General features: G+C 38.1%; 3 protein-coding genes, 1 long non-coding RNA gene and 3 pseudogenes across 6 annotated transcripts; 5 read left to right on the forward strand and 2 right to left on the reverse strand.

Moving 5' to 3' along the window:
* The first annotated feature begins 16,194 nt into the window (after nucleotides 1-16,194).
* Nucleotides 16,195-16,587, forward strand: LOC148690593 (uncharacterized). Its single transcript, XM_088684961.1, has one exon. The coding sequence runs from the start codon at nucleotides 16,195-16,197 to the stop codon at nucleotides 16,585-16,587; it is 393 nt and encodes a 130-aa protein (XP_088541087.1).
* A 31,478-nt stretch (nucleotides 16,588-48,065) lies between these two features.
* LOC148690594 (uncharacterized) lies at nucleotides 48,066-48,711 on the forward strand. The gene is made up of 2 exons (XR_015957315.1): nucleotides 48,066-48,247; nucleotides 48,333-48,711. It is a non-coding gene; the product is annotated as an uncharacterized LOC148690594 (long non-coding RNA).
* Nucleotides 48,712-49,069: 358 nt separating this feature from the next.
* LOC148690595 (uncharacterized) lies at nucleotides 49,070-53,688 on the reverse strand (annotated as a pseudogene). Its single transcript, XR_015956314.1, has 4 exons — nucleotides 53,325-53,688; nucleotides 53,159-53,225; nucleotides 52,953-53,118; nucleotides 49,070-49,687 (listed from the first exon to the last, which is right to left on the reverse strand). The product of XR_015956314.1 is annotated as an uncharacterized LOC148690595 (transcript).
* Nucleotides 53,689-73,677: 19,989 nt separating this feature from the next.
* On the forward strand, nucleotides 73,678-75,785 carry LOC137733235 (protein DOWNSTREAM OF FLC-like). Its single transcript, XM_068472387.2, has 2 exons — nucleotides 73,678-75,012; nucleotides 75,239-75,785. The coding sequence occupies exons 1-2, from the start codon at nucleotides 74,856-74,858 to the stop codon at nucleotides 75,568-75,570; spliced, it is 489 nt and encodes a 162-aa protein (XP_068328488.2). The 5' UTR covers nucleotides 73,678-74,855; the 3' UTR covers nucleotides 75,571-75,785.
* Nucleotides 75,786-78,947: 3,162 nt separating this feature from the next.
* On the forward strand, nucleotides 78,948-84,325 carry LOC137710294 (2,3-bisphosphoglycerate-dependent phosphoglycerate mutase 1-like; annotated as a pseudogene). The gene is made up of 7 exons (XR_015957348.1): nucleotides 78,948-79,136; nucleotides 79,478-79,719; nucleotides 79,819-80,042; nucleotides 81,003-81,121; nucleotides 81,210-81,586; nucleotides 81,836-83,426; nucleotides 83,710-84,325. The product of XR_015957348.1 is annotated as a 2,3-bisphosphoglycerate-dependent phosphoglycerate mutase 1-like (transcript).
* A 5,105-nt stretch (nucleotides 84,326-89,430) lies between these two features.
* Nucleotides 89,431-95,538, forward strand: BST1 (DNAse I-like superfamily protein). Its single transcript, XM_088686379.1, has 10 exons — nucleotides 89,431-89,721; nucleotides 89,837-89,933; nucleotides 90,024-90,098; nucleotides 92,014-92,101; nucleotides 92,257-92,361; nucleotides 92,482-93,073; nucleotides 93,505-93,698; nucleotides 93,907-94,015; nucleotides 94,640-94,788; nucleotides 95,034-95,538. Exons 1-10 carry the CDS (start codon nucleotides 89,626-89,628, stop codon nucleotides 95,254-95,256), a joined length of 1,728 nt encoding a protein of 575 aa, XP_088542505.1. The 5' UTR covers nucleotides 89,431-89,625; the 3' UTR covers nucleotides 95,257-95,538.
* A 12,854-nt stretch (nucleotides 95,539-108,392) lies between these two features.
* LOC148690596 (uncharacterized) lies at nucleotides 108,393-135,405 on the reverse strand (annotated as a pseudogene).
* Between the last annotated feature and the right edge of the window lie 8,774 nt (nucleotides 135,406-144,179).

Consider the following 144,179-nt stretch of genomic DNA (forward strand, 5'->3'; position numbering starts at 1 on the left):
AATTGAACCTAAGACCTCTCACTTATAAGTGAAGAGGAATATCACTAAACCGTAGTACTAAGTAGTGGGATTTTAAATCATTGGCGTATTGTGGAGCCTAAAATAATCCCAAAAATTCTAGAGGCGACACGTGGACTTTTACTCAAGAAAGACAAGATTGCCCTTAATAAATGGGTAGGCTTTTTCAGATACTCCCATTCACAGCTTACCCTTGAAGGTCTTAGCAGTTGAATACGACTACCCACAACACACCTGCCCTTGATAAGGAAAAGTCAAAGCATTAAAAATAAGGATTAATTACCCAAATCCTATCTTTAATACATTCCCAATTGAAGATTGACTCTAATCCCAATTTAAATCAATTAGGGATGATTACTCCATTATCTCAAGATATTATTTCCTATTTAATATCTTGAGAATATTTCTCCATAAACATTGGCCAATAGGATGCGACCACGTGTAGGGTAAAACCCTAACATTATGGCTGGCCCTCTCACTTATATATACCCCATATTCTACCAAATTTCAAAGGCTTTAGCTACCCTAAAAAAGCCCTAAACACGTTACTATCTCAGAAAAACTGACTTAGGCATCGGAGATTCATTGGCCGAAACCCCCCACCTCGTGGGCGGGTTAGGCTTAGGTCCTTGATCAAAGGTATTAATTGTTTTGCAGGTGCATTTTCGTCCAGACTGAAGATGGCATAAATTTGCATCGACAAATTAGTGCTTTCATTAAGAGCTGATTCAAATACTCGAAGAAGCCTCTTGCATTTGGATTCTTGAATTTTCTGTTACGTTGAATTTCTCACACGTCGTATCAATTAATTTTTCCTAGAAAAGTTTATTGATCAATCCCTGGAGAAAGGATACAATGGTAGGAAATTCAGAAACCACGACGAATGGAACCCCATACGTACAACGCAACGACAGAGGTCCTAAAGGCTCAACGCAATGGCAGAATGGGCACCACCACTGTGAAGCCGCATCACCACCACTATCATGACCTAGTAGCCATGGTAAGGCTACCTGGCCACGACCCATGCCCCCACATCGCTCTATCCACCAACCCACGGCTAGGAGGCCTAGGTCTACGAAGTTGCGAGCTGAGCCTAGGAGGCCCAAGCTGCAGTGGTCCAAACCTCAGTAACTAGAGCCTAGCCAGCAGCCCAAGCAGCCACGGCCTAAGCCTAGCGTTGAGCCTTGCTTGCTGCAGACATAGCCTAGGCCTAATGCTAAGAGCATGCACTGGCCCAAAGCTAATTGCCACACACGCGAGCCTAGTGCACCTATACGCATGGCTCAACCACTCAGTCGGGTTGGCCTGTTCTGCAACCCGCGACCAGCTCTGACGACCCGTCCTGCGGTCCAATCTAATCTAAGGCCATCTCCGACAATCCAGATTTCGACCACCAGTCCTACGGTCGACTTAGGGTTATTTTCACCCCACTTGTTTACAGGTATGCCCACTTTGGACTCAAGCTTTGTACTTGCAGTCCATTACGCTTCTACCATACACGGAGACGCTCATTATCCAAACTCTTTCAATCCAAATGGCGTACACCACCTGCCCTAGTAGATCACCAATTTGAGGAGCACCCTCGCGCAACAGACCACTTTAGTGAACCAACTCCTCGAGCATATTGAGATGCAACGCATCCTAGACGAGGTGTCCCGAAGCAGGACAAGGATGTAAGAACGTGACTCATTCCAGTGATATCCTAACAAAGAGCTGCTTAGCTCGCCACGAACCGTGAGTTCAGGTAGTATGCACTCTCGTTTAGGCCCCCAGGAAAACGTCTTCTTCATCCTAGATGCGCAGAGCAACATTCATTCCTGGCTTAGCTCACAAGTTAATATGCGTTTGAGGTTGGGTCCACACTCTGACAAGCATTGAGGACTTTCTAGGTGAAGCGTCCACACGAGGCTAGGCCCAAAAGGAGATCCTCTTATGAGGCATTGGAATAGGCAGCCATATGATGGGCAAATGAGAACCCGATGACAATCCAGCTTAAGTTCTACTGGCAACCATCGCCAAACATGATGGAGAGCAGCACATAATGAACCCCGTGCATCATGATTATGGCACAAACAAGCAGGAAATGCTAAAGAGCAATATGAACCAGCAGGTCAGCACTATAGGCAGTTGGAGGCCCCACTGCCTCACCAGGCGTATCCATTGCATTGATACCACTAACGATGCTCTTCGTAAAGACGTAGCCAACCTGAGCAGGTTACCATTTACAGATGAGATCAAGCAGATGGAACCACCGTGAAAGTTCAACCCGCCGCATTTCACCTTGTTCAATGGAGATGAAGATCCGAACTGACACCTGATGCACTAGTGAAACGCCATGACCCTTTACCCCAACAACGACGCTCTCATGTGCAAGATTTTTGCCACGACATTGCAAGGTAAGGTGCAAGACTGGTTCCACACCCTGCTGCCACGATCAGTGCAGAACTTCAGTGAACTTTCCTTGGTTTTCACTAAGGAATATTTGTCCTATCGCTCGATTAAAAATAAATCTGACCACTTGTTCAACATGACGAAGGACCCGAATGAGCCACTTCGCACATATGTCAAGAGGTTCAAGGCAAAGATGGCAAAGATCGTCAGATGTGATGGCAACATTGTAGACACAAAAATTTTGTAACGAATGAAACAAGAACACGTGTACAAAGTAGATTTTTATTGATGAATTTGTAGGGTTACAATCTTTGTTTACAATTTTCCTCTGATTCAGTCTTCAAATTTGATGTAGATGCATAGGTTGTTGATCTAAGAGTCGCGATGACTTGATCTCGGACGAACGATTGCTTCAAGTTTTGAGCTTGAAACAATGCGTGGATAGTCTTCACCTCTAAGTTTGTGTATGACCTGCGACAAAGGTGATGTTGATGTGGGATTTTGTTGATTCAAGGGTTTTGGCGACTTGAGCTTGAATCAAATGTTGTTACAAGTTTTAAGCTTGCAACAAAGTCGTGAAGGAATTGGCACAAGTGCTCGTTGATTCTTCAAGGGAATGCTTCAGCTGTGGTCGAAAGAAAGCTTCGACTTTGGTTATTTGTTCTCCGAATAGAGCTTTGGCAGCATATTAGTCTTCAAAGATTAGCAGAGGTTTTCCTTTTGTGAGAATTTCGGCCCTTCAATGTAGAAATTGTTAACCTTTATGCTTGTCTAAGGACCTTGTATTTATGGACTTCTCAAAGCTTGCCTTTGGATGGATTTGGCTTTAATTTGTGTCTTGATTCATCCGTGGGAGAATTTAGGCATGTTTTATGTCTTAATTTCAACAACTTTCCCTTTCTTGGTTGAAATATATAGAGCTTTCTTGCCTATTTTGTAAGCAATCTTCAATTCATGCTTGTTTTGTGAAGATGCTTTAGCTTTCTTTCCGATTTTGGGAGCAATTTGGGCCCCTTGCTAATTTTAAGGAGATTTCTTCCTTTTGGCCAAATTTTGGGGATGTTTTGAGCTTCCATTGCTTGATTTGTGCCACATGTCATTGATGACTTGTCCATTTATGATGAGTCATATGCCACGTGGAGCTTTGCAATTCATCATTTGCATGCAACAAAATTTACATGTCTACAAAATGCCCTCACTTAAAGGCGCGTTGTAGGCATGTGTGAATGTTCTAACTCAAGGGTTGTCGAGACTTGATCGTGAATTAGTTTGCTTCTTCAAGGGTCATTGAGTCGTATATCTTGAACGAAAACATTTCTTCAAGGGCCATTGAGGCGTATTTCTTGAATTGAAATGATGAATTTCGTCAAGGGCCGTTGAGGCCTATTTCTTGGATAAAATATTTCTTTAAGGGTTGTAGAGGCTTGATCTTGAATGAAATGAAAATTGTCTTCAAGGGCCGTAGAGGCTTGATCTTGAGTGAAAATGAAATTTTTTTAATGAAAACTTTCTTCAAGGGCCGTAGAGGCTTGATCTTTGAAGAAATGAAAATTTTGAAAATGGATAAATTGGCACATACTAAATGTGCTTATTGATTTTCCATAATTTTTTTTTTGGCAAAATGCATTTGGGGTATTTTGAGACTTGAATTTTTTCGTTGTGGTTGTGGTAAAAATGATTGTCCTTCCTTAGGTAGGAATCTCCTTCAATTTTGGTAATGAGGGTGATTTCCTTCAAAATGTTGGAAAGCTTTGGTGATTTCCTTCAAGGTTTTGGAAAGATTTAATGCTTGTCCTTGGGTAAGTAGGATTTGCATTTTTCCTTTCCTTTTCTTCTTTTTATTTTTTAATTTTTTTTTCTGGCCAAAGGGGTGTTTTCCCCTTTGGTTTGGAAAACTTGAAGGCTTGTCCTTGCTTTGGAAGGATTCCCTTTTGTATTTCGGCAAGGAAAAGTACTTTCCTTTGATATTTTGGAAATTTTAAAGCCCTTTATTTAATTTTTTTTTTCCTTTTCTTTTCTTTGCTGATTTTGTTGTAAAACACAACATGCTTTTTTCCTTTGTGGCCGAAATCACCTTGCCATTTTTTGCTTGGAATTTGCTCCTTTCTTTTGGTTGGAATGTACTTCCTTCTTTTGATTTTCCTTTCGCTATTTGTTATGTATTCTCGCTATAACATTAGGAAGCAATTGATCCTCATTTGTAGGAAAATTAGGTGTGTGTTTTTGTCACAAACTACCCTTGCTGTGCATTGCCACTGTGCTTGCTGCTGTGCCGTGTGCAATTGCTGCTTGCTGCTGTGCCGTGTGCACTTGCTGCTTGCTGCCATGAGTTTTGTTGTTTAGTGCTTATTGCAGTGCATCACTTTTTACCTCGTGGTGTTGTGCAAAAGACTGCAGTGGGGTTACACTGTGTAGTACCTTTTGGTCACAGTTTTCCCTCGGTGGTGACGTTGCCGTACAGTGCAAGAAACTGCTTGCATAATCACTATGGGGTTACGTAGTGCAATTGCCTTGCATTTGGTTTTCTTTACTATTGTAGCTTGCTTTTGAAGGACCGTATTGTAGCTACCCTCTTTACTGTACTGCTTATGCTATGTGGCTGATTTCTTTTGGTCGTTGTGACTTTGTCATCGTCATCCTTCAAAGCTCACGAGGTTTGTCTCGCATGTCTTTTTCGTTAGTGAAGTAATTTTTTTTCTTGCCACCTCGTTCTTATGCTTATGTTCGTTGTTTGTTTTGTTGCAGCCATGGTATTTTTCAAGTGCTTGAAGAGCAATACCATCACCATTCTTGCGAAGGAAGGCGATTCGCAAGATAGGGAAACGTTGTTGAAGCTTTGTGTGCTGTTGATTAGCCCTAAGGCGCTTGTTCTTCTTGTGAAAAATAAGTCGATGCATATCAAATCGTGGTCTTTTAAAGTATCTTGGGAAGTGACAGATTTTGGTCGACCAATTACGAAGAAGAGTACATCGAGGATTCTTATCTTAAATCATTCGCACCATGTTCATGAAAATCCATCAGCTTCATTTGAGCTTCTTAGTAATCACATCCTTAGTGAAGCTATGACATGGAATAACACCTTGTCGACTATTGGAGAAGTCATCTTTCGTCTTTGTTGAGTTTTGCTAGGAGTGGCTTGAAGATGTCTTGAGCCGATCTAAATTGTGCTTACCAACGTGGGTCTTTATCACGCTGTGTATGCATCTTTGTTTAGTTATGATCACCATCCTTCTATCTTTCGTGCGTTCTTTGAGCATTAGTGTTCAGCGACCAACACACTTCACACGTCATAAGGGGAGTTGTCAATTTCATTTTAGGATCTCCACTAATATAAGGTTTTGCCGATCCAGGGTAAGTCTTACAACGAGGTTGTTCCTAGCGTGGAAGAGTTTTCTCATCGCAATAGTCGATGATTGTTTGCGAGTTACTGCTATTTGTTTTGGGCATATCACAAGCTTTCCTAGGAGGCTCAGGGTAAGTTAAGCTTGAAGATTTCTTCATGGATTTGATTTTGGTATTGGGATGCTAGGAAGTACATGAAGCCATCAAAGAAAAGTGGTTCCAACATGACCACTAAGCCAAAGGGAGACTTAGACCTGTCAAGTGCCATTAGTTTAGTTAGGCATCGTGCCCCTGACGAGTTGAAAGCGTTTGAGGATCTTGGCCTAGTGTCAGAGCACATGGAAGAATCTTACCTAATCATTTTCTTAGTTGTTGGCTTTGTAAGTTTGTTTTCCCCAAAGAAGACGTTAACTTTATCCACCCCAGAGTCTTCAAAGTGGCTAGCAAGATGGCTACAGGTGAATCTTTCAGCTTTGCTATTCCGGTTTTAGCCAATATTTATGATGGCTTAAGTGTTGCTTCAAACTTGGCGAGCACCAAAGATTGTGTTGCAGTAATTCCCTACCACAATGTGTACCGTTGGTTGGGTAAGTACTTTGGTACTCATTTTTCTTCGTTGACTTTAGACAAGTTGGGGCCTTCTTCATCAACTTTAGCCATGCTGGGGCCTTTGATGACAAAGTACTCTGGTGTGCTTTCCGCAAAGAGCCTTCATGATTTGCAAGCACATGCATTGTTTAGAAGCTGTTAAGGTTTGAGAATGGACCATCTAGCAAGGGTTAGCTTGGCGCGACAAGGCCTCATAGATGATTCCCACCTTTGTTTTTCAAAGTTGTCTTATCTTACATGTCTTCGCTTAAGGTATGTTTTTTTGCAGCAATGAGACTAATGTATTGTTTAGTCGTATAGCCCTTACAATTTTAGCAGATAATGTGGTTTTGTCCAACATGTGCTAGGCAAGCTGAAGGAAAATACATAGCTGAAATCCTTGCAAGCCGTGTATATGCATTGGGAATCTTGTACCCGTTAATGCACAAATGCTTCTATCACCTTGTTGGCCATGGACGAGTTCAAGAGCAATTTGGTAACCCATGCCTACGTAGGTTGGAGGTCAAAGGTACATCATGAAGATCTAGGGATGGCAAATGGCACCAATTCTTCTCATTCACGCCACGATGCGCCGAGAAAAGGTTGTTGTGCGATTTCTACGTAGCTGGCACCTTTTGATTGTGCAAGTGCAGCTCATTTGTAAGATGGACCTAGGACTTTTGCTTCTCAATGTACGTGTTGATCTTCTTATTGTTTAGATTCTTTTGAAGAGACGGGTGACTAAGTTGACTCGCATGAAGATAAACCTGTTTTGTGACAGCGTCAACAAGTTTTAAACAAGCGACCACTTGAAAGTGCTCAGGATGATAGGGATGTCAATTTTCATCATAAGAAGAAGGAAGTGTGTATGCCTCCTCAATTTGATGGCCGTGTGTCACTTGAGAAAGATGTATGTCTTTCCTTCTTTCTTGTGATTTCTTCTCCTTTCATTGGTTTAGCTTTTGTTTCTAACATCTTTCTTTGTTTTCGTTAGGCTAGGCCCTCTTGTTTTTTTGGTTTGGTGAACATGAGCGTTCAATCCTTTACGGAGATGCTATTTAGAGGCAATCTACCTACAGATGAGGAGATTGAAGATCTACCTGTCGCAGAGCTAGTTTCGAATTTGCCAAGTGACCCAAGGTTGCCAAATGTAGATGTAGGCATGCCAGAGCTTGTCATGTGTCCAATACCTTTGCCATCTAATTTTGAGATCTCTTTTAGAGGGTCAAACCTTAGTGGCACTAAGCAGCTCATCCATCGCATCAACCTTCGTTCAGCTGCAGATATCAAGAGCTATATTAAGAAAAAGATTTCAAAGTGCCCATTGGAGGACCTTACATTGCTCAAGGAAGACTTGTTGAAGCTTATTTCTGCGATTGACAACCTTAACGTTGATTCCTCACTCTTGAGTCAAGATTACCAAGATTATAGCTATCTCAACTAAGTATTCTTTTTTGCATGCTGTTTCCTCGAAGAAGTTGAATCCAGAGGTTAGAGCTCAGCAACTTGCAGCAATAGACTTATCAATTGCCCAAGTTCCTTCTTTGCAGAAAGTCACTTTGGAAGGTTATCAAGCCACAAGGACTTCTTTGGCTTCTATCTAGGTTTGTCTAGAAGCGTTGGCGTGAGAATGAGAACAGTTGGAAGTCAAAGCATCACGACTCAGGGTGTTTTCTCGGAGCAAGAAGCTATACTTTCTCAACATTAAGAGGAGATTTCACGTCTAGAGCAAGAGAAAGGCATGGCTATGGATTTTCCCATCTTGTCTCCCACCGATGTGGACACTTTGAAGACTTTGGAAGGCTTACTTAAAGATCGTCGTCGTAGCTTTAGGGAAATAGCTTTCAAGTAGTGTCTTCCATTCTTTGTACTTTAAGCCTTCTTTTATTTTATTTTTTTTATTTTTTATTTTTTTAATAAGGCTTTGGAGCCGACTTCTTCCTTTAAATTAAGGGAACTTTAACAGAAAGCTACCCAATACTGTTCACTTTAACAAAAAACCATATTTTGGTACTATTCACCCTACCCTTTATTTTGTCCTTATCGTTAAAACTCAAAATGTTCAAGCATTTTTCATTAATTTTCCTTTAAAATAAAGTATTTAGATTTTGAATTTGCTCCTTATTCTTCAAAGTGTTTGCAATTTTTTTTTTGTTGGTGATGTGATTGTACTTGAAGTTTTGAAGTTTCAAGTTGCCTACGTACCCTCGGTTGAGGAGGGATCAAGTCATGAAATAGTTAAAAGGAAATGATGGATTATTTTTTGATGGTGTTGGTGGTGATTTTTTTGTACACAGTTTATGCTCTTGTGGGCTAGGAGCGTTGGGTGTCACCTTTTAAGCTCGTGCGAACAAGGAACATTGTTGCCGTGTACAGTTTAGGCTCGTGCAGGCAAGGAGCTTTGCTTGTTTGGTTTAGGGGTATTAACACTTCAAGAATGTGCCTTTGATGGGGCCGATCTTTAAGCCGTCTTCCGCCATGATTAAATAGGCACAGTTGGTGTAGACCTCTTGTATTATGTAACGTCCATCCCACTTTGATGTGAACTTATTTTTTGTTTTGTGAGTTAAGATGATGGGCCTTCATAATGCAAAGAAAAGATTTCCAGTTTGGAAAGACCTTGGGCGGATTTTCTTGTTGAATGTCTTGGATAGCCATGCTTAGTAGCATTCCAAGTGTTGTTGAGCTTGAAACCTCCTTTCGTCGAGTGCTTCCAACTCTCGAAGTCATAGCTTTGCATTTTCCTCTTTAGTCAAGCCTTCTTGTATAGCCATCCTTAGTGAAGGGATTTGACTTTCAAGTGACATAACAACTTCCACACCATTTACGAGAGAATAAAGCGTAGCTTAGGCAGGAGTCCTATGTGTCGTCCTATATGCCTAAAGTGCTTCGCATATTCTTTTGTGCTAGTCTCTCTTTGTTCTGCCGATCACCTTCTTTAAGAGGTTGCACAATGTTTTGTTAAATGTTTTCGCAAGATCATTGGCCCGAGCATGATACATGGAAGACTTGTGCTGCTTGAATTTGTATTTCTCACAGAGCTCGTCCATGAGTCAGTTGGAGAACTATTTTCTATTGTCGGTGATGATGTAGCGAGGCACACTATATCGATGGATGATGTGCTCTTTGATGAAATAGACGATAGTTTCCTTTTTGACTTCCCTTAGGGGTACGGCTTCAGCCCACATGGAAAAGTAATTCGTTGCAGCTAAGATGTAGGCTTATCCTGCAGATTACTTTCGTGTGATTGGTCCTATGATGTCCAATCCTCATGCATCAAATAGCCATGAAGCAACCGTAAGGTGTAATGGCTCAAGCGGCTGATGTATGAAGTTGGCGTGGAATTGGCAGGCTTGGCACCTTTTGGTGTATTCCAGGCAATCCTTCACCATGCTTGGCCAGTAGTAGCCCATTGTTTTGAGTTAGAAGTTTAGCTTTAGACCAAACTGATGCGCTCTGCATACGCCTGAGTGTGCTTCTTCCATGGCTTTATTAGCTTTTTCCTCACCTAGGCATCTTAGACGTACTCCTTCAAAATAGCGTCGGTAGAGTATTCCTTTGTAGTAAGGGAAACAAGGTGCTCGTCGATGTATTTCAGAGCGGTGTCTAGGATCATTCGGAAGCTTTCCATGCTCCAAGTAGTCCATCAGCGACTGTCTTCACTTTTTAGTGTTGACTAGAAGTATTGAAATGACGATTGTGTCATCTAATAACATTTTAGTGACGAGTAGGATCACCTATCTTTGGCAAATTGGTACGTTTACATCTTCGTCTTCTCCTAGCATTATACGGCTAAGTTAACAAGAGCATTCGCCATTTGATTTTCTTTTCTTGGAACATGTTCCAGTGTCACGGCCTTGAACTTTTGTAGCAGTTGAGTTGCTAGTCGGAAGTATGAGACGATATCATCTTTCCTCACTTCATATTTAGTCAAGAGTTGATTGATTATGAGCTTTGAGTTACCATACATTTCTAACGTTGTGATTTCCATGTCGATCGCCATGTGGAGTCCAATAATCAATGCTTGGTACTCAACAACATTGTTGGAGCACAGCTCGCGGAAGGAATAAAGTAGTACTTGTCTTTATGGTGACATGAATACTACTCCTGCCTCCGCTCTGTCTGCTCATGTGGATCCGTCGAAGAACATTGTCCACGTTGGGAAAATGTCAATGTAGAACACCTCATTGTCAGGAAAGTTGTCCGAGATTTTCCAATCGGTTGAGATTAGATGATCGGCAAGGAAGTCCACTAAGGCTGGTCCCTTGACTACTTTAGCTGAGATGTAGATGATCTCGTGTTGGTTGAGAAACAACGCCTATTTAGCAGTTACCTTGTCAGAACGAGTTTGGACATAATGTACTTGACCGGGTCGGCTTTAGCAACCAAGTGGATAGTGTAAGCATGCATGTAGTGTCTAAGTTTTTGGACGGAAAAGATTAAGGCAAGGCACATCTTCTCAATTGGTGAGTAGTTGAGCTCGGCACCAGTGAGGGTTCTGCTTAGGTAGTATAGTGCTCTTTCCTTTTGGTATTCATTTTCCTATGCCTAGAATGCTCCAATGGAACCTTCTTGTGTAATAATGTATAGGATGAACGACTTTCTAGGCACGGGTGCTTCTAAGACATGTGGGCTTGCCAGGTACCGTTTTATGCTCTTGAAGGCATTACGGCAAACATCATCCCATATGAATAGAATGTCCTTCTTTATAAGTTGATTGAAGGGTTGACAATGTCAGGTTAGAGATGAAGCGTTTGATAAAGGCAAGCCGTCCTTGTAGACTTTTCAACTCATGTAGGTTCCTAGGCTCAAGCATGCTCTGAATGGCATTGATCTTTGATTGGTCCACGTCAATGCCACGTGCTTGACAATGAAGCCAAGGAATTTCCTAGAAGTGACGCCAAATGCACACTTCAATAGGTTCATTCCGAGGTTGTAGTGTGGTAGTTTGTCGAACATCATTCGTAAATCCTTAAGTGATTAGATCTATTCTTGGTCTTGAGAACTACATTGTCTACATAACATTCTACATTTTTATGTAGCATGTCATTGAAGATTTACTGCATTGCACATTGAAATGTAGCTCCAACATTCTTCAAACCAAACAACATTACCTTGTAGCAATAGATACCTTTTGGAGTGCGGAAGGCTATTAGTTCCTCGTCTTCGAGAGCTATGCAGATTTGATTGAATCCAAAAGAGCCATCCATGAATGATAGTGCTTCATGGCTAGTGGTTGTGTGCACCATGATTTCAATGATTGGCAAGGGAAATTCATCGTTCAGGGAAGCATCGTTAAGGTCGCTGAAATTTACGCAAACATGTATTTGTCTAGATTTCTTAAAGACAATGACGATGTTGGAGATCCATTTAGGGTATTACACCTCTCGAATGAAGTCTGCTTCGGTTAGCTTGTCAATCTCGACCTCAATTTGTGGGATGAGCTTGGATCGATAACGTCTTTGAGTTTTCTTTATCGGTCACGTTCCAGGCTTGACTGTAAGATGATGAACAATGATGGTAGGGTCAAGGCCAGACATTTCTTTGTAGGTCCAAGTAAAGTCATCTTTGTACTCCATGAGCAGTTGGTAGTACTTCTGGATCTCGTCTGCACTTAGTAGTGCACTTACGAAGATAAGCTTTGATTCCTCACTTGTGCCTAAGTTGAGCTCCTTGAGATCATCAACCGTGTCTTGACCCTCATCCTCGAGCTGTGGTACGCAGCAGTGACATCTTCCTCGAGGATTTCATCTTCTTTGTCTTCTTGGATTATGATGTTGAAGACGTCTTGGACCTCATTTTCAGTGCTGTCTTCTTGGGCTTGTTGGCGTGAAGATTGGCCAGTGCAGATGATGGTGCGTCTCTTCACCTTTAGTTGTACTTTTGTGTCAACTTCCAAGGTTGTTTGGCGCTTCATCCTTGAAAGAATCAAGCTTCGAATGTCATCTTTTGCTGCTAGACCGTTGAGCTTTTCTTCTTTTGGCGTTGTTATCCTCTTTCTAGGAGGCTGCTTGGTTTCTTCAAGTCTTTCCAAGGCCGACTGTCATGGAGGAGAGCTAGCCATGTTGCTTTGTTTCTTAGTTTTGACAACCTTTCGAAAATAGAGCTTTGGGGTGTTGGCGTGTTAAGCTACTTGAAGACGGAAGTTCGGTCTTGACCACTAATGTGATCAAGTGCCAAAATTCTGGGTTTTGATTGATTCAACCTATCAAAGACTGACGTTCGAGGGGCGGGTTTAGGCTCATATTGATTTTCTTCAACGTTCACGTTGATGTGTTGAGCGTTAACTTTTTTCACTTTGCTTGAAATCTTCACGGGTGTATTTCGTGTGAAGCCAAGTTTAGCTTTGTTGTTGTCAACTCCGTAACGATGCTCCTTCAACTTCTTTTGAGTCTCGGTGAGGTCACGTTCTTTGTCGTTGATGGTGTTTGCATTCTTCTTTCCAAGATTTGAAGAGGAGGTGAAATCGTACCCAACCTTTGACATGAGTTTGTAGGTTTTTGGGTCAAAATCTTCTTCAGTTTTCTTGGTTGGAAGAGAGCTTGGTTCTATCTAGGGGTGGGCACTTGGAACCGAAAACCAAAACTGAATCCCGAATTGAATCAGACCGCACCGAATGGTTTGGTTTTGTGGTTTTAAAACGGTTGCGGTTTGGTTTCGAGTCCATATTTTGAATGTTATGTTTTAATTAGTTCAACTACACTAGTCATCCAATTTTGCACCACTTTTCGAGTCCATACATGATACATTAGTGTGTCTCTTTCTTTCTCAAAACTCATCTTCATCTCTCTTTTTCAAAACTCATCTTCATCTTTTCCACAGTTGACATCAGTGCCCTTGATGCTTGCACCTCTGCAACCTAGATGCTTGCATCCCCAGATCAATACTAAATTTATTTAAATTACGGGAAGAAAAGTTCAAACACAGAATTTTAGGTGCATGGACAAATATTCTTAACTGACTGAACTATAAGTTCCTTGCAAATAAACATTGTTTTAATAATTTAGTTTATCTAGGGTTCAACATGAATTAAATGAAAATTAAGATACCATAAGTAATATTAAGGTGATTATAACATTTTTTTTTTTAAATGTACGATATTCATTGAAGTAATAGAAATACGTACAATATTAAGGATAGGATGCATTACATATATTAAAAGTTGAGTTTAGATAGCATAAAGCAACGGTTCTATGTGCATACAGGTGGCGGACATGCAATAATTTTTTGGATAGCTATTGTTAGATGGCGAGTCACGTTATTCGCACATCATCTCCACCGCTATCTCCATTTAACTTGCAAATGACTTAGGTCTTTCGCGGGCTTGCAATCTCCAACTCTCATATCTCCTTTGTCTCCTTTCTAGTTTTTTACATGTGTCTTTTAACTTAATTCGAAATCTGACCATGTTAAGTTTTTATAAAATTAATTAAAAAGATAAAATTGAAAATTAAACAAAAGCCCCGATTGCAACCACCAAACCCAAACTTCCCCACCACGCATGTCGGTTGCGATTCCTCACCACATGCGAAGCTTCATTTCTTTCTTTCTATATCTCTCTTCATTTCTAGTCGGCGAAGCTGTATTGCATTTTTCTCACTTTTTTCAGATCTTGGCGTTTGCACCGTTTTAGACATCGACCGTTTCAAATTTACCTATATCGATTTATTAGATATCTTCATTGCATCCCCAATTCCAATTACTTGACAGTAATTGTTCTTTGACGTGTTGAATCAATCATGAAGAGTGAGAGAGAGAAGGGGCTCATAGAGAAATATAAAATGGAAAGAAAGCTTCGATGACGTTTATACTTAGACCATTCAAGTAATCTAACGCCTCAAGACGTGACAGATAAGTTGATATAGAATTTAATTACTTATATTCCATTTTTTCTTCCTTAGTTTTATTCTACTTTATTTTTTAACTTTCAGTTCTTTTTCTACAAAAATGTCATTCAAATCGGATATTATTTAGTCATTCAAATGTATGAAACAAATCAATGGTGTGAGTTGTGAGGATTTCGTTTGTATCAATTTATAACTAGCATCATGCATAGATTGCCAGGGCTAGTGGAACAAAGGTTAAGATTGATGGAAAACAAACCAACATCAACTAGAGCTTAGTTGTATGAGATTTTGCAAGGAGTCTTCTACTCTCTCCGAGCAGTATGGTTCTACCAAGGAGTAGGGGTTGCTCAGTAATAAAACCCGATCTTATGGGAGTAGGGACATTCTTATTATAGTTGTTAGGGTTCCTCCAATACTGCTTATCATAATAATTGGATTGACACACCTAATCACCATGTATTCCTTAGTTTGTGCCACCAAGGCATGTACATGAAATCTTGCATAATTTAGATTTTACAAAAGTCAACCAATGTTAATTAGCTCCATGATTCTTGCCAATCGTTTATTCAATCATAAGTTAGGACAAATTACTTGTCTAGCAAGTAACTTTCCTTTTGTATGATTAATGACACAATCCTTGACAACTCAACACAATTCTTACATTCTCTCACTTTGAGTGTCAAGTGATTTCAATTCGATTGCAACAAGAATCATGGTGATAATGCTAAGGTCTATGAGCAAGATACCAGTTTCACCCATGTCAGTATTTAAGTTTCAAGCATAGGCTTTATCTCACTTTAATCTGTCAACAAAAGTTATACATGAAACACAACAAAGCATCATGGGAGGTAATTGAATTGAAATGGGTTCAATAGCCAAACAAGAAATGAACAAACTTTTACTCCCACTCATTTGCGAAGTCAAAAGTCTCATGAACTCCCATATCATGAACATACTTCTTGAATACTCCCACTAGTAAAGCTTTTGTCATGGAATCAGCAACCATGTTGCATGTGCCAATATGTTCAATATCAATTGTCATTCTTCTTACTTCATATCTGACTTTCAAATATTTCATGTCCATGAGCTTGCAAGCCAATGATCTTTTGTTGTTATTTGAGAAAAACACAGCTGCTTTGTTTTCGCAAAAAAGTTCCAAGGGTTTGGTGATTGTATCAGCTACCTTCAAGCACTTAATGAGGTTTCTTATCCATATTGCTTGCTTAGTTGCACTGTAGCATGCAATAAATTTAGCCTTCGTTGTTGAAGTGGGCAATGACAGTTTTCTTCATGCTTTTCCATGAGACGGCTCCATTAGCTTAATATAAAAATGTAACTACTTGTAGGTTTCCTGTCATCCACACATCCAGCTAGGTCTGCGTTACAATAAGCCACCATTTCGAGATTCTCCACTTTACTGTATACCAACATGAAGTCCCTTGTCCCTTTCAAATACCTTGTCCCTTTCTTTGCTGCCAACCAATGAGCTGTGCCAGGATTTGCTTGAAACCTCCCTAACATACTCACTAGAAATGACAAATTTGGTCTTGTGCATGCATTAAGCTTCCCAGCAAGGATGCAAAGACTTTTTCCTTCATGCTATTGGAAGAAGTTCTAGGGTTAGTCTAAGTTAAATCTCAAACCATAGTCGGCAGACATAGGTGTATGTATGGTGCACTGCAGTCTAACAACTAAGTGTGGCTGCCATGGTTGTGTATGGCTGTCATAGTTTTCATTCTCACTAATTCAAGGGATTTCTACCTTGCTTTAGTTGTTAGCTGATTGTCCTTATCTTTAGTTGTTGGTAAAGCATAAATCAAGGAAAGTGTTGTCCCTTGATTTCTGCTTCTGTTTTTCTCCTTTTCTTCCGCTCATATATGTGAGCTTTCCTTGTACCTTGTTTGAAATAATGAGAAATAGACATTCAAACTTCAATATGGTATCAGAGCAGTGATCTCTATCGATCTGCTTCTGAATACCGTCTTCCTGTTCCTATTTCTTCTCTATCATGGCTGAAGGGAGCTCCGTGCAAGGCGAAGAAGTAAACTCGCATGCTGCGTCTTCCCCATCTCATTTAGACGTGGATATTAATCCAAATCAACGTCTCAGTTCCGTCTTATTAAATGAGTTCAACTATCTCCCGTGGGAGAGGGCTGTCACACTTGCGTTAGGAGGACGATCGAAGCTGGGTTATGTCAATGGCGTGATCCCAGCGCCTAATGTGTCCTCATCAGGTTACAATGATTGGCTGTGCAAGGACCAGCTGGTCATGTCATGGCTACTCAATTCTATGGATAAAAAAATTGCAGAAATCTTCAGTTATGCTGAATCTTCGTACACTCTCTGGAAAAACCTCAAAGAGATGTATGGGAATCAGAATAACGCAGCTCGAGTGTTCTAGCTAAAGAAGGATATTGCTAGTCTACAACAGGAAGGGAACTCATTTGTGCATCATCTTGGCAAGTTGACCACCATGTGGAACGAGTTGAATGTTTATCGGCCACACACAATTAACGCTGCCGTGCTGATCAAGAGAGCTGAAGAAGATAAAATCTTTCAGCTTCTAGCAAGTTTGAGCTCTGAATACGAAGATCTCAGGAGTCATGTTCTCATGAATCCTGAACTTCCTTTCTTCTCAAGTGCGTGTGCCACTATCCAAAGGGAAGAAACTCGCAGAAAAATCATGACTGTGGAATTAAAGTCAAATATACCAGAATCTAGGGTATATTTCTCAAACCACAGGGCTAGTGAAGAGAGAAGATATAAAGGAAAGAAACCTACTGTGAAATGTAGCTATTGTGATACTGGTGGACATACACGAGACCATTGCTGGATTCTCCATCCTGAACTAAGGCCTAAGCACTCGAGGGACAGCAACAAGAGCTTCACTAGAGGAGCACACAACCCATCACCCAAGGCAAACCATACCATGACTTCTCATTCCGAGGAAGCACAGATGTTCACATCCAATCCGGCCATGCTGATAAATGAATTTGCTGCCTTTCTTCACAAGAAACAAGGTGGTGGAGAGAATGAAGGATCAACCAGTCAGGGTGACAACAAACCAGCTGCTCTGCTTGGACAGCTTACTGGTTTTTTGGCTGGGAAAGAAGGCATGACACAACAAGATATTCCAGGTATCTTGCGATCCTTCTTAACTGCTCTTGAAATAGGTAATATGCATGATTATTGAATTAAGGAGCCACTGATCATATGACCAACAAGTCCACAAATCTATATGATTTTAAAAAACTTTCACGTCCATCTCAAGTGTCAGTTGCTAATGGCAAGGGTGTCATGGTTGTAGGGAAAGGAAAAATACATCTGATCTCTAATAATGTCGAGTCTGAGGCACTCTATGTTCCTTCATTCCCTTTTCAGCTTTTATCTGTTGGAAAAATCACAAACTCACTAAACTGCACTGCCATTTTTTCTCCCAAAACTGTGATTTTTCAGGACATCACCACCAAGAAGACGATTAGTGAAGGTTTTTTTCTAAACGGTCTTTACTACCTCTCCAAGCATGTTCAAACTCCCAAGGCTTTTCAAGTCACCTCAAGCCTGATTCAAGAACAACAACTTTGGCATCGACGCCTTGCACATCCTTCTGATAAAGTCCTATCTTTTTTGTTTCCAAACCTGTGCAAGGTTACAAGTTCTTGTGATGTGTGTCATTTTTCTAAATTCACTAGGTTACCTTTCACTTCCTCCCTATCTAGGGCTAGTAATCCTTTTGAAATCGTGCATTCCGATGTTTGGGGACCAGTTTTAGAGTCATTTGATGGATACAAATACTTTGTAACCTTCGTGGATGATTTCACAAGGATAACTTGGTTATATCTTTTGAAATTTAAAAGTGAAGTGCTGGAAGTTTTTCAAGATTTTCATAGACTTGTAAACACTCAATTTGCTTCAAATATTCATGTCTTACGATCAGATAAGGGCTCCGAATATATGTCCCATAATATGTCTCATTACCTAAGCACACATGGCATACTACATCAAACTAGTTGTGTTGGAACACCCCAACAAAACGGGGTAGCAGAAAGGAAAAATAGAGACCTGCTTGAAAAAACTAGGGCACTGATGTTTCACTCGAACGTTCCAAAAAGATTTTGGTCTTAAGGTGTCCTTACTGCTGCATATCTTATCAATAGATTGCCCAGTAAGGTTTTGAATTTTAAATCACCTTATGAGATTCTGAAAGGCAGACAGATAGATTTGTCACACTTACGGGTGTTCGGATGTACATGTTTTGTTCACATTCAAGCACAGAAACGTGACAAGCTAGAACCACGAGCTGCAAAATGTGTGTTCTTAGGCTACTCTTCTACTCAAAAGGGTTACAAATGTTATAATCCCACAACTAGGAAGATGGTTGTTTCAAGAGATGTAAGATTTGAGGAACCAATGCCTTACTTCACTCAACCCCTGGACTACTCTCAAGAGGGGGAGAAACTGCTTGACTTGTTTCCAATGCCATATCCATGTGAAGAAGACGCAACGGATGTCTTAAGGGACCAAACACTGGATGAGGTCCATTCTCAGCCAGTGGTACCTGATGAACTTATCTCATCTGAACCCTCGAGGAGTACTTTCAACCAAGAGACTGCTCAACTACCAGTGGCTCAACCTTCCACAGTTCGTCGAAATCCTTCCCGTGAGAGGAGACTCCTATCCAAATTAAATGATTATGTAACTTATAATGTCAGGCACCCCTTGACTTCTGTTATTAATTACAGCAAAGTGTCACCTTCATTTGATGCATTTCTTAATACAGTTACTGAGACACATGAACCTCAAAGCTTTCAAGAAGCAGAATTACACAGCGAATGGAGAGCTGCTATGGCAGAAGAGCTTCAAGCTCTTCACGAGAACAACACCTGGACCATCATGAAGCTTCCCAAGGGAAAGAAGCTTGTAAGAAGTCGTTGGGTGTACAAAATCAAGTTCCATTCAAATGGCACGATTGAAAGACACAAGGCTCGATTGGTTGCTCGTGGATTTACTCAGACTTATGGAGTAGATTACAAAGAGACCTTTGCACCTGTGGCAAAGATGAATACAGTGAGGGTGTTGTTATCTGTTGCCATTAACAATGCATGGCCTCTCTTCCAAATGGACGTTAAAAATGCCTTTTTACATGGGGAACTAGAAGAAGAAGTTTTCATGAAAATCCCTCCTGGTCATCCTCAATCAAACAATCCAGACTTGGTGTGCAGACTTCATAAATCCATTTATGGACTCAAGCAAAGTTCCCGAGCATGGTATGCCAAGCTCAGTCATGTCCTAGAGGGAGTTGGTTTCTCTCGGAGCAATGCAGATTCCTCTCTATTTGTGCGATCGGGCACATCTGGTAAACTTGTTGTACTTATTTATGTCGATGACTTAATTGTTACCGGTGATGATGTTTCTAAGATTAGTGCCCTTAAGCAATATCTCAGTCACAAATTTGTTATCAAAGATCTCGGCATTCTTAAATACTTTTTAGGAATCGAGGTGGCACATTCCCACAAGGGCTGTTTTCTAAATCAGCGAAAGTACATCATTGATCTTCTTCATGAGGCAAACATGACAGATTGCAAACCTGCTCGAACACCCTTGAATAGCAACTTGAAGCTGCAGTTCCATGGTGATCTCATTCCTAACATAGAATACTATCAGCGACTGGTTGGCAAGCTCATTTACCTAACTATCACTCGTCCTGATATAGCATATGCTGTGAACCTTGTTAGCCAGTTCATGCATGCTCCAAACACAGACCACATGAAGATCGTTCACCGTATGCTTCGCTATCTGAAGGGTTCCATTGGTAGAGGGATCCTCATGCGCAATAATGGTCATACTCATATCTCAGGATATACAGATGCAGATTGGGCAGGGAACTCTCTCGATCGCAAGTCTATCACTGGTTTTTGCACATTCGTAGGGGGTAACCTTGTCACCTGGAAGAGCAAAAAACAAAGTGTGGTTGCACGCTCAAGTGCAGAAGCGGAATATCGTGCTATGGCATCAACGACATGTGAGCTTACTTGGCTCAAAACTCTACTCTTGGACCTAGGGTTTCCTCATTCGCAACCTATGTCCCTTCATTGTGACAATCAAGCAGCAATGCACATCGCATCCAATCCTGTCTTCCATGAGCGAACTAAACACATTGAAGTTGACTGTCACTATGTTCGGAATCAAGTGCAGTCCAAGGTAATTGCTACACACTTCGTTCGCAGTCATGATCAGATTGCAGATATCTTCACCAAAGGACTGCCATTTACCGTTTTTCATCATCTCCTATCCAAGCTCGGATCAATTGATCCCTTTGATCCAGCTTGAGGGGGAGTATTGGAAGAAGTTCTAGGGTTAGTCTAAGTTAAATCTCAAACCCTAGTTGGCAGACATAGGTGTATGTATGGTGCACTGCAGTCTAACAACTAAGTATGGCTGCCATGGTTGTGTATGGCTGTCATAATTGTCATTCTCACTAATTCAAGGGATTTCTACCTTGCTTTAGTTGTTAGCTGATTGTCCTTATCTTTAGTTGTTGGTAAAGCATAAATCAAGGAAAGTGTTGTCCCTTGATTTCTGCTTCTGTTTTTCTCCTTTTCTTCCGCTCATATATATGAGCTTTCCTTGTACCTTGTTTGAAATAATGAGAAATAGACATTCAAACTTCAATACATGCTTAACATTTCAAGTTCATTTTTAGAGGACTGATCATTATTGAGCGTATCATCTTTGCCTAGAAGTAGTTTTCCATTGGAGCATTTTTCCATTTTGAACCTTTTGATGACCTTGTCAATGTAAGCCTTCTGAGACGTCCAAGTGTCCTCTTGCTTCTTTCTTTTAATCTCAATACCTAGAACAAAGTGAGCTTGTCCTAGGTCCTTCATTTTGAAACTTTCAGTGAGCGTTGACTTAGTTGTCTGCAGAAGCTGCATATCAGAACTTGTAAGCAAGATATCATCTACATATAGCACCAAGAAAATGAAATTTGATCCACTTAGTTGAGATAAATGCAATCATCAATTTTGTTTTCTTCAAAGCCAAATATCGTTATGATTTTATCAAACTTGAGGTACCACTGTTTGGAGGCTTGCTTCAAGCCATAAATTGATTTGTTTAATTTGCAAACCATGAACTCTTTCGCCCTTCAACAAATCTTGGAGGCTACTACATGAAAATTTCTTCACCCAATTCTCCATTTTGGAATGTTGCTTTGACATCCATTTGATGAAGTTCAAGATTGAAGTGTGCTGTCAAAGTCATTATGATTCTCAGTGAATCCTTGGAAAAAAAAAACTGGTGAGAAAGTTTATTGTAGTCTATCATTTCTCTTTGTGTGAACCTTTTTTCCACCAATCATGCCTTGCACCTCTCCACTTCTTCCTGTCATTTCCTTTTTGTTTTGAAAACCCATTTATAACCACTTGTTTTATGAGATAACAGGTTGCACAAGAGACCAGACACCATTTTGTTGCATGGAATTAAGTTCTTCCACCATTGCCTTGTGCCACAAGTCTTCTTGGTTACAATCCACTGCTTGTTTATATGTTGTTGGATCATCATCATCACCAAAGCCATACTCATATTCTTGTAAGAAGCATAAGTAATCTGAGGATCATGCAGGTTTCCTTTCTCTGCCAAATTTTCTCAATGGCAGTGACTCGGTGTCTAGATTGTATTGGAGAATTAAAATATCAATAGTGATTTATGATTCCATTTCAATGGTTACTAGAGCTTCTTTATGGTTTCCAGTGTTGATTGTAGTGTGTAGTTGGTCTTCAATTGGTCAGTTGCCCTCTACAAGTCATTTTCAGTGGTGCCATCAGTCATAGTAGGTGAAAAAATGATTGTTGTTGCTTGATGGGATGATTCACTTGGTTGCTCATTGAGTTCTTCAAATACCAAGGCATTAGTGCAAAAGTGTACTACTTTAACACTCTCAATGAATTTTGCATTGTGAGTTTCCTGTATTCTTGTGAGAGAGTTGAGGCAATAAAATTTGTAGCCTTTGGACTTGTCTGAGTATCCAATGAATTTACAACTTATTGTTCTTGGTTCCAATTTCTTTTCTTATGGATTGTAAAACCTTGCTTCTAAATCACAGCACCACACATAGAAATTGTTGAAGCTAAGCTTTCTTCCAGTCCATAACTTAAATGGTGTTTGATGTATGGACTTGCTAGGCACATGATTGATAATGTAGTTGGCTGTTTTTAGAGCTTCCCCCACAAAAGCGTTGGCAATTTTGATCTTGAAAATATGGACCTCAGCATGTCCTTGAATGTTCGATCCCTTCTTTCTACAACACCATTTTGTTGTGGATTGCCAGGAGTTGTGTATTATGCCATTATACCTTTTGAGAAAGGTAAGATGCAAATGGTCTCATTTGCTGTCATCTTTCAGTGTTCCTGCCAAATTACTCTCCACCTCTATCGGATCACACCACTTTTTTTAATTTGTTTTTCAAGTTGTTTTTCTGCTTCAGACTTATGTGAAATGAGAAACAAGTAACAAATCTTGAAAAGTTATCAATAAATGTTATAAAATATGCATTGTCACAGACGAATTTGTTTGGAAAGGGTCTACCACATATATCTGTATGGATGATTTCAAGTAAGTTTTGACTTCTTGTATCACTCAACTTTCTAGTGTTGGTGAGTTTTCCTTTGAAACAATCTATACAGTTGTGAAAAATCATTGAAATTTAGTCGTGGTGGCATGTTTTGCTTCATTAGAATGATGATTTTTCCTTTAAGTTGTTCCCCAACCTCTTATGCCAAAGTATAGAGGATTTTTCATCATTGAGTATCATTTTGGAACCAACAACATTTACATGGAAGCCTTCATTCACATAAGTACATACCATTTGCCACATATCTGTTTTAAGTAAAGCATGACCAAGCAAAACATCTTTATAATTTGAATGGAAACTCTCACTAGACTTCAAAACAAAGAAAAATCAGAAGATAATAGTAATTTAACACTTCCAAGTGGCTTATACTACAACTTTGCTTCAATTTCCCACAAAGACATTGTAAATGGCTTTATTTGTCTCCTTTAGTTTTGTAAATCTCTGCAAGCAATTAGTGATGTGAATCAAGCAACCAGTGTCGAACCACCAGCTTTGTGGTGGGATACCAAATCAGATTCCACACAGACAAAAACATTTATAAAGTTACCTTTCTTAATTAATCAGTATTTGAAACCAGCAATCCTTTCTCAAATGACCAACTTCTCTGCAAAAATAATAAGGTTTTTAGTAGTAGGAATATTGACACAACCCTTAGTTTTAAAATGATGAGATTGAGAGGTTAGTACTTTTAGTGGAAAAGTTTGAGTTTTCCTTTCTTACCAGTAGACAAATTTTGCAAGATCGCAGTGGCAACCCTTTTAACTTTGTGGAATGAACCAAATTCATTGTATCTTCCTTGTCAACCTTGAGCCTTTCTTCCTCCTGAGCACATATGGAGATGAGATCATTTATGCTTCACTTCTCTTTTTGAGTGTTGTAAGAGACCTTTAGCTGTCGTCATTGTGTTGGCATGGAGTTGAGTGCCATGTGAATGAGGAACTCATTTGTCATTAGCACTTCTAGGTATTTCGGCGTCAATGCAATGTCTGAAATCTTCAATATTTGTTCCCTCACACTCCCACTGCCATCGAACTTCATGGAGGTTAGTTTGGTGAGCTATCTCTCAGTCTGAGCTTTTTCAGACTCTTTGAACTTAGCTCCAATGGTGGGCAATAGTTCTTTGGCCTTGTCACACTTTGGTACTCCTCTTGTAACAGTTCTATTCATTGTCTTCTGAATAATTGCCAATGCCATCTTGTTAGCTTTATGCCACCTGCTCTATCGGGTGAGAGCTTCAGGCTCATCCTCATTTATGGCAATCTCAAATTCCATAAGTCCCAAAACAATCTCAATGTCCCCCTTCCATTTCTTGTAATTGGGACCATTTAAGGTTAATTTCAATATTAGTGAAGTTGATGATGCCATTTCTACACCAAGGAAACTTATAAGATATTAGCTTTGTGCAACATTGTTTTTGACAGATTTGGGAAGATTTGTTACAATTCATTTGATCCCAGACTCATAAGTTCATATAATCCAGAATCTTCTTTAGACTAAGACTGATCACACTAGTTTTGCATAGCTAGGACATAAAATACAAGGGTAACACAATATAATTTCAACACTTTTGAGTAGATGAAACTCTACAATCTTGTCAATCCTATATCCCACTATACATTGGTTTAAAGTTTGGCAAAAAATTAAATACTTTTGAGAGATTCATAATTCATAAATGACCATTAACCACAGTTCTATTCCTTAAACAGCAAGTAAAAGGGAAAATGAGCCAACACTTTTGAGCAGATGAACTCATTATCCTTTTAAAACTTTGAATCTCATATCTTTATCTTTTCTGAATGACAATTTTGAATTCATGTAGCAACTTCAATATTCATTTCGAATGAATCCCACATCTGTGTGATTTAGACATGCCTGCAGTTCTTCATATTTTCTTTTGTGCACATTAAAATCATATGTTTGCATGCATAGCATATATTTACACACACACACACACACACATAACTGCATTTTAAACAGCGGAAGCTTGGATACATGATCGTTTTCTAGTTTGTGAAGGGTGTGGATGCAAATTTCTGCCATCTTCTCCCTTGACGAAAATACATCTGTAAAATAATAACACCTAAGATGAAGGCCAAAAGCCTCATGCGCCCACGATGAGTTAGGGGTTTGCTTCAGCCGAAGAATTTCTATAATTCCAAAGTTAAAATTCTAAAAGAATGTGTTTAGGAGTTTGTAGGTAGCAAATGGTTTAAAATTTTAGTGGGAGAATAGAGCTATTTATAGGGGTGTGGACGACCCTATTTGGAGAATAGTGGTTGGCCATATATGGTGAAATTGTATGAATAATTGCAAGATATTATGTGAAATAATATCTTGCAATTAACATGGTAATTAATCCTAAATTAAATAGGAAAATTGGGAGTTACATTTTGAATGAGGATTTGATGAGGAGTGATGAGAGAGATTTGAATAAATACCATTTTGATCACTTTTGACTCTTCCTTGATTGAGCCGTTATTGTCCATTGCATGCGCGTGGGAATCCCGGTGTACTTGGAGATTAATTTTGTCCTTTTCACTCAAAAAGCCACATGTCACCTCCATAATTTTCTTGATAATTTTTGGCTCCACAAATATTGGGCTACTCGCACGAAATGGCAGCAAGCGCAGAGATCTTCCCTTGCTTTAGGAAACACATAATTGTTTCCTACTTTGATGTAGATTCCCACATTAATTGGAAATTAGATCCTTCTTGGAAAGGGAAATAAATCACTTCCAAAGTTTATTTTAGTCTACCTTAAGTAGATATTAAATCAACTTCAGATAGCAATTTATTCTACCCTACAAGTGAGAGAAAACTAAAGGATATTTGTTCCCCCTTCCCTAGCAATCTTCTACACTTGCCCATGCAGAGGACTGTCTTTTCTTGCTTTCTTTGTCTTCATGTTGCACCAACATAAGGAAAAAAATCTATTTTTCCTTGTCTTCGTAATTTTTTGGAGCCTTGGGGCTTAAAATTTGGCTTAACAGAGGTCGAGGATGTGTGAAAGGTGGCCTGGAAAGGCCATGGCAATGTGATGTGGGTAGCATGGTGCGACGACGGCTCAACTTGGGCTAAGGGCTGGCATGAGCCTAGGGCTCAGCGCGTGGCTGGCTTGGGCTAGGGCGCTGAGACGCTTGGGTTTGGGTCGTTGTACCTGGGCTTGTGTTGACTAGCTTACGAATGGCTAGGCTTTTGCCTATGCAAGAAGTGAGAGAGTAAGAAAGAGAGGTGAGAGAGGAAGGTGAGAGGGCACCAGCCTCCCTTCAACTAGATTGGGCCATGAGGCCTGCACACTGAGAGAGAGTTGGACCGGGCTGTGGGGCCTAGCACGGCTGCTGGGCTTCTGCGGTCTTGGGCCGTGGGGCCTGATGCGCTAACTTTTTCTCTTTTTTTTTAACAATTCTTATTCGCATCTTTGTATAATTTTTTTGAGCATGTCTTCTTCAAGCCACATGAGTGATGATGGTGTGTCGCCGTTGTATCGTCAAGGCAGGTCTTTGAGTAAAGTGGGCTACTTCAAGGCTGCTCACTTCAAAATTAATTCAGACGACTCGTTCAAAGATTTCCTTGAAGAATATAGGCATGCCATTTCATCTGGGATGCATGTGAAATGTGTCAAAGAGGGTAGCATCCGTGAGCTATGTAGTGCAGCTCGGAGAGCCATCAAATTTCACCTATACTACTTCGTGTAGGGATTTACTTGTCTCATGCCGTATTTCTTCCAAGAAGTTCTTTGCTCCATAAAGTGTACCCCCGCTCAATGTTCTCCAAATGTGGTCTGTGTGATGGTGGGATTCCTCAATCTAAGCCAATTCTTTGTCTTGGATTTGACAGTCAATGAATTCTGGTACTTTTTTGACATAGGCCATATTGATGGAGTTGGGTAGCTTCGATCCTACCATAGGCACTTCGATCATTCGATCAAGGGATATCATAACTGAGCCAAAGAGACTTTGGAGATAAGTAAAGAGTGGGAATCTAATTTTTCCCCTAAGCCATGTGTTCCAACAATTTTCATCATTGGTAAGTAGACTGCTTAGTGTCTAGACTACTCTGTGCTTTTGATGAGCTGGTCTCTAATTTGTTGATTGCCCACCTCTGCTTATGTAGATTCGGAATTCGGTTCAACTCCCAAGGCTTCTCTAGATATGAAGAAAGTGCATGTTGCTTTAGGTATCCCCGCTGAGTACCGTGAATGGCATTAGCTGCTTAGTCTTCTTCGCCAAGAGAAAGGTAGGCTGCCTCCGAAAGAGGACATAAAGCATATCAAGGCAGAAAAAAGAGATCTCATCTGCTATGAATGAAGGTGGAAAGAAAAGATCTCATCTACCTATTCAAGAGATGCCAGTTGAGAAAAAACAGAAGACTTCCTTCGCTGCTCGTGAAGGTTCGCCTGCTGCCGATAGGCTTGTGTTTGACTTGACTTCTTCTAAGCAGAAGAAAGATGAGGCCGCTAGATTTGAGCTGACGACGCCTGCCATACCGAAGGTAGCTAGTATGATTGCTGACAAGATTGCTTAGAAATTTATGCCAAGACGTCCACTAGGAGCTAAGCCTGGTTCACCTTCGGATAAACTTGCTACTATAAAGAGCAATAAGGTGGACTGCGCTGCTAAAGTGGCGCTAAGGCCTATTCTTCTTGCTACTGAGATTGGTTCGCCTGCTGAGAAAGAAGAGACTGCTTGCACAGGCATTTGTGAGAAATCGACCAAGCCTGTTTCTGAAGGGGTTGCTGAGATTTATGCACTTTTGAAGCCATATCTGCTTGAAGATATGGACGCGTGTGCCAAGCTTGTTGATGGTGTTAGAGGGGTTATTTGCCTAAGTTCCTTCATGAAGCATATGACACAACATAGAATGACTGTTATGTTTATTATGATGCAGAAAATGGCGATTCTAGCAGCCGAGTCTATGCTCCTTGACCAAGAGGATACTAAGGCTGCCAAGGAGATAGTAAAGACTATGGCAGCTGAACCTTATTCTTCAGCCAAGAAGATTAAGAGGTTGGAGTCTAAACTCGTCGCTCTAAAGGGGTCCAATATCTCTGCCCCCACTTCTCTACAGCTTGAGACCGCTCTCCAAAAGATCGTTGACTTGAAGACTAGGCTTGACGCTATCCAAGTTAAGTATGAAATTGCAGAGAAGGAGATTGGATGTTACATACCTCAAATTCAAGATCTTAAGCGTGCCATTTCTCAGCTTCGTTTTGCTGCTTACACAAAGGATGAATAATTGATTGATGCTTATAATCAAATGATCCACTTTAAGAAGGTCATTGATAGGCTTGAACCCTAAGTGTTGAAACTCCAAGATGCACGAAGATCAACGAAAATCTGAAGAAAGAAATGGATGAGCTACAGCGTATTAGTGTTGGTCTGCTCGAGGAAAACGAGTACTTGAAGGGCTCAAGGCTTCTTTTGTTCAAAGTCAGGCCACAAGCTAGGCTATGTAGATCATTTCTTTGGTAGGCTGTCTAATTTTGAGTTTGTTGGAAAAGACTTTGAAACCTTCTCTATTTCTTTAAAAGACTTGATCGCATTTACTTTTGAGGCTCCCATTGGTGAAGTAGTCGAAGAAGTTGGTGCCTAGGCTAGGGCAGCCAGAGGTAAAATGCTAAATGATATCGCTGCTGAGAGCATCGCAGCTGCGAAAAGTGTGGCAACCGAGTAGTAGTGAGATGTCCAAGCTGCTAAAGAGTAGTCTTCTAGGTAGTCTTTAGGATTTTCTTTGTTTTCCTTATTGCTTTTTACTTTGCTTGAACTTCTTCGAGCTTTGTTATTTGTTTATCAATTTTGCTAGAAAATTTAATAAACCGGCTTCCTTTGCTTTTCTTCATCTTCGTTTTTTTTATTTACACCTAACCTTTGACCTTTAGACCAATGGTAGGCATGCTGCTTTTCTATAAGCAGCCAGGCTTGCTTAGCCTATGCTATTGTAGGTGTTGGTGTAGAACTTTTGTAAGGTTGTTAGAGATATGGTCGACAACCAGACGCCTTACTTACAAAAGCAGACAAATCTACGTGACCACTTGGTTGTTAACTTTGGTTTCTTCAATCCTTCGAGTTGTGTGGCCTACATCACAACATACTAAAGATTTTTGGGTCATGAAATTCGCTAACCTTTCGTATCAAAAGTATGCGGTTGTATGGAATTTCGTAAGCAAAGGCCCGAGAGAACTCCTTACTCCTTATGTAACGAATTTTGTGGGTTGCGTAGCAAGTATCACAACACTTTAGGAATTAGTGTAGACCTAAATGATCATTCTGTGCTTGGCAAAGGTGAAGCTTATAGATTGCGTAGCATGTCGGTAGTAGATAAAGCTTCGTATATACATGTTAACTGTTTAACCTTTCATAAAAATGTGTGGTTGTATAAGTTTAGCGTGGCTTACTACTCGAAAGGCAAGTCGTAGGCAGTCTTCTGGAAACCATAGGCTACCTTAGTGCACTTAGTAGCAGTTTTAGGGTTCCAGGGTAGCCGTCTATAAGGCGTACTACGTAATGTGCCTCCTCTGTCTCTGAGGCCTTGTTCCCCACGGATTAGGCCAAGAGACCAAAAATCCTTTAGTTAGTTAAGCCTTAAAAAAGACCATCTTGGCTACTTCTAGGAATTCCGGCGCAAGCCATCGTGCACCTAGTTACACCAGGGCAGCCCGACTCATCCACATTTTGGTATTCAGAGTGTATAGTTTATCCTCCCGCATTGGAGAGCAAACCCATATGAGTGTCGGGAAATTGGTTTACCTTCTAGCACTAAAAAGCATGGTTGGTCCCCATGAGGGTGCAATTTCTACGATAAGTCCCTAAAAATGGCGCAATCATTTTTTGAAGTGCAAGAGGGATCAGTTGTTGTAAGCATGTAGCCGAGCCAAGCTGTAATTTACTTCTGAATTCCTCATTGAAAAACCAGTGAAACGAACGAAAACTTAGTTGTAAGGTAGGAACTACATAATAACTGGATAGTCCTTGACTTTGTGAGGTGGTGCATGTCGAGCTGCTTAAATCTTCAGGCTTTGATATAACGGGAAGTCACGCATGGTACTTCTTTAGATTGTAGGCATTCCACTGCTTTTCAATCTTTTTGTCGTTCATGTTGGTGAGGGTGTAATTACCTTTGCCACCTACTCTGCTGATCTTTTACGGACCTTCCCATATGGGATTTATCTTTTTGGAGCCTTCTCTGTAAGCAGTGATGAAGGATTTTCTTAGGACTAAATCTTCAAGCTAGAATCGTCGGATCTTGGCCTTTTTGTTGTAGCTGGAGATGAGCTGTTGCTGGTAGGCTGTGATGTCGACAATGACCTTCTCGCGTTTCTTCTCTACCAGATCTAAGTTTATAGCCATCTCTTTTATGTTCTGCTTGATGCTTGGAAATAAAGTGTTAATACTTGGCATGATGACATTAAGAGGAATGATTGCTTCTGAACTAAATGCCAAGGAAAAATGAGTCTTACCGGTTGCTCATCGTTTGGTTATGGGATACGCCCATAGACATTAGGGAAGTTCGTCTAGCCATTTTCCCTTCTTGTCGAAGAAGGATTTCTTGAGGCAGTTGAGAATGATCTTGTTGGATGCTTCGGTCTACCCATTGCCTTGGGGATACCTCAGCGCGGACACATGTTGCTTGATGCCATATTTCTAGAAAAACCTCATCAAACCTTTGCCTACGAATTGCGAGCTGTATGGACTAAGGGATGCCGAATCAGCAGATGATGTTCCTTCATATAAAGCACTATATGTCTGTCTGAGTTATGGTTGTCATAAGCTCTACTTCCACCCATTTGGTGAAGTAGTCAATAGCCACGATCATCATGCATCTGCCCCAGTAGCGGGTGACATTGGACTTACCAAGGCAATTACCCACTGCATGAACGGCCAATGATTCATCTGCGAATATAGTTCGTTAATAGGTAGTGTTGGTATAGGCTTATAGCGTTGCAACGATCACACTTTTGTACTAACTCCTTAGCGTCTTGATGCATAGTAGGCCAATAGTAGCCTGTGTTAAGAGCCTTATGCGCTAAGGATTGGCCTTCGAAGTGATTTCCACAAACATTTTTGTGGATTGAACTTAGAACCCTTAGGTTATCGGTAGGTGCTTGGCAGCGGAGATGTGGTCCAGTGTATGATCTTCGGGCAAGAATGTTGTTCCACATATAGTAATGTGCTTCCTTGTTTGGAGCTTTCTAGACTCTAATCTTTCTATAGGGAGTAAGCCATTGACCAGGTAATCTATAATGAAATCTTGCCAGGTTGGAGTTATACTAACCTGTGACACCTCGACTGCTGGCTCCACATCTATGCTCCCTAGCCCTTGTAGTTAGATGCGTCGTCGACATGCAAATGCCAGAAGTCTCCATTAGGTGAAGCAAGCGTGGCTAGGGCATCCTCGGTTGCCTCTGGGGTGTCATTAGGTTGCTCTGTTGCGTCGCCTAGGCTAGGCATGAATTATGTTATGAAGTCTGCCAATGCTTGGGCCTTTATTGCTGTGTGGAGTCGGAAAACTAAGCCATATCGACCATGTTCCAACACCCATTTCATTACTCGTTGAGAAATATCTAGACCATGTAGGATTTATCGTAGAGGATACTGAGTCATGACCATGACTGTATGAGCTTGAAAATATGATATGAGCTTCCGAGACGCAACAACTAGCACCAAAATTAATTTCTTGATCTTTGGATATCTAGTTTCCGCATCGAGAAGAGCTTTAGAAATGTAAAATAGAGGTAATTGGGCCCCCAGTTCTTCTCGTATGAGGGCAGACCTCAACGCTACTTCCGAGATTGCCAAGTAGATGTATAAGTCCTCCACTATTTCCGACTTTGATAGTAAGGGAGATGATGTGAGATACTTCTTTAGGTCTTGGAAAGCTCTTTCGTACTCATCATCCCATTTGTCTCATTATGCCCGATTACTTTGAAAAAAGGCTTGCATCGATCGATGGACCGCGAGAGGAAACGGTTGAGCATGGCTACTCGTCTGGTCAAGCTTTGGATCTCTTTCAAGGAAGTTGGAGACTTCATCTCTAGGATTGCTCAGATCTTCTTGGGGTGTGCTTCAATTCCTGGTTTGGTTACTAGGCACCCTAAGAATCTACTTAGAGATACTCTGAATATGTATGGCAGGATTGAGCTTCATCTTGTACTTTCTAAGGATGTCGAAAGTTTCCGCCAAGTTACCGATATGGTCTGATCATTGCTTGCCCTTCACCATAATGTCATCAACATAGACCTTCATGGTTACTCCAATTTGCTTTTTGAACGTCATGTTTACTAGTTGTTGGTAAGTGGTTCCCGCGTTCTTAAGGCCAAAAGGCATGACCTTGTAGAAGTAGGTGCCTCTTTCGATCACGAATGAGGTTTTTTCCTTGTTGGGCTCGTGCATGGCTGTTTAGTTGTAGCTGGATTATGCATCCAAGAAACTGAGCAGGTGGTTCCTAGAAGTTGAATCTACTAGTAGATCGATTCGGGGAATTGGATAAGGATCATTCGGGCATGCTTTGTTGAGGTCGGTGTAGTATACGCAAACCCTTCATCTGCCCTTTTCTTTCTTCATTACTAGCATGATGTTGGCAAGCCATGCTGAGTATGCTACGTCTGCTATGAATCCAGCCTCCAATAACTTGTCGATTTCTGCTTCGATGATCGTCACTCGTTTGGGTGCAAAATGTCTTCTCTCTTAGATCACTAGGTTACAACGGATTTGTCATGTAGCTTGTGGCAAGCTATCGTGGGGTCGATGCTGGGCATGTCGGAAGGTGACCATGTGAAGACGTCATAATTTTCCCTAAGGAAAGCTAGAAGTTCCTCCTTTTCTTTCAAGGTCAAACATGAATCGATTCTCATGTCAAGTGTAATGTTGTCGATGGTAGTCGAAGTGTAACTGTTAAATCCGATGAGTACCTTTGCTCGACGTATAATTGTGTTTTCTAGGCTCATCTTCTGAATTACTAAGAGTTGAAGTAGGTTGACTGCACTTCCTTTATCAACCATCATTCTATCGACTATAGCGTAAACTAGTTAGGTAGATACCACTAGTGCATCGTAGTGTGGGAAGTCGACGCTTTCGGCATCTTGCTCGGTGAAGCCAACGATAGGTCTAGGTTGGGTGCTTACTGCCTGGACCTCTGAGACTAGTAGAGCATACTGTATCTTCCTCTTCTTGGAGTTGTTGATGGCCACCAAGTGCTCGAATTTGGCGAAGATGCCATTGATCCGAATTGTCTTAGTCGACGGCGCTTCTTCAGCATCTACGTTTCTTCTAGGATGTGCAGCGAGCCTGTCCAAGTCTCTGTCGACCTTGCGTTCTTTCACCAGCTTCTCTAGGTAGTTCCTCCAAGTGTTGCAATCGTCAATTGTGTAACCAAGACCTCAATGGAACACGCAATACTTGGTGTGATCTAATTTGGAGGTATCTCCCTTTGAACCATTGTTCGCTCTTGATGTCACGAATAATTTGGTGGATCGGGATTGAGAATTTAGAATAGTTCTTCGACGTCAAGCCTCCTTTAGTTGGGGATCGGTCCTTGCGCTTGGCCTTCTACTTGCTTTTGTTGTTGTACTGCTTCTCGTCCTCTTTCTTTTGAGCTACTGTCGATTCTTTTTTAGGCTGCTCAGGTGCCTTGTTTGCTCGTCGAGCCTCGTCCCAAAGTGCATGCTTCTCTGCCAAAGTGAAAGAGTCTACCAAAGTTAGATCTTCTTTCATTATTAATTCTTCTAACAGCGGGTGATCTGCTGAGACTCCTTTCTGAAAGGCTACACTAGTTATCGAGTCGTTGATCCGACCATTAGATCATGATGAGAGTTTAGTATGTTGTTCTATGAGTATAATGAGGACCTTGGGAAGTTACGGAACCAAAATACACTGTGCGGATTTTTCGGAATGAATTACATAGGGTTGTGACCCACCGTTGATCGAGAGTTGACTTTTGGTCAACAAGGTCTCGAATCATTTAAAATATAGAGGCTCAGTGAGCCTTTGCACGCATATCTCGGTAAGGGACTTTAATATATGTGATATAATTATAGTTATTATCCTGATTTTGTATTTAATGTCCTTGGTGGATATCCCTTGATTTTTAAAATGTGATTTTTATTGAAATGTGATTCTTATATATTTAGCCATCGACCTATGCTATTGGACCTTATTTGACTTGTGTATTGATGATAATTATGAAATGTGATTTGAATTGCATGATTGGTATGATGTGATGAAATGTAGGGGCTCGTAGTGGACCGTTAACCCATTTCCATGGGATTTGTTCCTTTGAAGCCTGTTTCATAACCCATTTCATTATTTCATTTCTCGCTTCATTGAGCCATTCTAAATTTAGTACTTGGGCTTTATTTCATTTTGTTGAGCCTTTGTAAATTGAGCACATGATTCATGTCTTGTTTCTTCGAACCGTTGATATGTTCTTTGGCCTTCTGCTTGATTTCATTGAGTGATCCGGAACTGGGTTTCCACTGGGGTTCCGTTGAGTGGTCCGATTTCCTACTCCGTCTGGATTCCGTTAAGAGGTCCAGATTCCCTCGTGATCTGCGATTCCATTAAAAGGTCCGGAATCGTATCCTGCCTTGGATTTCTTTGAGTGGTCTGATTACTCCGCGATTCCATTGAGTGGTCCAAAATCGTATCCACTCGGATTCCATTGAGAGGTCTGGAATCCCTTCTACTTCACGATTCTGTTGAGTGGTCCGAAATTGTATCCTGGTTTGGATTCTGTTGAGTGGTCTGAAATCTCAATTGATATTTTGGTTCCGTTGAGTAGTCTGGAACCTGATGTTGTTGGATTTCGTTGAGTGGTCTAAAATCTCATTTCTCAGAGATGTAGGCTTAGGCCGAACCGCATCGCTTTAGCCCTGCATTTTGGTGCTTGGTATATGATATTGATTGATGTGATTATGGAATGGTCTGGAAAGTATATGTGTACATGACTGGCATACCTTGGCGAATAACATGATGACAATTGTTGTTTGACACATGGTGGATATGAAGTGTGGTACTTTATATTTGACGAAAAGTTCAGAGTTCAATGAATAGAACTACGAATGGTTTCATTCCTGGTTAGGGTACATAGGTAGTCTAACGAGAAATTAGATACAGTCATAAATTATACGAAAATCACTATAAAATCCGAATCTTGAGGTATGCTTTATACATATCCCGGAGGCAGGATATGTTAGATATTCAGATATTTGGTAACGTCACATGTCGATCCAGAACGTATGTCAGGATCGGGGCTTGACACACATAGTCATGCAATGACTCATTTGGGTTCTTCTTCACGTTGAACAAGTGGTCGGACTTCTTCTTGATCGAGCAATAGAATGAATACTCCTTGGTGAAAACCAAAGAAAGCTCATCGAAACTCCAAATGGATTGTGGCAGTAAAGTGTGGAACCAATCTTGCACCTCGCCTTGTAGAATAGTGGTGAATATCTTGCACATGAGAGCGTTGTTGTTTCGATAAAGGATCATTACGTTTAGGTATTGCTTTAGGTATCTCTCCGGGTTTTCATCCCCTTTGAAGGATATAAAATGCGACATGCTGATCTTGCATGAAGGCTCTGCCTGCTCGATCTCATTTGTGAAGAATGATATGCTTATGTTGGTCATGTCCCATCGTAGAACCTCGTCAGTGACCTCGTTGCGTTGGAAATCACACAATCGCTCGGTTAGGAGCCTCTCTACTTCATCCTGAATTTGCTTTTGTTGGGGGTAGCGAAGCTTTCGGTTGCCCCCGATCTGACCTACTGGTCTAAATTGCTCTTCCATATGTTTGGCTCATCTATGCTGCAGCTGCAATGCATGTGGTATGTTCTTAGAAGGCGAGCGAGTTTCTCGTTGGCTACCTATTTAAATTGAGCCAGATTATGTGATTGTTTCTCTCTGTCCGTCGTACTTCTTACTCTAATGTGAGGTAGAGTATGCTCCTTGTAGGCCTAGCCTCGAATGAACACTTCACCTAGAAGGTTGCTCATGTTGACTATCGGAGTGTGGCCCCAACCGTGAATGTATGCTCATCTGTGGGCCTAACCGAGAGTGCATGCTCCTCTACATGCTAAGACGAGAATATACGCTATCTTGAGGGCCCAATCAGGAGTGTACACTACCAAAATGCTCGGTTCGTGACTAGTTGAATAGCTGCTTGTCCAGACACTGCTAAAGAGGTTCATCATCTGCCCTTGTCCTACTTCGGAACACCTCATCTAGGATACTCTGCATCTTGGTACACTAAAAGAGCTAATTCACCAAGGTCATTTGATGCTCAAGGACGTTTGTCAACTCTATGACTTGTCGAAGTGTTGTTCGCCATTTGGGTTGGAAGAGCTTGGATGATATGCGTCTCCTTAAGTAGTGGAAGTGTAATGAACTTTGGCGCGAGATTTGAGTTAAGAAATGTCAAATCTGCAGAGAAATGGGGTGAAAATACTCCCGATTCAATTGTCGGTCCAGAAATATGAAGTCAGGATGGTTGAACTGATCTTCGTCCTGTTGGGATTGCTTGGAGGGCCACAGGAGTGGGCTGGACATTGAATTGGATCGCAGAAGCAAGTCGGGTTGTTAACACAGACCGGATAGTGAATGCAGGCATGACCGCTAGAGCACGTGGGCGCTGGGCTCCCCTTACCGCGACTTGGGCCTGCACGGCGTCCTGGGCCTATGGGTCTTGGGCCGCTGCCTTGGCAGCTGCGACTGCAACTTAGGTCTGCTTGCGTTGTGCCGTGCTGGGCTTCCTTGTGGCACGGGCTTGGGCTCACTACTGCAAGGTAGCATGGCCCTGGGTTTACAGCTGCAAGGTGATGCCTTCACCGTGTGCTTGGGTCTCGCCATAAGCTGCCACGGTAGCTACTATCGTATTGATTGCCATTGGCATAGCCACAGTAGTGCCCCGTTAGGGTGGTGCCGCTCCACTCGTCGTCGTGTTGAGCCTCGTGGATCGTTGTGGTGGCGCTATGCCTCGATCTCTCAAATCCTTGAATGTAGGAAGTTTTGTCGTTGTGGTTTCCGAATTTCTAGTCATTGTACTTTTCTTTTACGTTTATTCAAAGAACTTTATAAAAAAAAAATCTAGGCATATAAACGTCCAAAAAATCTACAAATAAACGAGAAATGAGAAACTTTGAATGCGAGAGTCTTCTTCAAGCATGTGAATCAAGACTCTCAATGAAAGCACCAATTTGTGGATGCAAATTTCTGCCGTCTTCTCCTTTGATGAAAATGCACCTCAAAAGAATGTGTTTAGGAGTTTGTAGGTAGCAAATGGCTTAGCTTTTTAGTGGAAGAATAGGCTATTTATAGGGATGTGGCTGGCCTATTTGGAGAATAGTGTCCGGCTAAATATGGTGAAATTGTATGAATAATTGCACGATATTATGTGAAATAATATCTTACAATTAATCCTAAATTAAATAGGAAAATTGGGAATGAGGATTTGATGAGGAGTGATAAGAGGGATTTGAATAAATATCATTTTGATCACCTTTGACTCTTCCTTGATTGAGCCGTCATTGTCTGTTACATGCACGTGGGAATCCCGGTGTGCCTCAAGGGTAACTTTGTTTTTTTTACCCAAAAGTTCACATGTCACCTCCCTAATTTTCTTAATTATTTTTTGCTCGACAAAGGGTTCAATGATCACTGCAGACACTAACACTGCAGTATATTATTATTCAGATGCATCAATACACAAGGGAAAAACATGCAGCCCTTTCAATTTTATTGTCTCTCAAATGGATCCTAGCCATGTTGTTTGGCTATGATACCATATGTAAGGATTTCATTTATATCAATATGTAACTAACATCACGTATAAACAGTTAGGGCTAGTGTAACAAAGGCTAAGATTGATTGGAAAACAAACCTGCACCAACTGGAGCCATGTTGTCCGAGGTTTTGCAAGATGCCTTCTACTCTCTCCAAGCAATATGGTTCCAGCAAGGAATAGGAATTGCTCAGTAATAGAACCCGATGTTGTGAGAGCAAGGACATCCTTATTATAGCCATTAGGGTTTCCTCCAATATCGCCAATCATAGTAATTGAATTGATACACCTAATCACCATTTATTCCATAATTTGTCTCACTAAGGCATGTACATGATATTTTGCATAATTTAGGTTTTACAAAAGTCAACAATGTTAATTAGCTCCAGGATTCTTGCCAATCGTTTATTCAATCATACGTTAGGACACATTGCTTGCCTAGCAAGTAACTTTCCTTTTGTATGATTAGTGACACAATCCTTGACAACTCAATACAATTCTTAAGTAACATTTCATAATGAACCATCTATTTTATTTGATACATTTGAAAGGCTATATGGCCTCCTATTCGAACAATTTTTGTAGAAATAATTTTTAAAAGAAATTAACAAGTTGATCGATTTTGATTATAGATTTTATAGGATGAAGATACATTATTTATAAAAAGTGAGATATGTACATTCCCTGAAAGAACACAAGTATTATTCTTTCCGAAATGGTGTTAATTTTAATTCAATTCATCATATCTCTCTTGAATCCCAATGTTGCATATCATCGAAAGCATAGCTGCTATATCCAGCCGATCCAATAAAAGTTTAAAGAATCTTCAGTGGTGTTCTTAAATAGGGACAATCATCATGTAAAATAAGAATAAAACAAACATATGAATAAAATGAATCTCCAATGTGTCGGAAAGTGAATCCCTATTATAAGAACTCACTGAATACTTAATATATGTACCTACATATAGGGACTTTATAGGGACTTTATAGGGACTCAACACAAGACCCATAACCTTACTTCTTGTGCAGCTGGAGTTCAATCACCTCGCCTGCAGCTGGCCCCACAACTTGATTCCCGTTGTCCAAGACTCCCCCGCGCACATGGCCTTTTACCAATGTGAAAAACACAAACTGACCACCGTCTCCCCTTAAAATTTCAAACATTGTGGATTTTCTCAGGAGCTTGTTTGGTATTTCGCAATCATTTTCCAAGTTGTGGTAAAAATTTAGGTTTTGAATGATGGATTTTGATCCTCGCTGGATCCCCTCTCTAAGGATCTTAGGGATCAGCTCACGTGGATTGTTGATCAAAAATCGTGCGGTCATAATTTTTTTCTTTTTTATATTTTCATGCAAAACGAGGCTACTTCACTTTTAAAAAATATAAAAAAACATTTAATTGTGACCGCATGATTTTTGATCAACGGTCCACCCACGTTGATCCCTAGGATCCCTAGGGAGGGGATCCGGCGAGGATCTAAATCCTTGAATGATGAACAAAAAAAACTCTAGGTTTTGAATGCTTAGTGTTTTTGGTAACCTCGTCGAGAAGCAAAAAAAAAATTTTGTGTCAGAATGTAAAATTTTTTTAATTAACATGTTCATAAAGATATTTTACAAAAACAAATTTGGTGTCAAAATTTGAAATTTTTTTAATTAAAATGTTCATAAAGATATTTTACAAAAACGTAACGTTAAATTAATTCAAACAAAATTAATATAAACAAAAAATAAGCATATAATCAAATTATCACATAAAATTGTAAAAACCTTAAATTTAGAGTTCTACTATAAGGACCCTCCCATTGGAGGCAATATTCCTTTAGGAACGCAAAGATTCCCTTTAAGTCCTTAAATGAGTACTTAAAGGTAGTGGTGAGAGAGTTCCTAAATAAGGACTTCTATTGAAGAGGCTCTTAGGATGAGAATAAAAGAGATCCAACACCCTAGCAAATACAAATTAATCCAATAATAAAACTGATTTTATGGACTCGAGGCTATACTAGGATGGAATACCACGAAAGCTTGGGTTTAAAACTAAAAAACCTAGCATCCCATTCTCACCAAAAACCCAATATTCATAAGATTGTCTACAATTTAATCCTTTTATGAAAGAGAGAAATCTCGTTTATTTTTCTTTCGGTTTTTGCTTGATATTCATCATATCAGTTTATGAGTTTGGCGACCATAGTTTTTTTCCCTTCCTTGACAGAGGTTGTCATTATTAACCTCTGTTTAGAGAAATAGAGAAATAAAACTAATTCAATTTAATGATAGATGATATGTCATATTTGAACTCATTAGATTGCTAGATGGTTTAATGCGGATAAATTTAATTTAATTACTTCATATATGTGCTTGTAGTCTCTATTTCCTGCATCTGCTTTCGCTTAGTGAATTTTTTAAGAGGATGCGCTCTCGCATTATTAGAAGATGATGAAGGGCGTAGGAAGACTGAACTAGACATAGTCAAGTGCAAGCTGAACCTAGACAAACTTCTGAAACGTTTTCATATAAACAGTGTAGATCAATGTACACTGGTGGGTGGACAATGTACATCAGTGGGTCAACAATATATGAATTTTATTTCCTTTTCATTAACTTATGGAACTTTTACAGTATATATTTGTTTGGGCCCAAAATAACATTATTGGGCCGAGCTTAGGTTTGTGTTTGGCCCAATGCTCTTTCAAAAATACTATGGGCCATCCAGCTATCATAAGCTGCCCAATTAGGTCGGCCAAGTCTTATTGCAAGAAGGATTGATTTGGATAAGAGCGAAGAAGTCGAGTCCTGGTACAACAAAGGGGTTTCAGAATTGAAGACACTGAGAAGTCGGGAGTGAATCTAATTCATTATAGAAGCTTGGTTCAGAAACCTATTGGAACTAGGATTGGCCAAATCCTAATCAGAATAGATTTTGGGAGTTTTAATCCGGATACATCTCTGGTTTGCCCAGGAGTAGATTCACTGCTATATATAAAGGGGAGTGCATCATTCAAGGGTCTCCAATTCAACACACAAATTGTCCTGGGCAAACTCTCGCTCTACGAGAAACCTCTCAACAACCTTGAGATTTTTATTTTCTTTTTCCGCCAACACACCTTCAGTTTGGATAAACAGCACTGTTAAGGCAACCAACGAACATCTTTAGTTTGGATAAACAGCACTGCGTCGAGGCCAACTGATTACCTATCCAAGTCTCGACCGACAAGGATTTTCGAGTCTTTATTGGTAGAGGTCATCTCATTAACCTTCTCGACGAAGTGAGGTGTTACAAGTTATTGGGCTCGGCATATTGAACACCGAGTTGTTTATGATTGAATATTCATAAGTAAGTTTTAGAGTTCAGCATTCTAACGGTTGAACCACATTTACCATCAAGACATACATCTCTTTTGAGTACTTGTGTCCATATAGTTTGGTGCCAGTTTGGCGTGCTTATACTCTTACGAATATAATCACCGTGACAGAACCCGATGCCGACGATCCGTGAACTTCACAAGACTAGTAGCCTTGTCTTCAGGCTCTAGAACTCGAAGGCCAAGACGTGGTTCTTCCTCGGTCGCAGTCGCAAGATCAAGAAGTCAGCAACGTGCTCAACACAACATCAACACATTTTACTCTCCGGCCGAGCTCAGCCGACGAGTTAGCACGCCCTGCACACAACCGAAGGACGCAATTAGCTTATTGATTACACGGCCTGCGTGCCACATAGGCTTGGTAGTTTTTAGGGTCAACAATATTATATACTATAGTATAATATACTGATACGTATATATTGCCTTCATAAATTGAGCCACGGCTATCCACATAATATTGTAGTTGAATTCAATCCGTGTAGTTTTTATAGTTATTATCAAATGATATTATTCTTGTTACTTAATGCTACAGTCTAGTGGTGTTTCTCTTCACTTGTAAGTGAGAGATCTTAGGTTCAAATCGCGCCAAAGGCGAATTTGAACCGCAATAGAGCTAGCCCATTGTGAGGCTAAGCCTACCCCGATAATATCGTTTGCTCAAGAAAAGGGAAAAAAAAAAAGGATATTATTCTTATCAAAGATATTTTTTCTTTTTTCTTTTTCCTCTTCTCTTTTTTTTTTTTTTTTTTTTTTTTTTTTTGTTTTTTGTTTTGTTGAAGTGAAGGATATTGTTCTTATGTGAAATTAGTCAAGTCAAATTTCCAATGTTGATTAAATAAAAATGGATGAATAATGTGTTTTTAAATTTTTAAGCATCGTGATGATAATTCAATGATTAAAAGGTTTTTATTTACGTTTAAATATGTATAAAATTGTTCAAACTGCTGGATTGTCCAAATCGGGGGTGAATGTGATAAATTTTTTTTCTTTTTTTTTTTGGGCGCGCTCGCCCCGGGGTGGGTTGGGGGGGGGGGTGTTTGGGCCGAACCACTGAGGTTTTTTTTTCTTTTCTTTTTTTTCTTTTTTTTTTTTTTAGTTTTTTTTTGCAAGAATCGCATGTATGTGAGGATATGCTAAATGATGATGGAGAATGCTTTCTAAAATATCACTAAGGGAAGGCAAATAAGATTTGTAGAGAGGTGGGTTCTGATTTGGGCACCCAAAATCCTAGGGATAAAAACATTTTAGTAATTATTCCAGAAAAATAAAATAAAACATAAACATACACACACTAAACCGTAGACATGGATTTAAAAGAAGAGCATGAATTCTAAAGCAAAACAAGATAGAAAAAATTCCAATTCATATTCCCTTGAGGAACAAACCAAGAGCAATTTAATCAAAAAATACAGAAAAGCATCGAAAGCGGGAGTTTACTGGAAAAAAAAAATACTATGAACATAGTCTGGAATTGTCCGACACATAAACATGGTGGCCCTGCTTACCAGCTTCAATTTCCATCAAGCTCCATGGTCTCTCTAGTTATAACAGTAGACCCTACAATGAATTTGAACTATTGTATACGAGCAATGTACAAGTAGCCTATTCTAAACACCATCGTTCATAGTATCTTTCTCAATTTGTTGCTATAGGAGGAATTGGATGACCTGATTTCAAGAACACTACAACTCAATTAAACTAGACTACAAGAAATTTATATCTTAAACATAAAGTAAATGCATTCAATCCTTATAAGATTACTTGCAAAAATTTCCAACAGTAAATCTTTATATCCATACCTGCACAAAATGATGATTGGTGATTCCGATGGCAAATGAATGACCCTCCAAATGGCTTGTTGTTGTGTGATTATGCACTCCAATAACTACCGTCAATATCCAATCATCATCGGTTGCTAGTTTTGTACCTTTTAATTGAAACGGGCATCCACATTTTTTCGTTCCAAAATTCCTTCTATCCTCATCCTTTATGTCTTTTTTTGTGAATTCGACTTACATAGTGTAAGTCTAGGGCTCATGTTATCTTTTCCACCTTGATCGGATTGTAACGTCACAATAACAAAACCATTGACCTTCCCAACTTCTCGAGCCCATTGTATTAATTCTTCTCCACTCTTGAATAACTATGTACCAAAACTGTATATTATGAATAAAACATAAAAAAGTATAAGTAAATCAATTGCGTAGTCAAGCCAATATTACCTTATTTGTGGTAAATTCACTAGTCCAGTCCACCATATGTGTAGATGTTGAATTATTACCAGATTCATCTACCTGTTGTAAACAAATTTCACCATACATAAATAAATGGGCATTACATCAAGTTGAAAATAGTGCTAATTAAGAAAGGGATTTGTGTGTAGGTTTCGGAGACAACACATCAAGTTGGACGATTATCAATGTCAGTTGCGACAAACATGCCTTACTTGAATTATTACCCTGACCTAATGAAAATGAATTCCAGGAATTCTCATAGGAAAACGTGAAACAAATTGCACCCTAACCTAAAGCAAATTCAAATAAAAAGTCCAAGAGCTATGCTTCAATTGTACAATGTCGACAAATCAAGATGACCCACATAAAATTATCTTTTACCTCTTCAACGGAAACATAATCATCTACTTCTTCCATAGAAATGTCATCTTCTAAGTTCATTATTTTTGCTTTCTTTGAATGAAAGGAGATGGGAAGGATGAGTTAGCGTTTAAGGGAGACAAATCGTCTAAACATAGCGTGAGAGTTATCACGCCCAAACTTTTCTTTTTTAATTTTTATAAAAATAAAAAAATAAAAAAGGTAATGCAAAATGGGGTAACTAAGGCCTTATTAGTCATTTTACAAAGGGACAAATTTGTAAATAAAAATTCATAAAAAGGTGGGTGAAAAGATAAGACATTGAGGTGGAAATAACAACTCTCTCTTTTTTTTTCTAGTTTTTTTTTTTTTTAACTTCAGAAAAATAATATACTTATCTGATAAAACTATCCCAAAAATATTTGTTATTCAATCATTTTCCATGAAACAAATGAGTTCAACAAAAGTTAAATAACATTGACCCTCCCTTCTCCTAATTGTCTTATAAATTTGAGCTCTCGGTCCTATACATATATGTTTTAACTCTTTATTTTATTCAATGTAATAACCTTGACCTAAAGACATATTTAAGAGAACTTGCGGATGTACGCTAGTATGGGTCGATCAAGTGCTCGATGAATTGTCTCACAGTAAAAGTTGAAAAGAGATTTTTGGTGCTATGCATACTATTGTTGGAATACAATGAAAATACAGTCCTGCATCGGCCACTATATAATTATACCCTAGGTGTACTATCATTCTGACTTCACCCCTGTCAAAATGGTTAGAGAATTCTTCTTCATGTTTTGATACTATGAATTTGGTCAAGGTATGTGCAATAAATAATAGCAAACCATAAAGAGCTTGTGACAATTCTTCACAGCTTCAAGCAGTGACTCCAATATATTAGTTTTTCTGTATTAGCCAACACATGTGTATTTGAATTATTTTGACTTCTGACTTGTGACTTGTGACTTCTCTTGCATTTACTAATAATACATACATAATGAACTAACATGTGGTACCTCTCTCTAATAGCGAAACTAAAAATTATTTCATGGGTGGACTAAGGTAAAATTATTACTATGAAATCAAATGCTTCATTTTTATTTTATTTTTTATTTTTTACCTACGTAAAATTATATAATAATAATAATCCTGAAAGTAATAACTTGAAGTAAGAAATTTATAAATCTACATAAATCAAGTTTCAACTAGATTTTACAAATAAGAGTAGGTGAACAATGTCATGAACAGTGAACAGTGGTTTGTGATTTCTAGTTTCAGCATGCCCATTAGTCTTTTAATTTTCCTTATTCTACAAGAATATGTTAAACTTCCTCCTGCTTTGATAATTAGCTTGTTTCATGTTTAATTTGGTTTAGGCCTTTATATTTTACATCCTTGTAACTCTTTTTAGAGATCTAATGATTGAATAAAATTGATGTAGTTTGATTCTCTCTAGGTCTGTGTGATGCAACCTAACCCTAGGTGTGATGCTAAATCCTCTAGGAGTGATTCAACACTCCCTTAACCATCTTTAATTCGAATGATTTTTTATAAGAATGATCTTCAAATGAAGAGTAAGAAATTAAATGATTCAGATTATAGAATTCATAGTGTGAATATACGTTATTCTCAAAAAGTGAAATATGTGAATTACACCCACAGAGAGATGCAAATGTTATCGATGGTTTTATTATAGTACGAAAGTTTGGGATCAATATTCTAAGGTAAAAGTGTAGACTTTGATAGAGAAAAACTGCCTTTGTTGTGTAGTTAGGTAATAGTGTTTGATGGTGCTTATTATTCTGATTGTGTTGTTTCTCAGATGCTGAAGAGAGTCTTCAAAAGAGTGGAAAAAGGAGAGAATGATGCTTTTCAAAAGCATTTACACTAAGTGTTACCAAACATAATACATAAGTAGTGATCGAGGTACATATCATGTCTTCCAATTGTTTCTGCAATGCACCAGAGCATTGCGTACCCTGTAAAATAAATAATACGGTTACAAATTCATAGCATTTAATGTCACGGAACATTGTAACCAGACCCATCTTTTCACAAAGTGAGAGAATAGTTCCCAACACCTGAGCAGCAGTGACACCCAAAACCCACGCTGAGGTGTGCCCACAGATCCACAAAAACCTCATAAATCTGGTTGTGAAACAAGATATTCCATTTTATTGACAAGTAATAATTGATGTTTCCTAACAACTTAAAGGAAATGGGACATGGGGGATTAGGTTATGATGGCTGCATAAAGGGCGCACACACACACCCTCTCTCGTACCATTGCGTCCACTTTGATATCATGTGGAAGAGAAAAGTGCGTGCACTCATCGGGCACATCTTTGAAGTTTCCAAAACGGAGGAGGATTATCTCCCCTCATAATCTCTCTCTCCTTCCTTTTCTTCCTATTTGAACGGTTACGATTTAGCCATATCAACATTTTATATTGATTTTTTTATAGAGACAATAAGACAAAAAACAATATGTGAGAGAAGGGGAGGGAAAGAGATGGGAATAGAAGGGAAGAGAATCCTCCTCCTTATAAAACGAACCCTTGCATCAGTTATAGCTTTCAGATAAACAAGCTAGGGTTCCGCTAATATCAATCGCCCACAAGTGCGTGACCTATTTTCATTTATTGTGCAAGTCCTATATGATAAATGGTCTGAAATTTCTCAAGCGCGTTGGTAATTGAACATTGTGTATTTTAAAAAGCAATAACTGCATACGGTCTAAACCAGAAAGCTTCGAATCTAAATGTAAGGAAAATTCTGATGAATGAGGGTTTACCGCTGTTATTTGAAAGGGATTCGAACTAGAAATTTTTCATTAGTATTACTATTATTATTTTTTGAAAGGGATCTTAAACGGCAAGAGGGTCATACAAATGGGACTGAAGCTTTGAGGCATTTTATGGTTAGATGTGCACAGTATTGACTTTCCTATCTCAACTTGCAGAGTTAATTAGGTGACACTTAACAATTGTATTTTCTTCCTACATTTGTTTATGGTCCTGGACCTGGTGGATACACCTTATGTTCAACCCTCTGTCCCCCATTTCATCAGTGGAGCTTAGAGTAATACATTGCTTGTAATAATCGTTGTTTAACTTTTTCATCAAAAAGCTTAAACATTTGTCATTTTATTTCTCCTCCACCGTCGAATTAAGATCAAACTGTTAGTGACCACGATTTAAAATCATGGTCTTCACTCTGCTTATTACTTTTTAGCTACAATCTTAGTCATACTATTTTTTTTTTCAAGGCACAATCTTACAGTCCAAATTTTTAGGATTAAAATAAACATTCATTTTGTTCATCATTCTATCTTTACATTTTACTGTCTACCAATATTTCTCAAAATTGTAAATGTTTTCATTAGCAAGTGCATGTCTTCAGATATAGTATTTTTTTGGTCATTCCCTTCGATTCTGCCTTTTCATCAACAGCTTAAGCCCTAATTTGGGATTGAGGCGATTTGAAAAAAAAAAGTGGGTATGAAAAAAAGTTGGGAGGGTTTTTGGTGTCTAGTAAACTCTCAAAATTAGCTTTATTTCAAAGTTTTGGATGAAAAAAAAAAAAAAAAAAAAAAAAAAAAAAAAAAGAACTAAAAATGGGAAGCTGCAAAAAGCAGCTTATTTGTGAAAACACGAAGCAGAGTACTATCTGTGAGATTGTGGTGTAGTCTCTGGTTGGTGGAGGTTCTTGGGTTACATTTCGTTTTCATGTTACGACATGATAAACTTTAAATATACATATTTTGCATTTAATTGGAATGCAAGTGTTTAGATCTGTCATGGTAGAAGGTCTAGATTCCTTAAGGATATAAGTGATATCATAACATTTTAGACTTAAGTTTCAGCATGGGCCAATTCGAAACTTGAAAAATGTTACCTCTACAATGGTTCTCATAGGCAGTCGATCATTTTGTGCAGCGTGCATGCACGCATCAAGTGATAGTTTATCGCAGTTCATTATTCTGCATAGCCTTCTCCGGTCATACTCAGACAGCGTAGGATGAGTCTGAAAGAAAAAGGGTTAAGATTTTAGGTTGTAAATAAGGTAAAACTAGAGAAACAGGTGAGAAGGTAACCTTTAGATATTCAGGCAAATAAAAATGGCAGATTGTAACTACTAGTTGTGCTGTCATGTTACGTATGTGTTATATCCTTGCTAGTGTTTTCAATGTGGATTCTTACTACCTTTCCTTCAATTGTTTGTGCTGCTATGTGGGTGATATACATTGGATTATCTGAAACCTGCTTTGCTAGAAGTTTCTTCTAGTGGAAACTAAGGATTTAAGAACGCTGAACAAAAAGGGGTTCATGATGGTTTTAGGTTGGTGTTTGATGAGTGATTGAGTCTTACCCGGCATGCACAAACCTGCTTTGTAGACATGTTTTAGGTTGGTGTATCAGTTACTTCAGACATTTATCCTTTTCTTTGTTGGGCAAATATGAATTTACAGTCCTTGCTGAATGCTGGTGTGGCATGAGACTTCTAGCATTGAGTATTTATGTGTGTTTAGGCGTTTCCAGTCCCTTCTTATATTTACTTTAGCTCACACTACACTTTTGTAGATCTTTCTAATGTTAAAAGATTTTTCTTGTTGCATGCAAGCATGTTTACGACAAAGGGCATATCATGCATTACTTACGGGAAAACAACACACGATGCCCTGTTGCAGGTATATTTATTTTTTGTTCCCCTACATCAGTTGGACTTACACTTTGGTGAGATTGCTAAACCCTTTTGGTTCTTCCTCCTATCAGCTTGCCCTGCGAAATTGAAGTCAGATAAAGTGAAGGATGATCCATTGTTAGCCGCTGATATTGATGAATTGCGTAAAACGCAGAATCAGAATGCCATGACTGATGTGATGGACGTCACTGAGTTTGAAGAGTGATTGGATGATTTCGGGATGTGAAAAGTTTCTAAAATGACATTTCAGCTTAGCTATTTCAACATGCTTTTAGGTCGTTGTGAAGTAGTCGTGTATTCTGTAGAATGGTTTTGTATAGGGTGACCTGGTTTTATGATATTGCATATGTAGTTGAAAGCACCTCCAGTTCCTTCTCTGTTGAATTCTTTTAGACTGCATTTGGACAAGTACATTAACATGAGGCATCCGGTTGGATTGCCTAATTCAAATTGTATACTTAGTTAAATCTCATTATTCTATATTTGAAGTGGTTTAGAGAGTAATTGTGAAAGAACCCGTTAACCTAGTTGTACAATGAACAAAGTCGGAACTCACAATTTCTTTGGGCCTGCCATTGGGAAATAGAATAGCGGCAAGTTTGATGAATGCATCTAATTAGACTACTTTCAAGTATATTAACAATATTGTTCTAATGAATTTAAGATAAAGTTTTTAAATATTTTTCTTTTAAAAATAAAGTATATTTAGTAATTCAGCTTTATTTGTTAAGCAAATTTAATTAATGGCACATCTAGTATTATACCCTTTTTGGTCATTTCATACAATCACAGCTGTTTTACAAAAAAGTTTACCAAACACTATAATACTGTTTTTTTTTTTTTTATTCCAAAAGCACTTTTACAAAAAAGTTTACCAAACACTATGCTGCTTATTCTCATAGCACAACAGAAGCAGTTTTTTTTTAAAGCACAGCAATACCAAACCAGCCCTCAATCATATACATATTTTCTTTGTGGAAAAAACTGACGGGATTTTGAAAACCAAAAAGCCAAAGTAAGGCCAAGATCAACCGGGTTCAGCAAAAATTTAAGCAAATATCTTTATTGACACGGAAAGTCGAAAAATGACGAGCAAATCCTCAACATCACGGTATTAAGGGGCTTGAAGACTAGAAAAACGCCAAGAAGGTAGAATAGGACATACTCTGCATCATTAAACACTCCCACTTGCCATCAAGAATTCGCCCTCGCAGACCAAGTCACCTCCGACATATGCCTTACCCTCCATCTTTGCTATTCCAAACCGTTTTTGGAACTTAACTAGAGTCATTCTCATCACCAATGTGTCTCCTGCAATTAGAGGCCTTCTAAACCTCACTTCATCAATTCCTGCAAAGAAGAAATTGTCAAGAGATCCTCCAACTTCGGGTTGCAGCATAACAATACCTCCCTCCTGAGCCATTGCCTGCGCCCAGAATAAACTTCAGTTAAAACTTAGCAAATTTCATGCACTATAATCAATATGAGTTTGTGGCAAAAGGGAATACAGATGAAATATATTACTAGAGCTAGTATTCTAAGGTGATTAGAGCAGAAATCTATTGTCACGATGCATTAGTGTAAGCTTTCAACCAATTACCGATTCAATGAAGATAGTTTTATCAACTCTGAACCTTGCATAAACATATTTCAGCTCTAGAATATAGCTAAAACAAAACAAACTTTCAACGAGACCAAACGAATCATGGAGACCCGAGCTAAAGAGAAGATTCTTTTGATTTTATAAGCCAAATGGTTACTTGCAAATGTGCCAAGGAATCAGAGTGACACTATTATTAATTTCAGTTTTCATGGTTCAGCAATGCGGTTACTGACTTTGTGTTATATAAGAAATAGTTAGTAAATTTCTGTTGTGTTACGTTCATTGCGTTATCTCTTCCACTGCATTACTGGAAATCCACATACCATCCGATGGGACTAATCCTAGCACCTAAACATAAAACTTCTACCTGTTGCAGCAGGTAAGCTTATATACCCTCTTTATTAATCGCCTATATATCAATTACACTTTCGCTATGGATTATCATGATTATACAGGAAGTTGGAGTAAAAGCTTAAAATGCATCTTCACTATGCCCAAAATACTGGAAGTTTAGTAGATTTTTTTTTTACTATAACAGAAAGGAACAAGTAGCAAACTAAGTTGAAAACTGAACTGAAGGTTGATTTTGATTTGATAAGAAACAGAGATTAAACAGAAATAAAAAAAACATTTTACCATCACAAATGTACTGGAACAGAGATTAAACAGAAAATGCCTTTGAAAAAGAACCAATACCTTAGGAAAGAGAGCATACACAATGGAGATACTTTTTTCCTTCATCTTCTTCTCGTCATAGAACATGGAGTTAGAGTATCCCAAACCAAACACCAACACACAGACCCAACCACGGAGCCAACCCACACTTACAGGAAAAAAAAAAAAAAACCCAGCCACATCCCATGGCTCCCAAAATCGAATGCATCAAAAAGTGTGTTAATATAACGAATTAAATCGTGTAGAAGTTGGACCCATTGGCTTCCTTATGGGTTAAAACTGAAAAGCCACTTCCTATTGTATTAAGCGATCAATCCGAGAGCTGCTCCTTGGGAAAATTGTTACATCGAAGACTATATTGTACTCAAATAAAACCCCGGGTTTGAGAAGCTGACCTCTAATTTGGCCTTATCTATCACATAAATGAGTCTTCCGACTTGCAACTAGCCAAATATATCACTCTAATGGACTAAATATCTCTTGATACAAAATCCAGGAGACTATCTCAGTAACTGGGAAAAAGGCACAAAAGTACAAAAAGCTCCATCTTGAACCAAGATTCTAAAAGACGCTAGGTGCTAGTCAAGCAACGGGCTAGGGCCTAGCGCCTAGGCGGCTAGGTAGGCGCCTAGAAGGACGAGACAGATTTAAGAAAATCTATTACATTTCGTTCTAATAAGAGTTTGCTTATACTTAAAATATATATAATTTCATCATAAACTACAAAATAAAAGACATATATATTATGAAGTATTGGAACATAATGAAAAAACACGAGGAACAAGCATATAATGTATGTTCGTTTAGGTAGTATTCAACAAATCTCTTACAATGTTATGTCTAAGCGAGTTGCAACCTAGACGGTCTAGGTGCCTTTTCTTAATTTTCAAACGCCTAGGCATTAATCGAGGCGATGGCCAGCCGTCTATCGCCTAGGCGGCACTAGGCGGGGATTTTTAGAATAGTGTCTTGAACAAAGATCTTGAAAAGCTTCATGCAATTTGATAAGAATATGCTGCTACAAAAATTTCACTTCTAAAACAAATCAAATTTTACTCTGAAGTGTCTATAGCAATCATAAAATGCCTTCTATGCACATATACAACTGTTTCTAATAAATTCCACACTTCAAAACAAAAGATCTGGGATTCTTTTAGATGCAGAAATATGAGCTTGAGAGTTAAGACCAACCCAATATTTTAACAACCACGAGAAGAATAGATCAACATGGAATGGCTCAACAACATACACACGTCTAGCTCAACAACACAAATCTTCTTCTACAAAGAACTCAGCTGCCACCAAACAGAGTTTGGTTACATATATCCGTCCACATATGAAACCATACACAGACAGCCAATTTATGGACTTCAGAAAACATAAGGCAAGTGAATCTGCAGATGCATTTTATAAATCACGTCTTGGTACATTTTCGTCCATTTGCATTCTAGCTAAACAGCCCTTTCTCAACATAGTACCCATATCCCCTAACCCAACCCACCAGGAATTTCATATGTTTTGTTAAACTTTGTTTATAAATAATGTAAGAAACAAGACACTATGCTTTACAACGTTGTTTGTCATATGGGCACTCTTGCATGATCATTTTTTTTTCTTTTTCTCTGAGAAAATAAAACTTTAACAAAACTGGTAAATTGAAACACTACTTTATTGACTTACTAGCTCAACAGAAGTGCCATAAAATTAACCCAGATAACTGCCAACATTTCATGCTATAACCATACAGTACAGACCCCCGTCTACTTAGAAATCTTTCCTCATCAATATAAAGCTACTGGAAAGTGAACCAACTAAATAATCAATATAAAGCTACTGCAAGAGTGTTAACATCACTTTCAATTTTAGATAAACCCAGTCTCAACATGCATCCCATGGATGATCGAGAAACATGTGTCCCTGCGCCCTTCTGCCTTGGTAACTCATTCAACGCAAATCTTTCTTATGCACCCACATTTCTCAAAAGCACATGCATTAACCATTTAGAAAATTTCATCTCATACCTATGTTGATGCAAGAGCAAATCCCTTATAAGCATAAAATATTTTCTCATAGAATAAACGCTGAAGTTTGCATTGTTGGACCATTTTAGAAGTTAGACACCAAAACGACACAACGATGAAAACCCCAATTCAAGAAATTATTATAGATATCCAAACAAGCCAACCAACAGCCATGAGTCATGTCAAATGCATTGCCCATTCGCCGTTTACAAATTTGGGACAAAGAACGAGTGGCAATAGTTATAACTCAGCTCGACATTAATTTTCTCAAAGGAACGGATTCTACTATGCATTTTTCTAACTCTTGCCGGTTTTATCCGCGAGTATACTATAATTAAGCGGAATATGTATTGTAGAGAAAGAACATAGAAGAGCATGAGAATAAGTGGTACCTCAATCATGAGAACTCCAGGCATAATAGGCCTTTCAGGGAAATGGCCAGGGAAAAAGTTATCATTTATAGTCACATTCTTAATAGCAACAGCTGAAACCCCAGGATTGTACTCAATCACTCTATCCACTAGAAGAAAAGGAAACATGTAACACAACCCAAAACAACTTTAAAAACATCAAACACTCGAAGGAAACAAAAAACAACACTTACCTGTGGGGCAAGATTTCACGTATCTGATTAATATCCATTACCGTAGGAAATGCTGGGTATTCTGTGAAGACCCATATCAATTTCTTCAGAAACAAATCCATATTCAAATCCAGAAAATTATGAAATTGACAAAAAAAAAACAAAAGGAGAAAGACATTACGCTTTTCAATGGGTGTGACTTGGGCAGCGCTGCCTTGTACATTTAGAGAACAACATGCGAAGAAATTGGGGTGGCGATTGCATTTGAGACAAAGAGAAGGAGAAATTGGAAGAGAAAGAGAGGTGGGAGAGTGAAGGATTCTTAGGTTTCTGGGTTGGGTGAGTGACTGTGCAAGAGCGAGAGAAAAGAGGGAGCTTGAGATACCTGCTGACATTGTTGGAAACAACAACGCCCAACACCTAGAACAGCGAAGACAGTGAGACGTGAAATGAAAAGTTTTGAGGGGGAAAAGAGGGCACTTGAGACTTGCTTGGTTAATGAGTTGTTCAACTGCTTCGTGTGTTAGATTGGGACTTTGATTGTTAGATTGGCTTGGTTGTTATTGACTTTTTGACTACATCCAAGGAAGGACTACTAGGACCTAGAAGTTGAGAAAATATGTTGAAAATCATAGAATTGTTATGAAATCAATGATACGTGTGAGACACTATATTTACGAGATTCAGCAAGTGTCCCTACGTCCTCAAGGTAGTAGCATTAGTCTCTCTTGTTATGAAAATGAAATTACAGAGTAATGGAAAGAAGAGATTGCATGCTTACTTCTCTATTATGTCTACATATTTGTGAGCCGGTAGGCCTTTATATAGGAAAACTATATCTTCTCTATTAAGGCCAAGAGATGTGAAGGTAGGCAACACACCTTCAACATTTGTTGGCTAACAAGAAATGGTAGACGACACATATTTCTTCATGTGGGTTATCAACTTTTATAACACTCTTCATTAGACGACCACAAGTCTTTGATTGACTATTTTTAAAATTTCTCCAATAACTCATGAGATGAATGGATGGTCTAAAGGAAACAAAAATACTTTGCTCATGTGGCATACTCTTAGATTAACTAACTTCTTATCATGCCAATGTGTGTTGGTGCAATTCTTGAGCTTCTAAAGTGAAAACTTTGGCAAATAGTTGGTGAGGTTGTGCACCATATTAACTTTGAACGTGTTTCTCCAGTTTTCATTACTTAATTCTTTATGTGGCAATCTTTATGCAGGTGAGAGAGATATTCAGATTTTGTTTGCATAATAAGATTATGGCTATTAGTGAGTTCATTGGAATAGACCAAGTATATGTCTGTAATTTCTCGAAGATATTAATTGATAAACTTTACTTCATTCTAACATCCATATGTTGGTATTGTTCTTCACAAGAAATGTAACATCTGATTCAGTGTATTTTGCTAAATACAGTAAATCACATAGTTCACTAAGATATGGTACTTCTGGACCAAATATCAATTCATCATTTCTCTCACAAGGATGAATGATCTTTCTTAGTACCTAAAATTTAATTAACCATTTGGATGTTCAACTCATGATCTTCAAACCACATGGTTTTTAATACCATAAACCTTTCGGTGGATAAGAATTCGTTATGGCATATTGTTTGATCTGCAACCAATGTTTGAAATATCCTAGATATGCTCGATATCTCCACGGAAATATCCAAAAATTCAAGGAACAATATGTAAAGGGGGTGAAGTGTACATTTCACCCTATACCGCCCCGATATTTCCGGAAATCGATCAATTTCCTCTATATTTTATGTATCCTTGCAAAAAAATTTGAAGACTAGTGGTCAAGTTTTCTTCATCGTTTCTTCTTTCACATTACCTTCTTCATTTCTTTTTTCTATTTAATTCAGTTTTCAATCTGTCATATATTTGAAGATTGGTGCAATTTGAAAGTACTACGCATGAAGGCCTAATCAAAATGAAAGATGAAGATTGACTATCAGTTTTAACTTTATGAACTTATGCATTCTATATGGTATAAGTTTAATTTAATAAAACTTGTGTTGCTTTTATGATGAAAGTTTCAATTAAATAATGTGCAATTTATTAGTTCTAGGGAAATGTTTTATTTTATTATTTGTCATTAGATAGAAGTTTTCCTTCTCAATGTCACATACTTATTGTTTACACAGTATCTAATCATTAATTTTTTATTCATATGCATGTTGTGCCTTCATATGATATTCCTTAAACAATAATTTCAAATTTCCATGTTTTTTAGCAAATTTCCATCATTTCCATCGAATGTAACCGATATTGATATTGATATCTGATAATATCCATCAATATTTCAGCAAATTTGCATATCAATATTTCCACCAATATCGATATTTTAGAATTGGTGATGTGCAATTTATTTGTTCTAGTGAAATGTTTTATTTTATTTTTTGTCATTAGAAATAAGTTTTCGTTCTCACATGTCACATACTTATTTTTTACACAGTATCTAATCATTAATTCTTGATTTATACGTGTGTTGTGCCTTCATATGATATTCCTTAAACAATAATTTCAAAGTTCCAAGTTTTTTAGCAAATGTCCATAATTTTGATCAAAGGTAACCGATATTGATATCGAATATATCCATCGTTATTTTTGCAAATTTGCATATCGATATTTCCACCGATATCAATATTTTAAACATTGTCTGCAGCTCGAGACAATATTTCTTTCAACACTTCATAATTTTTCTACACTCTTTAGGAGTCTCAATCTAATATCAACTCTTGCAAGAGATTTATCATGTTGCAACAATATTATAATGAAAGCACTCACTAAGGCAATTCATACCATCCACTAGTATAGAGTACATAATTTGTGCTTTACCCTTCCAAGACTTTCTTCAAGCAATCTACATCATTCGGGAATTTTCTACACTTCATGATGCATTCTCCCTTGGAAGATATATAAAGCAATTTGTTTCTATGTGTACTTGAGGGAATTACTTATGGAGATATGTTGTGGGTATCTCACAACCCTTCGTATATAATTCTCCATTCATATGAACTTGTTTACAAGAGTATCATAATTTTAGGTTTCAATTGGTAACCTTGTGTCATATCATGTAAGTGTATTTCATTGTATTATAAATGGCCATATGTATCCTTCTAGGTTCAACATCATTTGGCGGTTTGTACTATAGGTCTATTTTTTCATGTTCTTACTAAATTGTAATGGAATTTTGGCCAATAATTTTTTTTCCATCGACAAACAAAGAACGTGGCTCAATATCAACACAACTCATTGATGAATTTAGTATCTTCTATAAGACCCAAATTAATATTGGTTATCATCAATTCGTGATCCACAATTCTCATGTACATGCATATGCATATTTTATAAGCATTTCATTACTTTGGATATCATTGCCTCTTCAGGGGCTTTACATTATCTCTTCTAGTACATTTATCTCTTATTAGATAAACTGTTTGGAGATTTTGGATCATAACCTCCTCTAAAACGTTATAGAACTTGAATTTTTAATCTCCACTTCTAAAGAGTTGGATCATCGGAACCTATACATCTATCATGCTTTAAGCATGAGACACGGTACACAGTAATATAGCCATGTCCATAGACTATCCTTTTGGGACTTAAATCCATGCGGCGACTGTCATGCTTTAGGCATGAATAGTTTGGTAGTGTCAATTCTACAGATTGTCTTGTTGAGACATCAACCCATGCGGCATCTTTGTAACTCGTAATTTTCAAAATGTGGATTACTTTTTTGTACATCATGTGAATGATTATAAACTGATGAGACAGAATAATAGTTAAAGTCGTTCGTGTCCATGGTTGTTATAGATTTTAGGTAGAGATTGTTGAGCTGTGAGTAAGATTCCCATCATTGAACTTTAGTCTTCCATTCACTTAGTCATCTACTCATTTTCTCCCTTTGAACTTCTACGGGTTCATCGTTCATCCTTCAGCTTCAACGTTCTGCATACAGAGTGGTGTGCAACCTTTGCCTTTGAATGATCCTTCAAAACATCACTTCTCGGTGACTCATCTATGCTTGATAGCTTTAGTGTAAAGAGCTAACATCGTATCAAATGTTCTAAGGCGTTGGTGATTTGATGCCCAGCTCTAACAACAGTTGAAGATGACTACTCTAGAGCAATGCAAGGTAAGCAATTAGGTAAGGTTCCAGGCAATCAGTTCTATACCAAAAGTTTGATTTTAGGTACCGACTGATTGCTCTCTTTTGCCTTGTCTTGCAAGCAAGAGCAAGGGCAAAAAAAAAAAGACAAGAAAAAAAGCATGATATGAGATACTTTTTCTCTCGACCATAATGATATGAGATACTTTGCACTTGAGGAAAAAAAGCAAAAGAATTTGATGCTAATGTAAAACTTCTCGATAAAATTTTCTTGTTGAGAAAATGAGTTCAGCATTTTGAGGGACTTGGTTGAAGAGGTATTCTTAGAGAAGAGGAAGACTAAATATTTTTTGAGGCTTGGTTGAAGATGCATTCTAGGCAAGGAAAAAGAGTTAGACATTTTTGGAGCTCTACCTTGCCATGGAAGAAGGAGATCGAGATATATAGGGATTTTACAATAGTATGTAGTGGTGATATAAGAAAAAGCTTATTTAGGAAAATCTGGCTTTTGAAATTTAGAGACCAGTGACTTCAATTTTTGAGTAAGTGGTCGTGCTACCTCTTTTTTATAGGGCATTAATTGTATCCAAAAACCACACTTGAAAAGTTGTATGCCTATGAAAATTGCGCAAGTTGCATTTCTAAGATTTCAAGTTATCTGATTTCCTTTACTTTCATCTTTTATGAAAATAGTTTGCCCATTTGACCGTTGTTTTGATTTAAATGTTGTGGAAGATGCAGACATGCCTCTTCAGGATAATATCTGACACCCCTTCTTCTTATCATTTAAGGGTCCTATTACGGTTGGAGACTTTGCGATGAAGAATGATATAACCATTGTAGTAGTAGCTAAGAACCTTCTCACCCCCAAAGATAAAAGAATGCTTTCAAAAGGTTTGACGAATTGATTGTTCAAGACTCTTTGGCTTTCAATATTCAGTGTGCGAGTTTTGTATCCAACATGGGCCAACGTCTACTTGCTTGAACTTGCCAAGTTGAATAACTAGTGGTTGAGGTGGCAAGCCTTAGGCAATGAATTAGAGGGATCAAGCACAAGAATAGAGAGTTGCACATACTTGCAAATATTTACTTGACGAGCATGAAGAGAAAGCTAGACCAGTTGCAAGAATCTGAAAGTCGGATTCAAAGTGGCCATCAGAGGTCGTGACTCTATTCCAAAGGCATCGATTTCCTCCACTACCTGGAGTTCTACCAAGTACTGAGGCTTCAAATGATTAACCTCCGGTGCCTCCTCATCATGAAGTTTTGCCAAGTACTAAGGCTTCACATAATCTCCAGTACCTTCCCTTTCTGGGGTTCTACCATGTACTAAGGCTTCACATAAGCAACCTTTATAAAAGCCCTTTTTTTTTTTTTTTCATTGTTGTAGTTTTAGTTCATGTGTATAAACCGTATTATAAAAAGTTATTTCTCTTCTGGTTTTTTATATGTCTAAAACTTCGGGTTCAGTTTGTTAGATATAGGAAACTATTGAAACTTTTGGTTCTATGAATATGATTTAATGAACTTTTAAGCAAAGATGTTTTCTAATATCATATTCTTCCACATGAATTCTCGGGCATTATGAATTCATGAAAGTATCTCTTATATAAGATGTCAATGGTAACAAATTCAAGTTTATACCATGTAAACACATGTCAACACGAAGTGTGGTACAACAGAACTTGCAATAATTAATTTATACCATGTAAACACATGTCAACACGAAGTGTTAGAACTTCATGTTCTTAGCATTATTAATATGTTGAACTTTTGGTCAAAACATTATTCATATGTACTTGAAATTTATGCTCGATAGCGATATCACTAGAACCTTTAGGTTCATATTTTTGGAATTCATGCTCATACTTAATCTGTACATGGATTAAGGAATTTATGGTCCTCATTTACATGAATTAAGGAACTTATGGTACTCATTTAATAGTTTGTGGACTATGGCACTTATAGTCGTCATTTTAATTTAGTTTGTGGACTATGCTCATAAAGATGTTGTGTACAAGGTTGCGGTGAAGGTAGCGGTGGCGCAGGAGGACATGATTAAATGCATGTTTGAAAATCCAAGGTTTGGGAACTTACAGGCAGAGGAGGAGGAGTATTTTATTGGCAGTATTGTGGACTCCATCAAAGATCAGGATCGAGTTTCGACTGACCCTATGCCTGTGCTTAACAGATCAAATTTTTACAATGAAGAAAGGTTAGTGTTCATGATACTTAGAAAATGGTCATTTTTGTTCGTATTACATATTAGCATGTTCTGCATAATTTTAATGTATTAACTAACTGTGGTGTTTGATTAATAAATTGATAAGGAGTAGCAAGGCTGGGTTTGTTGCAGAAATAGTAAGCAAGGCTGGGTTTGCTGCAGAAATAGTAGAAGAGAATAGAGAGAAAGCAGCGGTAAAAGGAAAATGCATACCTCGTAAACTATCTTCTTCTGCTGCATCAAAACAAAGAAAACAAATAATTGCTCGGCCTTATAATATGTATGTCCGAACAAAGTTGTAATTACCAGCACTGTTTAGGGGTTTTACTTTTACCTTGGCTTCCTATAGTTATGAAGAAATATGGTAACTGTTGGGTGGAAAGTAAAAGCAGTTGGGAAGATAAAATCATTCTGTCGAATTAATTTGAAAATGACGGGTGGGGTGATTCCCTTTGCGACTCTTCCTCTGTCCATTGGTTTGTTGCGGTAATCAGAAGAAAAATTATGCATGCAACCGGGATATATCCTCTAATTGTATAAAAATTACTATAGAAACAGGATATATTTGTTTCTCCATTTCGGCCAAATGGGTGTCCGACGACGACGATATTTTTGTCCCTGTGAATGTTGCGTAGGTGTACCAAGCTATAGATTGGCCCTTACCATGTTTTGGTTCACTACTACCATTCCCGATATTCTTTACTTTTGTTTGGGCCTGAAATACAGGATTTGGACCAAGAAAAGATAACTCAAGTTAGAAGGTCGTGACTCTTGGCCCAAAAATGATTCCTTAGGGCAGTTCACCCTCAGCCCAAAAGGGCATCAATTCGACTGAGCCCTGATAAAAGTAGGACTGCTAAGGGATCAAACTTAGACGTGACTCAATTGAGTCCTGGTTAAGTTAAAATTGTCAAGAATTAGGATGAAGTTTTGATAAGATTTGAATTATTCTAGGAATTGAAATCTATGGCTAATCAAATAATGAATTAAGTGCACAAAGAGACTAGGTTCAGAATCCTAGTTCAAGTAAAAAAATCCGAGATTGGATGGAGATCAAGCTTCAGTTAAGAAAGGGACCAAAAGGATAATTTCAAAGGATATCCAAGTGGGTGTCGAGGAGGCGTAGTCCTATTAGGACTATACCTTAGTAAGCTTGGTTATCACAAAATACATACCTATAAATAAAAGTAGTTCTGCAACATGAGAGACCCCTTAAACTCAACAAACTGCTTCGCAAAAAAGCTTGCTTTACGCGAAACCCTTCTCACAACCTTGAGAACAATTCTAATTATCCTAACCCTTTGGTCAGGATATATTCATTTCGTTGGAACATCAATGTGTTCTTCAATTCGTTGGAACATTACTAGAGTCGTAAAACCAATTGTTATGGGAGTACCTCCAGTTCGGTGGAACAACACTACTTCTATTTCAGTCGTTATCTACCCAAGTCTTAGCCAATGAAGAGTCTTCAATTCTTTCGCCTAAAGAGGTCACTTCATTAGCTTCCCCAACAAAGTGAGGTGTTCTATGATCAGTTACTTGAAAGTACATTTCAGAGTTCGGCATTCAGATGGCCGAACAATATTTACGATACAGACACTCATCTCCTTAAAGTATCTTTGCCCTTATAGCCTGATACAGACTTGACGCACTTATATTCTCATGAACATAGTTGAAGTTGCCTAACTTGGTGCTGAAAATCCTGAACTTTGCAGTGAATTAAGCAACATTGTCTTTAGGTTTTAGAACTCTAGGCTGAGAGGCGTTCTTTCCTCAACTGTAGTTGCTGAAGTGCAGAATTCAGCAACGCATTCTACACCACAATCACATCTATTTTACTCGTCAGACCAATCTCGGTCGCAAGTGGGTAAGCCTGCATTCACAAGAATGACATAGTTAGCTCAATAATTTCTCAACCTGTGGGCCATGTAGCTTTGTAATTTTTAGGGTCAACATTTTGGCACACTCAGTGAGACTAAGTGGTAAAAACTATGAAGTGTATGACCATCAAAACACGCTCTGTGAAGAAGAAAACAATGATAGGAAAAAACCTCAACAAATCAAGTAATTGTCCCTTCTAGCGTAAAACTGGCACATGATACTCCTATTGCAGTCACGCAAAACTTTACGGCATGTCGAGAAGTGGAAATAAATCTCGACAACCAGAATTAACGATGGTAGCTATTACAAGGACCACTAAGCCCGCTCTCTTTAGACCTCCAGAATGAATGGTCGAGAAAGATGATGATGAGAGTAATGAGGCTTGGATGTACTTCCTTAAACCCATATTCGGTGCAAGCTCACCGAACACCAGATGAGCTTACTTTGGAACGTGAGCTCGGCCGATTTAATCTCAAACAAGATACATCAAACCACTACTATGAGGGAATACAATAGTCTCATGAGGAAATGAACCATTTGTTAACAACATTTATTCACCAAGCTTTTGTGACATGTAAGAATTCCCTAAGCATGTTGAGCAATACGATTCTTTGCTTCGACTGAGGATATAGAGGCATAGTATGTCAACATTAACGTTGCAGAAAACATTAACGACAAGCCATTCATGTGTAAATCATTTACTCATCCCAACACAAAAGATGTCAAAACCTGAACAGCTTTAGCTAGCGGCAGTCCAAACGTCTAAGGTCTGCACCTTTGGTATCACCTATGCTGATGTTATTTTTTTATCAGCTCTTTGTAGCAAAAATAATCAATCTTCAACTAGGCCATGTCGTACTTAAAGCCGAAGATTTGAAAGAAAAAAAAAAGGTCAATTGCAAGGTCCACAACTCCAACAAGCATTCCACCAACAACTGTGTAACCTTTAAGGATGTTATTCAAGATTGGATAGATAATAGAAAGATCAAGTTTCATGGGAAAGCATAAATATTGGTAGATACTGATCCTTTCCTAACAACAACGGTCAATATGATAAACGGCTACATACCCAAGAAGAATGGTAAGCCGAAGTTGAAGATTGACATCATTCCTTTCCTAGTAGCAATTGTTCATATACCTAAGACAAATGATCAATCAAGGTTAAAAATTAATCATGCTTAATATAATTCTCCTGTACAGTAACGTGTGGCCACCCAGCATGCCAAGCGCAATTCGGTCAGTCAAGAATCAAGCAAATAAGATTCGTCAGTGGTGTTGTGCAACCGATGCAAGTCTGTTGTAAAACTTACAAGATCACGTGAGCCATCTGACCAAGGTTCGGAGCAAAACACATTAGGAGTTTTTAGCAGATTAGGACCACAACTTGAAGATCAAAAGCCTCGTGTTCGGTGATAGCTTGAAGTGTTAGGAGTATTATATGAATGGATGAGATGTTGCCAAATGTCAATAGATTAGTCTTGCAGTTATAAGATTGTTAGAAGATAGCTTAGTTAGGAAGCTGTCTTAGATAGTATAAATATCCTTTGTAATGAAACAGTGCAGGTTAATGTGAAAATAGTAAATACAATTCAGAAATATACCTTGCTCTTCAAGTATTCTTTCTCTTTTCGTTTCTCTGTCTATCGATCTTCTTCTTCTCTGATATATGTCTAGATTGGTTTACATGGTATCATCGCCGGAAAAAGCATAAAGCTTTGGGGTGTATCGATCTGGGGTTTCTGTATATGCTTCCGCTTCTGATCGCACATATATGTGTCTCTCTCTCTTCTATTTCTTTCTTCTTGATTTGGGTCTTTTCTGCTCGAGTTAGGGTTCATTCATTTGTGTTTGGTTTTCTGCACACCAAGTGTTCGACGTTTGTTCTCTGTCAATTTCGTTGAAGCAATTCTACCAAAATGGTGACCGTGTCTCATTTGCAAATCTTGCAATCACCTATTACATCTCTTCTCTCCTCTGTCTCTACGTCCGTAACCATGAAGCTGGACGATACCAATTACTTGACATGGCATTTTCAGATGCAGCTTTTGTTGGAAGGCTATGGCATTATGGGGTTTGTTAATGGGTCTACTCCTTGCCCTCCTCGATTTTCTGATGTGATTTCTGGGGATTCTGAAGTTGTTTCGGGTAGTACTACTGCACAAGTTGAATCTGATGCATACAGGATTTGGAAAATGCATGACAAAGCGTTGATGCAGCTCATTTCTGCAACTCTGTCGCCTCTTACAATTTCTTGTGCAATTGGGAGTATAAGTTCTCTGGATTTGTGGACTCGTCTGAAAGAACAATTTTCTACCGTTACTCGATCCAGTATTTTCCAGATGAAATCTGAGTTACAAACTATCAAGAAAGGTAATGATTCCATCACTCTATATCTGCAAAGGATCAAGGAAGCTCGCGATTATTTGTCTGATGCTGGTGTTCATTTTGACGATGATGATATTGTCATTCTTACATTGACTGGTTTACCTTCTGAGTTCAATACCATTCGGTCAGTCATTAGGGGTCGTGATACAGTTATTTCATTGAAAGATCTTCGTTCCCAACTCCTTGCTGAAGAAGCAATGCTTGAAACTATGCATGCTGCCCCTTTGCTTACTGCTTTGGTTGCTCAACAGTCGGGGTTTCCTTCTAAGAATTCTGGTGGTTTTTTGTCTCAGAATCATAACTCCAATTATCAGTATAATGGTTCTTGAGGGTTCAATAACAAGAATAAAGGCAGAGATCGGTTTAATTCTAATAACAGGTTTGGCGCCAACAAGTCTTCTTTTCTAATTCTGGCCTTGGAATTTTGGGAAATTCTCCACAACAGTTTGGTTCCTCTCCATTGATGACATGTCAAATCTGTGGCAAGCATAATCATCTTGCCACTACTTGTCGTTTTAGAAATGCTTCTGTTTCTCAAGGCTGCCAAATCTGTGGGAAAACTAATCATTTTGCTGATACTTGTCGATTTCGAAATACTGGGGTTAATTCCGGATGTCAAATCTGTGGGAACTCTAGTCATAGTGCTGAGTTTTGTTTCCAGAAGAGTTCTAATGATTCGATGACTGCCATGTATGCTCACACCAACTCTGGAACTCAGTCTATTTCTCCTCAGTCATCTATTCCATCTCAGCAAGTTTGGCTCACTGACTTAGGAGCAACTAATCACATGACCACTGAGTTGCAGAATCTGTCTCTTGCAACTCCTTATCCATCCACTGAGACTATCCAAGCTGCCAATGGTGAAGGTTTAGCCATATCTCATATTGGCTCCACCAATCTTCAAACTCCATTACACTCTCTGAAATTAAATTTTGTTTTATATGTTCCGAAATTAACACAAAATTTGGTGTCAGTTCATAGAATCTTCTTGGACAATAATAGTTGGATACTCTTTGATGCATTTTGTTTTTGGATTCAAGACAAAACCACAGGGAGGATACTCTACAAAGGACTGTGCAGTAATGGGGTGTATCCGATTCTCTCTTCCACATTTAGTGCTTCTTCAAAACGTGCCTATGCTGCTGCTTATCTTGGACAACAAGTGAATTCAAGATTATGGCATAACAGACTAGGTCATCCTTCTAATCCTATAGTATCTCAGATTTTAAGAAAGTCCAGATTGTCTTGTAATCCTGATTCATTGCCTCTATTGTGTTCTAATTGTTTGGAAGGCAAGTTTACAAAACTTCCTTTTCCTGTGTCTCAGTTTAAGTCTGTCAAACCTTTTGAGATAGTTCATAGTGATGTTTGGGGTCCAGCTCCTTGTTTGTCCATTGAAGGGTTCAAGTATTATGTAACCTTCATTGATGAGTGTACTCGTTATACTTGGATTTTTCCAATAAGTAATAAAAGTGATGTTTACTCAACTTTTGTCTCTTTCTATCAATTCATTTCAAATCAATTTGATGCCTCTGTGAAAACATTACAAACAGATGGGGGAGGGGAGTATATAGGGAAATCTTTTCAAGCTTTTCTTTTGAATAAAGGGATTCTTCATCATATGTCCTGTCCTCATACCCCTGAGCAAAACGGCCTCGCTGAGCGCAAACATAGACATATAATTGAGACTTCCATCACATTGTTACAAACAGCTTCTTTACCCCCTCTTTTTTGGTCCTATGCAGTTCAAACTTCTGTCTATCTTATCAATAAGATGCCATCTTCTACCTTGGATAACAAATCCCCATTTGAGCTACTTTTTCATGCCATTCCCGAAATTCAACATCTTCGAGTTTTTGGTTGCTCTTGTTTCCCACTCTTGAGACCTTATAATAGTACTAAACTTCAACCTAGAACTACAAAGTGTGTCTTCTTGGGGTATGCTTCTAAGTTTAAAGGGTACATCTGTTTTGAGGTGGCTAAGAAACGGTTTTATATATCAAGACATGTCCTTTTTGATGAATCTGAATTTCCTTATTCCAATCTAGTGTCTTCTGTTAAACCAGTTAATTCCCCTGTCCTTACCTCCCATGTTTCTACTTCTGGTTTGGTACCAAACAATGATAATGTGATGGTTGTGCCTTCTGTTTCTTCTTCTAGTTTGATGCAGCCTAGGTCCTCACAGTCTGCTCCAAATAGTTCTTTAGCCACTAGGTGTCACCCTATCACTGCCCCTAGTTTGTCAAATGGATCTAGTCTGTCTATGCCCTCTGCACCATCAGGTAGCTATACTCTCCCTGGTGATCTTCCTGAGGCTGCACCCATTACTAGCACTGCAAATCAATCCGTATCCTCTTCTATTCCTGTGGTACCTGAATTCCAGCCTGACCACCTCCAAGTAGTCCTTTCTGTTCCATCCTTTAATTTGCATCCAATGCAAACTAGATCGAAGAGTGGTATTTCTAAGAAAATTGCATTCTTGTTTGTGGTCCATGAAAATGGAGGGGCTGATCTCACTAAAGTGGAACCTGCTACCTATAAATCTGCTTTGACATCTCCTGTGTGGTGTGAAGCCATGAAAGAAGAACTCTCAGCCCTACATCATCAAGGTACTTGGTCTTTGGTTCCTCTTCCACCTCACAAGAATTTAGTAGGCTGTAAATGGGTGTTCAAAATAAAGAAGACTGCTGATGGTTCTATAAGGAGGTATAAGGCCCGTTTAGTTGCAAAGGGGTTTAATCAAGAAGAAGGTATCGATTATGGGGAGACTTTCAGTCCTTTGGTAAAACCAACCACTGTGAGACTTGTTATTGCTTTGGCTACACACTATGGCTGGTGTTTAAGGCAGTTAGATGTGAAAAATGCCTTTTTACATGGCATTCTTCAAGAAGAGGTCTATATGTCTCAACCTCCTGGATTTCATGATTCTAAACATGAGGGTTATGTTTGTAAGCTCCATAAGTCCTTGTATGGGTTGAAACAAGCCCCTAGGGCCTGGAATGACAGATTTACCAAGTTTCTACCTTCTTTCAGTCCACTTATTCTGATTCTTCACTCTTTGTCAAACATGCTGGTGATTCTCTTGTGATTCTTTTATTGTATGTTGATGATATAATCATCACAGGTAGTGTTAGTCACTGTGTTACTGATGTTATTCATGCCTTGGCACCTGAGTTTGATATTAAGGACTTGGGACCATTGCATTACTTTCTGGGGATATAGATTGTGCAGCAACCAAATGGGATTTTTTTGTCTCAAGATAAGTATATCACTAACCTTCTCACCAAGTTAGAAATGTTGTCTTCCAAGCCTTGTGCCACTCCCTGTTTACCTTATACTCGTTTATTGAAAGATGATGAGAAACCGTATAACAATCCAGCACTGTATAGAAGTCTTGTGGGTGCTCTTCAGTATCTAACTTTCACAAGACCTGATATTGCTTTTGCAGTGCATCAAGTGAGTCAATTTATGCAGGCCCCGATGGAATCTCATTTTCTGGCAGTTAAGAGGGTTCTTAGATACCTTCGGGCTACACAAGGCTGTGACATTCGATATGTTAAGGGTGATTTGGATCTTAAAGCTTTTAGTGATGCAGATTGGGCAGGGGATCCTAAAGATAGGCGTTCCACCACTGGTTTGGTTGTTTTTCTAGGCTCGAATCCGATCTCATGGTCCTCCAAGAAACAACAAACTGTATCTCGGTCATCCACAGAGGCCGAGTATCAGGCATTGTCTTCTACAGTCGCTGAGATTGATTAGATTAAACAGTTGTTGGCATTTCTGCAGGTTTCTATATCTGATACACCAACTCTGTATTGTGATAATCTTTCTGCTATAGCCTTAACCTTGAATCCTGTCCAACATCAACGAACAAAACATATAGAGGTTGATATTCATTTTGTGCGAGAACGAGTTGCTAACCACCTTTTGCAAGTGCATTTTGTATCTTCTGGTGAGTAGTTTGCTGATGTTTTCACAAAGGGGTTGTCCGCATCTTTGTTTCAGCACCATTGCAACAATCTCCGGCTCAGTCTCTCTGCCCCTGAGCTTGAGGGGGGATGTTAGGAGTATTATATGAATGGATGAGATGTTGTCAAATGTCAATAGATTAGTCTTGCAGTTATAAGATTGTTAGAAGATAGCTTAGTTAGGAAGCTGTCTTAGATAGTATAAATATCCTTTGTAATGAAACAGTGCAGGTTAATGTGAAAATAGTAAATACAATTCAGAAATATACCTTGCTCTTCAAGTATTCTTTCTCTCTTCGTTTCTCTCTCTATCGATCTTCTTCTTCTCTGATATATGTCTAGATTGGTTTACATGAAGTTGATAGAGCATTTTACGATAAAGACACCCAGGTGGGTGACATAAGCACGTTAACTACACAAAGGACTTTCAAGCCACTGAAACCAACATATACTCAGTTGTATAAACACAATCTTCCGACTGATGCGTATAATGCAAGGTCCAAAACATAGAAATCATCTTCCAAACGAAGTCTCCAACGCTAAAAAAGAAGCATCTCATGTATAGTAGCCGGAAGCAGAAATTGAGTTAAATTATGTGGAACAAGTCCCTACAATTCTTCCTAGATAGCCGAAGGGAAAAAGGTTCAAGTTCCAACAATGGAAACTGAAATTAAGGAATCCAAGAAATGGATCAAGCTATTACTTTGGCTAGACAAGTTGAAAGCAAGGATTGAACCTTTCGCCAAGAAAGCTCTTCCTTTGATTCCCCATAGGAGCCCTTGGTCAAGGTTCAACACCGTAGGTGAGTTCGGCCAACGATCGGTATGGTTTTCCTAAGAATGCCAAGATTGCATGGACATGGCTTTGACTAGTCCTGCAGCCAAAGATGCCATGATCCAAAGGAATTTAGATCTAACTATTTTAGCCAGTTTCCAACACATGCGCAAATCCAGAGTGCAGGGATACCTTTCTGGTATTTTTAAGTGTTATCGGTCATCAGATTGTTCAGCCTAATGCAGAAGGAAGTAGAACGAGTCAGGCGACTTCATTCATATTTAGACGGTTTGGATGCCAAGATTGTCTTCCAATGCCAAATGTGCAAAAAAGCTCAATCAGAAGCAATCGAGTCCAAATTTAGTCTGTTAGACAAGAGGGTTGTGTTAAACTCGGCTGAGGATGATCAAGATGATACCAAGAGACCTTCACTTTTAGATAACATGGAGATTAGCATGGTTCTTCTTTCTGAATTTCGAACAGATGTTAACCAGCTGAATTCGTTATATTGAGATGTGACAGTGAAGGACATGACTCATGTCAACTTTGTGGTCACTAATTCAGTCAAGACAATTAATCAGGAGGAAAGGCTAAATGCTACTTTATCTTATATTTTTCCTTGTAGTTCGACCACTAACACAACATCTCAAGTCTTTGTAAGTGACTGCTTAAATCGAAGGACTTCCAACTTTCCCGTTGATGGCCAACGCGTGGCTTGGGTAAACTACTTTCCAACCACTCATGGATAAATGCTGTGATTGAAACATGTCTACCCATGCAAATAGCCATGTGTACATGTCAACGTGTGGCTCGGGTAAACTACTTGTTCGTACAGGTTATGTCTCTTCATAGACTCCTATTTCCGTTGATGGCCAACGCGTGGCTCGGAGTTGAAATATGAACATACTTGTTCTTACCGGTTATGTTAGAAAGTTGTCAGGTCAACCAACTATCTTGAGCGGTCAAAAAGTACTTTAGGTTCAACGTTTTTCCCTTCTTGTATGTAGACAGTCCATGCTAGAAGCGGTCATTGATGGCGATCGTCTTCTGTTGTTGCAATAACCTCTATCTACTGAATTACTTGGGATAGCTTGTAAACCCAGTGTCTTGATCTTCTCATACTTTTGTACGCTTTCTCAAGGTCCATCTATTAGGTTAAAAAACATGTATAAATTATCTTAATATGCTTACAAGGACCCTGCGCTAGTACAACTCAATCTGAGGATGCAATGTGGGTAGTTAGTTCTCTAATTCACAGAAAAAAAAATTTGGTTCATAAAAAAATTAGTGTCCATTCCCAGTAATGTTTTACAAAACAATTTTTGAACAACTATTTACAAAAATAAAATGACAAATAAGATTTTACATTTTTGTGATTTGAGAATGTATCTGGCAACTTAATCCGAGAATTTTTTTGAAGAATGAAAACATTGAAAATGTGTCTAGTAGATGTTGATGCACACAAATAAGTTGTATGGTACATGTTGATGCACACAAATAAGTTAACTTTGGAATAATGTAAAATGTTGTATATTGAATTTGTAAGGGTGCTTTGGGTCATCAAGTGAAGATGATATGTAGAGAGATAAAAGTGTTGGAATATGTGGCCAAGTGGCCAACTCACATCCACTTTCGGCTAATAAAATAATAAGGTGGACAAAATCATTGTTGCTTTCCTTGTTTTGAGGAGAAAAGGAAAAGGCTAGCAAGTAGCCTTATTATTTTATTTGTATTTGGTTGTTTTTAAAGGGAATGAAGGGTGCAGCCGAGAGATGAGAAAAAAAGAAGGAAGGGCACTATTTGTTTTTGAGCATTCCTTTTGTGAGAGCATCCAAAGAGATGGTGAGAGCATTTGGCTCTACCATGGGCACGGGTGTGAGAAATCAAGAGAGCTAGAGTGAAAGATCTCTTGTGAAAGAACTCTTGGGGTAGAGTGAGGTTCTTGGGAAAATTCTGTGAGTGGGTGTACAAGGGATATGGGATTGGGTTATGTCGATTTAACTCATGTGTAACTTGTACTGTTTTTCTCATAGTGAAGAGCAATATCTCTCCGAGGACGTAGGCAGGTTTTTGCCGAACCTCGTAAATTTCTCGGTGTCTTTATTTCTTGTATTTTAAACTATTCAACTGTGGGTTTGTATGTTGGTGAAGATAATTAGCCAAGGCACAACAAAAAGGTAAAGAAGTAGACATAAGGTGTAGATGGTTCAAACTAAGTTAATTAATCATAAATATTAAAATGATGCCTCGTTAGTAATTTTCACCTTAGGCCTCATTGGGTATTGGGATGGCATTGCAACCCAGTAATTTTCACTTCTTTGTTGTGTAGTTGAAGGTCTAAACGAAACCAAACTGAACAATACCTACCTTTCACATTAGAGACAATGTTGATAAACATGACCCAAAGTAATAATAATTTAGAGAGATCAAATGTTAAGTTTAGGTCTTAGCTAAGTCTGGCTTTCCTTGATCCAAAATGTAAACGTTAAACTTCTATTATCACACCAACCTCAATGTAGGGCTAGCATAGTAATAGAGTTCTTAGAAGATGCAAGATGATGAAGACTAAGGCTTACTCTCCTAGGAATTCAGGTTTGGTTCATGCATTGCATAACAATCTGCATTTGTGTTTCATGCCTAGTCAAGTTTGTGCACATGCGTAATTAACTTGTCACGCAACCTGACTTTTACGCTGGACGTATCATACCACACCTCAGCTTATAGCTCGGTGCTTGATGAACCTTGATGAACCCATCTCTGCATTTTGATTGAAACGTTCTAAGAATATCTCAGTCCTTGCATTCATTTTAGTAACTCAGCTTATAGCTCTTATCTTTAGAACTCTAGGTACATATTCATTCTAAATCTTCTTAGTCTGTTGATGTTCGATTGAGGAGATTTATACTGTTGTTGGATCTTCATCTTTCATGGGTGCCACAAGTGAAGAGCTCGTGCTCGAGTTGTCATCGTTGTGAAGACCGTCATTTGATGTCGTGCTTGAGCTTGTGTTTGAATGATAATTGTATGAACTTGATATTCTGCTAGTGACTGGAGCTCTTTAGAGTTCACTCGATTTTTCACCCAGTTATGTGTTTTCCGGGCACCAATCTTGTGTGATGTTTAGTTATTTGCCTATTAATTACTTGCCTGACTAACATTGTGTAATTAGTCAAGTGTTTATGCGAGACAACTGTATGTTTAATTGTTGTTATACATGAGTGTCAGTCTGGGGTGGTCCTACATAGGAATAAGAAATATAGATCTATTGCTGCATATTATTGCAGGAGATTCCGCCTCGTATGAATTTCAGGAATAGGAACCAGAGAGTTTATTACTACATATTATTGCATGAGATTCCACCTCCTATCAATTTCATCAAGTACTCCTTAATTTTAAGAAAATTAAAAAAATTAAAAATGCACATTGATAAAAATTAAAAATAAAGGAAAAAAATAAAAACAATTATATATATAAACTCTCATGATTGTTGAAAGATGGAGTTGAATCTTAATATAAAGAAACAGTACCCGATATATAGATTACTAGATCCCATGTGGTGTGAATAGTTTATACACCGGTTGCTGAGTCCACACCCAACGAGCACTGCATCGAATTACACGCACATGCTTTTCTCGCTGGACGTGTGAAAGATCCCCCACAATGTATGTAAAACGAACGGTTATGCAATAGAATTCCTCTTAATATTTTGCAACTTCTTTCTACACGGGTCTGCATTGGAAAATCATATATAATAATAGTATTCTTCTATATATTAATATGACTTTTTATTCAAAATAGTTTTTGATATTTGCATAACTTCTTATTTTGGTTTTTAAAATTTGAAATCGATAGAATTGATCTCGAAAATTGTCCATCATCAATCATTTAAGTCATTCCATGAAAAAACTCTATTAAATAAGGATAAAATAACAAAAATACCCTCAATTTTTATCAAATCATTTTAGCCTATTGTTTATTAAACTGAGGGTAGTTTTGTCATTTTAATTTTTATTTAACATAACTATTCACGGAATGACCAAAATGATTGATAGTGAATAATCTTATGGACCACTTATACTGATTTCAAATCTCAGGAATTAAAACGAGGAGTTGTGTAAATCTCAAAGACTATTTTGGCTAAAAAGCCTATTAATATTAATGCTTTTCCATCCATTCCTTTAGCTCGATCATATGCACATGCATGATATGTGTGTGTGTGTGTGTGTACACTACACGCGCGCGCGCACACACACACAGAGGCCCTTTAAGGGAAGGGATTCTTATTTTTTTGAAAGAAATAGGGATTAGTTGTGAGACTTACTCTACATCGAACTTCAACAATCTGAACCTTCTATTTTGTAAGTCTTAATTCATAGATCATTCTTTTAAAAATTCAATTCAATCCGAAACCATTTGCATATTTAATTATTACAACCAAATTTCATTGTTTCTTATAGAACATTTGTTCTATGAACTCAATTAGATGTCGCAAACATTTCTGAGTTGACTAATATTTTGCAAGCAATGATCTATGAAGTGCGACTTGGAAAATAGACAGTTCGGATTGTTGAAGTTCGATGTGGTATAGGCCCCACAACTAATTCTTATTTAAAAATAAAATAAAAAAATAAAAAAAACTATATATATAGATAAGGGATCTCATCTTTTTTTTATTTTTTTTTATTTTTTTATTTTTAAATGGAGATGAGTTGTGGGGCCTATTCCACATTGAACTTTAATGATCTGAACCATCTATTTTGTAAGTCTTGATTCAAAGATCATCCTTGCAAAAATTTAATTCAATCCAAAATCATTTTCCTGTTTAATTATGACAGTGAAATTTCAACGTTTTCTTTGAACAAAGTGTTCTTCAATTTCTTTGAACTCAATTAGATGCCTCAAATATTTCTGATTTGGCTAATATTTTGTAAGGATGATCTATGAAGTGCTATTAAAAAATAAACGGTTCGAATCATTAAAGTTCGATTTGATAAGCCCCACAATAATCCCCATTTTTATAAAAAAATGAAGATCCCTTTCTTGAGGCCTCATATATACATACATACATATATACATACATACATATATATATATATATATATATATATATGAAGTACTATTCAAAAGAGGAAGAAGAAAAACATCCCACTCACACTTCTTTGGAATTTGGAAACATGAAAGTTCCATGGATAGTAGTTATTGGATATTTTGAAGGATAAAGAAATTAAAAGAAAAACAATTGTTAAAATTTTAAAGAGACAGGTCAAATAATCTAACAGCGTTATTGCTTTTAACTTAACCACGTGTAGCTTAAAAGGTGTAGGATCTTAGATTCCCCTCTAAGGTTCCTTTTTTCTTCTAAAACTTTGGTATTCTTCACTATTCCCCTCCACCATAGTTACCCAACAACAACAACAAAGTCTTATCCCACTAAGTGGGGTCAGCTATATAAATCCTAGAATGCCATTGCGCTCAGTTTTGTGTCATGTCTTCCATTAGATCCAAGTGGTTCAAGTCTTTACTTAGAGCCTCTTTCCAAGTCTTCTTAAGCCTTCCACTATTCCTTTGGTCCTAAGTCTCTATCTCGTAATCACATCTTATAACCGGAGCGTCTATAGGTCTTTGTTTCACCGTCTTACAAAGTTATTATGCATTTACTTTATTTGTATTTTTACATAATAAAAATTAAATTCATAGTGAATTTTTTTATATAACCGTAAATGTCATGTTGTCTTACTAATCTATCTATTATAACAAGAGTAAGCAACACATATTTATATTTCAAGCTCTATATATGTGTGAATAATATACGCTTATTATAACATGCACCAATTAGTATCAGTACATAACGGTGTTACAGTAGCTAATAAAACTAAATGTTTCTCTGTACTGGCAATGGGGCAGCTACTTAATTGGACGTGTGAACGAACTGGGTAAGACTTTCTCCGTTCTTTTTCGCATGCAATATATATTTAACATAGGTTCTAGTTTTATAATCCCTCATGTCCTACAAATTATACAATAATATTGGAAGGACGAAATGGATCTCATCTTACACATTGAAATTAATGCCAACTGCGGAGGAGAGGGCATAAGAAATGGCCCGCAAGACTCTCTTTGTTTCAATGACTCTGCATGTGACTGGTAGTGTATGTGCTCCCTCCCTTCCTCCGAAGTCCAATAGCCTCACTATATATATATGTGTGTGTGTGTGTGTGTGTGTGTGAATGCATTACGTCTCATTCCATAGTTTCCACTCTTGTTCTTCACGTTCGATTTCACTTAGCCTTTCCCTCCTCTCTTGGCACTTGTCTCAGCCTTGCTAAAAATAATATTCTTGGCCATGGCCATGTCTAGGGTGGTGGTGTTGTTGGCTCTCTGCGTGCTTCCGGGGCTTGTTAGCGCACGCACGTTGGGCAATCCCTTCCACGTTCAAGGTCGCGTCTACTGTGACACTTGCCGATGCGGTTTTGAGACGACTGCCACGAATTACATTTCGGGTAGTCCTTCTAAACTGATTTGATTTTTGTTTATATGTTAAAACTTACCTGTAATGATAAGTAGCCTGGCATACATATCTTATGATCACATAATTAGCTCACCACGTTATATGTCAATCAAATGGGATCAGAAAATATAAATAGTTTCTTAGTGTACAGTATTATAACAGTTATTTTCCTAAAACATTTATTTGCGTATTGTCTCTTGCGATGTGCTTGTTATTAGGTGCAAGGGTGAGAATTGAGTGCAAAGACAGGAACACCTTGCAGCTTGCATACAGCGTGGAGGGAGAGACTGACTCGACTGGAACATACAACATTTTGATTGAAGAGGACCATGAAGACCAAATTTGTGCGTCTGTACTTGTTAGCAGTCCCATAAGTGACTGTAAATCGGCAGATCCTGGACGCAGCCGTGCGAACGTTGTAGTCACCCGTTACAACGGTGTGGTTAAGGACAAGCGTTATGCAAATAACATGGGCTTCTTCAAGGACGAGCCATTGGCTGATTGTGAAAAAATCCTCGAGCAATACAAGAACTACGATCAGCAGGAATAGAAGAAGAGCTAGCTTCTTGTTAGTCCATGTGGCCTCACTTTAGAGTTAAGTTATGTTGTTCTTTGCTATACGTATATGCCTATCATTGATCTCAATGATGGTGTTAGTTTCTTTTCAAGTTTGTTTAGTTTGTGGACAATTATAATGTTTCTATCTTAATGTTCTGTTTGATCTAAATATATGTACTTTGGTCACTTAATTTGTGGCTTTCAATACGGATCCAGCTTCATCTTTAAACACAGTTTTCATATAAAAACAAAAAAAAAAAAAACAAAGTTTAGCCCATAAATTCACAAATGTCACTTATTATATAAACTTTCAAATATAACCAAGAAAATAGGCTCAATTACCCTCAACAACAATGAATTACAAAAATGAAACATAAAAATGATAGGGCTTTTGTCAAGCAGGGATGTGATTAATACAGCTAGATTTGGCAATTTCTTACACGACCTGTTAATCCTGCAAGAAATAACGAGTTTCGTGTAAACACGTTAACTAGTCGGGTCGTTATCAGGTGACAACATAATCCATAAACCCTAGATGTATATTTAATCGTCGATTGTCGTTTATGTTTACTCTTCATTCTCCTCACCAGATTTCGTCTTTTTAATTTTTTTAATTTTTAATTTTTTTTAATTTTTAAAGCATGATCTTTTTGTAGATCCAAGAAAGATGAATGGTTTGATAGGCGATATCACCAACCACTATGATGCATTCAGGTGAAAGAAACCATTTCCAATTATGATGAACGACGAAATCCACATTGGCTGGTGGATCAGCTATGGACGGTACACCCTGATGTCCGCCAACTCGTTGCTAAACTCTAGATTGAGAGAAGGGAGAGCTCTAACCCTAACTTCATTTATCGTGCCCTCCCAATCTCCATCGACGACCAGTATGTTCTTAAACCAATCCCTATCCTGGCAAGGAACATCCTGAATGTATGAATCCCAAACGAGACTAGGTCTGGCTAAGAAATAGTAGCATACGTCGAAACCCATCCTGATGACAAGCAGCATTCTAAATTCTTGAATGCCCAGGCCAGCCCCATACGTTTGAAGGTTGCTGGAGAAATATCGCAGATGACAATGTCATAACAAAAGACAAGATACTTTTCAAGAAATCAGAAAGAGGGAAACGAAGGCCCAAGTCTAAGAACCAAGGATAAATTTTGGTGCAGGGACGCTGGGGTTCAGACGGCGTTGGGAGTGTAGCATGAATATCATGGGCCGAATCCCACCAGACTCTACATTGGCCCAAGGGATCTCGATGGTTTTCAACAAAGGTTCGGCCTTCCTTCTGATTGCGAACCTTCATTGGAGGAAGATTATAAGGCGTAATCCTGGGTGATTTGGTTCTCTTGCTTGAAGATGCCATAGATAAGACTTTTAAGAAAACAAGGAGAATTTTGAAACTAGTACGAAAAGAGAGTTGGAGCCTTTTTTGCGACAGCAAGTGAATCATTTAGTTGTCGGATCCAAACCGACTCATTTTGGGATTAATCAATCTTTCGGTTGGAATTAATGAAGAATATTGAAGAAAATTTCTTGTTTTTCGTGTAACGCCACCATCTCAAAGTCTCATCATTACAAATTTTATGGCACAATATTCAAGATTGCACGTCTAAATCCAAAACGCCACCATTTCAAGGTCCAAAAGTCGAATTAGACATAAATAAAGATTGAAGACTAAAATGATACGTATTCTAGCTTACTCTGAAAGACATGGTCTTTGGATAACAATCCATCCTCAATGGGGAACGGGTTGCCTCTCAGATGCATTGTTAGGGGCAATTATGAGACCATGATTTACCAAGGTCAGATTAAGGCTAATCCGAATACAGCTACCGCAGAAGTCTAGTCATAGACTCATTAGCTCCATGCAGAGCTGGATCAGACGGAGTAGTGGTGCCATCATCACCTTATTCTAGGACAATAGACGGAGTCCTAGCGACTTTCCTAGATAAACATGCTTGTTCAGCGAGACACGCAATTTGGTCTTGATACGGACCCAATTAGATGGAGTTCCTACAATCTAGGAATTGGCGTACGTCGACTTTTAAGAGGGTGCAATATCTACTTTTAAATATCTTTAGGATTCTCCCCGCTTAAAATGAGGAATTTATCCTAAAAATGTCTCTCTCTTGAAGGTGCAAATACATCTATCTAGGCTTCATCTTTGGTAATACAATCTAAACACTTCAATTTTCTTGCCTACTGTTTGAGTCTAAAATTATTCACTAACTTGATTCTCGGAGAGCCTTTAGCCGACACCCCATCCCTGCAGTCTTAGGCTTGCTCATGATTGTTCATTGTTTTGCAGGTTGCTCGAGTTTGTGCACAACCACTACTCACAACAGTGCACAAATTTGGTTCCAACAAGACATTTTTAGGATAAAATCCTTGTTCAAAGCTAGAAGAATCTTTGAGGATATCTAGAAGTAGATATTGCACCATCTTAGGAGTTATTATTACTTACGACACACGCTAATTCCTAGATTGTAGGAACTCCAAGACTTATAAGGATTTGATTGAGTCCATATCCAGATCAGATCGCGTGTCTTGCGAAACAAGCATGGACATCCAGCGAAGTCGCTCGGACATCGCCATTTGCCCCAGAATAGGGTAATGGTGTCACCACTGCTCCGTTTGATCCAACTTCGCTTGGAGTTGTCGAATCCATGACCGGACTTCTGAGGTAACTTTATTCGAATCAGCCTTACTCGGGTTCTTGAAAATCATGGTCCGACACCAACAACTCTATTCGTTGGGCAAACTCTGTTTCGCCTAACGAATTTGTGTTTTCGTTGAAAAAAGGCTTCAAGCGACGGGTTTTGCTCGACTAATTTTTCCCAACGAACTTCAACCGACTAAAGTTCATAGCGAAGAAAACCACTTTGACACGACAAAACCTTTTTGTGTGGCAATGTGTTTTGTAGTGGTAATAAATTGTTTGCGATTAACTCATCATTTATTAATTTCAAACCTATGACCTTTCATATATAAGTGCAGAGAATTACTGCGTTTGACTTATAACTTGCTATAGTTATCTCTTATTTAGTCAAATAAGTGGTTATAGTACACAATGATTTGTTGAGAAAAGTGAAGTTATTGCGTGTAAAATTCACTTCTCTTTGTGAATTAGATTAAAGGACTATGATTCTTTCCTCTCATTTTTCCATTCCCTTCCATCCTCTTTTTTCACATTCTTTATTTTGTCTTTATTTTTTTTATAAAAAACTAATATAAGATATTGATGTGATTTAATCCTTCAAATAAGAGGGGATGGGAAAGGAAGGAAAAAGAAAAGGGAGATTATCTTCTCTTAAGTTTAAAGGAGCTACCACGACGAAATACTACAACGTCATTGCGGTAGGGGTTGGTAAAAAGTGGAGTTTTTGCAATGGGGAAAACTGAAAAAGAGTTCCGCCACCTCTTTCCGATTATGTGTTTCCCTTCACCTTCCCCTTCCCCTTCCCCTTCCCCACACCCTTCACAGGGCATTGATCCCTCCAAAGCTTTCAGATTTCCCAGAGGTCACAGACCCATTTTCTATTCATGTGAGTAAGTTTACCTCTTTCTTTTTTCTTGTGAGATTTTTGGATTGAAATTTCGATCTGGACACTTTCTTCATTTAAGCTGGTTGGTTGTGTCCTCACTGTCCTGTGTAGTGAAATCTAACTCTGCAGCTTTTATTCCCATGAATCCGAACTTCTTTTATGTGTTTTCAGCGAATTCAACTTTGATTAAATTTATGTAAAAAAACCCAATTGAATGATGATGTTTGGTTATGATCTTGATGATGGAATTAGATTCCATTCTCTTACTTTATGTAAACTCTGCATTGTCCAAAGAAAATGAAATAGTTTGGTTTTTGATGATGGCGTTTTTCTGGATATTATCAGAATGGTTGCCACGGCTTTCCGCCGTCCTGTTGGAGTCATTCAGCTCCATGGTTCTGTTGGTGAGACTGGCTCTGCTAGAAGTTGCAGGCAGTCATCTTTCAGATTTATTTCTAAGAATTTTGCGGTCGATGTTGGCTTGCTTAGAAAAGAACATTGTAGCTCTGGACAATGTAGACTGCATGTAATTCGTTCATCGTCTTCTCAAGCTTCGACAACTGATCCAATTTTATCCACCTCCCACGGTATTTCCAACAATGCTCAAAAGACATCAAGTGTGTTTATTCTTTTGTGTGACTCAGCGAGTTCTCTGCTAATTCTTGTGGCTACACTCTTGTTTGCAGGCGAAAGTTCTTTTATCTTAATTCGTCATGCTGAATCTTTGTGGAATTAGAAGAATTTGTTCACTGGTTGTGTTGACGTGCCTTTAACCAAGAAAGGTGTTGATGAAGCAATAGAAGCTGGTAAGAGAATCAGCAACATCCCTGTAGATATGATTTACACATCATTGCTTATTCGTGCACAGATGACAGCTATTCTTGCCATGACTCAACACCACCGCAAGAAGGTATCTTTGCTCAATTTTCGAGATTTTTATTTGCACAAATTTTTCCTTCGAGATACTGAATCCTTACTATGAAAAGGAGTAATGTGTTAAGTAAATAATTGGTTCATTGATCAACACAAGAGGAGCGCGTTAAGCATCAATATGTTAGTGTATATGAATATCATACTTATGGCAAGATTTGAACTTAGTTTTAGAGATAACATATATTTTAATTTTAGAGATAACATGTATTTTGTTGTCGCCATCCACTGATTTATAACGTTTATGTATAGAACAGAGTCAACTGTTCATTTTGAGATTGGAAAATGTTGTAGAAGTTCGTATGAACCTTTTCAACAAGATCTTCAAATGTTGACATTCATATGAAGTTATATCCATTTTTATTTGGTATCCAGACTTTTGACGTTTTGTATCTAGACTTTTGACTGATGTTGCTTGGAACTATCCACCCAAATGTTCTTGTTTCATGCTTTTATCTACCACGCAGGGACTTTTAGAGCCCTCTGTTGCCTGTATGATGTGGATCATAGAAAACCAGTATAATGCACATTCTGGAAAATGATGATTTTTGTTGATCTGGTCCCTTAGCTCATTAATCTATACTCTTTACAATGCTAACCTTGAAGCTTTAACAACAAAACATGTATTAGCTACTTAAACCATGGAGGTCAGTTTAAACGTCTTGCCGCACTCACAAGCTTGTTATCATGATTATGATCTGGCAGGTTGACTGTACTTGTGATTTTAATGTTAATTGCCACGCAATAATGTTAAACAGTGTTACAAGACAGATTCAAAGGAGAGAGGGCAAGCAAGCCGACTTTTGGCCATACCATTTAATATCTAGAATTCTAGATATTCTAACGTTATGCTTACCTTATGACTTTGACTGCTTTTTCTTAGAGAAAGACATATAAACTATTACTTGAAGATCAAATTCACAAAAAATATGCTTTTCAGGTGCCAATTGTTGTGCACAACGAGAGTATACAGGCAAAAACATGGAGTCAAATTTACAGTGGAGATACTAAAAAGCAATCAATTCCAGTTATAACTGCTTGGCAATTAAACGAAAGAATGTACTTTCTTATTCTTAACTTATCATCGATTCATCATAGATTTGACAAAATTTGAGAAGATAGCATTACCAGTTGTTGTATTCTACAGGTATGGTGAATTACAGGGTCTTAATAAGCTGGAGACAGCTGAAAGATATGGAAAAGAGCAAGTGCATGAGTGGCGTCGGAGTTTTGATATTCCTTCCCCCAGTGGTGAGAGTTTGGAAATGTGTTCTCAAAGAGCTGTAGCCTATTAAAGAACAGGTAGGCAGATAAGTTCCAATATCTGATTTTAACATACAATTCCCATATAAAGCTGGGTATATGTTCTAGAGGTTCAACTCATGTTGATGTGTAAGTACCTGGACAAAAAATTACATTGCAGATTGAACCACAACTACAAACTGGAAAGAACGTTCTGGTTGCGGCCCACGGAAATTCATTGAAGTGTATTATTTGTATCTCGAGAGATTAACTTCTCAAGAGGTAACAAACCATACTTCCAAAATTTCGTACCACCTATGAATATTTTATAGGGAACTTTAACGAAAAGCTTCCGGTACTGTTCACATTAATGAAAAATCACATTTTTACACTAAAAAGTCAATCCTGGTACCATTCACTTTACCCTTTATTTTGTCCTTATTGTTAAAATTCAAAGTTTTCAAGCCCTTTTTATTAGTTTTCCTTATTTTATATTAGTAAAAGTAATTGTCAGTATTTCATGTCAAACAGGTTATTAGCTTTAGAGTTATCAACCGGAGTACCACTGCTCTATATTTTTAAGGAGGGAGAGTTTTTGAGGAGAGGAAGCCCAGTTGGACCTACAGAACCTGGTGTTCATGCTTATACTAAGGTGTTAATTTTTCTGCTCATACAAGTTGTTGCAATCCTGAAACTTTATAGCTTGCTGTGTGTATCCTTACATTATAAGCTATAACGGTGTTAATACCTTCAAATTCATTGCAATTATTTGGGGCTTTCGAGGAAGTGGGGTAGTGGGTTCATTCAAACAATCCTGAGCAAGCAGAGGTTTGGAGACTGTTCAGGCTATATATTTTGAAGGCTCTTTTATCAAAAGAAGCAGGGTTAAGCTTTACTTGAAGGGGTTAAAGTATGAACACTGGTTTCAATTCAAAATTTGAAACTTTTATAGGCAAAGTAATCTTAAAATTAATTGAAAATTCACACTACATTTTGCTCTGGTTGTAATAGTCCTTGACTTAAGCTGTGGCCAATTGAATTTGATTATTAGATTTTCTTTATCTTTTAATAATATTAAACGAGTTGTGCCTAGTAGGGTTCTTTCGTTCTCATGAAAAAATTCCCCCTAGAGCCGCACAATGCTCATGTCCCCAACCTGTTTCCTTCCTCTACTGTACTGTGCCGATTTCAATTGTGCTCGTTCCATAAAAAAGAGGCATATAGTCTTCATGTCTACTCTTTCACGAAGTTGCTTTAAATTTATATATTACTTTAGTCTCGGCATGATAATTTGAACATGGCTCAACACTGTTTAGCCAAGGCAGTAAAAGGTCACACATGTCCTTCAGAATTTGTCATCATTAAGCGTATGGGAAGTGATTTAAGCACTCTTCATTACTTTATGCACGTCGCTTCTAGTTTTGGCCCTCGGTCCTCTGATTTATTAAATCGAATGGCTAGACAAATGGAGGGTGTGTAGGAGGGGAAAAATCGGTTGCAGAAGGCATTTCAGTAAGACTATAAAGGGAACAATCAACTAAATGGGTTTTTTTTTTGAGTCTGGGACAGATCCAGGAAGTCTGAGGTGGGTTATAGCCCATCCTAGTATTAAGAATTAGAAACAAAGCTAGTTGAGTTCCAGCCAGCCCAATTCATATCTATGATTAACTTGTTTCTTCTTCTGCATTGCTTGTTTTATTCTTCTTAATACTCCAATTTGTCTTCTACTATTATTCTTCTAATACGGTTTATAATTTTGTTTCTAAATTCTAATTGAGAGATTTTTCAGTCAATATCTACTCTTAGGCTTTTATTGGGGGAAAATTGGCTTAAAAAAATTAAGCCCTCGTTGTTTTTGAATCTTGGACCTGTCCCTTGTTGGGAGATCAGGATAGTAATTCAGTTGAAATAAAATTGTGTCTAGTACTCTGATCTGTGTTTGGTTGGCACAAAACAGGTCTTTTTGGGTCAATCTACGACGGTGATGAATGTGAGAAAATTACTTTTTCAGGTCTCATTACTAGATGTTTTATTTGCTGCTTGCTACACTTTTTGCATGCAGAGTTTAGCACTTTACAGGCAAAAATTGGAAAAAGGGTTGCATTGAACTATATAAAAGCAGGTAAATTCTGTGCAGTATTGCTGAGTTTAGCACTTACATGTGCACTTCATATTTTACCTGTTTACTGTTTTGGATTAGCTATGCCTATCTCATACAGTATAACTGTGTTTTACGTTGAATGTCAACCTTCAATTACGCAAGAATTGATTCCGTGGTCCAATATTCATATGATGCTAACCTATCTTGTATTCATGCACTCACTTATTTATTACCCAATTTATACGATTCAGTCTCATCTCTGCAGTTGGACCATTATTTCACTCATATATTCTTGTTTTCGCAGGGGACGACCTATTTTTGGTTGTTCGGGCTTTTCCGGAGTTTATTTGTAAGTTGCAGATCTGCGGTCACTAACTAAATGCAAGACATTGTTCCAGTGCACAGGCCTAACGTTGAAAGACTTCAGAAAAGCAAGAAAGAAAGACTTCAGAAAAGCAAGAAAAAACAGACCATATGTATACCGTTGGATTTTTAGAGAAAGGTCCGTTGTTGATGACCATGGTAGAGAGAGACTAGTGGAGGCCGATGTGTGCAATGCGTGGAGGGCAGGTGGTGAGTGCCGAGACAGAGTAAAAGTCGAGATCATGCTCTTGAAAATGGTGGATCCTCATCACATTGATACAGCTCTCAGTCTTCCTCCTCGCACACATTGCCTGCAATTCTCTATCTCCTCACGACGCCGATCGGATTTCTGTGAAATTTTATAATATTTTGGCTTCTGGCTTGTGCTTTTGGTGTGGATTTGTAATTGAATTTATTGGTTTTTTTTTTTTTTGGTGTGGATTTGTTATTGAATGTATTGGTTTTGAAGGCAGATCTGGGTTTGTATGTAATGTGCTCTAAAATTTTGATGAATTTTGCAATTTTTGAAGTCTTGAATGTTACGTGGTGTTGTTTCATGTTTTTGATGAAGGAAATTTGGCTGTGTTTAAGGAGGACGAGGAAGAAGGGGGACGGAGGGGAGAGTGAGGGAGAACGAAGGGGGACGACCCGCGATCTGGGGAGATCGAGGGAGAGTTTTTGTTTAGGTTAAATAAAAAATTAATAATTTATTAATATTTAATTAATTTCTTTATTTCAGTTGGCAATTGAGTGGGTCCCGCGCTTGCCATGTCATTATTTAAGGTATGACATTGCAATGTTTAAAACATGAGGGATGAAAATATTGTTCAACCTATAGTTGAAGTAGTTTTATATAATTTACCCCATTTCTCAAGTTTTAGTCAAAGTGTTAGGGAGTGGTTGACAAGCATTTGAATCACCTGTGAACCTTGGTTGAATGCATGATCTCGACTTTGAATTATATTATTGCTAATTCATTGTCAGTCTGGTTTGGTATTGTTGTGTTTTGAAAAAAAACTGCTTCTATTATGCTGTGAAAATAAGCTCATTTTTGCTACTCTGCGTTTTCAGCCTTTTTTTTTCCACCAAAAACTATGAAAATAAGCTATGTTTAAATGTTTACAAAACAATTTTTTGAGTTTAACTTTTTATGATACCTACATTTTATAAAAGCACATCAGTATCAAACCAATATTAAGTCTCCCCCCTCAAAAAACAAAAAAAATTTTTTTTTTGAACCATCGATCGAATCAATGTAAGAATTTCTCCTCAAAGAGGCCCGAGTAGACACCTGTCTTTATTAGCCCCATGATGAAAAATTCTTAGATCCCCCATTAGCCTCTAATACCTTATAACTACCATTGATTGTCAATAAGCTTAGCAAATCAGGCCTCTAATCGTCTCTTCGACAGAGGCTTTGAGAATTGGATTTCTAAATAGAATAATGCTGAGCTACTCATGGTTGACGAGGACCTCATCTTCAAAATACTCTGTGGTCAATTTACAAAACTTTTATTTATCATCAGAATTGTTTATATTATTAATAGCTCTAAAAATATCAAATTCTCCAAGAAATCAATTAAAGCTAAGATTGTTTTCGTAACAAATAGATATATGATTTGTAATGCATTTACAGAATCCGTCTATTTGTTTTTAAACAATTAAATGACTACATGATCTTATTGATATATGATTTATACAAAATAATTTAAAATATTAACAGTTTCGATGATAAACACGAAATTTTGTAAATCGGTCATAGAAGTATTTTGAGAAACTCCTCGTCCTTTAAGTAGCCAAGTTAATTCCTTATAAATCTCACTTTGTTATATCGTAAATCTTGCATTGGAGTGAATGCTATAGAGAAGTTTTGTACGTACTGTTGGATAAGAAAATATGAACAGAAGCATAGTGTTAATTTATGTGTTTAATTAATGTGTTTGGTATGTAGTTTAGTAATCAGTCATGTCAATAACTAACAAGCTAAATGTTACATCTCTCTAGAATCTATGGATGAGTTTTTTTTCAAACTGAATGGGACACCCTTCAAGCATATGTGCTTGAAAAAAGCTGTATGTTTACAAAAGCCAAAGCCTTTTCTTTTGATCAAAGAAAGCCAAAGCTTAACGCTTGAAAAATAGACAATGTCATCGGAGGTGATTTTCACATATTCATTTTAGTTTCTCACACATCTCTTTTAATTTATGATCATTGAGTTGAATATCAAACAGAAGTAATAGATAGAATTTAACAGGGTCATAGAAGAAGCTAAAAGGAGTGTCTGTTTTTTGTGGCTTATTTTACCGAAAAAGAATAGAGGGGTGTGGCAAAAGAGAGAGAGTGTGGGGATTTCTCTATGTGTGATGATCACCCTATACAATGCCTTTATTTATAGTAGTAAAGAAGAGAGGAATTACTTGTTCTCCAAGTAAATACAATCCTATAAGAAAATAATAACTAGTAACCAAATCTATCTAGGGTTTCTCTGCAATTGTACCATTATTTCGCTCATATATTATTGTTTTCGCAGGGGACGACCTACTTTTAGTAGTTCCGTCTTTTCCAAAGTTTATTTGTAAGTTGCAGATCTGCGGTCACTAACTAAATGCAAGACATTGTTGTAGTGCACAGGCCTAACGTTGAAAGTTTTTAGAAAAGCAAGAAAAAACAGATCATACGTATACCGTTGAAGCTTGAAATTTGTATGTTCGAACGTGGGCGTGTTGAAGGGGTTACAAAGGACATGTTATTGCTGCTATTTCTTAAGTTTTAGTCAGTGTTAGGAAGTGTTTGACAAGCATTTGAATCGCCTGTGAACCTTGGTTATCTGGCGTGATTATCCACCATGGCCTCACTGGGCTGAAGATGCACTTATATTTTGTATTGTCAAAATGGTAGCAACAATTTATATTTCAGTTCCTTCCACTCTTCACTTGCTTTAGTGTAGATAATATCGTTTAGTGTACGTTTTATGTACATATTGCAAACCTATTATGAGGTTAAACCACCCCTCTTACTTTAGTGTAGATAATATCGTTTAGTGTACGTTTTATGTACATATTGCAAACCTATTATGAGGTTAAACCACCCCTCTTACTTTAGTACAGATAATATTGACCAACTTATTTGTTTTTTCAGTGCTACTTTATAAACAGAAAAATAAACCACCGATCGAATCAATGTAAGAATTTCTCCTCAAAGAGGCCCAAGTAGGCGCCTGTCTTTATCGGCCCGATGAAGAAATTTTTTTTAGATCTGACATTGGCCTCTAGTTACCTTATAATTACCATTGATTGTCAATAAGCAAATCAGGCTTCTAATCGTCTCTTGGACAATGAGGGTGGAGCTTTGAGAATTGGGTTTCTAAATAGAATAATGCTCAGCTACTCATGCTTGACGAGGAGGCCATCCTCAAAACATTTTATACCCGATGCACAAAACTTTTATTTATAATTGGAATCGTTAATGATTAAATCGCTCCAAAATATTAATTGTGCAAAAAAATCAATTAAAATTAAGGTATTTTTTTGTAACAAATAAATATACGGTTCGTAATGCTTTTATCAAATTCGTCCATTTGTTTTTATACAATTAAAAGACTAAATGATCTCACTGATACGATTTATTCAAAGTGATTTACATTATTAACGATTTCAATGATAAACACGAAATTTCGTAAATCGGTCACATAACTATATTTTGATAAACTTCTTGTCAAAGTTGCCAAAGTTAATTCCTTGTAAATAAACCCCCACTCCCTAACTTTTTTATATCGTAAATCTTGCTTTGGAGTGAATGTTTTAGAGAAGTTTTGTACGTACGGTTTGATAAGAAAACATTATGTGAAAAGAAGCATAGTGTTAATTTTATACGTGTTTAATTAATGTGTTTGGCATGTAGTTTAGTTATCAGTCATGTCAATAACTAACAAGATAAATGTTACATTTCTCTATAATCTATGGATGAGTTTTTTCAAACCGAATGGGACACCCTTCAAGCGTAAGTGCTTGAAAAAAACTATATTTTTACTAAGGCCAAAGCTTAATGCTTGAAAAATAGTCAATGTTCCCTGAAGGTGAAGGTGATTTTTCACACATTTATTTTAGCTTTTCACACATTTTTTTTTAATTTATGATCATTGAATTGAATAAATCTAACGAAAGTAAGACATAATTAAACAGGGATGTGAGAAGCTAAAATGAATTTTTTGTGGCTTATTTTACTAACAAGGAATAGAGGGGTGCGGCAAAAGAGAGAGTGGAGAAAGTGTAGACATTTATGTGTGTAATATTCTCTTACATAGTGCTTTTATTTATAGTAGTAAAGAGGAGAGCAATTACTTGTCCTCCAAGTAAATACAATCCTATAGAGAGAGAGAATAATTATTCACCAAATCTATTAGGATGTAAACAATCACACTTTAATATAATATCTACAATATATTTATCATTTTTCATATATTCATTCATAAAGAATAATTATTAACCAAATCTATTACGATGTTTACAATCATGCTTTAATATAATATCTACAATATATTTATCATTTTTCATATATTCATTCATTTTTGTAATCGTATATGTGTCCTCATTAAAACTTGAAGACCAATTTCTCTCCCTACGGAGATAGAGTACTCTTAGTGGGAAAGAGATCCTCTCCGGATCTTTTTCATCAAGGCCACAGGATCAAGTGATTCGGGCCTTTGAAATTTGATTCAACGGCTAAAAACAGGGGCCCCTTTAGAAGGTATAATAACTTTAGCCGTTAGATCAAATTTCAAAGACCCGGATCACTTGATCCAGTGACCTTGGTGAAAGAGATATGGAGAGGATCTCTTTCCCTTTTAATGGGACCTTTGTGGTGAAATTGTTAGTTAAAGACCTGTGATGAACCCCATCTACAGTTTTTTATTTTTTTGAATTTTTTTTGAATTTTTTTGAATTTCCGTTAATCCTCTGTTAAAAAGGGGTTAAAATTGTTATTTTAAACAATTGATTTAACTCGAAACCGCAAACATGAGGATGGTTTCCATCGGCATGATGTAATCAATCACAACTAAGGAGCTTTTGAATTGTATAGACTTGTTTCTATGCTCCAGAGTAAATGTTTGCATTAGACATGACAATTTCTTTCATAACCAGCCCAATATAAAAATAAAATCAACACGTTAACTAATCGAATCATTATTGGATCATCTGTTTAGGCTCCGTTCATGTAAGAAACAAACCAAACTTAGTCCGAGCTCGAAAAAATTTAACAAACCAAACTTGAGCACAATGATATTCAGTTGAACTCAAATCATTTTCAGCCCTAAGTGTGTTCGAGAAACTATGCAATATCAATAAAACCACCCCTAGTCTAGACTCTAGATACACACATGTATTTTTTTTAAACAATATTGTAGATAAAGTAATTAAAGAGAAAATTTGGATGAAATGATGACAACGACTGCGTGTTGTGTACAGTTGGTAGGGTATGGGTTTAAAGTGCACTGTGACTAACGGTTTCTCCTCTTAACCGTCCTAAGTTCTCCGAAAGCTTTGCCGCCAAATTCTCATCCTTCCAAACAGAATGGAAAGGTTTTTCCAAAAAAAAAAAAAAAAAACAGAACGGAAAGGAAAAAAAAAGGATAATAGAAAAAAGGGAAGAAAATCATTAATCTCATTAAGCAAACTCCCAAAAAAAAAAAAATAATAATAATAATAATAATTACAGCCACATTATTGATGAAGAGAGCAAATCCAGAAAAGAAATTTCAGAAGTATAATATCGGAGATGAGATAATTACAAATTAACAAGATACTTACTGAAAGTGCATGTCTAACACAATTATTTGATAGAGAACATCAACGGATGAATGTCTTCCTCTGTTGGAGATGCCAACCTCGAAATGACCAAAGACGACGCCGATTCCGCCTCCGATAACTCTACCAAGAATGAAAAGAAGAAGAAGGTATACATTTTTCGTTTTCTGGTTTAACTTTTATTTCTTTTCCTACTTTCATTCATTTAGCTTTTCCTAAAATTATTTTAATTTTAATTTTAACCATGTATGTTCTGGGATGAAGTCTATCATTCCTAGGATTTTTGGTTCAAAGAGAAGTGGGAGGGACGGCTCAGATGAAGATATATACAAATCAGATGGGGATGGGATAATTGATCTTGGTATCTCCATCTCTCAAATATATATAATGATATCTGTCTTCCTATTTGTTATTGATCTTTTCAAATAATTATTGCTTTTTTTTTTAATAGAATTTGAGAAAAAGATTGCTGCAAGGAGAAAAGCTTTCATGGAGGCAACTCCCTTCATTAGAAAGAATTTTTCAGGTATGCTGTTTAAGCATATAATTGAAGATTATAGTGCATTATAATCACGTTATAGATGGAATTAATCAAGGTTAGAAAGTGCTTTTATCTATTTATTTAATTGATGGATGATTGGTCAGACTCTAGCTTACCTCAAACGGAAGAGACAGGCCACTTACCTCAAACGGAGGGACTCTAGCTTACCCAACAACAATCTGTTTTGATAACCAATTGAAAATATGTTTGTATTTGGAGGGAGTAATAGTACATACACCAAATCTCAAAGTTTTAGTATTTGGATAGCAAAATAGATTTGTTATGTCAGGTAAGAAAAATGCATTCAAACGGAGGTAGCAACTCAATAGCAACTTAAAGAATTAATAACTCTTTTTTTTTTTTTTTTTTTTCTTTCAAACTAACAAATTGGGTTCCACAACATATTTAATTCAAAGTTATTGTTTAGTAAAGAGTTTGAAAATAAAATTTGAGCCCCACAAAATAAAGTTAAGATACTAATTTTTCAAAGTGAAAGATAAAATTTGAACAAGTTGGTTTGAAAAGTGGGTAGGAGTGACAAATTTTTATAGTAGCATAACAGTGGGAAATGGGTCAGAACTTAGCAAATGATACTTTTAAAGAACAATTTTGCTAATTCTTTGGAGATGCTCTAAGGATTGAAATAATGCAATAAAGGTTTATTTTTTGGAGACTGGAATAGGCGAGAAATTGTAAAGAATTGCGAGCGTGCTACTAGTAATGCTCATTGGAAAGTGCTTTTGATGTAGAGAAGAAATAGTAAAAAATCTATGAAATATTTTTGGGATCAGTTGAGATGACTTGCGTGAAACCCATTGCTTTTTCTTCAAAATGTTCTTTAAAATTAGTATAATTCTTCATTTTAATTACTGATAATGAAGATCAATAGAAGTGGTCCCTGAATTTGTCTAGTGTAAATTATTTCGGTCCTTCTGTAAAAAAAAAAATGTCAATATCCTCATTAAATTGTCACATGAACGATCAAGTGACCCACCTTTTAAGGTATTTTTGTCAAACCAACTCCTTCACTGAATGAGCATATAGATAGATTTTTCACGGAAGAATCAAAATGATTTATGGTGAACAAACTCAAGGACCAATTCTATAGATTTTCATTGTTAGAGACCAATTAAGTGAGGAGTTATGTGAAGGACTATTTTGGCTAAAAAGCCAAATCCATCTCTTTGAGCGACTCGGAAACTAGTTTCCTATTTGATTGACAAAAAATCCTTGCCTAATCGGCTTATAGAGGAAAAAATTAGGCCTTATTTATTAAATAAATTAGGAAAATAATAACTACATACCTTTTTTTTGCACACCTCTATTTATTTACGTCCGGCTTTGCAGATGGCGGAGCAATAATGCTTATACACTCTGGTGCAGATTCGATCTTAGAGATCCCCTCCCCCTTATCATTTAACAATTTCACACACTAACGCTATCGTTTGTCAAAAAATAAAAATCACGTCCCTCCTTTAATTTATCTAGTCCAAAGAGTTCATAAATAAACTAAGGCCGGTGTGAGGGGTGCCAAAATCATCTTCTATAAATTGTAGTATCATTGGGCGTATTCTGACCTGAAAGGGAGAAAAAAAAGTTTGATTTTTGGCACAACACTCTAAAGTCAGGATAAATAATTTAAATAATTCAGATATTAGTAAACGCATTAAAGTCAAAGATCAAATAATTCTAATATCAATTTCATATAAGGAAACATGTCTTAAGTATTATTCTTTAGTGAATGAGAAAGTTGATTTAAGTAGACTTGGTGGTTCATTGCTTTATTTCGACATTGGACCTTTGCCATATAGGAAAACTTGGTTATAAGTAGACTCTGAGATTTGAGCAAATTGAAAATTTTAAAGACTAAAGATGGTGTTCCTTTCTTATCTACTCTCAGAAAGACAGACTAGTCCGGGGATTGAAAGCCTAAACCTATCAAACTTCGAACTCTCTATAGCGCCAGCAACTGAGACAAAAGAATTCCGGTAAGACATCATCTTCTAGCTATGTATGAGACTAAGACATGAGGTTGTATAAATAAATAAATAAATAAAAATACGTATATCCTATATATATAGGATTTATTAATTTATTTGTTACTTTCAATGAATATTGAAAATTGTGGTTCATTGCGTCGCAGTATATTTGTTGCGACATGGAACGTGGGAGGAAAGTCACCCAACAATGGCCTGAACCTCCAAGATTTCTTGCAGGTGGAGGGGTCTTCCGACATCTATGTTTTAGGGTACGTAAGAAAACCACCATCACTCGTTTTTTTTCAATTAAAAAAAAAACCACAGAAAATTAACCTTATGGGCGGCTAATTAATTAACAGTACTGTATTTTTCTTCTTATATATCATAAGGTTTCAGGAAATTGTTCCCTTGAGTGCCGGAAACGTTTTAGTGATCGAGGACAATGAACCAGCAGCAAAATGGCTAGCCCTCATTAGCCAAGCACTTAATAAACCCCAAAATGCGTCCTACAATATGCATTCTTCCTCCGATTCATCAGGCCATGGTTCCAACAACTCATTGAATAACAACAAGGAATCCAAGTCCCCAGGCAGTCTCAACATCTTCCAGAAGCCTTCTCTCAAAGCTCTTAGCAAAAGCTTTAAGGCAAATAGTAGCCTTCTCAAGTCTTGCAACTGCCCCGTGGAATTTCCATCTCACGAAAGGCGGCGAATAAGAAAGCTCAGTGATCCTACTAGTAAATTAGGCTCAATTTCTCCTCGGCTTACTTCTGGAAGCGACACTAGTGTAGATGAATTTCTTGCAATTGCAGGGATTCAGTCCCCATCTTCCTCAAGCGACATGAATTACCGCCTTATAACAAGCAAGAAGATGGTAGGTATTTTCGTATCGGTTTGGGTTCGAAAGGAGTTAGTACCTCACATTGGCCATCTCAGAGTCTCCACGGTTGGAAGAGGAATAATGGGCTGCCTCGGAAATAAGGTTAGTAAAACTTTCAATAAAAATTTATATGCGATGTCAACTTATACCATCTAATGTAACATCTCATCTCGTTAATAGAGATATGAGCTACACGACATTTGAGTCTCCTTATGTGGCTCCCATCAGTATACAAAACTTTAGTGTCACTTTTGTCTATCGATCTGAAATACAACTTTTCGAATTACAAATCTTGATTATAATATATATATATATATATATATATATATATATATATATATATATATATATTATATAGTTGGGTTTCAGTTCTATTCGGAGATGTCATTAGTCTGCAATGTAATGAGCAAATATGATACAAATATATAGTCTTTGTTTATGGTAATTAAAAGGATGGCAACAAATCATGATTCATCATTTTATTCTTATGGTAAATGTAGCCTTGATTGTTAAATTGTCGCATTAATTTGCAGGGATGTATATCAATAAGCATGACATTGCACCAAACGAGCTTTTGCTTCGTGTGCAGTCACTTGGCTTCCGGGGAGAAGGAAGGCGATGAGCTGAAAAGGAATGCCGACGTGATTGAGATCCTTAAAAGCGCACAATTTCCCAAGGTTTGCAAGAATCCATACCGCCGCCCTTGCGAAAGAATAAACGATCATGAGTACGTACATATTACTCTATATGAAGATGCTTGCAGGATAATTGATGTTGTTTTGCTTTTCTTTTTCGTTCAATACAATTTTTCAAAAAGCTATTATTTACACTCCAAAAAAATCTGATTTATTTATTCATTCATTGAATTGATAGTATGTGTCCAGCTTGGTTCTGATCAATAGTTAGTGTTCCTCTGATTATATATAATTTTGCAGAAGGATAATATGGCTTGGAGATTTGAATTATCGAGTGGCTTTGAGCTATGAAGAAACAAGAGTTTTGTTGGAGGATAATGATTGGGACACCCTTTTAGAAAAAGATCAGGTTTGTTTTAGTGCCCCATTCTTGATGAGTATGTTAGCCTAGGTCACATCTATGAATGACATTTAAAACCACATTACTCATAAAATAAATTATTCTTCTCGTCGTGTATACCCTTGTCTTATTTTGGTGCTCAAGTAATTAAAAAGGGTATACACTAAGTTTTCTTTCATTAGCTAGAAGTCAAATTCAGAAACACATGTGGCTCTACCTATATATGGATGTACACACATGTGATCTAAATAGCTTATTACCTAGTGCTTCTATATAACTTGAAGCTATTTTTTGGGAATAAAACTATTTCTACAAACTCAAGTAATCATATGTATCATCTCGTTAATAATAAAGATAAGTGTAATCCACTTATACGAAGAAACTCATTTCATTTAGGGCTTAGAAGACGAGATGATACACTGCATGATCAGTTATAATACTCTTATAAAATAGTAGTGCTCAAAACTTCCCATCCAATATTAAATGGTTCACTTATTTGATTTGCTTTTGTTCAAACACATTTCCTGTGGATTAATTTATTCGCATATGTGAACTACACTGAAGAATGGCCTTAATTAGTCTTCTTATAAATTACACTTCGTGTGTTTGATTTTGATTAACAAATGCATGCAGTTGAATATGGAGAGAGAAGCTGGGAGGGTATTTAATGGGTTCAAGGAGGGACAAATCTTCTTTGCCCCCACTTACAAGTACTCTCATAACTCAGACTCTTACGCTGGAGAAACTACCAAGTCCAAGAAGAAACGACGAACCCCAGCATGGTATAATCCTCTCCCCTCTTAATTTACTACCAGAAAAAAATTAAGTAGAATATTAATTTGGTGGGAAATGTTCTCCTTTCAGAATGTCTAGATATTTAAGATAATTAGTTCTTGTCAAGCTGTGGATCTAGACTGTAATCTGGCAACATAAAAAAATTTGGCAACAGCATTAATCCTAATTAATTTTTTCAATTAGCTTAAAATTAGAACGGTGTGTTGATCTTTGTGAAATGAATTGATTATAGGTGCGATCGGATACTATGGCGCGGGGATGGCTTTGAGCAATTATCTTATATTCGCGGGGAGTCGAGATTCTCCGATCACAGACCCGTGTGTGCTGTGTTTTCAGTGGAAGTGAATGTGCTTAGAAGCAAAAACAACAGATTCAGAAAGGGTTACTCTTGTGCTGCTCCAAGACTAGAATTTGACGAATGCATGCCTCAAAGACATAGCTTCTATGAGTACTAGTACAAACACAATATAATATACTACACCAAACTTTCTTTTTGTTCATATTTTTTTCTGGTTAGTGAAAAGAGGTTAGTGAAAAAAAAGGAAAGAGAGAACAAAGAGTAAGCATTGTTGATTACATCTCTCATTTGTAAGTGGATCTCGATTTTGAATGATGTTTGCTAGTGAATCTAGCACAAAAATGTTTAGTTCTAAACCAAATGTGCAACTATCTAGGGAATTAAGAAAATCCATGTACTATTGATTACTGAAATTGTGTTAAACTCATGTTAAATTGGCTACTTAATAGAGTCAAAAGGTTACAATAGCTAGTTAATTTAACTTAACATCTTCAACAACATTAGCTATTTTAACAAATACAAAAGAGGGACATTATATTATGAATTCACCGTTTCCAGAAGGTTGGCTCACATGTCTCATCGGACAAATCAAGTCAAGGAGTCAAAATAAGAATTTTTTTTATTTAATAATAATTTAACTTACTTTATATTTTAGAGAATTGTTATTAGCATTCCAAAAATCTCATTTTACACTCCTCACATGTGCAATTTTCTTTCGAAGTATAGAAAGCTTGGAGTGCAAAATGTGATTTTTGAAGTGCTAATAACAATTCCCATATTTTATTTTATTATAAGTTATCCACCAGTTTTTTTTTTCTTTTTTTTTTCCTTTGAGACTCTCTCATGTGTTGCTGGAAGCATCCATGCTTCTTTCTACCAAAATTGTTGAGATATTGTAGGACCTTTTATAATAGATGCGATATGGTTAAAGATTTCTTTGAAAGTTGCTCAGATTGAGATTAATTAATCATACGAATATTGGTCTTATTCCTAAATTGGAGAATCTTGAGGTTGTTGCTAATTTTAGACCCATTAGTATATGCAATGTAACCTACAAGATTATTAATAAAATTATGTTAAATAGAATTAAACCTTTACTGGTTGACTGTATTTCTAAAAATTAGGGAGCTTTTGCTCGTGGAAGATCAATTCATTACAACATTCTTATTGCCCATGAGATTTTTTCCTCTTTTAAAGATAGAAAGGGTAGTACTATGGTCTGATAGTATTTCTCTTCACTTGTAAGTGAAAGGTCTTAGGTTCGATTCTCGCCAAAGGCAAATTTGAACTACATTATTACTAGCCCATTGTGAGGATTAGCCCACCCTATTCACCTTAGTGTAACTAATATCGTTTGTTCAAAAAAAAAAAAATGAAAAAGGTAAATGGGTAGAATTGGAGCAATGGCTATTAAATTAGACTTAGAAAAAGCCTATAATTTCATTAGTAGGGATGACATTAGGGTTGTTTTACAAAAAATTGGTTTTAATAACCATTGGATTAACTTAATCAGGGAACGTATATAACCTCTACTTCCTTCTCAATTCTTATGAATGGTTAAACTCATGGATATTTCTATCCCTCTACGGGAATTAGGCAAAGTGACCCATTATCACCTTACATTTTCATTTTATGCGCTTAACCTTTAATTAGACACTTAGATAGGATTGGAAAAAGCTCAAGGTCTAATGTGGGGCTCATTACCTCTCCCAGAGAGGTTATAAAATAACTAATCTAAAGTTTGCAGATGACTGCTTAGTTTTTGCAAAGGCAACTGGTGTGGCTGCTATGAACATTTTAAAGGTACTGAATGCTTTTTCTGCAATTTCTGATCAGAAAATAAAGTTTCATAAATCTTCTTTTTATTTATGTAATAACACTAATAATCAAATTAGGATTGATGTTGTGAATATTCTTTAAATACAGCATAAGGCTATAACTGGTAGATATTTAGGGATTCATAATATAATCTTTTGGAAAGATCCTATTAATGCTAACACTAGTGCAAAATCACACTTGCGTACGGAAAATTGCATGACAAAGCTTATCAAAATTGCATGACAAAGCTTATTACGTCATGCAAAAATGTTTCGCTCGACATTGACAACACTACTAAATTAAACAGTTTGCGCGACGAGGAAGATTTTGTCACGCAAATCATTATTAGGTCGCACAAAAACTATGGCGACTAGAAAATCGTTGCGCGTATTTTGTCTCGCAAAGGTCTTGAAAAAAGACATTGCGCGACAAACAATTTCAAACTCATCGGTCAAAAAAAATGGTGCGACACTTTACTACTCGTCACGCTAAAGTTATACGGATGAAGGTTTTCGTTGTACGATATCAAAAGGTACAAGTGCGCTTTGTGACTAGTTCGTCTCAAAAAGTTTGTGCAACGAAAAATGTTAGAGGCATGTGGTAATGCGTGATGAAGTTATAAGACGCGCTTAATTTTGTGCGACGACTGGTCGGGGTCGCTCAAGTGTAAATTTTTATTAAAAGAAAATAAATAGAATAAAAGAAAATTTAAAAAAAAAAAAAGATTTCATACTAATGACAAAAAAAAAAAAAAAGCAAATTAATGAATAAAAAAATCAAATTTTATTTATAACATAAATAAAAATGTAAGTGCAAATATAAAGTTTTAAAAGAAAGCAGGAACAAAACTATGAAAAAAAAGCGAAAAAAATCTATAGGAATGTCGTTCGAAGGATCTTGCTGCTAGTTGGGGACGGGGTCGGAGGTCGACAGGCTTGATTGTTGTGCTTGCTCGGGGTGGAAGGGTTGTGAGGGCGATGGTGTAGAAAAACCGAGGAGATGTATTCCAGAGGAACTGAGGGCTTGTACAAGCATCGACATTTGAGACTTGTACGATGCCAACTCACTTCTAAGGCTAGCGACTTCTTATGTCAAAGCCGTAACCTGGCCCCTTGACTGCGAGGATGATGAGGCTCTACTCTCCCACCGCCTGGCATTTCCCATCCCTTGACAATAAGTCCCTGGCCTCTGACCAAAAGTCTGGTCCAACGTCTCTGTCATGATGTGAAACCTTTCATCCTTAGGGGGATTGACAAACTTAATCGGCGTGTCTGAGGGAAGCTGGGAGGCGGACTCTTGAAGCACCGACTGACTCTTCTCCACCATAGTCGTCTATGAAAAAAAACATGGATTATTAATAGAAAAAAATTTGAAATAATTAGTATAAATGTTGAATGCATAAGAAATTACTTACATGAAGGGACTCGGTCAACTCATGCCAAAGCCGAACATAAACGTCAGCAAAGACGTCGATCGCTGGAAATTTTGAACCCTCCTGAAATTGAAAAAGATAAGGGAAATGTTAGTAAGAAAAAAAAAATTATTAGCGACATTTTAAAATTGGAAATGAAAGATGTAATATATACCTACCGTCGTGCCTCCATCCTATAGGAGAAAGGCCTCAAACCCGAATGGTGGAGAAGAGTCTTCTTCTCCTGATTGATCTTGTTCGCCTTCGCCTTCTTCTGTTATAAAAAAAAAAAAAAAAACGTATTAGTTGTAATACTTAAAGAAAATTAAAAAAAAAAAGAATAACAAACATTAGTAAAAATTAAAAAAAGTAAAATGAAAGAAGTCGTAATTAAAAACGCACCACATAGTCCAGCTCCTGAAAATGACCGCAAAGCCAAACCTAACTATCTTGTCGGTCCTCCAACTCCTTCAGACAACCCTTGTCGAGAACAACCTGCAGATCATCAAATTGCTAGAAACATTGGTGCAGGTCACTCTTCCACTGCTTGTAGCGTTCTGAGAATAGCTGATTGAGTTATGCGAACAAGTCCTTGTCCATGTCCTCCAAATTGTAGTTTGTCTGCAAGGTAACAAATATTTTGAAAGTATTACTAACAAAAGACACTAATAAATATAAATATATAAATTTTACATGAAAAGCATTAAAAAGGCAAGGCTACTTATGGATAATTGGTTGTGCACCGTGTTCTCCAGCATCGCCTTCCAAGACTTAAGTTCATCTCCTCCGACATCGCCTTCCAAGACTTCCACCGCATAGGGCAAAAGGTATGCATGACATGCCCAATGTCGTGGGCCAATGCACTATGCTGCTCCGCCATTGGTGTTGCCCGATGTTACTCATTATATCCCATTGGGATACGACAGTTGGTCACCTGGGTGACCTTCGCCGTCTTCAATTGCTGACAAGGTCCCCAGGTGTTTTTCTTCGCTGCAAAGAGATGAAAAAAAATCATAAACTCAAAATTACTAACAAATCATACTAAAATTTCGGTATAACGTCCCCTATAATTAAAACATTTCCCAAAACCCTGAAAATAACATAAACAATATAAGCATCCAACACAATGATCACAACAATTTAATAAAAGGTTCAAAACGATGACAACTTTTTAATCCTTACATGACATGACATATAACAAATTGAACCTAAAATAACAAAGTTCAGTTAACATGGGAATGAGGGAGTGAATTAGGATTGTATACCTGGCCATGTACCCGAGGCATCGGTTGTGGATCCCGATGGCAACATTTAGTCAGTAGTGCAGGGGCGCCGGTGAGTACGTCGGGCGCTAACAAGCAACACCACCAAAGAAGTCAATGATGCCTGCACCTGTGGGACTGAAGGACCAACTAGGTCAATCGAATTGACCAACCTATGGTCTAACTCTGTCGGAGCAGTAGCGGCAGTAGTAGGTGTAGTCGTCGGACTAGGTGTAGAAGTCATTGCCCTCTGGGTTCTAATGAGGTGTGACATCTACAAAATTAGAAATCAATTTGTTTCGTACACAAAGATTTAACTTATCGTACACATGCTAATAATTTCAACTTAATTTTAAAACGAAATTTAAAAACCCAAATTTAAAACCCCTAATTCTAAACCCAATTCTAGTTAGGCAGAAACAAAACTTAAAACTGATATACTATACATAAATTAATCAATTTAGATAGGAGATAGACCCAACAATTATAACTTATAAGAAGAAACTAGTATAAATGAGTAGTTGGAGGCAAAATCTATATGTACGTGCTCTGTGTGTGTCAGGGAATTCAAGTGACAAATAAGCCACAAGCTAGCAATTTGGCTCCTCGAGGGTAGGCAGAACATGTACCCAAGTTAATGGATGGAAACAAAATAGTATGGCACATATTCAAGAATAACCAAGGATACAAGCATCATAGCCAGAAAAAGAAAGCATTAGACATCTTAAGAGTTACAAAGTCCAATATATCACACCAATACACACAACAGGTGTTATAACACAATTAAAATAAAGGGAAGCAGAGGATAATTGATAACCTTCTTTGCATCTTCTTAGAAGTAGAGATGATAACCTTTTATTTTCAAAAATCGAAGCACATTATTAGTCAATGAATACAATCAGAAAACCAATGAAAAGAGAGTAACCAAAACATCTAATTCTAATATGTAAGCTCTCATCAAATGATCCTTAAAAAAGCAAGTCAATCACAACAATATCAAAATCCATGGGACTACTTTCGAGCAGACCACTTGAACTTGAAGTCAAACAACAATACTAGAAAGCAATGGAAGGTAACAAAATTATGAAAATAATAATTAAAATTACCATAAAGTAATGCAGGTGACCAAAGTGTACATCTAAAAGCTAGTGGATTTTTCTCCTGAAAATTGAAAAAATCAAGAATGACAATCTTATCATATGAAAGTATTTTCGTTAAAGAATGACATTATTAGGAATGAAAGTATTCATTGACAAAAAACCTCACCTAGTATCCAAAAACGATAAACAAATTTCTTCAAGACAACAAATAAATGCCCATCTAGAATATAAAAACTTACAACACAATATCATTCTCCAGGAAACACAAATTTGGATGAAAAAAAATCCCAAGTTGCCGAACCCTTTCTACAGTAAACGAAATTTTGAAATATGAAAAATGCCATCTCGCTCAACCCATGTTCTAAATGTGTTCATGTCTGCATATTTTATGAAGAGAGCAACGTGCAATCACAGAGAAAACAAAAACAAAGGGAAGCACATGTAAGTTTACAGAACAAATCTTCGCATGTGCACTTTCCATCCTCAAATCTATGAAACCTATTATTATCCCTCACTATGATAACCCTTCCTGAGCACTTAGACATAAGCTTGACTGCAGTATGACAATCGCCACCAATTTAGGAACCCTAAATCTAACCCCCAATTTAAGAAAACCTAATCTAACCTCACTACCCAGAATTGTTCCCCTAATTTAAGACCTAAATCTAACTCCAATTAAGAACCCTAAAAACTTTAATTTAAGAACCTAAATGTAACCCCAAATTTACGAACCCTAAATCTAACCCGACTGCTGACACACCCCGACCAAGATCAGGGCATGCTGGTCGTCACGTGGAAGTGACGTAATCATGTGTACAGTGCGGAAGCTAATAAATAATAATAAAAGTACGAATAAATAAAAACCAGCTATACACAACGTAAGAACATACATGTGCAAGCGCAAGTGTGAAAACAAAGTTCAAAGCACAAAGACCTAATGCAGTCCGGGAGAAACAACACTACAAAAACATACCCAAAGGTGGTCTTATATTGGTGATAATCTGTCATATGCGCCGGGAAAATCCTCTGGGGAGCCACCACAAGTGCTAGCCGACTAGAACCTAGAGGGGCGCAAAACAGAAAGCGTGAGTGGGCAAAAGTAAAGCTTTTCAAAAACCATTTCATAAACAAAGTTCTAACCCCTCGCCGTAAAACCTGTATACTTCCCAGAAAATAGAATATACATATATATGTGTGTGTGTGTCTGTGTGTGTGTGTGTGTGTGTGTGTGTATCATGCTCAAAAATATGCCTTGTCAAATGCCTCTAAATAGAATGCAAGTGCTCAGGAAATGTCAAATCAATGTCATGTAATTTGTCAGCCGGAGTCACCTAACGTGACCTCTACGGCTGAATCTAGAGCTCAATCTCTATCTCACTAACTATACCTGCACACGAGTCGGAACCACCTACAGTGGTCTGTACGACAGGACTGGGTGTAATATAAGTACGCTCAAGTGCTACGATCACGTGAAGGCTGGGCGAATAATCGCGAGTTACCTACGAGTCGGAACCACCTAAAGTGGTCTGTACGACAGGACTGTGCACCTAACTTGGATCCAAGATGAGCATAGGGTGCGGGAGGTGAACATCACGTGAAGGACTATGCCCAACTCTAGGCGGGAGCATTAACACCGGGGGTGCAGGTTATGAGCTATCTATGCATCTCAAACCACTACTGAATATAAGTATAAACCATACTCACTTGGCACTTACCTGTGCGCCCGCAGCACCAACATACAAAATATATATATGCTACTAATAATGCATAAACAAACGGCAAACATAATGCATGGCATGTAAATGTATAAACGTTTCCATTCACTTTTTGGGAAAAACGTAAGTATATAGGTATATACGGAAAACCAAAAGCCCACTCACTGGTATGTAGAAGGGTCGTAACCCCTTTGCCTCGAGTGACCGCGCTCGTCCTCAGGATAGGTCTCACCTATATGCAAAACAACTACAAAAACGTTAATTTTAAAACACATAACCAACATCACGAAATAACTTCTCATCCAATGCTCAAGTGGGGTGTATGAATACACCAACGTGATCTACTCAACCTCAAGAACATCCCTATATTTTTAAAATAATTTTTCGACGCCGTACGCGCCCCCACGCGCCAGCCAAGGCACGTGCTTGGCACACTGACGGCGTCAGTTAACGCCGTCAGGAGTATTCCGTTAACTCTGATGGATTCCGTTAACGCCATTAGGAATATTCTGTCCAAACTGACGGAATATTCCGTCGTCTTCTCCGGCCAAACTCCGGTACCATCGTCGGCATCGGAAAATCGGGAAAATTTTAAAACCTTGTATCTTCTTCGTTTTTCAACCAAATTTCACAAAATTGGTACCAAAATGAAGCTTATAACAAGAGGAACAAATCCATACCACTTTCAAGCACTAAAACTCATGGAAACTCGCTGGGAAAACACCACCAACTCCGGCCAAACTTGTAACTCACGATCCCGACATCCAAAACCTTCAAACGAACCACCCCGAGCCTCCTAAGGACCTCACCAAGCTTCCTACAAGCTTGAAATTCCCAAAAACACAAGAATTAATGTGTGCATGACCAGTGACCAAATTAGGGGATCGAGTTCGACGTGAAAACGAAGGTATCCTTACCTGAAATGGGTATGGTTGAACTCCTAAGGACCTCACGAGCACGAATATGTAATTTGTTTCCTCGATCTGTGAAGCTTTGAATGGTTTTGGGTGTGTCTGTACAAATGAAGATAGGAAAGGGAGAGAGAGAGGGAAATGGACAGTGATACGGGATTGGGAAAGGGGTGAGGGAGTGTGGGAGTGTGTGTGTGGTCCAAAATCAGCCAATCAAAACCCAAAAACGACCACACAACAAAAAAAAAAACCATGCTAGGGGCAAAACCGTCATTTCACCCATACGGTACGAAAAGTTCGGGACAGGCTGTCACAACCTACCCACCTTAATAAAATTTCATCCCGAAATTCAAAACAACCACTCACAACAACCACTAGCGATCAAAGAACAACCGTGGATACAAATCTCTCATCCGATCTTCAGGTTCCCAAGTAGATTCCTCCACGGAATGATTCCTCCACAAAACTTTCACCAAATTCACTGTCTTGTTCCTCAGAACCTTTTCTTTCCAATCTAGAATCCTCGCTGGTTCCACATCATAAGTCAAATCTGGATTGATTTCCAAGGGTTGAGGTGGTATCACATGAGACGGATCTGCAACATAATGTCGAAGCATGGACACGTGAAAAACGTTATGTACTTTAGCTAACGTTATGGTCCGATATACCTGGGACTTAGCTTACATTTCTTTCCAAACCGCACAACGCATCTCCACGGTGAAAGCTTAAAAAACACCCAATCGCCAACCTCATACACTCTGTCAGTAACATGCCGATCTACTAAACTCTTTTGCCGATCCTGGGCCGTCTTCAGGTTAGACTTAATTACCTGAACATTTTGAGTAGTCTCCTCAACAATCTCCGGGCCCACCAAAACTCTTTCTCCAACCTTTGACCAGCACAAAGGTGTGCGACAAGATCTACCATACAACGCCTTAAATGGTGTCATACCGATACTCGAATGAAAGTTGTTGTTGTAGGAAAATTCCATTAAATCCAACCGCTTGTGCCAAGCACCACCAAACTGCAACACCAAAGATCGCAACATATCCTCCAACGTCTGAATGGTTCTCTCTGACTGTCCGTTCGTCTGAGGATGATACGCCGTACTATAAAGTAGTCTTGTACCTAATGCTTCCTGAAATGCCACCCAAAATTTAGATGTAAATCTTGGATCACGATCCGAGACAATACTCACAGGGACACCATGGTACTTCACGATCTTCGAGATGAACAACTCAGCTAATCGGCCCAAAAAATACTTCTCCCTCACTGGAATGAAATGTGCTGACTTAGTAAGCCGATCAACAATCACCCAAATGCCGTCGAAACTGTTATGTGTACGCGGAAGCTTGTACACAAAATCCATAATAATGTTTTCCCATTGCCACTCTGGAACGGGAAGCGGCTGCAACAACCCAAACGGCTTCTTTCTTTCCACCTTAACTTGCTGACAAACAACACACCTACTCACATACTCAGCTATCTCCCTCTTCATACCCAGCCAATAATAAAATGGTCAAATGGTATGGTACATTTTAGTAGCTCCTGGATGCATAGCATAAGCGGAGATATGTGCTTCATCGAGAATTGCTTTCTTTAAATCCACATTATTAGGCACAAACATCTTACCCTCCTGCATCAGCATGCTATCCGATTCACGAACTCTGAGGTCTCTCATCCTCACTTGATCTCAAGCTTGGATTAATCCTTGAATTTCCTCATCAGCTACCTAAGCTTGAAGCACCCGATCAACTAAAATTGGCCTGACTTGAAAATTAGCAAGTAAAGCCACCTCTCGATCTTCTGCGTCCAACCTTACTCCCGTGGATCTTAACTCTGCCAGAAGAGGAATGCGACTAGCGTACAATGCATTGATACGACCTGAGACTTCCTGCTAAGTGCATCAGCTACTACATTTGCACGACCCGGGTGATAATCAACCGTGCAGTCATAATCACTAAGCAGCTCCATCCACCTCCGCTAACGAAGATTAAGATCCCTCTGTGTAAAAAGATACTGAAGACTCTTATGATCTGTAAAGATCTTACATTTCTCTTCATAAAGGTAATGTCTCCACAACTTCAACGCAAAAATAATGGCTGCTAACTCCAAATCATGTGTAGGGTAATTCAACTTATGAGGTTTCAATTGTCGTGAAGCATAAGCAATTACCCTACCATGCTGCATTAATACACATCCCAGACCATTCAAGGAAGCATCACTATAGACCTCGAAATCACCACTATCGTCCGGGAGCGCCAAAACAGGTGCATGAGTGAGACAATACTTCAATTGCTGGAAACTCTGCTCACACTTATCATCCCACTCAAATTTAACGTCTTTCCTCGTTAACCTCGTCAGTGGTAAAGCAATCATAGAAAAATCCTTAACAAACCGTCGATAATACCCTGCTAAACCAAGGAAACTCCTCACCTCAGTGACGGTTCGCGGTTGCTCCCATTTCTCCATAGCTGCCACCTTTTGAGGATCCACCAAAATACCCTGAGCTGAAATGACGTGCCCCAAAAATGCAACTTGGTCTAACCAAAACTGGCACTTGCTAAACTTAGCATACAATTGGTGTTCCCTCAACCTTTTCAACACCAAAGTAAGATGTCGAACATGCTCCGCTTTAGATTTCGAGTACATCAGAATATCATCGATGAAAACAATAACAATCCTATCCAAATATGGCTGGAATACTCGGTTCATCAAATCCATAAAAGCAGCTGGTGCATTCGTCAATCAAAATGGCATAACCAGAAACTCGTAATGACCATAACGAGTCCTGAAAGCCGTCTTAGGAACATCATCCCTACTAATCTTCAGCTGATAATATCCAGATCTCAAGTCAATCTTGGAGAATACACAAGCACCTCGAAGCTGATCAAATAAATCATCAATACGCGGCAACGGATAACGGTTTTTAATCGTTACCTGATTCAATTGTCGATAATCAATACATAACCTCAAAGTTCCGTCTTTCTTCCTCACAAACAACACTGGAGCTCCCCAAGGTGAAGTACTAGGCTGAATGAAACCCTTATCCACTAATTCCTGCAAATGAACTTTCAATTCCCTTAACTCAGCAGGAGCCATACGATAAGGAGTCAAAGACATAGGATTAGTACCTGGAAGCAAATCAATGGTGAACTCCATGTCCTGGTCTGGCGGCAAACTAGATAAATCCTCAGGGAAAACATTAGGAAAATGTCTGACTACCCTTACATCCTCCACACTACTAGGAACAACATCATCCAACACCACATGAGCTAAGTACCCCTGGCAACCCTTAGATAACAACCTTTTCGCTCGCACAGCAGAAATAACGCCATGTCTCACCCCACTCTGCTCGCCCATAAAAGTAACCACAAGTAATCCAGGATGATGGAAAGTAAATATTTTCCCGTAACAATCAATATTGGCACTATTGAAATGCAACCAATCCGTGCCCAGAATCACATCAAAGTCAACAATATCCAACGGGATAAGATCAGCCGGCATAACAACATCCTCCACCATCACTGGACATCCTGGGTACACACGATCTACGATACATCTCTCCCCTCTAGGCATAGCAAACTCTAAATCATACCCTAGAGGTGTAGAGCGAGGTTGCGTCACTTGAGCAAATGTATGAGAAATCACAGAATGTGTAACACCACAATCAATTAATACTCTAGCAAAATAACCAAGGATATTTAACGTACCCATGATCAAGTCTGGATTGTTTTGAGCGTCCTGCAGAGAAATGTTGTGAATATGCTTCTTGGTTTGTTGTCGTCCACCACGACCTCTGCTCGTCTGGCCACCACGACTCTGTGTACCACGCCCCTGACTGGGTTAACCCGACTGCCTCGAAGACCCCACACTACTCGTAGCAATCTCCCCCTGCTGAGACTGTCCTCCCTGAAACCACTTAGACCCGCCTGCTGAAACTGGAGGATACGACATATAACCACCAGAATACTGGGGATAACCACCTTGAGAATATGGATCCTGGGGATATTGATACTGTCCTGGGGCATAAGGAACAACATCACCCTAATAGTAATAGGCACCACCTCGACCCGTTTGCCCATAACTACCAGGACCAGGAATTTGCTGGATCGGTGCAGGTGGTGGCAAGAAAGTCTGCTGGGGCCTCTGCTGACTCTAGGGACAATTTGCAGCCCGATGTCCCATTTGCCCATAAGTAAAGCAACCATCGCTGCCTCGCCTACACTCACCAAAATGTCGATTACTACACCTACGGCAGACTGGGGCCCTACCTCTACCAGCATCACCTTGCCTCTGGCCTCTAGCACCACCAGCAAACCTACCACCACGACCCTGCCCAGTGGCGCTAAAACCACCGCTAGAAGAGCTAGAACTAGTGCCACCCCTTTTGAAGTTCTGGGTCTTATGAGGTCTAAGCGACGCCTGACCCTTGCCCTTATCATCTTTCCTTTGGTTGCCGTCTTTCTCTTCCTCCTCACTTTCGCTTGGCATGTTCTCTGAATCCTCAATTCTCAATAGAATATCATAAAACTCCTGTTAGGTGTCACAAGGGGTAGTGGTCGCCATCGAACGCCACTTCTTCTTAGTGCCCAAACGGAAACGACGAAGCATCTCCGTCGGATTACCAACAACATCCGGACGATAGCGAGACAGATCAGTAAACCTCTGGTAGTACACGTTTACTGTCAGCTTCCCCTGTCTCAACTCAGTGAATTCCTACTTTTTGCGGTCAATATACTTAGGAGGCACAAACCTTCTCCTGAACAACTCTCTGAATACATCCTAATCAGTCCTCTCCGTTGGAGACAACTAATGAACCTCCTGCTCCCACCAGGATGCAGAATCCTTACCCAAAAACCACGATGTCGTCTCTACCCACTTCTCAACAGGGAGATTCCCCTGATTATGCAGAACGCGAAAGGTCTTCTCAATATGTTCTAGCCACCGCTCCGCACCCTCAAATCCCTCATGGCCCTCGAATTTATCCAACTTCAGGTTATACATAGTCTCCAGAGGAGTCATCTGGGGAGGGCGGAGCGCTGACTGAATAGCTGTAGCGATAGCTTCCCCCAGCTAAGCTACATCAGGGAAACTAGGCTCAGCCGAGTGACGTGGTTCTCGACGAGGCGGCATAATTCTGACAGAAGACACCAAAACCATTAGAATACTCACAAAAGTACAGGACTGCGAAAACTAGGCTCTGATACCAAACTGACACACCCCGACCAAGATCAGGGCATGCTGGCAGTCACGTGGAAGTGATGTAACCATGTGCACAGTGCGGAAGCTAATAAATAATAATAAAAGTACGAATAAATAAAAACCAGCTATACACAACGTAAGAACATACATGTGCAAGCGTAAGTTTGAAAACAAAGTTCAGAGCACGAAGACCTAATGCAGTCCGGGAGAAATAACACTACAAAAACATACCTAAAGGTGGTCCTACACTGGTGATAATCTGTCAGATATGCCGGGAAAATCCTCTGGGGAGCCACCACAAGTGCTAGCCAACTAGAACCTGGAGGGGCGTAAAACAGAAAGCGTTAGTGGGCAAAAACAAAGCTTTTCAAAAACTATTTCATAAACAAAGTTCTAACCCCTCGCCGTAAAACCTGTATACTTCCCAAAAAATAGAATATACATATATATATATATATATATATATCATGCTCGGAAATATGCCATGTCAAATGCCTCTAAATAGAATGCAAGTGCTCAGGAAATGTCAAATCAATGCCATGTAATCTGTCAGCCGGAGTCACCTAACGTGACTTGTACGGCTGAATCTAGAGCTCAATCTCCATCTCACTAACTATACCTACACACGAGTCGGAACCACCTAAAGTGGTCTGTACGACAGGACTGGGTGTAATATAAGTACGCTCAAGTGCTACGATCATGTGAAGGCTGGGCGAATAATCGCGGGTCACCTACTAGTCGGAACCACCTAAAGTGGTCTGTACGACAAGACTGTGCACCTAACTTGGATCCAAGATGAGCGTGTGGTGCGGGAGGTGAACATCACGTGAAGGACTATGCCTAACTCTGGGCGGGAGCACTAACACCGGGGGTGCAGGTTATGAGCTATCTATGCATCTCAAACCACTACTGAATATAAGCATAAACCATACTCACCTGGTAGTTACCTGTGCGCCCGCAGCACCAACATACAAAATATATATATGCTACTAATAATGCATAAACAAACGGCAAACATAATGCATGGCATGTAAATGTATAAACGTTTCCATTCACTTTCTGGGAAAAACGTAAGTATATAGGTATATACGGAAAATCAAAAGCCCACTCACTGGTATGTAGAAGGGTCGTAACCCGCTTGCCTAGAGTGACCGCGCTCGTCCTCGGGATAGGTCTCACCTATATGCGAAACAACTATAAAAACGTTAATTTTAAAACACATAACCAACATCACGAAATAACTTCTCATACAATGCTCAAATGGGGTGTATGAATACACCAACGTGATCTACTCAACCTCAGGAACATCCCCATATTTTTAAAATAATTTTTCGACGCCGCACGCACCCTCACGCACCGGCACGTGCCTGGCACACTGACGGCGTCAGTTAACGCCGTCAGGAATATTCCGTTAACTCTGATGGATTTCGTTAACGCCGTGAATATTCTGTCCAAACTGACGGAATATTTCGTCGTCTTCTTCGGCCAAACTCCGGCGCCGTCGCCGGCGTCGGAAAATCGGGAAAATTTTAAAACCTTGTATCGTCTTCGTTTTTTCAACCAAATTTCACAAAATTGGTACCAAAATGAAGCTTACAACAAGAGGTACAAATCCATACCACTTTCAAGCACTAAAACCCATGGAAACTCGCTGGGAAAACACCACCAACTCCGGCCAAACTTGTAACTCACGATCCCGACGTCCAAAACCTTCAAACGAGCCACCCCGAGCCTCCTAAGGACCCCACCAAGCTTCCTACAAGCTTGAAATTCCCAAAAACACAAGAATTGACGTGTGCATGAACAGTGACCAAATCGGGGGATCTTGAGTTCGACGTGAAAACGAAGGTATCCTTACCTGAAATGGGTATGGTTGAACTCCTAAGGACCTCACGAGCACGAATATGTAATTTGTTTCCTCGATCTGTGAAGCTTTGAATGGTTTTGGTTGTGTCCGTACAAATGGAGATAGGAAAGAGAGAGAGAGGGAAATGGACAGTGATACGGGACAAGGAAATGGGTGAGGGAGTGTGGGAGTGTGTGTGTGGTCCAAAATCAGCCAATCAAAACACAAAAATGACCACACAACAAAAAAAAAAACCATGCTAGGGGCAAAACCATCATTTCACCCCTACAGTACGAAAAGTCTGGGACGGGCTGTCACAACTGCCCTAATTCTAACCCCCTTGAAAAAGAAAAATAACCAAAAAAACCCCTAATTTTAACCAATTTGTAAATAAAGAAAATTGAAAATAAAAACTAAAGAGGAAATTACCTCTGGGACATGAAGTCGCGACGGCCAGAGGGAGGGACGGAGAGAAAGATGGAGATATAGTGGAATGAGAGAGAGGGTATCGCGCAGGGAAAAAGGAAGAAGAGGGAAGTGAGGGGAAGAAGAGATATGGGGTTAAATATAGAATATTGTGCGACAAAGTCTTTGCCATGCAAGGCTAAACAATCGTCGCGCAAGTTTTTTAAAATTTTCGCGAAAAAAAAAGCGCCTTAATTGAAATTTTAGACACTTGCGCAACGAATACATATATTTCGTCACGCAAATACACTTTGTGCGATGAAATATATGTATTCGTCGTGCAATATTCCCACGTAAATTTAAAATAACCGTTAAATCGTGATTTTTTGTTTATAACCGTCGAAAAGTTTTGTCCCTTTACTTGATCTCTGAATGTTTGTTTTCTGTGATTTTTGGCGTATACGATCTCGAACCATATACAAACAAGTTTGACGGTTGGATCGTTGAAATTAATTTCTTACAATGTGTATCCCATCAAGAAGATAGATTCACTAACACTTTAGAGTTTATTTATATTTTCATTAAGTATAACATAAGATTTTGTGGTATCCACTAGTGTAAATAGTTTAAATTGAAGATCGAATTCATTCATTGTATTCATATAGGGTCAAGGAGTGTAGCTGTAAAAAATCATCAAAATCGGAGTTAAAATAACTGTTAAATCGTGATTTTTGATTTCTAACTGTCGAAAAGTTTTATGCTGTTACTTGATCTCTAAATGTTTGGTTTTTGCGATTTTTGGCGTATGCGATCTCGAACCATATACAAACAAGTTTGACAGTTGGATTGTTGAAATTAATTTCGTACAATGTGTATCCCATCAAGAAGATAGATTCACTAACACTTATCCATCGTTGAGAGCCAAATATCGAGGTTTTGTTGTCATTGTACTAGGATGGCCGACTCAACCATTACTTCTTGTGTTTGAAAATTTGCTTGTTAATCAATAATTTATGGTTAAGTAAATAGGAGGGGTCTCGTCAAAAGGTGAGAAGGAAGAAGAATTAGCTCTAAAAGTAGTGAAGCCGGAATGGATTAACTACAACAATGATTCGACACATGCTGTTCAAATCACATGATGGGTGATAATTAAGGAGAAGTTGCAATATTTTTCTGAATACAAGGGAAGTCGCATGACAGTGATAGTCAATAATACAAAATTACCGATAGCCCATGTCGGTAAGGCAATAATGCAGTTCTAGTATAGTCCTAACCAGGTATCTCTACAAGATGTCTACCATATTTCAGGTATGAAGAAGAATTTGCTCTCAGTGGTGCAAATGACATTGTCAGGTTACTATGTCATGTACGGTCCTCGAGATGTAAAGGTGTATTGCCACCTTAAGATCTCAAAAAAGCCAACGATGAAGGGACAGAGATGGGAGTTAGTCTATGTAATGTCAGCAAAAACTACATATGTAAACAAGACAAGGAAGAACGAGGTAGTATATTTATGGCACATGAGACTAGGTCACTGATGAGTCGATATTATATTATATATTTTGCCCTATTCTTAGTATTAATTTATTGGTTATTTTGTGAGAATTTTCATATTTTGATTTATATTTCTAATGTAAAACATTTGACGTCCTTTAGAGCAAAAACGTGGTCAAACAGATGAATTTTGGAGTGATTCTAGTTGGAGGATGTTCGTGAGTCTCTCAACTTGTCTATATCAAAGTTTCAAGTTTTTCTACCTAGTGGATAATTTATGGTGGAGATATAAAGGAGCAGCATGCAGTGCTGTCAAAGTGACGTTTTGGGCTTATGTGGGCTTTTTGGCGTCCAAGATAATGTCTTTTGCATTCAAGGCCTTCTGCAATTATGTTCAGGACATCTGAAGCTATAATACTAGCCATTTTGGGCATGTTTTGGAGCCCTGAAGATCTAGAAACGTGGGGTTCTTTGTGGCTGGGAAGATTTCCCAAAGTTATAATAGGAATGTATTTCCTAGTTATCTTCTTCTATTATGTTTCCTAGTTTTTAGAAGACATTTTCTACAAAGGATTTTATTTTCTAGTAGTATAAATAAGGCTTTAGTAGCTATTAGGGTTAGTAGAAAAAAGGGGAGAACGCATTATTTTGGAGAATTGAAGTTTTGTTTTATAAGGTGCTTTCTATCCATGTTTTTAATAATAGTTTGTTTTATGATTGTGCGTAACTAATTCCGTTTGCTAGGGCGAGGCCACAAGCCTTAGCAAGCATATATAGTTTCTTTTCAATTTGCTTATGATATTATGCGTGCAGATTTTGAATTATTAATCACCATGTTTGAAACTATCTATTTGTTTTGATGATTGACCATCATTAGGATATTTGGAAAAGTAATTTGATGCAATTTTGGCCGCAGAGGGAGGGGGTAGTTTCTCAAAAGGTTTTCACAAAACTTAATGAGTTTTCCATGTTCACATTCGATCTGAACACCACGGATGGTTTGCATGTTAAATATACGTTCTATGTTGGAGGTTCCAAGTAGGGCATACTTTAGGAAAACCTAACCTTCAAAATATGCATGGGTAATTCATAAGTAATTGGAAGAACTACGTAAGATTGTTAAGGTGACGCGGAACCCTAGTGCGTAAATAGATTTTCAAAACTATTTTCTTTTGTTTTCTTCACTTTCCCAATTTATTTAATTGTTTTTAGTTAAATTCATTTTTAATATTTTAGGTCATAAAATCAACATTTTCCAAACTTTGTTTTCAAATAATTAATTAAGATTTGGTTTTAACCTAAATTATTCATTTTTTTATCCTTACTTTGATAGGTGGTAAAAGTCTCATCAGTCACATTAGCTATCACAAGCTAAATGCAATGATGAAGAAGTCAATGCTTAAGAGAGGATATCTCAACTTGACATGAGAACAGACACGGTTTGTGCAGGATGGCAGTATGGCAAAGCACATCAACTACCATACAAGGAGTCGAAGTTCAAGGTAAAATAATCATTAGAGTAGTTCACTCCAATGTGTTTCGGCCCGTCAAGCAACCATTGATAAGTGCAATGTGATGCATGGTGACGTTCATTGATGAATTCTCTAGGTATGTGATGTTATATATAATAGCACTCAAATTAAACCCTCTTTTTGACAATTGTAGTATAGATATAAGTAGGGATCGTTCTAGGCCGGGGATTAGGAGGGATTGCTAATCTAATGAAAACTGACTCAAAGATACGAAAATATGCTTAAAAACACTTAAATAAACTCAAAGACTCTTAACTAAACTTATATGACTCAAAACAAACTCAAAAGACTCAAAACAACACAAAACAATCAAAAAGACTCAAACTAGACTCTAGGACTCAATTTGGACGAAAATAGAATTGGTTTTGACTCAAAACACTCAAAAACACTAATTAGGACAGATTTGACACAACCAAATAAAAGGGATTGGGTTTTTGACTAATTTGAACTAAAACAAGACAGAAACTAAACTAGACAAAGTTCTGAACGAATTTGGGGAATATGGATGGGTGATTAGCTAGCTAGAGGGTCCTTCTCCATACATGACACACTTGCATACAAATTGATTTCCAGTTGCTTTTCGATAAACCATGAACCTCAACACCCCAGATTAACCGTGACATCACTAATTAACCCTCAGATTTTCCTTAAGTTATTGGATTGGATGACATCATACGACAACCCAAAGCATTCTTCAAAAGTCCCCTACATGACATCATAATAGAGATACAATCAAAGATCATTACGTTCTATGAAAATCATAAGTATTGACAAAGCACTTGTAACTATGACATCATGATACTCATGCTAGGAATTTACTTAACATGATTGTGAAAACAACCTTAACTACTTGTGAATATAAGTTTGTAACGATTATGTGAAACTCCCTTATATTCTAGCCCCAAATTCATGCATGCAAACTAAGTGTGCACCCTTAATCAACAAACAAGAATAAGTTCTCTATCAAACGGTTAAGTAAATTGCATTCACAATTTATGAAATCACAACTGGAATTAATCAATTCATATTGCAAATATAATCATGGTTTTAAAGTCTCCCCTAGCTAAAACAAGTTTAGCTCCTCATGTTTACAACAAAACAAAGAGAATATAAATAAAACATTGAAAACAAAGATTGAATACACCTAGAAACACTCCAGGTGGCTCCTCCTTCCTTCCTTGCTGCCAACAATGGGGATTTGTGTGAATTTAGGCTCTTGAGGTGTGGTGTGAATTTGTGGTAGAGGGTGGTGGTTTTTGAGTGTTGTGGCATCAAGTATTTATAGGGTGAAGGGGAGGCACGAATTTGGGCTGAAAAGGAGAGGAATTAGGACTCCAAATCACCAAAGAACAAGGATACTTTCAATCAGATTCCAAGGAGGACAAGGAATGGTCCTTGTGGCAGATTCTAGAACTTCTAGAAGGGTTACATGTGGCATAAACTTAATGCACGAAAATAGGGCTTCTAGAACTTGATATTTAGGTGATTTAATGTGAAAAGGAGTCCTCTTTGAAGTTGGAATTAAGGTAGGAAAAGATTAGGATAGGATAAGATAAGATAATGTTAGAGTTAGGAAAGGATAAGGTTGGTTAGGATAGGATAAGATAAGGTTGGATAAGGTTCCTTATTTCTTGCTATTTCCTTATCTTCTTTGCATTTGGACTTCTTTCTCCAGATTTGTAGCCTTTCCTAGCCCTTCTTGACTTCAATTTCGTCCATCCTCTTTGCTCCATTGTTAAGCTATCCAATCCATGCCCAAAACTGCTCCAAATAGCCTCAAAATGCACTTTCTTGCTCCTTTTGCCATTAGGACCTAAAAACATACGAAAATAGCTTAAAAGACTAAAATAGATAGTAATTAAGTAACTAAATGCAAGGAAACAACTTAACTAAGTAGCATAAATAAGCTCCTATCAGTATGTGTGGGTTTTCTTTATGAAAGAAAAGTCTAACACATTTTCAAAGTTTAAAAAGTTTAGAGAGACAATCAAAGGAGAAGTGGGAAAGAAGATTTGTTGCGTACGCACAAGTAATGGAAGAGATTGTAACTCAAGAGGGCCATGAGAAATGTAGCTCATGTGATCAACATGCCTTCTCAACAAGGGTTAGAATCTATTTTGCATTTTGAGAAATTGTTAGGGAGGGAGGAGTATGAAACCCAAGTTAGCTACTTTTGAGTATTTGGTTGTGTGTGCTACGTATTTATTCCAAGTCACCCATATAGCTACTTTCGAGTATTTGACTAATTTCCATCTCTAGAAACATTAATTTTACCACACATGTGCCGCAAGCCCTAGGGAAACCTTGTGTGGGCTTGCCCCACCTTTCCTTAGCCACTTGGCTTCAGTCCGGTTCACTCCCTATTTATTTAATTAATAAATATGGTCTTTTCTTTCGGACTAGACCTCCTTATTTTGTTTTAGTTCATTAACTAACAATGAATAGAAGGCATTATACAACCTAATCATTCTATTGTGTGTGACCTTGAAGGTTCCAATTAAAATTGGTAGTGGATAATTTGATTAATCTAATTTTACATAATTAGAAACCATTATAATTCAACCTTGTAGGATTATTCACAAACTAAATAGTAACATCTAGCAGTGACTTTCGATTATCCGGATTAGTTAGAATATGCCTAAATTATGCAACAGACATTTAGAACCTTAGTTATGGTTATAATGCAATTTTGTTCCTTTGTTTACTATATTTCGATCATATAATTTAGAGCATGGAAAATTTGTCAAATTTTGTACATGAATATGATCACCCTGATGTGTTTTTGTATGTTGCTTTGGCCAAAGACTTCCAAAGATGAATCGTAAAGAGGCTTCCGGAATATCAACCTTCATGATTACCAATACGTGACAGATTCTTTGTTGTGCATTCATGGATTTCCATATTGATGCACATCATCCTGAACTTCACACTATAAGACATAGCTATTGTTTGAGAGCTTCAAGGTGCGACCGATGATCACATTCGTCAACATGAGATAACTAGTGATGCCTCAGGTCTAAGAACTAGCTGCATCCATAACACAAAAGTGTGGTACGATTGACAAGTAAGTAATCTTGCATTCGTACACTTCTGATAGGAGCATATTCATGCTACTTAAATGGCTAGTTCTCGTGCATTTACGTTATGTTTCTTTAGTTATTTTAGTCCTTTATGCTTCTTTTGTGTGTTTTCAGGTTCTAAGGGCTTAGGGAGCAAGAAAGTGCATTTTGAGGCTATTTGGAGCATTTTTGGGCATGGATTGGATAGCTTAATCATGGAGCAAAGAAGATGGACGAAATTGAAGCCTTGCATGCTCTTTGGGACATAAAACAAAGGGCCTAGCCCAATCAAACAAATCCTTTGAGTCATGGAAAACCTCTAGCCCAATCAAACAATCCATTAAAGCCATGCAAAAAACACCAACACATGCACTCACATGCATTCACATGCATTTCAAGCACAAAACACCTTCAATGCCGTGACTTCCCCTTCATTCCAGCCATTCCACATGCAATTCCAACCTAACCCACATGCAACTCTTCATCATTGCACCACAAATCAGCCACTCACATGCATTCACACACACTTCACACAAACAATAAGTCTTTGCCGTGCCTTCCACACCAATTCCAGCTTTTCTTCATCATTGCAGCCACTTTGCCCTTTTATTTATGCATTAAACCTATTTCCTTTCCCTAAATTGCAGCCACAATCCACACCTTTCCAACCTAGCTGCACCCTACATACATTAATTAGTCATTCTTTTCATATTGCACTCACATGCATTCACATGCATTTCAAGAAGCAAAACAACATTGTGCCGTGAGCTTCCCTTGCATTTTCAGCTTTCCTCCTTGCATTCACATGCATTTCCAACCTAGCATTCCATTCTTTAATCATTCCTAGCTGCCATTCACATGTTCTCCCATCCATTCTCTCCCTATAAAACCATGCATTGCATTCATACAATTCATTCATTCACTCCCCACTCCATCTCTCCATTTCTCACACCACAACTAACACAAACACTTCCCCTTAGAATCCAAAACCGTGAGTCCCCCCACCACTCCTCTACCATTTCCATAATCCCCCAAACCTCACCTTAGACCTTGTGCTACAACAACGAGGAAGATAAGAGGGCCTAAATGTTCATACAATTCAAGTTTGAGTTGTTGGAATGTTTAGGTGTTTCTTTGATTTCAAAGTTTAAATTCAATTCTCTTTGTTTTGTACGTATGAGGAATGGAAGAGAAGAGTGCCTAAACGTTCATACAATTCAAGTTTGAGTTGGTGGAATGTTTAGGTGTTTCTTTGATTTCAAAGTTATGAGGAACTAAACCCCCCCTTTAGCTAGGGGGTGATTCGAAACTATGTTTATGTTTGCAATATGAATTGATTAACTTTCGTTGGAATTTCATAAGTTGTGGATTCAATTTGTTTAACCGTTTGATTGATAACTTATTTATGAATGTTTATTAAGAATGCGCGCTTAATTTTCATGCATGAATATGACGCTAGAATATAAGTGAGTTTCACCTAATCGTTATGAACTTATATTCACAAGTAGTGGAGGTTGCTTATAAACAATCGCGTTAAATGAATTCTTGGCAAGAGTTTCATGCTCATCATAGTAACGAATGCCTCGTCAACACTTATAGTTTTCATAATGCTTAATGATCTTTGATTGTATCTTATTTGTGCTGTTCACGTAAAGGACTTTTGGAGAATGTTGCCAATATCCTCCTTGTTGAGCATTTTGAGGTTCCCACCACATAGAGTTTGAATGATCACTCCAATCCGAATTGTAAGTATTGGAAAACACGTTATTCCTTGATTGAAGATTAAATATATCAACTCTTTGCATTTGGGACCTTTCCATGAGTTGTGACAAAAGAGAAGCATTATCAAGTGCCATCTAGTACTTGAATTCAACAAACAAAACACAAATAAAAAAAAACTAAATCTAAAATACATAACAGAAACAAACAATCCAAGGGATTAGCAAATTTTCTAATCCCCGGCAACGGCGCCAAAATTTGATGCGTGATTTATACGCACACAAATTAAACCCTCTTTTTGTCGATTTGTAGTATAAGTATAAGTAGGGATCGTTTTGGACCGGGGATTAGGAGGGATTGTTAATCACTTGGATTTGACTCAAAAACTTAAAAACACAGTTTAAAACACTAAACTAGACTCAAAGAATACAAAACTAAACTTTAAAACACTAAGACAAATCAAAAACTCAAAATGCTTTAAAACATAAACTAAACAGATTTCTAACTAAATTGAACAATAAAGTAAAGGGGATTGAGTTTTGGACTAAATTAAACTAAAATGCACAGATTATAAATTAAAGCAGAATGTAAATATGAATGTGATGGAATTGAATGGATGAATGCTAGCTAAGGGGTTCTTCTCCACACATGTTACACTTGCATACAAGATTGATTCTCAGTTGGTCTTTCGATAAATTATGAAGCTCAACACTCCGGGTTAATTAGGTCCGCTTAAATTAACCGTCAAGTTTTCCTTAAGTTAATGAATTGGATGGGTTAGCGTAATGCAATTCACAACATTCTCCAAAAGTCCTTTACGTGAACAGCACAAATAAGATACAATCAAAGATCATTAAGCATTATGAAAACTATAAGTGTTGACGAGGCATTCGTTACTATGATGAGCATGAAACTCTTGCCAAGAATTCATTTAACGCGATTGTTTATAAGCAACCTCCACTACTTGTGAATATAAGTTCATAACGATTAGGTGAAACTCACTTATATTCTAGCGTCATATTCATGCATGAAAATTAAGCGCGCATTCTTAATAAACATTCATAAATAAGTTATCAATCAAACGGTTAAACAAATTGAATCCACAACTTATGAAATTCCAACGAAAGTTAATCAATTCATATTGCAAACATAAACATAGTTTCGAATCACCCCCTAGCTAAAGGGGGGGTTTAGTTCCTCATAACTTTGAAATCAAAGAAACACCTAAACATTCCACCAACTCAAACTTGAATTGTATGAACGTTTAGGCACTCTTCTCTTCCATTCCTCATACGTACAAAACAAAGAGAATTGAATTTAAACTTTGAAATCAAAGAAACACCTAAACATTCCAACAACTCAAACTTGAATTGTATGAACGTTTAGGCCCTCTTATCTTCCTCGTTGTTGTAGCACAAGGTCTAAGGTGAGGTTTGGGGGATTATGGAAATGGTAGAGGAGTGGTGGGGGGACTCACGGTTTTGGATTCTAAGGGGAAGTGTTTGTGTTAGTTGTGGTGTGAGAAATGGAGAGATGGAGTGGGGAGTGAATGAATGAATTGTATGAATGCAATGCATGGTTTTATAGGGAGAGAATGGATGGGAGAACATGTGAATGGCAGCTAGGAATGATTAAAGAATGGAATGCTAGGTTGGAAATGCATGTGAATGCAAGGAGGAAAGCTGAAAATGCAAGGGAAGCTCACGGCACAATGTTGTTTTGCTCCTTGAAATGCATGTGAATGCATGTGAGTGCAATATGAAAAGAATGACTAATTAATGTATGTAGGGTGCAGCTAGGTTGGAAAGGTGTGGATTGTGGCTGCAATTTAGGGAAAGGAAATAGGTTTAATGCATAAATAAAAGGGCAAAGTGGCTGCAATGATGAAGAAAAGCTGGAATTGGTGTGGAAGGCACGGCAAAGACTTGTTGTTTGTGTGAAGTGTGTGTGAATGCATGTGAGTGGCTGATTTGTGGTGCAATGATGAAGAGTTGCATGTGGGTTAGGTTGGAATTGCATGTGGAATGGCTGGAATGAAGGGGAAGTCACGGCATTGAAGGTGTTTTGTGCTTGAAATGCATGTGAATGCATGTGAGTGCATGTGTTGGTGTTTTTTGCATGGCTTTGATGGATTGTTTGATTGGGCTAGAGGTTTTCCATGGCTCAAAGGATTTGTTTGATTGGGCTAGGCCCTTTGTTTTATGTCCCAAAGAGCATGCAAGGCTTCAATTTCGTCCATCTTCTTTGCTCCATGATTAAGCTATCCAATCCATGCCCAAAAATGCTCCAAATAGCCTCAAAATGCACTTTCTTGCTCCCTAAGCCCTTAGAACCTGAAAACACACAAAAGAAGCATAAAGGACTAAAATAACTAAAGAAACATAACGTAAATGCACGAGAACTAGCCATTTAAGTAGCATGAATATGCTCCTATCAACTTCTATAGTTGGTCAATACTCAGTGAACTTGATGTCCTAGACGACCACCTTTATGCCTATTCTATGTCCTGTTTAGTCTAAGACATATTACTGAATATGGCATAAATCGGCATTTGCAGGTGTTTGATAGTCCTTTCGATCATCCTATGGCTAGGAACATAATTTAGGACTTAAAATCCATAGGATATATATCCCATGATTGAATATCCTTGCAATCATGTCCCTACTACTTAAGTTAATCTTTGGACTCACGCCAATCATTAACGTGTTGGGTTGTGGACTACTTCAGTACATTTGCGGAAGCGATGTTGTTGAGTATTTCAAAATACAAATTCATTGCATCCGTTTCTTTTCCTCCCATTCACTATGACATATTATTGTTTTTTTATTTGATATTGTTGCATGTCCGTTTCATCACTTATAGCCTCATCTGTTACTAGACAACTCATTTCTTTCATATTATAATTAAGAGTTAAATGAGGGAGTTATACATTGTGATATGTCGTAATGATTAACCCGTTAGTTGGGCAACTGCATAGTCTAACAGCTTTACACCCTTTTGTTTTCTTATAAACTAGCCTTCATGCACGCACTCATGTGCGTGCAGAAGACATTTTTTGAATCATGGCGTGCTACTGGCGACTTATATGTTTTAAATGTATTTATATGCGTAAATTGACAAAAGGAAAGTCAAATATTTGAAGTAAATGAATAATTTTAGATCATGCTAGAAGAAATCTCTCATAAACCAATTAAAGCAGCTAAATTCACATAATAAAATCGATCTCTATAGAATTTACATTAAGAATAGAGAAAATAATATTTAATAAACAATTGATTGAATCATATTATTGTTAGCCTATTGTGAGGCTAAGCCAACCCCTTCCCCCTTAGTATAGATAATATCGTTTATTTAAAAAAAATCATTTAACAATTAATTTAATCACATTATTATTCATGTGCGAAAGACTTTTTTTTATAACCGGCATTACACGCATCTTAAAATGTTTTAAACATGTTTAAAAATAGAGAAAATAATATTTAATAAATAACTAATTGAATCACATTATTGCTAGCTTATTGTGAGGCTAAGCTCACTTCCTCCCCCTTAGTGTAGATAATATCATTTGTTAAAAAAAAAAAAAACAATCATTTGATAACTTATTTAATCACATTGTTATTCGCGTGCAAAAATCTTTTTTTATAACCTGCATTACACGCTTTTTAAGATGTTTTGAACATCCTTAAAAATAAAGAAATTGAGTCACATTATTGCTAGGTTATTGTGAGGTATTAATTAAAAAAAACAATAAAAGGTAAATTATTAAAGAAATACTGTTAAAATGACGAAAATGCCACTACTGTATTTGATGTATTATTTTGGAATGCCTTTTAAGTTTTTTGTTTTGGGGGCATTTTTGTCCACATATTTTGTTGAAGCATGGTGACACCAAATCACTATTCACCTTTTCTATTCTCTTTATATATAATAGATATTCTCATTCTTTGTTTTTCTCCATACCTCTTAAGTTCCCCTTTTATCTATTATTGATTCTTCATTCTTCAAAGTAATATCCTTCAAGTTTTATATATCAAAGGAAAGAATTGAGTTGTTCACTCGGTCCAAGTATTGCGAATGTACGCTTACAAGTCATAAGTTGTTGTATCTTGAAGGTAAAGCACTATAACCTGCTACACCGAGACATTGTCTTAGAGGGCGAAATCTACTCTTAAGGATAGTGAGTACACGCCTCAACCTACAAAGTTGTTCTAATCAAGGATCGACGAAGAGTATTGTGAAATCTCGTTCCTAGATTTCACTATTATAATCTACGTATTTGTATTATTGATATTTTATATTATTTCTCGAGATTTTATTTTAATTTGTTTGAATTTAGATTTTAATTAAACTAGTTAAGAAGTTTGAAGTTTGGAAATTAATTATTTAAATTCCGTTGACCTTTCAAGGTCACAATTTATATTTTCGAATAGATTTCGAAACCACGAACGTATAGGCGAAAGCCGTTTGCAAGTCTGGATTATAACGGTATAGTTACAGATGTTTGAAGTTGTATTACTAAACTATAGATTTTAGAAATTATTTAAACTCTCAATTTGAGGGAAAAAGCCCAATGAGGTAAGTGCTTTTGTGGCCAATCAGAAGTAAAGGTTGGAGGGAGGACCAATCAGAAACAGGAAAGGAAGGAGCAACCAATCAGAAAAGGGGGGGAAAGGAAAGGAAAAAAAAAAAAAAAAGGAAAAAAGGCCAGCTTCCCATGCACCAGCCCGACTCCATTTCCGGCGGTTTCTACCATTCTTTTTGTCGATTCATCACCATCATCGCCTACAACCTCTTGCTCAAACTTCCCTCTTCTATCGCCTCCCAAATTTGAGGATTTTTAAGGTCCAGTTCGTCTAGAACCTCACCGGTGCACCAGAGGTGCTCGACGGTGATTCCTCCGATCCGGCTTTCACCACCCACCACCACCCTTAATCAACTCCCCTTGGACCCAGGAACAAGACCCAACTGGTTATAGGGGTGTTGGAGCACCAAGGAAGTCGAATCAAAGAACACCCACCTTAGGGTTTCCGGAGAGTTCGAATCAATTTGGAGCCTTTCCCGGCCAAATTGGACTTGGCTACAGGTATAAAGTTTGCTTTGCTCTTTAAGATCTTCATTTCTGTAAATTTTGAGAATTTTTAGAAATAATTGAATTTTTCCAGCGAATCAGGGGAATCGACCGCCCTAATTCACCGAAAAAATTCAATTAGACGTCTTGAATTTAGTTTTGATATTGGTATGACGTAGATTGATCATTTGAACCTAAATTCACAACGATACGTTACTAGGTCATTATATGAATCGACGATCCAATCGTTGGATCGTCATCAAACTTTATTAGGCTATTATGCATAATATTTAAGGACCTTAGGAACTGACGGATCAGGAATCCGACGTACGGATCTTCCCAAATTAGATTTCTAAGTTAGTAAAATTAATTGTTAACCGCAACCTAATTCTAGCAATTGACGGAGATCCGACTGTCATATTACGATGAGATTTTAGTATGTTGTTCTTTGAGCATAATATGGATCTTTGAAAGTTACGGATTTGAAATCCAATGTGTGGATCTTATGGATCGAATTATGTAGGGTTATGGGCACCACCGTTGATCGAGAGTTGACTTTTGGTTAACATGTCTCGAATTGTTTATAAAACTAAAATTAGTATTAATGGAGGCTCGATGAGGCTTTTGCGGACCTATCTAGCTAAGTGACCTTAATATATGTGATATGGTGATTACCTGATTCTTTATATTAATATCCTTTGTGGATATGACTTGGTTTTATAAATGTGATTTCTGTTAAAATGTGATTCTTTTATAATTGGCCATCGATCTATTTTTATTAAATGTGATTTGATTCATGGATTGGAAATATTTGTGAAAAAAGTGAATTGAAGTGCGTATTGAAATGTTTATGAATTGTGTTATAAATATACATTTGAAATGTAGAGAAATGAGAGGGCTAGCAGGGGACCGTTACCTTAGTGTCACGGGGTTAGGTGACACTGAGTCTGCACCATGTAGCAGTGGTACATGGATGGTCCTGCTTGGTTAATCCGCGATGGGGGACCATATTATTTATTGATTGCCTTGGTTAATTTGCGATGGGCGATCCTTATGGCCATGTATCCTTAGGAGTGATCATGCTTGGTTAATCCGCGATGGGTGATCATTGCCTAACAGTTCTATAGGTGTGACTCTGCTTGGTTAATCCGCGATGGGGGGTCACTACCTACTTGGTTATCTTGACCCTGCTTGGTTAATCCGCGATGGGCGATCCTTATGGCCATACATACTTAGGGCTAATCATGTTTGGTTAATCCGCAATGGGTGATTACTGCCTAACAAATTCGTGGGGATGACTCTACTTGGTTAATTCGCGATAGGGGTCACTACCTACATGGTTACTCATGGGTGCCTCTGCTTGATTAATCCACTATGGGGGCCACTTTCTGTTTGGTTATTTATGTAGGCTTCAACCGAACTGTGTCCCTCTAGCCCTAGTTTTTAATGCACATATGAACGATGGTTTTTGGGAATCTTGGTGGTTTGAATAGGAAAAGCCATTGGATGTCTGGGTGACTCCTTCGGAGTTTTCAGCGACTTGGTTATGATTTCATAAAGCATGATTCTATACTCGATGTTTATATATTGTGATCAATGGTCTGTTTTTATTGAATATCACATACTTGTATTATTGTTACTCACCCGAGCTTCGCAGTTTAATCGAGTTTTGATTTGCCAGTGCACCATTCCCTTAATGTAGGCATTGATTTTACATATGACAGGTATGGGTAGATTACAAGAAACTGTTTGGTATTTTGGTTCCGTTGAGTGGTCCGGAATCCTTGCTTTCGCTCATTCCCATAAGATTAGTCTAGAACCCTAGATTCGAGTGAATGGGAATTACCCACAATAGACCTTGTGAATTTATATACCATGTTATTACTGATAACCCAAGTAGGGAATTATATAGAGTTCTCTACTTGAATTGGTGAAATGGTATGTTATCTCATTGTCTGATTAATATAGTTAAAAGTTAAAATCGTGCATCTTTGATTCATGGATTGATTAATTGACGGGATTGTGGAATGACGTTGGATATAGTTGTTATTAATATGATTAGATTAGTTAATGAATGTGACCTGATGTGAAAAATTATGTTGACACACAAATTAAACCCTATTTGTGACAATTGTAGTAATGAAGTAAGTAGGGATCGTTCTAACCGGGGATTAACTAGGGGTGCTAATCTAATTTAAATTGACTCAAACAGAAACTAGAACTTAATTGGGACGAATTTGAAAGTGTTATGACTCCAATTGCTTAAAAACATAAAATAAAACAAATACGAATGACTACGACTCAACAAAATATGGGGGGATTGTGGTTGGACGAATTTAAGCTAAATGGGCAAATTGTAAAGAAAACAGATTTTAAGACAAAATTATGATGAATCAATGGATGATGGGATAGCTAAGGGGTTCTTCTCCACACATGAAATATATGCAACGTAAATCAATTTCCAATTATCAATCCAATAAGTTATGAACCTCGACACTCCAAGTTAATTAGGTCTGCTTAAATTAACCTTCAGATTCCCCTAGAATCATTGAATTGGATGAATATGCATCGCAAACAAATTATTCCTAACAAACTCTCTATATGAACAGCATGATAAAGATATAAGTTAGAATCATTACGTTCTTTGGAAATCATAAGCATCGACAAGGCATTTGTAACTATGAAAAGCATGATACGCTTGCCAGGAATCTACTTAACATGATCGTGACTAGCAACCTTCACTACTTGTGAATATAAATTCATAACGATTAGGTGAAACAAACTTATATCCTAGCATCAAATTCAAGCATGCAAATTAAGCGTGCACTCTCAATCAACATACAAGAATAAGTTCTAAATTAAACGGTTAAGCAAATTGTATTCAAAACTTATGCAACGATAATTGGAAGTAATCAACTTATTTCACATATATAATCATGGTTTCGAATCACCCCCTAGCTAACTAGGGGGTTTAGCCTCTCATGTTCACAGAAAGAGAAATACAAATGAATTTAACATAAAGCACAAGGGATTGATTACACCTAGAACGCCCAACGAATCCACGTGAATTGGTGCGCGTCGAAGCTCCTCTTTCCTCTTCTCCTTGCTGCGGCAGATTGGTTGTGGGTGGTTTTTGGATGTGTTTCTGGTTTAGGGATGGTTTAATGGTGGTTTAATGGTGCGGCAAGGTTGTGTGGTGGTGTAGGAAGGTGTGTAAGGTGGTGGAGAGTGGTAGAATGGCTGCGGCAGTGATGGGGGAAGGTGGCTGGAATGGTAGGGCAGTGGTTTTGGGTGTTGGTGGATGCACGGCTGATGGGAGAATGGGAGTTGGTGGCTGCGTGAAGATGGGGGAAGGCTGGAATTGGTGTGTCACCTGCACGGCAGAGAAGAATTAATAATATATGGTGCTGCGGCTGAAAGCTTTTGGGTGGTGGGATGCGGCAGTTTTAGAAAAAGGGTGAATGGGAGTGCACAGATTGTCAATGAATGGGGTGTATCATGCCTCGGTTTGAAGAATGGTGGCTGAATGAAATTAGGGTCAATGGAAAATGCACGGATTGGGAGAATGAATGGGGTGTGACGGCTAGTGAATGAATGGGTGAGATTCTAGGTTGATAATTAAATGGGGGGGGGGGGGGCCACGGCTGAATGATTCTCCATGCACGGGTGGAAAGAATCAAATAAAAATGGGATGTGGTGGCTGCGGATTCAATCCAAAAATGGGAGTGACGGCTAGCTTAGGAATTATATATGGTTTAGAAAAATAAATCCCTAGCTTATTAAATCAAAGGCTTACAAAAATTAGGAAATTAAATAAGAAATATAAAGGTGCGGCTAGGATTGAATTTGGGAGAGAAATAGGTTTAATTCAGAAATAAAAGGGCAAGGTGCGGCTAGGGTTTAGAAGCATGTGTTTTAAGTGCAAACCTAGGACAAAATTGCCCTCCCTTGTACGGCAAGGGAAGGGAAGAAAGGGAAAGGCACGGCAAGAGTGTTTAAGGATCCTAGGGCTTTCGTTTTGTGTCCTAAAGTACCTACAAAGACTTCAAAGTGGCTAGAAAATACGGACGTTTAAGATTAGGAAAGGTTACCAAAACGGGAAACTTAGGATTAACTTTCCTAAAATAGGAAACCTTGTTTGAGTAGGATTCCTCGTTTTGGTAAGAATTCATCATTGGAGTAGGAGTTCGTCGTTTCTTCAAGTCTTCAACTCATTCATTCCTCTTTCGCTCCAAAAGACTCCAATTTGCATCTTCTTGCACACTTTGGCCTTATAATCTGAAAATACACAAAAGTGGCCTTAAACACTAAAATAACTAAGTAAACACAACATAAATGCACGAGAACAAGCTAATTAAGTCGCATGAATATGCTCCTATCAAATTCCCCCACACTTAACTTTTGCTAGTCCTCGAGCAAAACAAAACAACTAAAGAAAACAAGACGAAACAAAACAAACAAAACATAACCTAAACCTTCCAACATTTGCCTCAGGGATTTCCAATGAAACATGACATGTCAAAGATCATTACTCACATAGCTTTTAGTCTTCCTTCCCCTCAAGCACATACTTAATCATAGTCACCATTCACTAGCTCGCATTTAATCAATTAAAACACATTTTGAATGTAGTAACATGCCTTAGAGAATTCCCTCAATTCCTCACTAGTTATACACTCAATTTTCACTCAGATTTTCTGACTACACACCCTACACTAGTTATATGTGAGAAGATTGATGTAAACATGAAAGACTAGTACTCACATACGTTATAACAAAGAAAGCAATTTCTGGAGTAATTAAACGTGTTTACATATGATCTCATGAATGGAATGCTACTACTTAGATGCGAGAACCAGTGACACCATATGCTCATACCAAATTCAAACTCCACAATTGAAATGCACAACACTCAAGATAGAAGTCAAGGGTTGTAACGGGGCTTGGGGTATTGGCTAACAAGGAAAGGTAGGGATAAACAAAAGTTCTTTAAGCAATAGCAAGCAAAGAAATGAAATTGAGACTCAGAATCCACTTAGAATGCAGAAATCAACTGTTAGACAAATAGGGGAGATTCAAACAACTTTTAGGGCCTAATTCATTGTTTTGGGCCCTTACTTCAACAAACAATACTTTTCAACTCTTTTTCACTTTTTTTTTTTTTATTTTTTATTTTTTTTTAGCCGTGCCTATGGCACATAAACTCATATCAATAATCCTTCCCCCACACTTATTTTCTGCAACACATTAATCAAAAGGGAATTCATTCATGCTTACTATGCTTCAAGAACAAGGATACGGATGGTCCTATTCTAGGCTAGGTGAGGATAATGTGAGTTAACAAAGAACATGGGCTAACACGGCTCAATGGGGTTAAACTTAAACACAAAATGAGTGAAGGGCACATGGCTATTTGGCTTTGATGGTGGTCACTACACAACTTCATCTTGAATATGTGTTATGCCAATCAATGACATGCTTTGAATGAAATGGGCATGAGTTCTAGCATTTGGAACTAAGTGATGAAACGCCTTCTAAGTAGTAACCAAGCAAAGAATAATGAGATCATGCAACGACTTTAGAAAACATTAACGCACAGATTTTAACTCTCCAAATAACGTTTAGGCCCAAGTCTCACAGGGATGTAGCGTTAGTTTGAGTTCATTCCTTCAAGCATGTTACAAAAACTAATTTTTTTTCTTTATGATTACATGTGAATTCGTAAACTATAACTACAAACAAGCATAAACCAAAGAGTATATCACACGTCCATCCATGTTTGTAACTTTCTTTAACCATCATGCAATTAAAAACCAAATCCTCATCATTGCGTTGGAAGGTACCCTACGACACAAACAAACATACAAACACAACTCTTTTTGGGTTTTTCAAAACAATTTTTCAAATTTTTAGGGGATTTTCGGATTTTTCAAAATAACACATAAAAAGACTCTAAAAATAGCTTAAAAACACTTAAAAACAGTGGAAAACAAGTTTAGACATGTTAGGTGGTAATACCCTACGAATTTCATGCAAAAATATCTCAAAACAGAATGTTACCCCCCCACACTTAAACTAAACATTGTCCTCAATGTTTTAGACACAATTGAACACATTACACATAACAAAAAGTAAGCAACAAAGGAAAAGGGTTTAGGGACGCAAATCTGAGTGTGGAGCGATTCCCAAGTTCTTCCTTTGTTGAGTGCATGGGTTGCCTCCCAAGTAGCGCTTTCTTTTACGTCTTGCAGCCGGACGATGCCACATTGATCAACCTTCATGGGAACCCACGGCATAGTGGGTTGTCTCCTCCACATCATCTTCTACAAAGCTCTCGTAGTAAGGCTTCAAGCGATGCCCATTCACCTTGAACTCTTGACCTGTTTTGAAACTACGAACTTGGACTGCACCATGAGGAAAAACATTAGTAATAACAAAGGGTCCAATCCAACGTGAACGTAACTTACCCGGAAATAGACGAAGACGAGAATTAAATAACAACACTTTCTGTCCAACAGAGAAGGACTTGGTGCGAATCATCTTGTCATGAAAGGCCTTTGTCTTTTCCTTGTAAAGTCGAGCATTCTCGTAAGCTTCATTCAGTATCTCCTCAAGTTCATTCAATTGAAGCTTACGATGAATTCCCGCCTCATCTACATCCATGTTGAACTTCCTCACGGCCCAATGAGCCTTGTGCTCCAATTCCACCGGTAAGTGACATGGTTTGCCATACACAAGCCGAAATGGGGACATTCCTATGGGTGTTTTGTAGGCGGTCCTATAAGCCCACAATGCATCCTCTAACCTCAAGCTCCAATCTTTTCTTGTTGGGCCAACCGTCTTCTCAAGAATCTGTTTTATCTCGCGATTCGACACCTCGGCTTGCCCGCTTGTTTGAGGATGATAGGGTGTCGAAACCCTATGTGTAACTTTGTACTTCTTGAGCAGTGCCTCGATTGTGCGATTACAAAAATGTGAACCTCCATCACTTATAAGGACTCGAGGCATTCCAAACCTAGCAAAAATGTTAGACTTCACAAAATCTGCAACCACTTTGGAATCGTTAGTATGGGTGGCTTTTGCTTCCACCCATTTGGAAACATAATCCACCGCCAACAAGATATAGATAAAACCATGGGAGGAAGGAAAGGGACCCATAAAATCAATTCCCCACACATCAAATATTTCAACAGAAAGTATAGGGTTTTGTGGCATTTGATCCTTAACACTTATATTACCCATTCGTTGACAACGATCACATGTAAGGCAAAATGTCCTAGCATCCTTAAAAATGGTTGGCCAATAAAACCCGCATTCTAAAACTTTAAGTGCAGTGCGTTGGGTGCCAAAATGTCCCCCACATGCATATGAATGACAAAATGTTAAAATAGATTGAAACTCAGATTCATTCACACAACGTCGTACAATTTGATCAGGACAAAATTTCCAAAGGTATGGGTCATCCCAGACATAAAACCTAGCATCCTTTATCAGCTTATCACGTTGATACCAAAAAGTTCACCAAATCTGCATACCAAGGCTCACTTACCTGGATGGACATTAATTGCTCATCGGGAAAGGTTTCAGGAATTGGCGATGCTTCCTCATGTACCATTCGACTGAGGTGGTCAGCCACCACATTCTCTACGCCCTTCTTATCTCGAATCTCAATGTCAAACTCTTGTAAAAGCAACAGCCATCGAATTAGTCTAGGCTTAGCTTCCTTCTTTGTGAGCAAATACTTGAGAGCTGCATGATCAGTAAAAATAATAACTTTAGTACCAAGTAAGTATGATCGAAACTTATCTAATGCAAATACCACAGCAAGTAATTCTTTTTCAGTGGTTGAGTAATTCAATTGAGCATCATTTAGTGTCCTAGATGCATAATAAATAACATGAGGTTGTTTATTCTTTCGCTTCCCCAAAACAGCACCAATCGCATAGTCCGAAGCATCGCACATCAACTCGAATGGAAGGCTCCAATCTGGAGGTGTGATAATGGGAGCCGAAGTGAGAGCCTCCTTGAGGTGGTTGAATGCTTTCTCACACGCCTCGTTGAACTCGAAAACCACCTCCTTTTGAAGCAATCGGCATAGTGGCTGCGCAATCTTGGAGAAATCCTTTATGAAGCGCCTATAAAAACCTGCATGACCAAGAAACGAACGAATCTCTCTAACCGAAGTTGGAGAGGGTAAGTGACGAACAAGGTCTACCTTAGATTTATCCACTTCAATGCCTTTTTCAGAAATAATATGTCCTAGAACAATACCTTGCTTAACCATGAAATGACATTTTTCCCAATTAAGCACAAGATTCGTTTCAACACAACGTTTCAAAATTAAGGTCAGATTATTCAAGCAATGATCGAATGAATTACCAAACACGCTAAAATCATCCATGAATATCTCAATAATCTTCTCCACATAATCAGAGAATATACTCACCATGCATCGTTGAAATGTTGCAGGGGCATTGCATAACCCAAATGGCATACGTCGATATGCAAAGGTGCCAAAGGGGCACGTGAAAGTTGTCTTTTCCTGATCCTCCGGAGCTATCACAATTTGGTTATATCCGGAATATCCATCAAGAAAGCAATAAAATTTATAACCGGCTAACCTTTCTAGCATTTGGTCCAGGAATGGCAATGGAAAGTGATCCTTCCTTGTCATGGCATTTAACTTCCTGTAATCAATACACACACGCCAACCTGTCACAACACGAGTGGGTACAAGCTCTTGTTCTTCATTCTTCACCACCGTGACTCCGGACTTCTTTGGAACAACCTGCACGGGTGACACCCAACGACTATCAGAAATAGGATATATAACACCACAATCAAGCAATTTTATAATCTCCTTTTTTACTACTTCCAACATGGGTGGATTAAGGCGACGTTGAGCTTCACGAGATGGCTTGGCTCCCTCCTCCAAAAGGATGCGATGCATGCATGTGGTGGGACTAATGCCTTTGATATCCGCCAAGGTCCATCCAATGGCAGGTTTGTGCTCCTTTAACACCCTTATCAACTTGTCTTCTTCTTGGGCCGTGAGTGAACTAGAAATGATGACAGGTAGTGTCTGATCTTCTCCCAAGAAAACATACTTCAAGTGACTAGGTAATGGCTTTAACTCAAGTGTAGGTGGCTGCACAATTGATGGAAGTAACTTGTTAGTCAAAACTGAATCTAAAAGTGAGAGTGGAGACTTACCAGAGTGTGAGGGCAATGACTCAAGGGCCGCGACCATTTCAAGCACTTCACTACAAGGGGGCACGGCAATATGGTCAGATTCCATGCCGTGGCTTGCCAGGCTTCCCCTACCCTCATTTCTTGCTCCTATGCCGTGCACTAAGGCTACTTCAAGTGCATCTTCGTTCCTTCGATTCAAATGTACCTGTGCCAAAGAATCAACAATGTCAATAGCAAAACAAGAATGGTCCTCAATTGGATATTTAATAGTTTCAGAAAGATTAAAACGAATAATGTCCCCGTCAAATTCCATGGTTAATGTTCCCGTATACACATCTATCTTTGTTCTCGCTGTTTTCATGAATGGACGGCCTAGCAAGATTGGCAATGATGGAGCATGGCTCGAATCCTCCATTTCTAAGACATAAAAATCTGCAGGAAAGATAAGATGATTGACCTGCACTAAAACATCCTCAAGGACTCCCTTGGGATAAGCGTTAGAACGATCAGCCAATTGAATTATAACGCCATCTTGTTTTAACTCACCCAGGTTCATAGATGCATAAATGGAATATGGCATAACATTAATAGAAGCACCTAAATCTAACATGCATTGCTCAAATCTAGTGTTTCCAATTGTGCATGGGATAGTAAAGCTCCCTGGGTCCTTACATTTTGGAGGCAACTTTCGTTGCAAAACCGCTGATACATTCTCACTTACTTTTACAACTTCCTTGTTTGAAATTCTTTTCCTAGTTGTGCATAATTCTTTTAAAAATTTTGCATACCTGGGTACTTGCTTAATAGCATCAAGTAAAGGAATGTTTACTTGGACTTTTCGAAAGGTATCCAAAATGTCCTTTTCGCTTTCTTCCTTCTTCGATTGCGCAAATCTGCGAGGGAAAGGAACATCGGGCAGATTAGTGTTCGAAATCACAACATTTGGGACAACCTTACCTGAGGTGGATGGATGGGGGGTCGTAGATGGTTGTGGCATGGGTGGTACCACCCTTGCCGTGGGGTGATTTTTCTCCTCTTCTTCGATTCGTATCTTCTCATCTTCCTTGTTTCCCACTTCTTTCCCACTTCTTAGTGTGATAGCTTTCGCAGATTCGAAACCACCCTTGGGATTGACTACCGTAGTGCTTGGTAACTTACCGTTTTCACGAATTTGTCCCAAAAATTCGGCCATTTGGCCCATTTGCTTCTTCAGCTCATTAACCTCCTTTGCTTGGTTCTGCATTCCCTGCGCCATTGTGGTTAGTAACTTATATGTTTTATCGTCATTCATAGACGTACCTGAGTTGGTTTGGGATGATTGTGCTTGAGGAGGTGGTTGTGGTGCCATTGGCCTTGGAAAGAAACCCGGGGGTTGTCGGAATCCACTTTGTTGGGCATATTGTGGTGCATCTCTCCATCTGAAATTGGGGTGGTCACGCCATCCCTGATTGTATATGTTGGAGAAAGGATCACCTCTTGGTTGGTTCTGATTCCCATAGCCCACGGCATTGGCAGATTCCCACCCTCCGTTCTCAATTAATTGAGGGCATTGATCAGATTGGTGTCCTTGAATGGAACATACACCACAGATTGTAGTGCCTTGCGTCTTAGGGCCTTCAACAAACTGCGATAACATAGACGTAAGGTTAGCCATTTGGGATTGTAACTCAGAAATAGAACTTACCTCATTTACATGCTGTGGCCGTGGGGTGTCTCTCTGCCCAACACCTTCATATTGTTGTGCATTGAGTGCTCCATTGGCAATGAGAGTTTTGGCATCCCTAGGCGTCTTGTCCACTAGAGCTCCTCCCGCAGATGCATCCAACATTTGCCGTTCAAGTGGTAAAAGGCCTTCGTAAAAATATTGAAGAAGTAGCTCCTCCTTCATCTGGTGCTGTGGACAGGAAGCAACAAGAGATTTAAAACGTTCGTAATACGTAGGAAAAGATTCACCTTGGCTTTGCTGAATTCCACTAATCTTCTTGCGAAGAAGAATGACTCGTGATGTCGGAAAGAACTTCTCTAAGAAGGCTCGCTTCATACTCTCCCATGATGTGATAGTTCCGGGAGCCAACTCATACAACCAATCCTTGGCCTTCTCCACCAAAGAAAAAGGAAAAGCCTTCATCTTCAATATGTTGCTGTCCACGTTCACCGGTGTCATACTTGAGCACACCACCTCGAATTCCTTTAGATGCTTGTTCGGATCCTCCATGGCCAACCCAAGGTATTTCGGAATATGGTGGAGCAAGCTGGACTTCAACTCAAATTCATCAGTCTTCTCAGGGGCTGCCCTAGGGTATTGGATGCAAAGAGGTGCTGCATTGGCCAAACCCGAGGCAGAAAACTCCTTGATGGTTCAATTGTCCACTGCCATGGTTGGTACTTCCTCTTCAACCCAATCCGTGGCCTCCTCTTCAACCTCAACTTCAACTTCTTGCTCTTCTAATTCAGGTTCGAGACTAGGAGGATTAGACGGTTGCGATTTCTTTTTCCTTCTCAAAGTCCTCTCGAAATCACCGTCAAAGTCGGAGATATGCTCACGAACAGGTTGTGAGCCACGGGTCATAAACTAGCACCTGCACACAAGAGCAAACAAGGTTAGCAATCAACCTAATAGACTCGGCACAAGTAAGGAAATAAGGTGCCACACACGGCACAAAAACAAAACACACACACACGGTGCAAAAAAAAATTAAAACAAAACAGAAACTAACAATTTAAACAAGACTCAAGACAAGGGATTAGCAACTTTGCTAATCCCCGGCAACGGCGCCAAAATTTGATGTGAAAAATTATGTTGACACACAAATTAAACCCTATTTGTGACAATTGTAGTAATGAAGTAAGTAGGGATCGTTCTAACCGGGGATTAACTAGGGGTGCTAATCTAATTTAAATTGACTCAAACAGAAACTAGAACTTAATTGGGACGAATTTGAAAGTGTTATGACTCCAATTGCTTAAAAACATAAAATAAAACAAATACGAATGACTACGACTCAACAAAATATGGGGGGATTGTGGTTGGACGAATTTAAGCTAAATGGGCAAATTGTAAAGAAAACAGATTTTAAGACAAAATTATGATGAATCAATGGATGATGGGATAGCTAAGGGGTTCTTCTCCACACATGAAATATATGCAACGTAAATCAATTTCCAATTATCAATCCAATAAGTTATGAACCTCGACACTCCAAGTTAATTAGGTCTGCTTAAATTAACCTTCAGATTCCCCTAGAATCATTGAATTGGATGAATATGCATCGCAAACAAATTATTCCTAACAAACTCTCTATATGAACAGCATGATAAAGATATAAGTTAGAATCATTACGTTCTTTGGAAATCATAAGCATCGACAAGGCATTTGTAACTATGAAAAGCATGATACGCTTGCCAGGAATCTACTTAACATGATCGTGACTAGCAACCTTCACTACTTGTGAATATAAATTCATAACGATTAGGTGAAACAAACTTATATCCTAGCATCAAATTCAAGCATGCAAATTAAGCGTGCACTCTCAATCAACATACAAGAATAAGTTCTAAATTAAACGGTTAAGCAAATTGTATTCAAAACTTATGCAACGATAATTGGAAGTAATCAACTTATTTCACATATATAATCATGGTTTCGAATCACCCCCTAGCTAACTAGGGGGTTTAGCCTCTCATGTTCACAGAAAGAGAAATACAAATGAATTTAACATAAAGCACAAGGGATTGATTACACCTAGAACGCCCAACGAATCCACGTGAATTGGTGCGCGTCGAAGCTCCTCTTTCCTCTTCTCCTTGCTGCGGCAGATTGGTTGTGGGTGGTTTTTGGATGTGTTTCTGGTTTAGGGATGGTTTAATGGTGGTTTAATGGTGCGGCAAGGTTGTGTGGTGGTGTAGGAAGGTGTGTAAGGTGGTGGAGAGTGGTAGAATGGCTGCGGCAGTGATGGGGGAAGGTGGCTGGAATGGTAGGGCAGTGGTTTTGGGTGTTGGTGGATGCACGGCTGATGGGAGAATGGGAGTTGGTGGCTGCGTGAAGATGGGGGAAGGCTGGAATTGGTGTGTCACCTGCACGGCAGAGAAGAATTAATAATATATGGTGCTGCGGCTGAAAGCTTTTGGGTGGTGGGATGCGGCAGTTTTAGAAAAAGGGTGAATGGGAGTGCACAGATTGTCAATGAATGGGGTGTATCATGCCTCGGTTTGAAGAATGGTGGCTGAATGAAATTAGGGTCAATGGAAAATGCACGGATTGGGAGAATGAATGGGGTGTGACGGCTAGTGAATGAATGGGTGAGATTCTAGGTTGATAATTAAATGGGGGGGGGGGGCCACGGCTGAATGATTCTCCATGCACGGGTGGAAAGAATCAAATAAAAATGGGATGTGGTGGCTGCGGATTCAATCCAAAAATGGGAGTGACGGCTAGCTTAGGAATTATATATGGTTTAGAAAAATAAATCCCTAGCTTATTAAATCAAAGGCTTACAAAAATTAGGAAATTAAATAAGAAATATAAAGGTGCGGCTAGGATTGAATTTGGGAGAGAAATAGGTTTAATTCAGAAATAAAAGGGCAAGGTGCGGCTAGGGTTTAGAAGCATGTGTTTTAAGTGCAAACCTAGGACAAAATTGCCCTCCCTTGTACGGCAAGGGAAGGGAAGAAAGGGAAAGGCACGGCAAGAGTGTTTAAGGATCCTAGGGCTTTCGTTTTGTGTCCTAAAGTACCTACAAAGACTTCAAAGTGGCTAGAAAATACGGACGTTTAAGATTAGGAAAGGTTACCAAAACGGGAAACTTAGGATTAACTTTCCTAAAATAGGAAACCTTGTTTGAGTAGGATTCCTCGTTTTGGTAAGAATTCATCATTGGAGTAGGAGTTCGTCGTTTCTTCAAGTCTTCAACTCATTCATTCCTCTTTCGCTCCAAAAGACTCCAATTTGCATCTTCTTGCACACTTTGGCCTTATAATCTGAAAATACACAAAAGTGGCCTTAAACACTAAAATAACTAAGTAAACACAACATAAATGCACGAGAACAAGCTAATTAAGTCGCATGAATATGCTCCTATCATGACCAGAGGAAAATATTGTGCTTGGTTGATCCTTTGATATGTTACATGCTTGGATTGCGATATTAAGTTGAAAACATAGTGAATTATATGATGGGTGGAATGGAAACCTTGAATGTCATGTGGGTTTGTTATGTAGGCCTGAACCTAGTAATTTCATGCTTGTTAAATTCTAACAATTGATTGAGAAATGCTATGCTTTTTTATTTGATGTACTGTGATAAAAGTCGGTGTAGTGAATGGCGAACTACGAATGGCTTGATCCCTATTTAGGGTAAGTAGGCAGTCTAACGAGGAAGTTAGATGCAGCCATAAAATGTACGAATAATGCTATGAAATTTGAATCTTGATCTACGCTTTGTACATATCCCGGAGGCGGGGTATGTTAGATATACGGGTATTTGGTGGCATCACGTGTCGATCCTGGATGTATGTCAGGATCAGGGCATGACAAGTATTCTCTACCTATAAAAGATAAGTATTTTATCTTATTCGGTTTATTTTATTTAATAAATTGTGGTGATAAAATTGTGATATCCAAAAATTAATTTTACGTGATTTGTTGTAGGAAAAGTAGCATCCGTATCGTCGAATATTTCCAACAATTTAAGCATATATATTCCAATTTACATGCATGGTTACTGAAACTTTGGATTCCGCATAATCTTATTAAATTAATCCCCGTGATCTAGTTTAATCAACATGCTTGTGTTCAGTTTTAAGAACACTTTCAGAAACATAAATTAAGTTTAGAATTCCAATCTCTAGATTTCATATGAAAATGAATTTGTTGTTGAGGCTCCCAAGTGTTAGTCATCTGCTAGTATTCACACAAATGAATCTTCGGTTGGTAAAGTAAGAAGATGACAAACTGCTAGGTCATTTTCAACGGTATAGCAGTGTGATGTCTTGTCTTTCTCTAAATTGGAAAACCTAATTCTCTTCTCTCTAAATTTGATTTCACAATATGTAAAATTCTCTCTTGGTCCAAAGACCCTTTAGCATTATATATAGAATAATTTCATAACCAAGTAGGATTACAATTTAATTCTCATTTTTCACATATGTGCCGCAGGCACTAAGGAATCCTTCCTTGGGCTTGCCACACCTTTCCGTTTGCCACTAAGCTCAATTCATTCCTTATTTTATTTATTTAGTTAATTTGGTCTTTCCGTTCAGATTGTGCTTCCTTATTCTATCTTAGTTTAACCAACAATAAATAGAAAAGCCCAAACCAAATATCCAAAAAATAAATTATTTATATAAACCATTTCTGTTAAATTCAATCTTCACCGATTTTATCCTTTAATATCATTTTATTGAGTGTGACCTTGTAGGTTCTAACTAAAGCTGACAATGAATAATTTAATTAATCTAATTAATCTAATTTTACATAATTAGTAACCATTCTAATTCAACGTTGTAAGATTAATCACAAACCGAATAGTAACATCTAGAAATGGCTTTCGGCTATCCAAATTAGTTAGAATATGTTTGAATAGGGCTGGGTTCGGTTCGAAACGGTTCAGTTTTTTGTCAAAACCGAATTTGAACCAAAATTTTGGTTCGATTCGGTTCGGTCCAATTTTTTTCGGTCTTTTTTTGTTCGGTTTCGGTTTTTTCATGAATTTTTTTTTAATATCTGGCGCTTAAAGCACATTTTTTTTCGCATTCAGCTGCAAATTTACCCTTTCTCTCAACACTCCGCAGATCCAAGGGCCTATCAAGCAGAGATGAAGGTGGTCGCTGCATACTTGTTGGCAGTGTTAGGCGGCAAGACCACCATAGCTGGTTAAGGTGGTGCTGTTGCAGTTGCTGCAACTGGTTGTGGTGGTGCTACTACTGCTGCCTTTGCTGCAGCTGAGGCAAAGAAAGAGGAGAAGCAAATAATGATATCAGGGGAGAAAAAAAGAAAGGGAAAGAAATGGGTGAGACTCTCACAACACAAAAATCAAATAAATCTGCAATACGAAACATAACAACAACCCATAAATTTACACCAAAATTTCAGATTCCCTCCATGGAATTTACTCTAAAAAAACCCATAAATCGACAAAATAAATAAGAGATTGGAGATCTTACCCTGGAGTGAGAAGATCGAGAAACAGAGAGAGAAGAATGGAGAAGAATGGAGAAATTGGAGGCATCGACAAGGAAGGAGTATCGAGGCGCAGGGGACGAGTGAGATAAGAGGGGAATGAAAAATAGAAAAGGTATGGCTGCTACTACTAGTGGCTAGGGTTTTGTTGATTTCTAATTCCACAAAAGACTATAGATTTAAAATCTCTATAAATAGTTTAGTCATACAATCATAACGAAACAAAACATGTTGCCAAGTTGGTTTCAATGAAACTTTTCAACCTAAAATGCATGGTTTTGAACCCTCATGCCTCTAAGATTTCAGAGATTTTTTTTAATTTTTATGATTTTTATAATTAAAATATTATAAAAAATAATTATATATATATATATCGGTTTGGTTCAGTTTCCGAACCTCAAAAACCAAAAGTGAACCAGCCATATCCAGTTCAGTTCGATTTGACAGTTTTCGGATCAGTTTTTTCGGCCTCGATCAGGTTCGATTTTCGGTTTTTTGAACCCACCCCTATGTTTGAGGGTTTAGGTTGTTCGGTTTTCGGTTTTTTGATTACATGTAATCAAAAGGCTTAAAACCAGTCATCAAGGGATAAATACTTTTACACTCTTTTTAAGCCTTTTGATTACATGACATCCAATGGTTCTTATTTATTCATTAAATGACATGGATGCTTATGTGGATTTTTACTAATATTAAAGATAAAACAAAACTGAAAAAAAACTAAAAATCTGGAAAATTAAAACTATAATTAAAAAAGGAAGAAACTTTAACTGAAATTGGTTCTCCTATTCCCATTTCAATCAAGACTTGGATTCAGGGTATATACTACTCATTCGTTTTCCATTCTCTGTATTCGTTCCGGCGCACTTTGGTGTGCCTATAAAAATGGAGGATGCATATAGTTTTAGGGATGAAAGTTTGTTCCTGATTCCTTGGCTTGCGCAATATCCTGAATTTATGCTTTGAACCAATTTGTACATATGAAAATACGGGGACACGTTATTCCATTTTTTTTAATTTTAGTTTTAATTTTCTAGATTTTATGTTTTTTTTTCAGTTTTATTTTATCTGTAATATTAGTTAAAATCCACATAAGCATCCTTGTCATTTAATGAATAAATAAGAACCATTGAATGTCATGTAATCAAAAGGCTTAAAAAGAGTGTAAAAGTATTTGTAAAAATATTTGTCCCTTGATCATATCCCTTTATTTAATTAATCTGGTCTTTCCTTTCAAACAAGGCTTCTGTATTTTATTTTAGCTTATTAACCAACAATAAATACAAAAGCCCCAACCAATTAATAAAAAATAAAATTATTTAAAATAAACTATTTATATTTAATTCAACCTTCACCAATTTTATCCTTCGATATCATTCTATTGTTGTACAACCTTGTAGGTTCAAACTAAAGCTGGCAGTGGATAATTTAATTAATCAAATTAATGTAATTTTACATGATTAGAAACCACGCTAATTCACAATTGGCCATTTATCACAGTGGTGGAAATGTGTTGGCATGATGATGTCGGTTTGAACCCAGTTCGTGGCTAATTTAACATCTAAATTTAACAAAATCTATCATTTGACAACAACAACAACAACAACAAAGCCATTCTAACTCAACTTAGTAGGATTATCCATAAACCGAACAGTAACATCTAGAAATGGCTTTCGGCTACCCAAATTAATCAGAATATGTTTGAATTCATACAACAATATTTGGAACCTTAGTTATGATTACAATGCAATTCGATTCCTTTATCTTCTTTTTCCGATCATATACTTTAGAGCATGGAAGATTTGTTAAACTTTATGCATGAATATGATCACCCTAATGAATCTCCTGTATGTTGTTTTGGCCAAAGACTTTCGGAGATAGATCATAAAGGGGCTCCTAAAATATCAACCTTCATAATTACCTTGAAGGTGACAAAAGAATCATTGAAATGAGTAGACACATAGATTCTTTGAAGTGCAGGAAGTGCCTTTATTTACTAATCTAATTTAGGCCCGCAATGGTAAGGGTACGACCAATCCTTCTGCATTTGCTCCATTCCTTTTTGTGCATTCATGTATCTTTATATTGATGCATATGATCCTGAACCTTACATAATAGGGCTCCGCTATTGTTTGAGAGCTCCGAGGCTAGATCAAAGATCACATTTATCAACACCAGATAAAAGTGATGCCTCAGGTCTAAAACTAGTTGCATTTATAACTTAGAAGTGTGGTACGATTGGCAACTAAGTAATCTTATATTCGTACATTTCTATAGTTGATGAATGTTCTGTGAAATCAATCTTAAAGACAAGCACCTTTATGTCTATTCTATGTAACTGCATACTAGTTTAAGACATACTACTGAATACGATATAATCCAGTGTTTGTGGATGTTCAATAGTCATTTCCATAATTTAAGACTATATGTATCTCAAGATTAAGACATCTTGGCAATCTCATCCCTACTACTTAAGTTATTCCTTGGACTCATCCTTATCAATAATAGATCTTTCCTAATCTGCTATTCTGTTACACGCTCCATTGACGGATGTTCTCACTCGCCCCTTGTTGTCGATGACTCAATAATGGGTTTCCACGAATAACCAATTACATGTTATCACGTCAATTCCTTTTCAGGCATACTTCAACATAATGAACCTTCCTAATCCATTATTAGATCAAGCACTCGTTTGACAATTATTCTGACTTGTCCTTTGTTGTTGATGACTCAAAATCGGGTTGCCAGGAATAACCAATTATGGATTGCCATGTCAATTGCTTTTTTGGTATGCTCCCACACTACATGAGTCAACCAAGAGGATTCGAGACCAAGACTCATCATGAACACATGTGCAAGCTAAGGAAATCACTCTACAGTTTGAAACAAGCACCATGAGCATGGTACGGTAAGATTCTAGAATTTCTCTCTGAAAGTGATTATTCTGTGGCACTTGCAGATTCCAGTTTATTTGTCAAAGCTAATGGAGGAAAACTAGTTGTCATATTGGTGTGGATGACCTAATCATCACTGGTGATGATGATAGAAATTCATCGAACAAAGGAGAATTTGTCAGTTGGCTTCTAAATGAAATAACTTGATTAGTTTAAACACACTTGGGCTAGAGGTCGATCACACAGAAGAAGGGATATTTCCGTGTCAATTGGAATATGTAAATATTTGTCATGGAAATTTAGGATGCTTGAATGCAAGCCAATATTAACACATAAGGAACCCAATGCCAAGATGTGCGCACATGAAGACAAGTTTAGACGATGCAACAATGTATCTACAATTGGTAGGTAGTTTAACCTACTTGGCTTTTACTTGACCTGAAAGTTCTTACGTAGTTGGTGTGATGAGTCGATACAAGCAAAATTCAAAGAAGCCTCATCTAGAAGTAATTCAACGAATATTGAGATATGTAAAGAGTACAATTGAATGTGATCTCTTGTACAACAGTACAAGAGGTGAAGATTGTAAGATGGTTGACTATTGTGACGTAGATTTTGCAGGAGATTATGGCACCAGACGATCAACCATTGGTATCTCTTTAGAATTTGTTCTAGAGTAGTTTCGCGGTGCAGTAAGAGACTACCAACGAAATCTTTGTCAACTACAAAAGCAGAGTATAGGGCAGCAGCAATGGAAGCTCAAGAGGTTCCATGGTTGGTACAGTTAATGAATTATCTACAACAACTAGGAGATTATTCAATGTCATATATACCACGACAATCAATTGGCTGTTTGTTTCATGGGTTATCCAATTTTTCATGCGAGAACTAAGCATGTGGAGATACACTACCATTTTATCACATGGAAGTTTCTACAAGAAGAAATTGAGATGCCCAGAATAAGCCAGATGATCAAGTTGTGGACTTGTTCCCAAAAGGTTTGAATACTGGCAAGTTCAAAATGTTTCATCGACAACTGAACATAATGAAAAGAATGAGTTGGCGTTGAAGGAGAGTGTTAAAGACCAACACCAGCCAATTAAGCCCAGCCCCTCATAAAAATCTTTTTGTGTTCTCTAGATAAATGTTAGAAGATTTTTTCATATATGCAGATTAAACATGAAAAAATTCTAGACTATTTTAGCAAAGGAAGTTAGTGGAACGAACTAGATATTTCTAGCATGGTGTTTCCACGCTTCTCCAAAGTTCCATC

The sequence above is a fragment of the Pyrus communis genome, chromosome 15 (assembly GCF_041283825.1).
Source record: "Pyrus communis isolate YQ-2024b chromosome 15, ASM4128382v1, whole genome shotgun sequence".
Classification (NCBI taxonomy): Eukaryota; Viridiplantae; Streptophyta; class Magnoliopsida; order Rosales; family Rosaceae; genus Pyrus; species Pyrus communis.

Coding starts and splice junctions, on each gene's coding strand:
- LOC148690593 (XM_088684961.1), top strand. CDS start 16,195: ATGGCTGAAGGGAGCTCCGTGCAAGGCGAAGAAGTAAACTCGCATGCT.
- LOC137733235 (XM_068472387.2), top strand. CDS start 74,856: ATGGCCATGTCTAGGGTGGTGGTGTTGTTGGCTCTCTGCGTGCTTCCG. Junction 75,013..75,238: donor TGCCACGAATTACATTTCGG/GTAGTCCTTCTA, acceptor GCTTGTTATTAG/GTGCAAGGGTGAGAATTGAG.
- BST1 (XM_088686379.1), top strand. CDS start 89,626: ATGTCTTCCTCTGTTGGAGATGCCAACCTCGAAATGACCAAAGACGAC. Junction 93,074..93,504: donor TGGGCTGCCTCGGAAATAAG/GTTAGTAAAACT, acceptor ATTAATTTGCAG/GGATGTATATCAATAAGCAT. Junction 94,789..95,033: donor AAACGACGAACCCCAGCATG/GTATAATCCTCT, acceptor AATTGATTATAG/GTGCGATCGGATACTATGGC.